The 114,720-nt window shown below is 41.8% G+C and overlaps 4 protein-coding genes across 4 annotated transcripts; 2 read left to right on the top strand and 2 right to left on the bottom strand.

The window, feature by feature from the left end:
- Nucleotides 1-23,574: 23,574 nt before the first annotated feature.
- ITPRIP (inositol 1,4,5-trisphosphate receptor interacting protein) lies at nucleotides 23,575-25,317 on the top strand (the record flags this gene model as incomplete). The annotated part of the gene is made up of 1 exon (XM_082486667.1): nucleotides 23,575-25,317. The coding sequence occupies one exon, from the start codon at nucleotides 23,575-23,577 to the stop codon at nucleotides 25,222-25,224; it is 1,650 nt and encodes a 549-aa protein (XP_082342793.1). The 3' UTR covers nucleotides 25,225-25,317.
- Nucleotides 25,318-40,784: 15,467 nt separating this feature from the next.
- Nucleotides 40,785-51,393, bottom strand: GSTO1 (glutathione S-transferase omega 1). The gene is made up of 6 exons (XM_082486202.1): nucleotides 51,341-51,393; nucleotides 51,111-51,219; nucleotides 49,111-49,333; nucleotides 47,220-47,321; nucleotides 43,294-43,400; nucleotides 40,785-41,321 (listed from the first exon to the last, which is right to left on the bottom strand). Exons 1-6 carry the CDS (start codon nucleotides 51,372-51,374, stop codon nucleotides 41,168-41,170), a joined length of 729 nt encoding a protein of 242 aa, XP_082342328.1. The 5' UTR covers nucleotides 51,375-51,393; the 3' UTR covers nucleotides 40,785-41,167.
- Nucleotides 51,394-53,985: 2,592 nt separating this feature from the next.
- CFAP43 (cilia and flagella associated protein 43) lies at nucleotides 53,986-102,468 on the top strand (the record flags this gene model as incomplete). Its single annotated transcript, XM_082486407.1, has 39 exons — nucleotides 53,986-54,098; nucleotides 57,238-57,491; nucleotides 58,277-58,373; nucleotides 61,109-61,276; nucleotides 62,676-62,826; nucleotides 67,285-67,435; nucleotides 69,457-69,519; nucleotides 70,535-70,614; nucleotides 71,338-71,469; nucleotides 72,101-72,217; nucleotides 73,293-73,373; nucleotides 74,177-74,325; nucleotides 75,324-75,427; nucleotides 76,477-76,617; nucleotides 78,689-78,858; nucleotides 79,643-79,795; nucleotides 80,237-80,367; nucleotides 81,082-81,247; nucleotides 81,824-81,937; nucleotides 83,573-83,650; nucleotides 84,167-84,292; nucleotides 84,736-84,840; nucleotides 85,574-85,690; nucleotides 86,505-86,714; nucleotides 88,361-88,567; nucleotides 89,353-89,442; nucleotides 90,211-90,288; nucleotides 91,103-91,228; nucleotides 91,740-91,859; nucleotides 91,940-92,047; nucleotides 93,656-93,742; nucleotides 94,037-94,125; nucleotides 94,519-94,726; nucleotides 95,473-95,585; nucleotides 97,088-97,244; nucleotides 98,069-98,233; nucleotides 100,230-100,310; nucleotides 101,404-101,557; nucleotides 102,206-102,468. The coding sequence occupies 39 exons, from the start codon at nucleotides 53,986-53,988 to the stop codon at nucleotides 102,361-102,363; spliced, it is 5,112 nt and encodes a 1,703-aa protein (XP_082342533.1). The 3' UTR covers nucleotides 102,364-102,468.
- A 3,391-nt stretch (nucleotides 102,469-105,859) lies between these two features.
- On the bottom strand, nucleotides 105,860-108,077 carry SFR1 (SWI5 dependent homologous recombination repair protein 1; the record flags this gene model as incomplete). The annotated part of the gene is made up of 3 exons (XM_082486302.1): nucleotides 105,860-106,190; nucleotides 106,404-106,790; nucleotides 107,982-108,077. 3 exons carry the CDS (start codon nucleotides 108,075-108,077, stop codon nucleotides 105,999-106,001), a joined length of 675 nt encoding a protein of 224 aa, XP_082342428.1. The 3' UTR covers nucleotides 105,860-105,998.
- Between the last annotated feature and the right edge of the window lie 6,643 nt (nucleotides 108,078-114,720).

Genomic DNA, 114,720 nt, shown 5'->3' on the forward strand with positions numbered 1-114,720 from the left:
TCCACCACCACAGTGGTTTGACAAACTGCCCGCCTCCCCCCACCCCCCCCCGATATTTTCAGCTCTGACAAGTTTTTCTTGTTTAGAAACGTGCTACAAATAATAATTAATACATGGAGACATAATGGTTGGGTAAAGAAGTGTTCATGGATGAGGTCCTGTATTTGCATACAACTTTGCTCAATTTACTCAGATAATATCATCAAAGGGAGCTTACCACTAAGGAAAGCAAAATTTGTCTAACAATCTACTAATACTAAAATATTATTTTATATATATTAAAACTATGATACATAAGTATTACTTATCTAACTGCAAGTTTTGTAATTTCCGCAGCGATATGGAAATCCAGCAAAACCTCATGGCCTCAAACACCAGTGACGCTACAGACACTGGCAGTGGGTTGACATCCTGGTATGTCCCCTGGAAGCCAGTTTGCCTTCTCAGACTTACATCAGTTTTGCAGTATTAAAAAGAACAAGAGCTTACTGAAAATACTTCTTTTTCTCCAGTGACAAGGCAATGCTATGTGGTCCTCAATTACTTAATTTTCTAACTGATATTTTTAGTATATTCTTTTTTAATGTCCTCTCCTCCTGTTATTTTCAAACTAAACGATAGTTTTATAATGTGAACAGTTGTTCAGTTTAAATTGCATTGAGGCTTTCTACTTTGTTCATAAAGATCACACAACAGATCTCAAATAGCAGTAACTTTTGATCATGTTTGGCACTAGACTTGAGCCAATGATCTCAAGAGGAAGAAAAATTACCATTTTCATAAGAAGTTAAATCATGGAAATGTTTTGATTAATAGAAACACCCAAATAAAGAGCTCGGTTAGTTCTGGGACAGAAGCTAAAGCTGACAAGCAGTCTGCATATAACATACAATTACATGCTCTACATAAAAAATAAAATAGATTACAATTATGAAAAGCAACTGAAAATTAAGTCAATAATCTTGGAACTAAGCTGAACTTGCCATTCCCCAGCATGGTTTGAAACTGCAGAACAATTTTCCATCCCAGTTTTTCCTCTCAGTTCTGCAACTAGGATTACAATGGCCTGCCATGCTTGTTAGAAAATTCCTCTTTTATCCTTCTCTGAGCCAAACACAAGGATTCTCCAAGACCACTGGAGGAAAGCAATCGTCTGTGGATCCCCATCACCATCGCTGCCCACTGTGGGCTCTTACTACTGGTATTATGGTTTATGCCACCAGTCTGTGGAGAGTGACATGGGCGGGACTCTTCTTCCTATGTATTTGGAGGAACAGTCTGGTAGAAGTGACCTCTTCCCACCCTGGCTGCCCAGCATCATTAATCCCTAAGGATGCTACGAAGGAAAGCCCACAAGGTAACACAAACACACGTGACCCTACACAGCACTCAGGTCTCTTCAATGGATGATTTCCATTACCTGCTTACCAGTTCTGATTCAGGGCTGTCTTCCCAATCATGAACATTCGGGTGTATTTAAAAATGAGTTTCAAATACATCTGGAGTTATCACGTGTTCATTAGCAGAAACAACTTCCCCCTGTGCTTTCCAACAGCCTTTCAGTTCCAGCAGCAGAATCCAGGCCCTGATCTCTGATTCCTGTTCCCCTCATATTTTATTCTTCAGCCTTTTAAGTCTCAACCACCAAATCTTTCCCTAGCTGAAAATTTGTCTATCATCTTTCACTACTTGACACGTGAGTCCTCTGGGAGGAAGAGGCTATTAAAAAAAATCTTAATACCCAGGGAAGGCTACAGAAATCACAGAGGTGATTGCCAACCATTTTGAAGATGTTTATAAGGTCGGGTGTAAGGGGGTAGATGAGGACACCATATGGTGAGCTGTGAGGAGGTGACCCCTTCTCCCTGCACATTTCCTTCCATGCTAGCTAGGAGGTGTGAAATATTAATGGATGGAAGGGACTCCCCCACTCCCTTCTCCCCTGGGTCTGCTGTTGCTCCTGCTCCGCTGGGTCACGCTGAGCTGTGCCTATTAGAATACTCTCCTACTGCAGTCTCCTTTAGGCTTTCACAGCCACTTGCAGCATAAAAGGCAGGGCCCCAGCAAGGCCTGACCCGAGCGAGATTATCATTCCTGCTTTCTTTGTCTTAGTGTGATCCCTCTGTGTGCTCCAGGTTGGCATCCATCTCCTGTGTGCCTTGTGAAGGTGACAGCTGGAAGCTTCTACTAAAATCTGTTTCACTGCTGCCTACCCACGGCCTCTCTATCATATCCCTATTCTCTCTTTGTAGATCTTGCAAGATGATTTTTTCATTTATTGCTTGTAATAGTGTAAGGAAATATTGCTGGTTTTGTAATGGATTAGAAATCCTAGTGGGAAGAATAAAATAATTTCTCTGTCTTCTAACATGTCTGATAGCAGCTGAGAAAGATACCTAGAATTTAACCCTCAGTCCAAATCTTGCTCTTGTCCTGCTCCTGCTGATGGGATCGAGAGTCCATTTTCAAAATAATATTATTATATCTAATTTCTGCTGTGGTGGCAGCCACGTCACAGAGCCACAGGTTATGTCCCAGTGTGCAAAGAGCTGTGGTATTGTTACTCCACTGCTCACAGCTTCAGGTCCTGCCCAACATCTGAGTAAGGTTAGCGGAGCTTAGCTCATTATCAAATAAATTACTACCTTCAGCAAGATAATGATCTTAAGCCTTCTGCAGTGCAGCAATACTCAAACAATTAATCGTGCTGGAGTTGTCAGGATACGTGCTTCTAGCTTTCCCTCCTCTTTCAAACTGCTGAACTGCATAAAAAAACCTAATACAAATCAAATGAATGTGTCTTGGTTTGACTTTTCCATTTACATGCGTCATATTGTTATCATAATTTTATACCATCTTAGATGGCACAGAAAGTAGATCCTGAATGGGATAGTGGATATGTAATATAATCTGTTGGGATGTGAGCCTTCCTTTGAAAAATGTTTAGGCCTTGTCCCTGTATCCTAGGGAAAATTTGCAGATGAATGTAAGTTACAGTCACTGTAACCTATAGTGAATTGTATTGTCCAATGTGTATATATATATAGATACATGGACAGAATCAGTAATTGCTACCTTGTCAGGCTTTAGCAGATGATATTTAATTGGCATTTTCCTTTGGCTTAGGTGATGAATACCTGTGATCTTGGAGAAGGCGCTGTTTTCTCTACTGCTGCCGCTGTGAAGTTCCCAGGGGAAATAAATAATGTACCAAGACAGGCTGAGTCCTGCAGCGCAGAAGCGGGGAGATTCCAGTACTGCTCTTGCTAGAGCTGATTTTCATAGATTATGGCATAATGAGAAAGGAATGTACTAACAACACCCAGGTTGCCAATAAACCTGAATAAACTTGATTCAGACACTGAGGAAATAATACCCATACCCACACATTTATGAACACAAACCCTTTGAATAACATTAAAACTGTTACTTAATTCAATGAGCATTTCAGGAAATTCAGAGAACAGGCTGACTTAGCAGTCCCAGTTATCACTCCCAAGCGAGACAGCTTCAATGCCAAGCTGTGCCACCGCATTTGCCTGGTGCCCTCTTGATAGCGCAAAGTCTTAGTGCAATGTAACACACAGACTGTCTCCCACCAGAGCACATGTCCACCAACTGAGCTTAAAAAAAATCAAAGCAGCACTGGTGGAGAACACGCAACATACACTGCCAGTGGTAATATAAGACAGTTGTTGCAGTGCCGTGGAAAGAGGAAGGGTGCAATAACAGGATCTGTAGTTCCCTGAAATCGGATAGATGTTACTATGCTGTTGCTCAAACCTGGTGCCCTTAAGCTTCTTTGTAGAAGTACTAGTTGTTGAGCAAACTTATTTCTGTGCTAGATCTGTAAGAAGATGCCCTTTAACTGTAGAATGAGGGCAGTGTTGGAAAACACATTTTAAATCCCTTACAGTGGCCTTTATCATTGGTTAAGTTAACCCTGCTGTGCTACTCCCTCACCCCTACAAAGAAACTAGTGCCACTTGTGTGCTTCGAAAGGCTGTTGGGCAGATTCAAAAGTTTCTACTTGTGCCAGCTCTGAGCAGGAAAATGGTTCAGCATCCCCGGGAGCTGCTCCATTGCTTTGATGAGAACTATAAGAGAGGTTACGCGTTTCAGCTGCTTTCCTGACTCTCAGGAGCGACCACCAGGAGGTCAGAACACATCCGAGAAGCAAAATGAGCGCATTTCCTCTCCGTCCCCGTGCCCTCAGTACAAAACCATCTGGGGAGCTAATGGGGGAGCCGGGAAGCGGCTCAGACAGCAAACTGCAGCCTGCCGGAGGATGGCTCGGCTCCTAGGGCTGGCGGGGGAGGTCTGAAGGAGGAGAGAAACAAACAAAACAAAACACGCAAAGAGAAAGGGAAACCCGCTCCGGGCGGACTCTCCTGCACCTCGCCGAGCGGAGTCGCCGCGCTGCGGGACGCCCCGGGGAGCGGCCGCCGCCGCCGCCGCCCCGACAGCCGCCGGTCTGCGCGGACAGCCCGCCGGGAGCGGCGGCCCCGGCGGAGCCCCGGACCGGTAAGTGTCGTCCGGGGCTGCGGGAACACTGAGCACACGGGGTGGGGGTTCGGCTCTGGTGGGGGGGGCGTGGATTTGTCCCGCTTCCCGGCACAGCCGCCGTGGGAAGGACTTTGCCCGTCTTCGCCGCGGCGGTTTTGGAGAGCAGAGCAGCGGGTGCCGGTGGCTGCCTGCAACAGGTCGCGTTGCTGTGACTTTCCACGGTTTCACTTTACGGAATAACTTCTGCGTTTTGTGCTTTCTCCGGGCGTAAGCAGCTCGTCTCGGTGGCTGTTCGGGCATCGTGCCGGGTCAGGCCCCTGATGCAGGTTACTGCGCCCACCAAAGTCTCTACACATCTTTCGGCTTTTCTCTCCCGGCAGGAGGCAAAGGTAGGGAGCAGAAGGCAGCCTGCTTCCAGGGGCCCTGTGAGCTGCAGGAGGACTGGCTGCAGCACCCTTCAGTGGAGCGCATGGGGAACCTCGACGGGATGGAGTCATCCTGGATAGAGACCCCACAGCCACCTCTTTTTGCTGGTGCCAACAGCATGTGGGGTCCTCACGCCAGTGCTGATCACAGACGGGTGCAGTCCAAAAAGCATCATTGAGCTTTGCTGCGTGTTCAGTATTATGTGGTGTGGGCTTAGCTTGTTACAAAACTTTTTTGCCTTTCTTCTGAGATGCAGTATGTCTCTCTAATGAGTACAGAGAGAAGGAGTGATGTTTATAGTAGAGCTGCTGGTCATGTGTGTGGGCATCCTTTTGAAGATGGCTGGTAGGTATTTGTAGCTCAAATCAGAGTGAGTCAGGACTGGCATACTGGGATATATGGGCTGTGAAACTGACACACGGAACCAGAGCCTTAGTGGTCTTTGCATCTTCAACTTGGAGCAAAGGGAGCAATCTCCCACTGAAACAGTTCTCTTGGGAAGTGCTATATTAAAATCCTTCAGGAAAACAGGACATGTTGCTATTGGTGTTTGTTATGTGGTCAGGCCAGATAAGCACCACCAGTGTCTCTAAACAAACATTACGATTAACATGTTTTTAATGAGTGCTATAGGCCCAAACCATACCCAGTGCATCTCCTTCAGGCATGAGTGTTTGGCCTGAGCTGCCAGGCAAGCAGCAGTTGGACAGGAGAGCAGCTGTAGTGTAGTGTGGTTTGGTTTGTGAGGTTTTTGAGTTTGGTTTGGTGATGATGATAATGCCCTTCTGCAGCTCTGACTAAAGTGTTTCTGTCTACCTTCATAGACATTTGCTTTTAAAACCTGCTGGTCCCAGTTTTCTGTGACATGTGTGAAAGTGGTTCATTCAGCCATTGAGGAAAAGCCAAGTACAGAAATTAGGAATGGAAACTTAAAGCCTTCTTTTCAACCTTGTATTCAGCACAATAGATGCTTCACACTGCTCCCATGTAGGAAATGCATGTATTAAGTATGATTGCCACAGACGATGCGGAGAGAGGTGAATTGATTTGCCAAAGGTCAGAGACCCAGTGTCAGTACTGGGATCAGCCCTGAGGGCTGCTTTGCTACCAGCTGGGAGATTACACTTTTTTTGCATGACTCGGGTATGCAGAATGTGGTGATCTCTGTTAGCACCAGCGGCCTCTGCAAGGGAGAAGCAACCTGCCGTTGGACCTGTTTATCAGGAGATCAGATGGTGGCCCCTCCCCACCTAACTGTCTTCCTTGTTTTGTGGCTTGGAGCATTACAATATATTAAGAACAGCCTTTTTTTTCCTCCCCCTCTTCCCCCTCCCCCCCCAAGTTAGACTAACTAGCCCTGGCTATGGACTGGGGGACTTTACTTTTCCTGAGTGATCGTTTCAGGCCATCTGATGACTACAGGCACCAAAGCTGCATGTCCTGCTCCCCTTTTGTTTTTTGTTGGTTCTCTCCATGGCAATAAGGGCTGCCATGTGCAGTGGTTTCAGAGGGATGCCACTGCATGTGATCCTCCTTACGTGGCAATGAGTAACAATGGGAGGGAATCTGACCTACGGAAACATAACACTGGTGTTCCACGAGCTGATCTGATTTATGAGGTTTGGGTTTTTTTGAGCAAAAACTGTATGGTTTTCATAAGGACAATTTTAGGCTGGCTTTTGCATCTGTCTACCTGCTGACTGTTGTTTCAGTGTCATGGAGCTTGCTGGCAAATAAATTAGTGCAGATAGCACGATATCAGGAAATGTATTTAGTGGATTGTATTGTGGTGTACTTTTTTTTTTTTTTTTTGCCAGTAGCTTAAATCAGTTCCCTGAGTGCAGTGAGTACACAGCAAAAGGGGTGGTTTATATTTCTAGTTGTATTGCTTTCACCTGCCACATCTGTATCCCCTTTGGAACAACCGTCCTGGCAAAATTTAACCTAAATTCAGCCCCTGTCAACAAGGTGAACATTAAGAAGCAGTTGTTCTGGGAAGCACTGACAAAGTACATGAACTCCATGAACAGTTTGCACTAGTCTCCCCACTCTCCTGTGCTGTCCTGTCCTGCGCAGTCTGCTCTGCAGAATTGCAACTGCAATCCATAGCAATGGTGCAATGGAGAAGGGAGCTGGAAAAAAAAAGCACCTGGCTTGTTCCCTCAGATCCCCTTTAAAATGGGCTGTTGGGTGGGCCAGCTCTTTCTCTCCCAAGTGTTATTATAATCCGTTTACATTGGAGGAAAAGCAGGTTTGCTGCCAGGCGGCATACTTTCCATCAGCACGTGTAATTGCTGAGCAGTGGCGAGAGGTAGAGACTTTGGTTTTTCAGGCTGGAGGGAGGGAGTGTGGCCAGGGTGTGCACTGGGCGGCATCATCGTGTGCCTGACCACGAATTCCAGGTTTTGCAGGGATGTGGGCTCAGCTGTGTAAGCAAAACCTCCTGCCCGTTCACCCCTCAGCATGGGCAGTAGGAAGGGAGGCAGGTAGCCAAGCTTCAAGCAGCTTGAGGGATGGAGAGCTGGCCGAGGGGTGCAGTTGCAACAGGGCTTTTTTTTTAGCTTGTTTTGATTTCCACGCACACGTGGGCCATGTGAACTTGGCTGAGCCAACCTCGACCAGCAGTTCAGCAAAACAAACAGGTTTTACTGCCACGACCTGAAGGTCAGACTAGCTGCTGAGCTTTACTGGAGCAGGGTTTGATTTCTGTCGTGGAGAGGAGGTTTTTTTATACAGCTGACCCACGACAAACACTGTGCTCTGTTGCTCAGACTGCCTCTGAGGCAGTGAGAGGAGGTTTGTGTGAGGATGCAGCGCAGACTGGTGAGAGGGACCTTCTTGTCGTGACCTTAGACCATCCCCTAAGGTTCAGTCAATGTCTCTCCAACATCTATGCACATATAGTAGAGGGAGACCCTGCCTTAAACTCTCTCTTTTGAGGTTTAAAAATTATTTTAACAATTGAGAGCACGTAAGTCCCATAGCAGCAGTTCCTGCATGGCACTTCATAGCTCTTTTCCCCCAAGCAGAAGCGCCTGCTGTACCTAACTGGCCCTGAGCCACCGTGAGACCAGGCGTTGCGGGCCTTGAGGGCTAACGAACATCCACTGGGATATTACAGTGCAGACCCAGCCCTTCTGGGACTGGCGTGTCTTGCTCTTGTGCTCGGCAGTCTGTGTCGTGGTGCTGGTAGACCAGAGGCTCAAGCAGCCCTGCAGTCTGCGATACGCTGGGAGGTCAGAGCAGAGTCATTTTGCCCAATTTGGCCTCACAGTTGAAGACTGAAATGGAGAAGTGAAACTGTGCACGCAGTCTGGTCAGAGCAGGTACGTGGGAGGAGGGAGGGTTGAGCCATCCCTCCCCATGCACACAGCTGCTGAAGTGAAGGGGTTCAGGAGAGCCAGGACTCATCAACCTAATGCTGAGCCTTTAAAGGACCCAGCTCCAAAGCCCAGCTCAACCCACGCTATTCCTGACTTCATCAGGCTTTGGATCAAGACAGTTGGAGGGTTTGAAGTGGTGATCACGGCTGGTAGCAAGGGCGGTGGATTCCTGTTCCCCAGCCCACTTGTGTGCAGCTGGGTAACATCTCCCTTGTCTGCCCGCAACCAGCGTGTCAGGCCCATCCTCTCCTCCCTCTGGTTGGTGGACTTTGCTTTGTTTCCTGTTTCATCTAAGTTTTCTTAACTTCTCTCTCCTAAAATATGGTAGTTTATCTTTTGCGGTTCTGTGTTTCACATCTTCCTGTACGCTCTCAGACTTATTTCCTGCCTCTTCTCCTCCGTTCTCTGTTTCTCACATTAGCTCACTAAACCCAGCTCCCCAAGCAAGTATTTCTACCTCGCAAGCTGCTTACAGCAGCTAGATGCCTTTTCTGAGACAAACCAATCCCAGACAAAACTGTCCCAGCCCTTGCACTTACACGGCTGCTAATTTGACCCTAATCCACTTTAAAAGGAGAGGGCTGGTGGGTGAGGATGGAGTCAGAGGAGGGACATCCTCACTTGCCGGTATGTCTGCAACGCTGACGGACCTGCTGTGTGATCTGCATGCTTTCTCACAGGAGAAGCAGCGTTTTAACTCATCCCCGATTGCTTCAAAGCTGATTATTTCTGGTCTCTTGAGCTTTTATGATCATCTTATTAGGTAAGGGGGTGAGTTAATCGCTCTTTTAATCAATCCCTAATTTAGATAAGTGTATTATGTACCCATCTTCTGCCTGAACTTCCTCATTCATTCTCTTTGTGTTTTGCAGACTTTCTGGCTGTGCTTCAGTGGTGGGTGACTGAATAGAGTCTTCTCTGCATCGTGGTGATAGTAGTAATGTGAAGTTTAATGAGCATCTGTAAAGTTGTATAGCAGGTAAGTGCTCCAGGGGTCATTCTTCCTTCCAGATTTGATGCAATTTGGAAAAGCTTTTTGATGGGCTCTCACTAGGAGATCTTGAGCCTTACGGCAGAAATGCTGGAAGGAAAATGGTGGGGCTCATACTTTAGTAAATGTTCCCAGCAGCAAGGGTCAGACAGCACTTGCAAAGCAAAAATAGCAACGTTGTGAAGGTTTAATTTGGAAATGGCCTCAGTTTAGAAGATCAGTGTTAAAAGCCTCTCTCTTGTGGCATTCAGTATAAAATTGTTTTTATCTGACTGCTTGGTACAGTTGGGTCTAGGATGACGGCAGAAGGGAACCCAGAGGTCCAAGCTTTGCTGACAGCAGCTACCGCTGCATTTGTTGCTGTGCAGGGGAACTTGCCGCAGGTACCTTACCCAAATGAGGAAAGCACTGGATCCCCCTTCTTCTGGGGGGGACACCAAGGCCTGGAGGGATATCCAAGTCTGGAAGTGCCTGGATAACCTCCCGATGATCAGGGGTGACAGCAGAGGCAGCCGGACTGAAGGGAAATAGTGGCTTTTACAAGCCAGCAATGTGCAGAGTTTTCATGTTTGTATGAAAACCCACTGAAAGCAGAACTGCCTGGTGAAACCCAGATGTCTGGCAGTGCCGCTCTGCAAGTGTGTGACAGGAGGCTCTGCGGGTAGCAGTGGTGGGAAGGGAAGAACTGGAGCTGATGGCTGAGGGAGCCGCCAAAGCAGCAGTCCTGGCTGCCACAATGTCCTGCTAAGGCTCTGAGTACCTGTTACTTCATGTATTCCACATGATTTTTTTTTTTCTTTTTTTATTCTGGTTCTGCGTCTGTGTTGGGTGGTGTCTGTCCCCTTCTTCCCATCCCAGTCATTTCAAACGGCTGCTCAGCTCTAGCAAAGCTCAGCTCACAGTGTTCCCTGGCATGTTCCTCCAGCCAGCCCCGATCAAAGCTGTGAGAGCTGGCCCATTGCCATCCTCCTGTGTGTAAATGAAGCTCCTTCTCTTTTTCCTCTCCCCCCACCGCCTTTCATTATTATCCCTCCTCCAGAAGCAGGTTTTTCTGGCTGATCTAGCACATTATTTATATCAGTGATATTTGCCTCAAGGCAGAGATGCTTCTTCAGCATTTACAGGGGAAACCTCTGATGCATCCTGCTGCCATGCATGTGGCTTGGAAAAACCAAGCATGGTGTTGGCAAGGATGAGGACCATTGGAGCCAACTGTTGCAGAATTTAAGCCCTGTTAGGCACAGTCTCCGATTTATATGGTTATTTCAGTTGCCTGGCAAAGGAAAACGTGTTGTTCCTTCGCTTTTGAAACCAGGTTTCAAAAAGAAGGTTCCTGCAGAGAAGGTTTCTGCACCTGAGCAGAAAAGTGACATTAGCTATAAGGTGTCAGCTGAGCCACCTGTGTAACCAACTGCTGCCTTTTCTGGGTTGCCTCAAGGGATGGTGGTTGCCATCAATTGAAAAGATAGAGTTTGTGGCCAAATTCAAGTGAAAACAATGAAAATCAGCTTCAGAGTGCCTTGCTTTCAGTTCTTCCAAATTGCAGGGGATTTGGTGATGCTCGGGGAGCAAATGGTTCCCACCCTGCCTGTAGGGAGGGAAGTAGCTCCCTAAGACAAGATACTGCCTGTGTGTGCCAGAATCCCAGCAGGGCTTACAGCTTGCTTTGGAGAAAGCACATGCAGTGATAAGGAGACTTTCCTACAGGTAGAGGTAGTTAAGCAGTAGTCTAGACAGCCTTGGGAGGCAAAGATGGAGATTTGCTGGAAGTTTTTCAGAACAAAGTAGACAAAGACTTGCCAGAAACCATCCATGCACAGTGTAGGCCATGCGTGTAGGCAGAGGGGGGAGACTATTGCTTTTTCAGACCTCTTTTTTTTTTTTTTTTTTTTCCCTATTTTTTTAAGCTCCTGTAGAATTTTAATACATCCAGGGATGGAGCTAAGGAGACATTCTCAATTTTAAACTGTGACACTTGATGTTCCCAGTATAGTGGTTCCCAGAGGGTCTTGTGCTTGTGTGTGTATCTGCACCCAAAATGCTTAGATCCTAAGCTATTTCCTCCTGCATGTTCAGATACCTGGCTGCCACTGGTTTCAGATGAGAGTTTGATTTCTAAAGGCCTCTGGAGATCTAGCAATCAAATATCTTGGGACTGTCAGAAATGTGAGAGAAAACACTTGGATTTTCTGCAGCACAGCTACTTCTGCACTTCAGATTGCAACCCATTCATGATAACTGAAGAAGACCCTTATCTTTTTCTCCCAGGCTGGTAGGGGCAAGGATGAGGTGGGTGTCTGTATTTTGGGTAGCTGGAATCAATCAGCTGATCCCCCCTCTACTGTAACACACAGTGACATAATTTATCTGGCACACTAGACAACTTAAGGATATAGAGCTCTACTGCGGTCTTACCTAGCGAGCTGGCTATGCTCAGTCTAAGTATGGTGGCCATGCTCTTCTGCAGCCAAAGTCAAAAGATGGTCTGAAGGTGCTTGGCTGATGTCCTTCCCACCTCCCTGGTGAGCAATAGCTGCCTCATGCTCATGGAATGAGCACAGCGTTATGATCTCAAGCTCTGAAGGAGTTACAGGAAGAAATGTTGATTGAAAGGGACGTGTTTGTGTCGTAAGTCATCCCCAACGTGTGCTCTCAGCTCAGCCTTGTACTTGCGGCTAGTCCTGGACACTCCAGTCTCCCATGCGGAGCTGGAAGCTGTCTTTGCTCCTTGCTAAGCTAAGCTCCTTGCCTGCTGCAGCAGAGGGGATTTTGAGCAGGGGCCCCACAGCTATGACTCACAGTTCCCATTACGTTGTAACTTAGCCTTTAAGTGTGCGGAGAGGCTGTCCCTTGGCTTTCAAACAAAGGCTTCCTTTGTTGTGCTTCCTTATAAAGAAAGCAAGCGTATGTGTTCACCCCACACATCCCAAATGAAAACCACGTGGCTTCACAGCCTTAACATGTGTGTTTGGTACTTTTGCTACAGCAGTGAATGTTACATCACTCGTATCCCATTGAGTCTTCTCAGAGTTTTTCTTCCCAGCATTCATTTACAAACTCTTCAGGGAAAGGAAGAGCTTAAAGATGTTTTCTTTGGTTGGTAAGCAGAGGGGACTGAGCAAAGAGCACATGAAAATTATTAAATATGGGTGCATATGGGAATAGGCTGGTCTCTGAGTCACTCCGTTGGGTGAAAATGGCTCTGAGTTGGTGACCATGGGTACTAAAAGGATGAGCTTCATGGAAATATTGTATGGAAGTGGGGCAGTTTTTTTTTCTTGCATGGCTTTGCATTTTTCTTATGATTTTTATTTATTCAAACTCATTTTGAAAAGCAGGGTTAGCCAGCAGCACTCTGCAGCCAACATATTTATGTGCGTGCGTGTCTCTTGGCAGTTTTTAGGTTTATGACTAGCAAGCCAAGACTGGGCTTACTGCTTCCCAAAGTATTCGTGTTGTTTCTCCTGGTCTTTTCTAGAGCCCCAGCTAATGAAGTAAGAGGGCCTGATTCTTCCTGCAGACACTGGTGTGCAATGCTGAGTGCCTCTGCTTATATCCAGGGAGTCATCCTAGTGAGAGGCAAGGAAATGGGGCATTGCAGTGAAAGTGCTCTTTCTCTTTCCACACCCTCTACCCATCCCTGCGGGGGGGGGTGGAGGTTTTTTTGCTTTATTTAAGGAACTATACTGTGTTTTATAAAAAAGCTGGGATTTCAGGCAATGGAATAAAGCATTGCTTTTCATTTCTGTGGTCACGTTTTGGCTATAGTAGGGAGCTTTTAAATACTATTCCTCCCCAACTGTTTGAATACAAACAGCTGTAACTAGTTAGCAAAACAATAGTCCAATATCACACAAACCCCAATCCCATCCAGTGTTTTTGAGTCCTGTTTAAGCAGATACTTGGGCCTGCACAGTGTGACTTTGTCACTGTGTCAAGACCGTGATGGAGTAGAAGATCTCAGATCAACCAAATTCCAAGCCTGCAATGACAATTTTTTTTTGCTGTGTTTTTGTTTAGCATCTCATTGTGAAACTGTCTGGCAACTACTGTGCCTTCTACTGTCTGTAATATATAAGTGCTCATTGTTACATGACTGAAAAGGGACTTCATAGTTTCACATGTAAAACATAATCATTCTGCAAGTCATGTCTGACCTGTGCCAATATCCACATGTGCTCTTCTTAGAGATGCTGGACTGGCGTATCCCTGCTGGGAAATCAATGTTGTAATAGCACTTCTGCCAACCCTTTTAATACCGAAGCATTTGTTTCAATGGATGTACAATATACATTTAAGTTGGATGTGTAGCGATGTAGGGCATATGCTTACCTTAGGATAAGGAGAGTCAGAGTAACCACTGCCTGATTTAACAACACTGGCGTGATTTTTTTTTTCTTTTTTTTTTTTCTCTACCTTGTTAAGAATTAAGTGGGGAAAAGGAGGGCAGATTTAACCAAACATCTTGGGAATTGGACCCTTTTTGTATTCTCGCCACCTTTCCCTGAGGTGACTGCCAGATTGGATCAATGAGCCATGGCTGCCTGCACGTGCGAGGGGAGGTTGTGTGGCTGAGAGGGTGACAGCCAGAGTGGGTCCCAGCGTGAGCACCAGGTGGAGGCCAGAGAGCATCTGTGCGGTGACATTGCTCTGTACATTGTGGTTGACAGTATCAGGCTTTTTTGGTAAAGCAGCAGGGGGTTTGTGTCCATCTGTGCTGGTGAAAGATTGTGCGAGGGAACAACCAGCTATTGCCTGCCTGTGTTCCTGTCACGTTGCACTTGAGGGGGAGGAGCTGGTGGGGTTGGTAAGCCAACCCTTTTTTTTTTATTTCTTGGTGTGTGTCTTTTCTCCTCCTAAGGAAAAAAAAAGAAAAACCAAAAAATCACAAAAGTTCTGTCTACTCCAATTGTTTTCCTTACAATTAACAGACAAAATTTATTTGGCTTAAAAAGCCAAGCTGTTCCTGGCCGAGTTCCTACCACAACAGCTCGGTACGTGGGTGGGAGCCACATGCACACTTCCTACCTTTCCCCTCCTGCCTCCCTCACAGCCAGCACTATGTTCCAATTTGTAAAAACCCCTTCTCAGCCGTAGCAGGGGGAACCCGAGGCACTGCACAGACTGCCCACATACTGCTTGCTGACAAGAGCTGAGCTGGCTTGCACAGTCAAAAAGCAAAAAAACACATTCAGGCAACGGGCAGGATGCTGAGTAACACACTCCTCACGCTGTTAGCTTTGTCTCCTGGTCTCCATGGACACCCCTTCTTGAGTCCAGCCTTACAGTGAGTAAACAGTGAGTGCATTGGGGGCATGACGCTGTTCTGCGTTTATTTAGTAGTTATTACAGCTGTCTTTGACAGTGGTTGCCAGTTTCTGGCGCAAGAAGAGGGGCCAGAATTGTGTTCTGGTTAGTGGCGCGATACCTGCATGCACTGGGAAATAATGACACAGAAATATCCAGATAAATCCCCCATTTGCTGATGAAATTAAAAATCTAACAGGTGCCACACCTCTTTGGGTTTTGGAAAAGAGACCTAGAAGACAAAGAATTCCTTTTAAGCTAGAAAGAAAACTCGGTACTGTTTAGGCTTTGGCAGAAGGGGGAATTTTATGGCAACGTCTTACAAATGCATCTGTGTGCAGAGAAAGCTGAGGCAGGAGGGGAGGACCTCTGAACATCTGGAGTGCTACTGCAAGAAGAAAAGAAACAGTCTGTTCTACATTTACCCACAGTGATCACTGGAAAGTTAGAGGTTCAAACTGCTGCAAGTGAGAGTTAATGAGGCACAAGAAAAAGCTTCCTGATGACAGGTAGTGAATGACTGGAAGACATGAGAGAGACTCCCTGTCCTTCCCAGGGCAAGTGAAGCACCCCTCTGTTTGGAGATATGCTGACAAAATCTCTCCTTGCTTGGACCCGGAGCTGCACAGTAATGTCTGCCTCCAGAGCAACATCGGTGCTGCTCACATGCTTATCCACCCCAAATCTGCCTGTCCATGGGAAGGGCGGGCTACCTAGTCCTGTATACAGGATGAGCATCAGCATTTCCTTGGAAATACCTGATCTGGTGACCGTGGGAGGAAAATATTGCTTCTGAAAATCCACAGCAGACTTGTTGGGCAGGATGTCCGACTCAGGCTGCGCGACTGACCCCGTTGGCACTGCAGCAGGCCCGGGACAGGATGTCCACCGAAGTTATGAAAGGCTAACGTGTTCTCAATCAAACGGCAAAACAATAGTTATCAAGCAAGTGGCCTTGTCCAACTGCTGTCCTGTGGCCAAGCAGCTAATCTGGGGTGGGGCTTCCAGGCATATTTTGGAAGGCAGTTCTCTGCCATACCTGTCTTTTGTACTCCTGAGCAGGCCAGCCGGCTTGTTCTGGTTTTAAACTTGGTTGAGGTACCAGTCTCAACATCTGCACCTCTGCATTGAAGCATTTGGTCCTTTCCACTGGTGGCTTTGGTAGAGAGCCAAAGACAGAGCCCAATCCCACCAGTCTGTGCTGAAACAACTGAAGCAACTGTGCTGGCAACTGGGATTTAGTACTTTGTCTGTAGCACTAATTTAATGTTAAAAAAGACAAGTCAGAGCATGAGTTGTAGCTGCTGTGGCTGGCACTTTTCTGTCCTAGTCCGTAGCTCATCACACCAACGTCCTTCATGCAAGCTTAATTCGTGGGGGTGGAAAGACCTGGTGCTGCTCAGGCTCTGTATTGTGTTTTTGCGGCTCCTAATTTTCCTGGCTGGGCTGTGTATGCTGCAGCTGAGTCTGTGCTTGAGAGATGGGAGGGCAGGAGCCTCTCCTGGCTGCCCCATGCTGTGTGATCTCTGGGTGGGCTGTGCTGGGTGCTGTCACAGCTGATGGTGGAGTGGGAAGTTGGGTGTCTTTGTGGCTCTGTGCAGGTCTGGGGACATGTTCTCACTGCAGCAGTGGGGTCTTCGTCCTGGAGCATAGAAACCAGCTGAGGATCCTCATCTGAGCCTCTGGGCTCTTGCTGCCTGTGCCAGGTGAAAGCCAGGCAGGGTTATGTGTGCTAATGCATACACAGTGGGGTGGGAAGGGTAGACTGGTGCAATAAACCCTGAGTCACCCTGGGGTGTGTTACAGTACGTGGGTTCTCCAGCCCCCCCCCCCCCCCCCCCAAGGGTAGAGAGCCTTACCAGCCCCACCTGATGCCACAGCCCCACCTGACTAAGGTGAACATGGAAACTCTTGTTTTGAGATGCAGTGTTTGGCATGATATCTCCTAGGAGCTGGCTTAGCTGGTAGCCTCCATCACACCCGGGGTGCTGCATAACCTACAGGCCTTAAACAAATGTGGTGCTGACCTGGGAGGAAACCTCACTCACATCTGGTCTGAAATTCATCACCAGAAAGGGACTCCTCCCCTGCCCACCCCAGAACACACTTCTTCAGTAAAAACGGTCTCAAGAACAAGGCAGGTTTGAGTGAAGTCCTACCAAAACCAATTCCTCAAGTCCTGTGGAAACCCAGGTCAAACCTGGAGAGCAGAGCATTGACCTGAAAGCAGCAAAGTGTTGAGGGCATCAACCTCAGGGGCCAGGAAGGAGATCAAAGCTTAGATTACTGTTTGGAGGAGAGCCTTCAACAGAAGTTTCTGTCATCCCAAGGAAGCAATCAGACTATAAGGGCACAGATGCATGCTCTGTTTTTAAATGTGTGCGTATAAAATTAAAACTTGAAGATTTTCTTGTTGTTCTCAGTATGAAAGAGGCAAAAATTGAACAAGTTCCCAGCAACTAACTCTAACAGTAACTAGTCTCCCAGCAGAGACTAGTCTGATATCCTCACCGGGGTATTGCCCTCTCTGGTGGTACCTTCGTCTTTTTCTGTGAACACCCATCCAGCATGTGTCTATTCCTGAGGGTTCACATGTAGCAGCTGGAAGGAAAACTGCCCCCAGTATCTGTCCTGAGCCAGCAAAGGCCTTTCAATTGCTCTGTAAATGTTGATGGGGAGATGGTGGAAAAAAGGGCAGCGTCAGTGGTGTGGGGTTGACTAATTAAAGTGCATCTTTCCAAGTTTTTGTCAGGAACAATAATACTGACACGCATCTCTACAATTCCCATTTCTTTCAATGCACTTGTTTCTTACAACTCAGAGTTTGTATTTCCAAGTAAGAGGAAACTTAATTTCTCCCTGCTGCAGTCGGGCATCTCTGAATACATGTGGAGGCAGCAATGGCATTTGCAGATCGGAGAAGGACATCGAGCAGCACACAGAGCTTTCAGAAACCTTTTTGTCTGACTAGGATTTCATAAATGCAGTAGAAGCATTTTCAGGTGATACTCTGGAAGGCCAAAAGGCAATTTGATTTCTGTTACAGAAAGGGGAGGAATCATGGGGCTCCCAGAAGCCCAGCCATGAGGGAGTATGCCTGGGCTGGGCTGGGCCTGAAACCCCTGGGCTTGAGCTTCACATCTTTCCAGCAAGAAAGTCCCAAGCATGGGTTAGTGGCTGTTCGGGGCTATTAATCTCTCCAGTCAAAACAAGAAGCGGACTCCTTTCCAGACCTCAAGGACCTTTCCAAAAAGAGTCTTAGAAATAGTGTTTGTTCCCGTGAAACTTCTGGTTTCAAAAACTTGGCAGCTTTAAACGAAGAACGATCCCAACCAGCTGTAGTAACTATCATCTCTTTGAATCACCTCTTTTCTTGCAGTCTACCAAAGTGAAACACAATGTGGCAGCCGCTTATTCACTGCCTTTTGTGTCAGCCAAATCGCAGGAAGCAATCGAGTGTGTCGTAAATGACGTCTTGGCGTATTCTAGTGCATTACTGAACTGCATTCAGTGGCTTGACTTGGGTTTTTCTAATTTAAGGATCAAAGCTTCAGCTCACTCCTGTCTGGTTTATTGCTGAACACCAGCCAGAATATGTTTTGCTTCCCATGATTCAAAATTTAAGGGAGTAAAAAGGTGGAAGAAATGCAGCCATACGAGCAGCTCTTGAGGACAGAAAGGGACCGTTAATGAAAGGGAAGTATTCTCCCCTGTCTTCAGAGAAGATGGAGGGTTATCTGGGCTCAGAGCACAAGCAGCCTACAGAGGCAAGTTGCAAGCTGCCATTTAAATCTTTTTTTTTTTTTTTTTTTTCCTTTGCCAGACTGAGCAGGAGGCAAAAGGGTCTGAAGCTGCTGTGGAAAAGTGTGTGAGGAAGGCTTGGGGACATCAGAAGTTGGGCTCATTTTAGCTGGAAGAGACGGGACATTGTTATGGCTGTGAGCATCATCGTCTCTATGAAGGATTTTGCTGCTCATGCAGCAAAATCCCCTATGGCAGAGTGGCTGATGGGAAGGGGGAGGCACACACTGCCACACAGCAGTGGCTGTCCCAAGTCGGCCACACAAACACCAGAGGAGCTCTGTGATGCTCCCAGGTGAGGAGGAGGTGTTCAAGGCAGAAGCTGAAGGTCAAGCCGAGTGCTGCCCCCATGCTACATAAAACACCAGTAAGCAAGTCTGCTTCTTCTAGCATGCACTGCAGGCACTAGTCATCTTCAGGGCTGACTACAGGCTGGAAACAGCATGATGGCTATTTTTATATTGTCTTGCAATAGTGTCTGCAGGTGGTTTTCCTTCGAGGCCACTTGTGCAGGGACCCTGGTAGCACAGGTGATGCAGAGACAGTTGTTGCAGAGATGCAGGCACAGCAAGTGATGATTTGCAGAGCTCGGCACCAGATTTTCATCTTAGGGGCTGGCATTTGTGCTGGTGAGGAGCTGCAACTCTGCCTCTGCTCCAGTGCCAAGGGGCTGAGCATGGCTGGCAGGTCAGGTCTCACCTAAGGGACCGTTTTCTGAGCTCCAGCCCATTTCCTCCCTAGCCTTTGGCATGGCTGCCGCTGCCCACACATGGCAAAGGAGGAGTCTTTTCCAGTGCTGGTTATGGGGCAAGGCTCTCTGGGCATACTCACCCCATGTTTTTTATGACATGAATGCAAGAGGATTTTGGCCAGCTCTCAAAGGCCTCCTGGCCCCATGCAGAGGGTGCTCTCCACCCATTGCTTGACCGTAGACAAACTGCTGCCTGGTTGTGTGAAGGCTTTATGCTCCTGTGCGCTTCGTGCACTGCTTCCCTTTCATTGCAACACACTACGTGTAACCATGCTCCAGGCGAGCCGTGGAACCAAACATCGCTGAACCATGCAGTGAAGGGCTTTCAGATCAGTTAGTGTGAGAGCTGGCCTCCTGCTCCATGTGGCTTCATGGCACCAACCTGAACTGTATGATAGCAGTGTCATCTTTCCCCTTCCCCTCCGAGGGCTCCCCACATCACCCAGGACCTGCTGTGGGGCTGATTGGGATCTTCCAGCTGGAGAGGTGCTTCAGGCTTGAAAGGATGAGGTCTAACTTGCCTGGAACCCAAGGGTGGAGGGCTGCAGGTGCTCTTGGTGAGGCCTTTGAACACACCAAGTGCTGCAGGATGTGGCTGATCATTATTTCTAATTGGGCAGCAGAGCGATCATCTGCTTTTATCTCTCTGAGCCTTTGCTCCCCAGCTGGAGAGCAGGAAGGTGTCTGCCCCCTCACTTCCCAGGGTGGTTCAGAGCAGTTGTTAACCTTAAAATCAGCAAAGCACCAAGTCACTGAAGCAGTGAGTGCCACAGAAAAGCCCAGAAAGAAACTAATTCTTCTGCCAGAGGCGGATTTGAACAAGCAGCATCACATGCTGGGCAGTGAGCAGAGATGGACCTTTTCATGGAGACAGTAGGCTTCCACATACCCAATTGTTCCCAGCCCTACTCCCTTCCCTGAGCTGCTTTCCTCAGCCTCAGTGCTCCTTTCGCCACTTTGTGCCCCCGGGAGCCTAAGAGGTGGGGTGTCTGCTCTCGATGTGGTGAGGACCACAGTGCCCTCCTTCAAGGGGGTCTTTGGAGCTTTGGGACTGATGCAAGAGGGTCTGCAGAAGGTAGTTAGATGTAAGTCTGCTACCAAACCCGGATACTGTCTGTGTTTTGAATGGGAAAAAACTGGCAGGGCTAGAAATTTGGAAAAGGTTGAAGATCACTTTGGGAGCTTGCTGTTTAAAAACTCATGAATGCTTATTTTTTTTCCTCATGCTTGAAATGTTGCTAAATTGGATGCATAGATGAAACAACAATGTTTCTCTTTCTTAGTCTCCGGCTTGGAAACATTTGGACTCTCTCCCTCTTCCCCACACAAAAGCTGTCTCAGCAAGAGCAGGCATAAATATTTTTATCAGACTTAAATTGCTTGGGCTGAAGTTAAAAGCAAGGGAAAAGAGCTGCCTTTGTTATGGGGAAGGCTGGAGCGCCCTAGTAGGCAGTGCTACTGGTTTCACCTGTATTATTTAGTCTTCCCATATTAGCCAGGAAAGCTGTGTCTGATGAGATGTGGGAACGCTCTGCCCGTACCACCCTTGCCACCACCCTTGTCAAGGCCTGGCTCCACTGACCTTGGTCACTGAGCATCATTGACTTTAAGCCTTAACTGGGGTTAATGTTTGGCTTCATTTTCTGGTGGGAACAGCTACAGTAGCAAAAGAGCAGTTTTGACCAGCAAAACTTCCTTTGTTCAGGCTGAAAACAAACATCCCTCTAGCATTCATGCAACCTGAAGATCTTGTCACTTCCAGTTTTCATCCTGACTGTCTTCCAGAGGTTGATGCCTGTAGAGTTTGCTGGGGAAAGAGGTTGTGTGCGTGCTTCCTAACCTACTCCTGCAAGATCAGCTGGGGTAGCCTCGACTGTCAGTGTGACCCAAATGAATTCAGCTGAGCTGGCCAGGGATGGACTTGGCGATGTCTGGCCTAACCCCTTCTGCTGGCAGAGCTTTGGGGCTGGAAGTGGTGTGCCCATGGGCAGCTGGGCACAAGAGAGTCTTGAAAGGTACAAGAAAATTCTAAGGAAGCTGAATTCTTTCAGCCTCACGCATTGGAAAATTTCATCTGCAGGGGCAGTGGTCTAGCCGGGCAGAACAGCGATGTCATCCTGGTCAAGACTGCAAAAGGAGGCACCTGGCCCTTGGCCATGTTATTTTTAAGCCTGGAAAGCACACGTGGTCTGCAAGAGCGTAGCGCTAAGGAAAGGAACTCACCAGTGCTTCCTGCCCTGCCCCAGCAAACTGATAAAACCCATTGCAATGCAGGGCGACCCCGGTTTATTTTTAAAATGTGGCCAGGCATGGAGCTCAGAGAATAACTGGAACACCCAGCTTTGGGCATTAATTCAGCTTTAATTTATTGTCTGATGAATTAAAGAGTTAATGTAAATGTAAAAAGGACAAGAAAGGCCCGCAAACCATCTCCAGAGCAATGTCTGCATTAGGGTATTCATCTATGTATGTGGGATCTAAAAAAAGGGTAGTTAGTAAATGTTGCACAGGGAGGGGCACTCAGTGTTATCCTGAGCACCGTGTGAATTTTCTTGCTGCTTGGACAATGCATCTTAATCCTGTTGCCTTCCCTTGTTATTCCAGTCCCAGCCCTCTTGTACGCTAAGATAATTGCATGCCGAAGGATACAGTTCCCATGTGCAGTAAGTGCTCACATCGAGGAAATCTAGGTTCCTGCAATCGAAAGCCAGCAGTTTGTTGTAGTGATGATAACAAGGCCCACTGGGATGGATCTATCTTCATTGTATGCCCTGTGGAGGCATAAATGAGATTGCCAGAGTTGTTTTCCTTCTTGCCCGGAGGCTGGGACAGCGGGATCACTGTGGCACCAAAACATGCTGGGTTTATTTCTTTATTTTCTTTATTCCTGTAACAAAACCACTTCTCTCTCAAACACACTTTTGAGGCATTGAAGGAGCTGTGTTAAAATGTCCCAGCTGGAAGAAGAGATACCCTTGCTTGTGCATCTTGTCCTTCTGATGTCCCTGTGCTACGACTGAGGGGTGGTGTTGCTAGAAAGAGGGTCTGGTGAGCTTGCCACATCTCAGCAATGGGTGACAACCTCTGATTGTCCTGCTCTGAGCAGGCACTTGGGATCTTGATAGCGCTGCCAGCCCTCCAGGAGCAGAAATGCCACCTGGGAGGAGACAGCCCAGGCTTTAGCCTTGAGCACCCTCTGGCTCAGTCCTCTGGGAGGTCTCGTCAGGGCCAGGCAGATGCCCCAGCAGTGGGACCGTGTCCTGGAAAGCTGGGAATTAAATTCTTTCATCATGAATCCCATGGCATGGAAAGCTTTATTAAGTGTGAGGTCCCAGCAGCAGAGCCAGTAATCACACAAAGCAACTCCAAAACACCATAGCCGTCTCGGGCATGCCAAGGGCCTGTGCCAGGGGTGACACGTGGGACTGTTGCTGGCACACGGCTGCCTGCGGCAAGCACTGTGACACCAAGACCTCACATCCACGCTGAGGTCACTTCAAATAGGAGCGAGCTGGCTGCAAGCACAGCTGTTAAGGGGGTGCATGGGGGAGATGGCTTAGATCAAAGCCATGGTGTTTACTAATGTCTTCCACAGATTAATAGTGAAGTAAGCACCAAAGATAAACAACCCGATGTTTTTAAAACCACTGGGCTAAAGGAAACCCTTTCTGGTTCACCAATCTTTCTGCCTCTGCCCCTTTTCCAGGGACCACAGTCATGAGGCATCCCGGGGGCTGGGAGGATTTGCCACAGCCCAATCCTGATGGTGCTGAAAGGCAGGAAGAGTTTTGCCTGTAGTGCCTCCTTAGAAGCACAAAACCATGCAGGCTTGTTCCCACCCAGGTGCACATAACCAGCACAGCAGTGAAGATTGCTCTCATCCAAGCAGGCTGTGTGGATCCCCAGACATGCTTAACATGGAAGGTGGCCAGGACAGCCCTGCCTGTGCCATTGCCACATCTGCAACATTAGCCTTATGTTGAGGGAAAGCAGTGATGAGCACTCCAGTCCTTCTTTTTTACGCCTGTAGAGGTCCTGCCTACTTCTTTTCCCTTTTAGTTCAGGGGAACTTTAAAGGAGGGAGGAAGGATGTGCCCTCCCACAGTGCCCCAACAGCATCACAGTGGGTTGATGGTAGCAAGTGCCTTCAAAGTTCTGTTCTTCAAAGTTAATTTGGTATGAGGACCCTTTCATCCTCACCATGTGCTGATAAAGTCTCTTTGGGCAGCTTGGTTGATAACTTGCAGAAACAGGCATGTGCTTAGGAGCTTCTAGACTCTTTTCAGGGCTAGAAAGGATGCCAAAGGTTTTTTTCAAGTGGGGACTTCCTTTCATTTTTTGTCTTGAGGGAATATACTCTGAATTGTGGGTCATTCTGCCTTTCTTTCTCTTCCAGGGAAGGAACTGCCATGCCCATGGGAATCTTCCGTGTGTGCCTAGTGGTGATTACAGCTATTGTCAACCACCCTCTCCTCTTCCCTAAAGAGAATGGCACTGTCCCCGAGAACACAGAAGAAATCATTCAGAAAATGAAGGAGAGGGAGGAGAGCCTTCGACTGGAGCAGTTGCGCTTGGAGCAGGAAATTGCAGAGCAGGAAGCCACACAGAAAACTCTGGAAAAGGCTGCAGAGGTAGTGGAGGAAAGCAAAGAGGAAAAGGTCCGATGGGATATGTGGACTGCCCTTTCCATGGTCATCTTCCTGTTGATTGAGCTCTGGAGGCAGGATTTCCAGGAAGGTGTTTGGCAGGACACAGGAGGAGAAGAGGATGACATGGCTGTCCTGGGGAAAGCATTTAAAGGTGTGGTCTTCCCTGACAAAGCCGTCTTAGCCAGCTTCTACGAGAAGCGCATCCTGGGTACCACTGGAGACATGGCCAGGATGCGGGAGATGGTGGAAGGCTTTGCAGATGACCTGTTGGAAGCTTTAAGGAGTGTTTGTAACCGGGATGCTGACATGGAAGTGGAGGACTGCATGGGTGTGGGGAGCATGTATGAGAACTGGAGAGTGCGTAAACCTTTTGTCTGTGATTTGATAGTGCCTTTTGCCCCCCCAGAGCCATACTGCTTTCGGTCCCAGACCTGGTGCTCTGGTGACTCTTTTCCCCCAGATGAACAAGGTTATGGCACTATCAAGGTATGCAGGTCAGATGAGGACGTGACAGGCTGCATCTGTGACAAGACTAAACTAGGGGAAGATATGCTGTGCCTCCTCCATAGCCAAGCCAATACTACCAGGCCCAGCAGTGAGATGGAAGACCTCCTGTGTTTCAAAAATACTCAGTATCTGGATGCCGACCAAGTCATGAAGTGGTTCCAGATTGCAGTCACCAAGGCCTGGAACAGAATCTCCCACAAGTATGAATTTGACCTCTCCTTCAGCCTCCTGGACTCCCCAGGAGCCCTGAAGATAAAATTTAAGTCAGGGAAATCAATTGCCTTCAATCTTACCCCTGTGGTGCAGTACGAGAACTCTGATGTTTACTTCATCTCTCATTTCCCTCGGAGCAGCCTGGCAGCAGACCTACCCTCCAGCACTCACTGGTTTCTCACCTTTGCAGTGTATGAGAGGAGGTTCATCCAGCTGGTCTCCAAAACACTGCCTGCCAACGCCTGCCATGTCAGCTGCCTTCAGATCCTCTCCTTCCTCCATGGGAAGCAGTGCAGCCTCACAGGTCCAAGCGGACTCACCAACTACCACCTGAAGACAGTGATGCTGCATCTCCTGCAGGCACGTCCCAATCAGGACTGGGCCCCAGAGAAGTTGGAGGCCCGTCTACAGGACATGCTGAAATTCCTGGAGAAATGTTTGCATGAGAAGAAGCTCTACCACTTCTTTATTGGCAATGGGAAGGTACCAGCAGAGCTGGGCTTCCCCATCATATTCCAGAGGGCTGAGCCTCTCAACCTTTTCCGTCCCTTTGTGCTACGCAGGGACGTTTACAGGAAGACAGTAGACACATTCCACGAGATGCTCAGGAACATGTCTGCACTGATAAATGAGTACACAGTGCACATTCCCCTTGCACAGACCAATGGGATCCATAAAGAATCCCTTTAACCAAAGCCAGCAGAAAAACACTTGTTCTCTAAGCACAAGTCCAGAGGGCAGCTCTCCGAAGCCTCCTGGAGACAACTGACTTTGCCAACACAGCTTCTCATCTGCAGCTGCACCCGTCCTGGGCCATGGTTTCTGCAGTAAGGGAGAGGGGAGGGGGGGAGGATAGGGAGAAACTGGAAGACGTGGTATAAAAGTAAGTTTCTGCTCCACTGGTGTGCTGGCTGGGTTTTATGCAGCTAAGAATATATTTTTCTATTGTGCCTCAGTCACGTTACAGTGGTGGTGAGCAACAAACATGACTAATTTATTCAGATGCCTGCAATGCAAACGGTGGTGGTGGCCAAATACTTCATTTCCTTTGGAAGGGGGAGATAAGAAAAGGGTGGAGGAATTAGAGATGGGATCTTGGGATCGAAGGAGTCTGTCTGCTTGCAGACAGCAGGAGCTCTGCAACCCGTGGGAAGTGCAACATAAGACTCAGCGCTGGTGTGGGGAGAAGGGGTCTGGACTGGGTGGAGATCCTTAAATCAACCACAGGTCTTTAATCAAAAGGTAACTGCAGTTATATATATAAGAAAAAAGCCTTCCTGATAGGACTTGCAGCAGTAGTTTAAATGGCTTGTCCTGTCCTTCAGAAACACGCCGGCACCCTGCATTTTTCTTCTCCCTGGGGAGGATGGAGCAGAGCAGGCAGTAGGGCGTGTGTCTTCATTTCATTCGAGTCTTCCACTTCTTCGTGGTAACATGGCTAGTGGGTTATATTCCTGGCCATTTTCCATGGATAAATGGACAGGAACCTTTTTTTACTTTAGATAAAGGAGAGAAACACTGTTATTGGGTTCTGGCATTTTGGTTTATTTGTTTGTTTTCCTTACCTCAGGGCAGCAAGGCCGAGAACAGCTAAGAGAGAAAGGACTGCTGCAGGTTTTGCTTTCATGAAAGAAGCAGTTCTCCAAAATCATGCTGTAATGAAGCCAATCTCAGCAATCTGACAGCAGGAGGGAACAATCACCCTCCAGATGAGAGTGTGACTCTCCCAGCATGGTTTTAATGAGGCCAAAGCCAGCAGGATAGCTCTGAGTTAGGAGGAGGGGATGAAAGAGGTGCACATGTAGCAGAGGTTGGCAGCACTGTCTCTGCAGCTGCTTTGTGGTCTGTGTCACATTCCTTCTGCTCCCAGACACCCAGGCAAAAGCTACCTGTTTGCCTCCATATAGGGTCTCCTCAGTCCTTTTAAAGATTGCTGCTCTGATGGGGCTCTGAGGAGTTGCTGCTAGCAGACCAGAATTTGCTGAGCCGGGAGTGCAACGGGGAAATAACAGCTTCTGCAGGCTTTCAAGCCAGGGGAGAATCTTGAGGAGTGTGCTAAAAACACCCAATGCAGAAATGGAGGTGCCTGAAGTCCATCAGGAAGCAGCGTATTAGCACAATGCCAGTGGGCTGCCCAGCCCTGGCAAAGCGGCTTTGCTGGAGGAGAGGGCTCAGTAGCTCCTCACCCTCCTTCGCGTGCTTTGAGCAGGATCCAAGCCAGGACCTCAGTGCTGACCTGCTTTGTGTGTCCCTGAGGCCTGGCCTCCAGTGCTAAGGGGCTTTTCCTACCATTTTCCTACACTAGGATTTCCTGCAATATTTTACCCCAGGGCTTCTCTGAATCCTGTTCATAAGAGGGTAGTTGTTGTGGGTGGTGAGACTCATGAGGGATGATATAACCATGACTCCACAGGTTCCTTTTTGTCAATTCTCTCTATCACATGCATCAGAGAGAAGATATAATCCTGTGTCACTACTAGGGGCAGCATATAGCATGAGGCTTATCCAGCCTGTTGATAGGTAAACTCTCCATAGACGTGTCCTCCTCCTTTTTCCTGGTAAAAAACATTTCACCACTTCCTTGATGATTGCTCTTGACTGTCCCTCCACCAGTGAGGGACATTTCATGCACAAACGCAGAGAAAGCTGTAACTCCTGTTTCCATACTGGTCTATAAGAAAGCACAGGTCGGGACAGGGAACTCTGCTCAAATCGCTGCTCCCCTTGGCTTTTATCATCACAGCTGTGGGGTGGTTAAGTAATATTTCTGAGCAGAAAGCAAGGGGTAGGAGGCCTACAGGAGAGCTGGGGAAGGACTTTTCACAAGGGCATGTAGTGATAGGATGAGGGGTAATGGCTTCAAACTGGAAGAAGGTAGATTTAGAGTAGGTATTACGAAGAAATTTTTCACTTTGATGGTGGTAAGGCACTGAAACAGGTTGCCCAGAGAAGCTGGGGATGCCCCATCCCTGGAGGTGTTTAAGGCCAGGCTGGATGTGGCCTTGGGCAACCTGGTCTAGTGGGAGGTGTCACTGCCTATGGCAGGGGGGTTGGAACTCCATGATCTTCAAGGTCCCTTCCAACCTAAACCATTCTATGATTCTATGAAAATGGGAGAGAAGAGGCTGGTGGCTAATGTGATAGAAAAGAGTCTTGGATCATCAGTGCTTGCTTCAGCACCCTTGGTGATGAGTGCCTGGGAGACTGCCAGCACTGGCAGAGCAACAGGCCAGGGCTAATTGCTAACGCTAACAAGTACTGTAAGCCCCTGGCTTTAATTAGCACAACCAAGCAAGCCTTCCCCAGTAGGAAGGAGGGCAGGAACAATCTCAGGGGACATGACAAGCAGGTAGTGACAAGGAGATGTACAGGGAGTGAATACTAGAGCCTGCAGGCTACATTGGAAGCTGTGTAAGTTGTTCACAAACCCAAGCAATTTGCCATTTTTACTTGCCCAGGTTTACTGCGCAGCACTTGTAGCAGACCCAGCTTTGCCTGGGCTGCTGGGAGGCAGGTCATGCTGAAGCAATTGTGGTCAGAGTTGCTTCTAAGTGTGTTCCCAGCCCAGCCAGAGAGAAATAAAAAATTCTCTGCCATTTCCTGTCAGGAATCTAAATTTAGACTGTCCAAAGAACAGAAACAAATTTGTGACCCAGGTCTCTCAGGAAATGACATTCAGGGTTGAAAAATAACTTTTATATAAGGTTGAGCAGGGGGAGGATGAGAAGAAAAGGCTGTTGAACAGACTAAGGTAACTCCCCTGTTAAAATGTCAGAACAAAGCTTTATAATGCCAGTCCTACGGGCTTGTAGACATGCCTAAACTCGTCTTTACACAGCTCTGAGCACTGCTGCTCAGACTCAAAGGGAACCTAAACTGATAAGTGGATTGAATCTTTTGTTCTTCATTTTCTGTATTTGTGTGCCTGCTCTCTCTTGAGCCCAAACTGACCCTGAAGTGTTCCCATGGGGTTTGGTTGAACCCAAGCTGGAGCTGAACCAAGGAATTTATGGATTTGATTCCCCTGAAAGCAAATTGCTTGGCTTAATTTTCCTACAATATACTCATTTTGCCCTAAGCACCTTTTAAGAGGTCTGTTCTGTGCATGTAGGCTGTGAGGGAACCCACTCGTACCTGTCCGGGGGGAGAAGTGCTCTGTGATTATAAGCTGTGCTCCAGTAACACTCAGGGCAGAGATCTTTGTAAGCCATATACCAGTATATATACAAGAGGTATATAAGTGACCCATCAGAGGAGATGTGGGTACACAGCGTTTCCCTGGGTGAGACCTCTGCAGTGGTACAAGGAAGCAATGATGTGAAGCACATCATTCCTTGGACTGCCTTGTCTCTCCTGTGTTCAATCTTTGCCCCCCAAGTACTAGCCTCATCAGTAAAAGGCCACACTCACATTTTATAAAAAAGGTTTATAAGACAGTTCAGCTCCATCAGCTGTCAGCCAGTAAAAATGTCCTAAGACTTTTTAGTGCCACCCATGTTTAGTTCTGCTTTGATTGAAGTCTGGCCGGGCATTCATGGGAAGCAGCTTTAAAGGGTGGGGGTGGAAGTGGGGTTTTGTGGTTTAAAGTGAATTACATTCTTTTAAAACCAAACAGCATATGACACGTGAGTAACAAGCACACAACATCTCTTTGGTAATGGCTGTATCTCCGTAAGAGATCTTAAGGAAGGGTAAACTGCCTGTCCCGGACCTCTTTCTTGTCTCTCAGTGCTTTTCTTGCTATTTGCTAACCAGGTGAATTTAACAGATGAACTCCTCCTGCCTTCTGCTGGTTTCCACCCACGCTCTCCACCCTCAACTTGTGGTTTTAATATTTTATTATAGGCTCTGTCAAAGCAATGGAGTTAGTGGTGGCTTGATAGCAGCCACTGATCTACAACATAGCCTCAGGAGCCCTTTGCCTTTAGAAAATGTCTTGGTCTAAGGTTATTATTGTTGTTCAGGAGCTGAATGTCTTCTAAGGGAAGCTGTTGGGATTTCACTCTTTAGTGTGTGGCAACCATAGAATATGGCTTCTCTCTCTCCGAGTTGCTCCGTATAAAGGTCTTATGTGGGTGTAGAGATTTATGTCAGCAAAAAGATCCAAAACTTTATCCAGTATTCAAGCAGCAGGATTTGGTGCTTGTTCACCAGATGTTTTTAATGCAAAGCCTTTGAAACGTTTTCTCTGTGGTGAAGAAACGAGACTTTGAGACTTTACAGCTTAGCTGCTGGTCACTGAGGGGTTAATTCTCGTAGGATCCTACATAGTAAATAGCTTTATTTATTACTTGTCTTTTTTTTAGGATTGGGGGTGTGTGTGTAACATGTTAGCTCAGAAGCAAAACTGTAGTATGAAGATCAATCTTGGCAATGCAGCTGAGATGGGCAACACCACCAAAACTCTCAAAACTAAGGTCTTCCTTGATTGACAATGCTGTACTCAAACCGCTGCTTTTATAGCAGGACACTGTTGAATTTGTATAGAACTTCTCATGCAGCTTTATTTATAATAAAGGAAGTCTTGTACAAAATCTAAAGAAGTGTGGTCTGTTTTGTTTCTAGTTCCCCCCAAAATATTTCTGAGAGAGCAGAAGGATGGAGTGGGGATATGCCCAGTGCGATTCTAGCACAGTGAGCACACTAGCAAGAATCTCCGTGATTTCTGACTGCCTGTAGAAATTGTTCCAGAATAAGATGCAACATGAACATAAAGTGGAATAGCTACTCCAGAATAATGCCAGGGATGTCAGACTTCCTGAGAACGTGAATCCACAGGAATTCAAAAGAATTATTCTGGATAACTCTGCTCAAAAAACGCCCTTTTGTGGCAAGCCCTAAATATTGGTGGTAGATGTTGCCCTCATTGGCTGAAACAGAAATCTCCTGAATTTCCAGTTCAGCTAGAGGAATCCTCTTTACCTGCTTGTTTTATAGGTATCCACAGCTAAGTTCCAGCAACCACCCACCGCCACTTAGCCTCCTGCTTAACCCCTTTCCCTGGTTTAAGGGAACAGCACCTCCTTGTTAATATTCTAATGTGCTGTGGCTGTGGAAGGCAATCCAAAGTCAGTTATGAATTCACATAATAAAAACACCACTGTTTCCTTGGCAATGTGTCTTGCAGCCCCACAGAATGCTCTGCACACCTTTAATTAATAACTCTGTCTTCCAGTGATCACTGGGGCTGAATCAGCATTGAACAGGGCTGAGGAGGAGCTGGGTTGAGAGTTGCAGCACAAGTCTACCTCGCCAGGAGTTACAGTTTCCCAGGGTCAACCACACGCTGTGGTAAATGGAGCTTGTGAGTTCTGTGGCCCAGGATCATCAGCAGTCCTGGTTGTTTTACAGCAACTTTGTTACTGAAACAAAATAAAACAAAAAGAAACCCACTATGCTTTAAAGCTCAGTCTGACAAGCTCAGCAACATTTGCTCCATTGAGCTCTTGACTTACTGGAGCATTTTTCTTGCTTTTCCTCATTTACTGCTTCTGTGTTGCTATGTAAATGAAGGGGTAACATCAATATAAAATCCTTTTTCAGGAGGGCAATTAGCAGATTTTTGGTCCGTGCCATGGCCGTTATTACAGTATTACCTGCCACAGAGCAGGCAGATGCAGATGCAGAGAGAGGCCAACCCCAGCCACTACAGATTGGTTTTGATCTCCTCTTCTAATAGTAAAGCAGTTTTCCTCTCGGCTTTGAACTGGCTTCTTTCTTCAGAGATTCATACTCTTGTGTTTTCCTTATTTCCAGGCTTTCTTAAATCCCTGATTCCAATGTGCTGCCTTTCATCAGAAGTCTAGCAGCATAGAGTTTCGGCATACAATTATGGCTACACTGCAGGCCAGAAATCCGCTTCCCGCACTTGTGGACAATATTCTTAGAGATGGGCAAAAGCTCCTGAGGTAACAGCCAACACCCACAGCTCAAACCATAAATGTGTGCTTTATGGCTGGAGGTAGCGCACGTGGACATGGCTATCTGTTTATGCTTGGTTGGTGTGTAGTCACTGTCCTGGGAATTCCTGCACTCCTTGAGCAAAGGGACAGATCATCCCAAGCTCAGCTAATGAGCACATGAACTTGAACTGAAAGTAACCCTCTCAAGTCTTGTCCTCTGTCTCATCAATATGCAATTGCCTTTCACTTGCAACTGTATTTATAAAAAACGGAGCTGCCTTTTATTAATGATTGTACCCCACCAGCACAGTATAGGGTTTGTGCACTGAAAGCCCTGCATCGTGGACCTGGAAATGGTGTGCATAGCAGCCATTCCTTCCCACTGCTGTGTGCTTAATTGCTCTATGTCATGTTCCAGGTCTCTCTCCCCTTCAACATCCAATTTCTTCTAAAATCAAAACTCCCAAGAGAAACTTCACTCAAAAAAAGGGCTGATTTTTACTTAGATTTAGAAAGCAGCACTCTATTCCAGCTAGAGGCATTTCTAGTCTCAGTTTTTATCACTGCTTTACATTAATCCCTGAGAAGAGAGATGAGTTTGTGGTGGTGTACTTTGACGTTTTTTCAGCACATTGAGAATAAATGGCTGAATATGGGGAAGTTACACAAAGCAAATCAAGTCTGTCACACGCCAGAAAACCTCCACTAGCTCTTGCCTTCTGATGCTATCAGACCTATGTGAGAGGGTGAGTGCAGCATTAAAACAACTAACACAGAGCAGAGTGAGTATCTCTGCTGCCTTAGTTTGGTAGATGATAAGACCTTTAAGACTTGGGGCATTTTTGCTTTCCATACCCATGTGTTGTTTAAATGTTTTAGATGGCAGAAGCTGACTCAGTAATTATGGGGAGAGGTCTTAAGCATTTACAATTTCTCTTTTGTGTCAAGAATACAAGTAACATTTACCTCCTTCTCCCTTATTGTCCAATAAAACTCCTCTTTTGGTCATTAAAAGCTTCCCATAAAATCTTGTTGTAACACTTAAAATAAAGACTTTGCTGGTTTACGTTTATGTCTCTAAGACATAAACTCAGAAGTCACAGTAACTGTCTATTATTCTGTGTTAAGGCCTCCAGTCTGGCCCCGTAAAGTTGCTGTAACATTGGGCATTGACTGCCATGTCATTTGAAAACTTCAAAACAGCATTTTAAATGCTGGACATTTGGAAATAGATCAAATAAAAGAACACGAGAATGGCAGCTATAATGTTCACTGTGAAATCTTTCATTTTAATGAAAGTTTTCAAACACAGTTCAGAGTTCTTTCAGTTTCCCAAAGTTCCCACATCACCTGAGTTTGCTGAAGTCCATCATTAACAAATCCACTGAGTGAGGGGTACACACCTCTCTCAGCCCAGCTCTCAGGGAGACTGTCCTGCTGATAAGCCCAAGTTGAATCACCTCAGCATTTAGATGAATGTCTTAGCACAGATGTCTGTAGCGCATCTCTCCACTGTGATGAGCTGCTGTCCTTGCTACAGCCTGGTCCTCCTCTCTGTACACAAGTTTCCCCGCAACATTTAAGATTGAAATCAAGTTACCCCTATGTGGTACCTGACTTTTGGGAAAACTCAGAAAGATCACAAAAAGCTCATGAATGCAGTCTGCACCTCTGGTCCCCCAGCACAATGACAGACTTCCCTGGACAGGTAACACTTCCAAATGCAGTAAGCAGCCTTTTCCACAAGCATAAGATCTCCTTCTAAGCACTGCCTGGATATGTAACTGTTATATTGGGCAGTTCTTATGGATTTGACATAAACCAGCCCCATATCTCACACTCTTCATGGTAATCAGATACATAGTTCTGATGCGTGGCTAATACTAAAGATCTGCAGACCTAAGAAAAATTATTTCACACAGGAATGCATTTCTGTTTCCCAACTCTGCACAATGTTGGTTTGCTACTATGCAAATCAGGGCGATGTTTGTGTTGATACAAATTAGCACTTTTCAAGCGTTAAGTCATCCAGAGACAGGCAGGACAGTAAAGCCAGGAGAATAATTCGCAGCTAATAATTTACCTAATGACTTTTTACCACTTATGGAATATCCACAAGCAAGGACAGAATCTCCTTTATTTCAAGTAGGCAGAAATGTCTGTGCTACAAAAAGGTGTCCTGGTTTGAGGTAAAACAGGACCAATTTTGTTCATTAACTTTACTTTTTAGCTAGGCCTCTTATAACCACTGAAATTAACAGCATATTGTGCAGAAACTGTTTGCTCTCAGAGTGGAGACCTATGTTTATAGCTAATGCCAAGGCATGGTATGCAGATATGCTCTTGCTTATACTTATTGCTATAACACCAAAGGCCAGCTAACTTGGTTATTTGACCCGTTGGAGGGTTGGAAGTGGAAAAACATAGAGGGGTCCCACCTGCGGGGAGGAGGGACAGGACAGGTGACCCAAAACTGACCATCAGAGTATTCCATCCCATCTGCCTCATGCTCGGTATAAAAGCTGATAAACAAAGGGTCAGACTTCTTTCTTCAGTGGCGGCATCTGTGGAGGACTCTGTTCATCTGCCTTTGGTCCCAATCCTGAATCCAGTTCCCATCTGTCACTGAGTCCAGTCTGAAACTTCCCCATTGCCAGCCGGTGTCGTGGTTGTCATCCTGGGAGCTTGATACAGTTTGTATAGATTTAATTATTTTCTTTTTGTTTTATTATTATTATTTCATTAAAGTAGTTTAGTTTCTTCTAAACTTGTAAGTCTCTCTCTCTCTCTCTCTCCTCCCTATCTCTGAAGGGAGGTAGGGGAGACCATCTGCCATTCCACCCAAGTGGCCAGTCTGGCCCAAACCGCAACAAAAAGCAAGAGGAACCTCAGAGGATATGGTGACCTACAGGCATATTAACATTAATTTGGTCAGGTATTACTAGCAGTCAAGCTGGGAGCAGTGGTCTCAGAATGGGATACTGCTCAGGATTTGTCCATTTCTTGAGCAGGTTTGATCCTCTCTGCTCAATTCTGTGTAACGGTTCTTTGCTTGTGGGTCTAACAGCTAAGTCAGGTCTGTCCCCAAGTGACACTGGCACAGTAACAGATACGTGTCTTGCACTTATCTGGATTGTGTTTGTTTCAAAAGAGGATTTCTCAAGGCATTGGTTCAGTGGCTCCAACCAAACATTTGAGCTGTTTTACCCCTTGCAAGTAAAATTCCAGGCAGTCCTGCCTTTTTCTGAAATGATGAATTCATTATGGCAACATAAAATAGGTTATTTTTAGCCAGTTTCCTACGCAGTCATTCTGTACATGCATATGGGAGAAGAGGGTCTACCCCCTCATCTCCTGCCAAGTAACTTTTGAATCCATCAAACAACTTTAACCAAATTTGACAGATCTGTAGAGAGCTTAGAAATACTCAGTTCCAATAAATTTTAGGCAATCAGGCAGATGGCTAGAGGACAGAAATTCTTGTAATGCTGAGAGAGCACACAAGATCTTTTAAATGTCCCCCATTGCAGTAAAAGGCAGTTGGTACTCATGCCTTCCTAGACCTGAAGAAATAAACTGTGAGGAAACAGGTCTGTGTTACTTCTGCTATTCTCAAAATGATCCACACAGTTTTGTAGCAGAACCTTGAGAGAAGAGGAAGGAGGCAAACAAACAGATATTACTATCACATCTATCGGGCAAGTCTGAGCCTGAAACAGAAATCTGAACAAGCCAATGCTGTGGATCAATTAATGTTATTCAAAAGAAACTTCACTTTCTAGTTATCCTACATTTAGGAATGTCATCTTGGACTCAGCTGCTAGAAGCAAAATCTCTGGCTGCAGAAGCTTGAGGGACTCTATATAGAGTAAAGCCTTTCGGTCATTGTTTGCAGAGGTGCTGCCTTTGAATGAAGGCACTGAGTTTTGAACTAATATGAATCTGTCTAGCTAAAACCAGCACTTATCCAAAGTGTTAGAGGAAAGGGAAAAAAAAAAAAAAAAAAATCAGCAATTTCTGTCTTGAAGGTGGGTATCAGCTTTATTGATCTGCTCTGGGATAGAAGTGCAGGAGGTGCTGAGGTGAAACATTTAAATATAGCCCCCCCCTGTTTAGGCATTTGAGTGCTTGTAAAATGTCCGACTGTGGCACTGTTTTAAAAATTGTGCACAAGAATGAAGATTAAAATCCCAATGAAGTTCTTAAAAGTATCTTAGGTTCTCTGCAGGAAAAGGAGTCGTTTTTAGATGTGAAACAATCTTCAAATCCAGCAACAGACCCACAGCCATTAACCACCTCAACTCAGGAAAGACTTAATCATGTGTAAGGAGCCAAGATTAAATTTCTGTCTGTACTGTGCTGCTTTCCAGAAGTGCCTCGACACTTATAATGTCATTGGAAATCCAATTAGGCACTTTTCTGCAGACAATCTAATATTCAGGATACAACACAGGCCCAGCAGGCAGAGCTAGGCAGAACTGGGATCAGTAAACTACATTGTTCACAGCCTGACTCATCAGTCACTTCACCTCCCCAGGTGCATCAAGGCAGAAATTCATCATATTGCTCCTAACCTTCAGTCTTGCTATCTAACTCTCTGCTGGGAATCAAACAGCACAGTGGGATTTCCCAAATCCACAGGGAGATAGTACTTCACTTGCTAACGTGCTCCAGGTCTCATCTCTGCCAGCTTGCACCAGGCAGGGCAGCACAGCCCTGGATGGTTCTCGTGCTTGCAAGGACAAGTGATGCACAGTAGCTCTGCCTGCCCTCTATCACACAGGCATTCCCACGGGACAGAGGCATTCTGCGTTGTCAGCACAATATTCCTGCCAGTTCAGTTCACCTTCAGGGTTATCACATCACACCACTATTATGAAGCTCCCGTATGCAAAGCTAGAGAAGAGCAAGGCTTGTCCACACGCAGGTTTCTAACAATGGTCCATCAGCTTCAGAAGTGAAAAGTTTGATCGAGAGCAGAGATACACCAGCGCAATGCAGCTAAGCTACATAAAGCATATGAAAAGGAATTGAAAGGCACCAAGCCTGTGGGTTCGAAGGCATGGGTTGTATCAGAGTTGTCTTCCCACAAGGAGAAACAGCTGATTAATCACCCTGCCTTAGCTATTACAAGTAAGAGGAGACAGACTCTGTTTCCAAGCCTAAACAGGCACGGAAAAGAGCTGTGTGATAAATGCAGAGGGAAAAAACAGTCACACCCTGACTTGTGGATTGGCCAGAGTGCATTCCTGTTGAGAGCTCCCTTCTGAGGATGGTTTGAGTGACAGGAGGAAAGGCACAAAAGCATCCTTTGGGGCAATTGGAATGTATGCAGAGAGCTGCAAGGACATTATTAAGCCATAATGTCAAACTGTTGGTCCTCACTGATTCTTCAGGTGGTCTGAAGTTGACAGCTTTTTACTGCTTTTCCCCCCAACCCTCCTATGCCTTTGCTGTGCAGCCACATAGGTGACTCATCCAAATGGTTTGCAGCTTACAGGAAACAGTCTGCTCCCTGCTCAGTTTGTGGCTGTTCAGTGCCCCTTTTCTTGGCTCCATTTTCCCTGGAGAGATGGCTTTTTCTATCAGCTTTGCCAAGAGCGGTGGCTCCAAGACACAAACCTGCAGCACGTGCTGTAATTCTCACAGACTGCCTCTTGCGCATCAGATGGCTGTGAACAGCACAGAACAAGCTCAGCACATTGGGCCCTTAATACAAGCTGCATTCTAACTCCCCAGTGGACTCGGATACAGTGTCACTACACACTGCTAAACAGCTGTCACACTCCACCCCAGACACAGCTGCATCTCACTGACAAGTTTTAAAATTCCTGTTTTAACAAATCAGCAAAGTGCTTTAGGAGGGAAAAATCCCAACAACACCACATGGCATTACTAATTTACTCAGCTAAATCAGTAACTGCCATCCCTGTTGGCTTTGGACCAGCAGTAGAAAAGACTGCTTCCATCTTATAGAAATTAGGGATGGTTTAGTAAAATTGCATCTGATCTCATGACTGTAAAGAGACTGCATCTTCATCAGCCACTCCCAAGTGAAACCAATGTCCAAGGAACAGAATGGTGAAATAATTGGGCTACTAGCAGAGAAAGGAGATAGAATAAGAAACAGCCAGTTCTCAAACCTCAATAATGCAGGGGAACATTACAGATGCCACGACAGTGGAAAAATGGGGAGAGCAGGCCCTGGAAACGTAACACTGTGCCAACAATACATGCCTAGCACATGGACTCACACACAGCCAGGTATCTCTGATGAGCAAGGACAGACAGCTGTTAAATGAAACATGGCAAGAAGCTGACATTAAGTAAAACGTGGCAAGAAGCTGAAATTTCCTTTTCTTTTCCTTTTTAATTGATTAGAAAAAGCAACAAAGCCACAGACACCTGTCTGGAGTTCACACAAGTGTTTCAGGTGTCCCTATCATGTGACTTTTGAGACTTTTCAAACCAGTAGCTCCAGTTACTACCACTTCCAGCACATGAACCACAGATCCTTCGAACACCTCCATGGACAGACTCTTCTCAACAACTTCCCCAAGGAAGAACCTTCTATCATAGCCACAGTCCCATTCATTTAAGTTCCCACCCAACTTATCCAGAACTCAGAAAAGCTTCCCAAATCTGATAGCCTGGGATCCCCCTCCCTCCCTCCCTCCATCTTGGCTCCCTTCTACCCTGCTCTTAGCTTCAGCATAAGGGATGCTAAAATGATAATGAATAACAAGAGGCTGGACCACATCTTGCATTATGGTACCAACAACCATCTCAAGGACATCAGTAAAGATATAGGGACATACTACAAATGGAGGACAGAATGAGGCCTAATGCCTTGCTAATCTGAAGTATTCGTCATGCTCCTAAACTCAGTACTTTTACAAGACAACCTCCATCCTTTTTTGTCTGATACCGAACTTTATTTTTTCTTTAACCTGTGCTGAGAGCAGTTATATTTGGTGGCAAAACAACAGGGAACAACAACAACAAAAAAAAAAAGAAATTCACTATTGTTTTTGAGATCAATAGCAACAACTTTCAAGGGCAAAATATGGAGCAGAAGGTGAGTACAGTACTTGCTGTACAATGTGATCCATAGAAGATTCTAAGAAGAGCTCTGACTGAAGGGCAGAGTTGTTCATCCGCTTGATCCTTTTATTATTAACTTCCATCTTTTTCCTCTATTGATCAAAACCGAAGGTACCTGTTTTCTTTTCTTGATCTCTTTAAGCTAATATGATATATCCTTTACACCCATGCACCGTGAAAGGAGAGCGCCAGTCCATTCCATGTAACTTTTTCTATCCTTTGAAGAGTAGGCCAAAGTGTTGCTTATTCATTACCACATCAAGAACACTTTGCCTGAGGCCTGCCTTTCTTGGTGTGCTGTAATGAGTTCAGGACCCCAGCTGTCTGCCTGGGGATTTAGAACACTGATATTTAATACTAAATTATAAGGCAGAATATTTCATTTTACTTTTTTTTGCTGAAGCAGCGTATTTATAATGGTACAGTCTACAGCCACTAAATAAAGATAGGGAGAGCACATCTTTCTGTTCAGGCAATACAGTCTTTGGGTTACCATAGTCTAGCTCTAGCCGGTTCAGGTTTTGGATGTCAGTCTCTGCTCTTAACCCATTACTGGATCTCCCTAATGTCACATCTCCCACTAGCATCCAGTAATACACTGAAGCAAACTGCAACATATTCCTAGCATGTTTATAGAAACAAACTTAGAGCCTACTATACTAACAGCTTTAACGAGCCCTACACAGCAGCTAATAAACCCAAGATGTTCTGCAGTTAATCCTTGGAAGTTTGCCACTGAGATCCTACCAACACCATTTCAGGGATAGTGTCTTCGAGCTCAAATCCTGCTTTCATCTAATGAAACAGCCTAGATCCACATTCTGACAACACACCTCACAGCTTTATGCTTCCTCTGGGTTCTCTACTGACAGTCTACAAAACACGCACAGCATCAGATCTGGACTGGGAAATTTTTTAAAGAACATCAGCGTTCTAGAAGAAACAGCAGAGTAATTAGTATTTCTCTAAGTAGAGCCAGATGGTTTAAAAGCCACAAAGATAAACAGGAGGGAAAAAACCTGCATAGTTTGAATTAAAGCTAGTAAGAGCATAAACAATCCCCTCCAATAGCCACAAGCTGACAGACCAAGTTCCTGCTAAGTCTTTTTCCTCATCAAATCTCTCTTTTATATCTATTTTCCTACTTGAAGGCACACAAGCATACACCTCCTCAGAGTTAGTATGCTCAGGTAAAGATAAAAAGATAAAAAAAAAAAAGATTAGTCCTGTTTTCCTCTAGAAAAGCTCCAAGACACTCAGTGCCTCAATTACCAGGAAAACCATGAACAACCACCTTCTGCTATGCTACCTTACCTCATTGCAATGGGAGACAGACAGGAGCAGTTTTGTGTATCTCATGACAACTGCTTCAGCACCACAGGAACCACAGCCCTGTTCTTGAACATAATGCTTTGCCTCATTTATTTCTGCACACTTATTTCCTGGAACTATGGCCAGTTTGGGTTGTTAGTGGTCTGTCAGAGAGACATACACAGCTGAGCAACATCAGAATGGGCCATAGTTCTTTTAGTTCCCTATGTGGAGAGAACAAAAAGAAAAAAGAAAAAAAAAAAAAAAAAGAGGAAGAAGTCTTTCCTGTGACTACTTTTGATTCAAATAATCTTGTCCCCACTCTGCTATATTAGCATACAGGATAGCTTCAAAAGATGTTCAACTGCAAAGCTCTGTTCCAGCAGGCAAACGCAAGGATCAGAATGTACCAATTCCTTCACCAGCAGCAAGGCACCACCAGTATGTAATGCTCTGACTGAATTCCTCCTACTTCAGTTCTCTTATTTCGTCTACATCTTGACATGTATAGCAATGCTTTGAGTTCTGGAGCAGAACAGAAAATTAATTCCTTCTGCTCAGGATATGGTTTCTGTCAGCTTTACTCCCTACTCCAGCCTTTAAGATAATTGAGGTTAGGACCTAGAATAAACATGACCCTACTTCAGAAAGACAGAGAAGGATTATAACCACACACTCCACTAGCAAATCTAACCCAAATTGGAAGCCATTACTAGATGGTCCCTGCAAACATGACTTCAGCAGGGATAAGGGGGTAGGGTGTCAAGTTCAGTGGTATCTAAAGAGGACAATTTGTACTAGATAACTGCATCTTAACTTCAGAGACCACACTATCTTTTTTAGCCTTTACAGTGCCTCGTTCCTCTCTGCACAACCAGTCCAGTGCCTAATAGCTGCCTGGAAAAAGGAAGAAAAAACTGTTTGAAGACAACATTGTTTGCTTTTTATTTATTTTCAAGATACCAGTATTACAATTTTTAAACAAAGTAACAGGGTCAGTTCAGAGACTGCCCACCAGCAATGCCTCCAGAGAGGCCAGAGATAATAGAATATCACCTCTGAGTAAAGCAAACATTTTCCTTCACGCGATATACATGCCCCGCAATGATTTTCCATCTCCTGCCTGAAGCCAACACATCCTCCTCCTGACAGGAGGGAGTGGAGTTCAAAGAAGGTTTCTCAGCCTTTTCAGCACAGATTTATGCCCCATCATGAAATGCAACCACAGAAGAGCCCATGCCAAATTACACTAGATCCCCACAGCTCACACTGAAAAGAAGCACTGACACTTCAGCAAGCATGTGCCTACTGGCACCTCAAAGCCCATAATCACATGCCTCAGGGCTGTTCTTCAAATAGAGCTGGAGGTAATCTTTGAATACTTGTGGGTCAGTCATTGTAGCCTTGACAGCAGGGTCCTCCTTCATGGCCTCCATCCAACGTTGGAGCTTTGGGGTGTGACTCAAAGAGCTACAGGAAAAGGAAAGAGACTGAGTAACACAAATGGGAACTTCGAGGGCATCAAGGAAGCTTGAGCAGTTCTATTTTACTGCTTGTTTGGCTTCCTCCCTCCCAGTATGGTGTTCAGCTAGGAGCAGGTGATGAAAATACATATCAGATCATAGAAGACAGGATAGCATTTGGAAAGTGAAAGAATTCTTATAGAGTTTGTGCACTCTGCAAAGCTGTGCAAAAACACAAATGAGCACTTATTGCGCAAGATATCAGCATGGTTTTGCTTATGTTATACCTGCTGCAAAAAACACAGCTCTTGTTTATCATCTGCTCCAAGGTGAGGGCAGAGGCTTGTGCACGACTGCCTCCCTCTGGAATGCTTTGTTAATGGTGATTCTTGAAACAAATGCTGTGTACAGTGGTTGAGTCCTCCTCCACAACTCATGAACCTCTTCTCTCCTCTCTCTCACATATCAAGACAAGCTGTGCTGTTTGTACTGCTTTGCAACCCAGCAGCTCAAAACACAGACGCAGTCTATTGAGGAAACTGAGGATTTGATTAACAGACTAGATCTATAAACCCTCTCAGACACATCTGGAAAAAAAACCCACCAATCCAACTGTGTGGGCAAATTGAAATCTTAACAGCATAATTTGTTATTTTCATTCTCTTCTGGCAGATTGACCCAAGTACTTTGTATTACAATTTCCAACTCATAAGTTTAGTTAACTTCTCCAGGTAACTCCTAACCCTTAGCCAGAAAGCATCTTTTCTTAACACACAATGGCTCAAATTCTCAATCATTCAAATACCCTCATAGCTCCAGACCTACGCTGCTATATCACTTGTAGTATTTCCACTGCCAGTCAAGGACCACACAGGAGACAAAGTTGGTCACTAACCCATCAGTAAAGCCCTCATTTTACAGTGCCAGAAGTTTCAATGCTAAGGATTCCCTGCATGTTTCTTGTTCTTCAAGAATGGTTTACGCACCAGGGTGAGTCTAAGTGTTCTGTACTCATCCTCCGCTTTTACCACCCACGTCCTCATACAAGCTGACTCTTTAGTCCTGTTTTAAACCACCTATAAAAACAGTTTTCCTTTAATACCATTTCCCCTAAGTATTAATGTAACACCATGGTAACTGGAGCTATTTCAGGACATAACAGACCAAGACATTTATTTACATATTAAAAAATGCTATCACAACAGGGACAGATCTATTAGCTACAGCAAGGTAGGATACAGTTTACCCATCTCAAAACAAAATCACCCTCCTTTGTCAACCCAGGATTTCCAAAGAGGAGCAGAAGACTGCATTTCAAGTCTGAGGGTTTGGACCAAGAAATTTGAACCTAGGCATCCATACCTCCATCCCCTTCAAATAAAGACCATTTTCATCTGTGATCTTAGGGACAAAGTCCTGTATTTTAATCACTTCTTCCAGATCTGTCAAAATTATTTGGTAGGAAAACAGACCTGGTGAAAGAAAACCCGTTTACAGAAGATCCCTGAACAATTCATCTCTCTTTTGAGAAGATGCTTGCCCCAAATGGTAACACAATACAAACTTACTTCAGCAGCCCCCAAGAGTGGCCCATTGCTGCAAACTGTACGCAAAAAATATTTATGCTGAGGCACTTCAGTATGCACTAGAATCACAGAATCACAGAATTATCAGAGTTGGAAGGGACCTCTAGAGATCATCTAGTCCAACTCCCCTGCTAAAGCAGGATTGCCCAGAGCACATTACTCAGGACTGCATCCAGGCGGGTCTTGAAAATCTCCAGGGAAGGGGACTCCACAACCTCCCTGGGCAGCCTGTTCCAGTGCTCTGTCACCCTCACCGTAAAGAAGTGTTTCCGTGTATTTGAACGGAACTTCCTGTGTTCTAACTTGTGCCCATTGCCCCTCGTCCTGTTACTTGGAACCATTGAAAAGAGCCTGGCTCCATCCTCCTTCAACCCACCCAGGCAAGGTACTCACTTCTTCAGCTGGAATGGTTCCAGACGTTCAAACCACGGCCAGATCATGTAGTCAAGCATGGAGATTGAGTCCCCACCGTAAAACACAGTGTTGCGTTTGGACAGAATCTGTAAGGGGTGAGAGATGACAATTTCGCTCAGAAGGAAATCACCGCAGCAGGACTCTGCAGTAACAAAACACTCCCACCTCATGGTGGAATGTAGGCACACGGAAGGAATCAGACAGCAAATAATGCAGATACAGCATGTTTCTCCTCTACATTGAATATCTGGGGAGTCAGAGCTAGTCAGTAAAGTAGCTGTAGTATCAAGCTTAACTATTTCATACACTGTCAGTCCAGGTCTTCTCCAGTGGTTCAAAACTGTCACAAAATATGAATCACTAGTGAGCTGTAGCTTGTGCCCAAACAAAAAGGCATTTAACTCTCAAAATCTGTCCGTTCACGATTTCTTACTTTTCAAAAAGCATTAATGGCACAGACTAATCAAACATGAAAATGCACGTGCATTTCTTGAGCAATAAATCCAGCTAAATTTAACATCCAGGTAAACTAGATGACCATTTTAGCACGGGCTCTTTTTCCACGGCACTCGAGCCCAAGTGGTGTCAGGAAAGCATTTCTAACATTACATCTAGAACTGGATTTGATTCCAGGTGCAAAGGGAACAGGAAGCAAGTCTAACATCCACATACACCAGATGATAGATCCCCACAGCTCAGCACAGAAAGCAGGGACACAAGGAATGCAGCAAGTTCTCCTGTTACATTTACGTTTCTGATATATTTCAAGTGCCACGATCATCCAAGTTTAACATGCTTTAGCAAACCTGCAGAGCTTGGTCTCTTCCTCCATTTTCAGGCACTTTGGCATTTTAAACATGGAATTCAAGAGACCTTACAAATCTTTGTCTTGAAATTTGGACACATAACAAATTTGGACAGCACTCCTATGGCATTTACAACCTGTCCCCTAACCCCCAAGCGGTAGTAGAAATTTTAAAGCAGTTCTTCAGGAAGCATCAAGCTGTTTGAGTTACCAGGTTTCTGGCAGAATATAACCTGACAGTTGTTTCCTGTGCAACCTGATATAGGTGAACCTGCTCCGGTAGGAGGGTTGGACTAGATGATCTCCAGAGGTCTCTTCCAACCCTGACCATTCTGTGGTTCTGTTGCACAGCCCGAGAGATGGGAACACAGCTCCCTCTGTCGGGTAGCAGCAAACTAAATACAGCAGTGTTTCACACACTTCCCTTCTTGAATATCTCTTGCAATAGGCTGAGTGAGGTTTGCATGGCTCTCTTCCTTCCTCCCATCCTCATCTTACCTTCAGCTGCTCCTTCAAAATCCTTAAGGATATAGTAAAAGAGAAACACTGTAGGAGGAGCAAGTATTTCACAGCATTAGTAAAGCAGGAGGAAGGTTAATACTTCCTTAATGTTCAATAGATTCTTATTTCAGGGAAGTGAAACATGTGGCTTCCCCCAAGAACTCATTTGACATCTGCACAACTCCAGCATCAGCCAGATCAGACAGACAAGGCTACTCCGAAAACAATTTTACTTTGGCAAGTCAAGGGGGTGGGGAAGCAGAATGCACAGGACTGTTAGGAGAATTAAGAAGGCACTAGAAAGCTATTCATAGCTTTGCATCCCAAGAGAAACTCTACAGAGGAATACTTCTTGATCAAGCCAGACAAGCATTAGTCATGGCTGCTAAAAACACAGAAGGAATGGGTTCATGATAAAGGCAAGTCTGACAGCTGTTCAGACTAGCCAAGAACCACTACTGACACTAAATCAGGATTGTAAAGTTGCTAATACAGCATATCAAAGCCATCTCACACTTCCTGGAGCTCTACTGAAGTTGCATTACACAACAGTGTAGCAGAACACAGCCCAAGGGTGGATTTCTGCAAGGGACAGATTATCTTAGAATCACAGAATGGGTTAGGTTGGAAGGGACCTTAAAGGTCATCGAGTTCCAACCACCCTGCCATAGGCAGGGACACCTCCCACTAGACCAGGTTGCCCAAAGACCCATCCAACCCGGCCTTGAACACCTCCAGGGATGGGGCATCCCCAACTTCCCTGGGCAACCTGTTTCAGTGTCTCACCACCCTCAGAGTATAGAATTTCTCCCTAATATCCAATCTAAATCTACCCTCTTCTAGTCTTCCATTCCCCCTCGTCCTAGCACTACATGCCCTTGTAAAAAGTCCCTCCCCAGCTTTCCTGTAGGCCCCCTGTAGGTACTGGAAGGCCGCTATAAGTAGAGGGGTAGAATCACCTCCCTCAACCTGCTGGTCACGCTTCTTTTGATGTGGCCTGGGATACAGCTGGCTTTCTGGGCTGTGAGCGCACACTGCCAGGTCATGTTGAGCTTCTCATCGACCAGCACCCCCAAGTCATTCTCCTCAGGGCTGCTTGCAATCAATTCTCCACCCAGCCTGTATTTGTGCTTAGGATTGCCCTGACCCAGGTGCAGCACCTTGTACTTGGCCTTGTTGAACTGCATGAAGTTCACACAGGCCAACCTCTCAAGCCTGTCCAGGTCCCTCTGGATGGCATCCTTCCCTCCAGTGTGTTGACAGCACCACACAGCTTGGTGTAGTCAGCAAACTTGCTGAGAGCGTACTCAGTCCCACTGTCCATGTCGCCAAAGATGTTAAACAGCACTGGTCCCAGTATTGACCCCTGAGGAACATCACTTGTCACTGGTCTCCACTTAGACATCAAGCCGCTGATTGCAACTCTGAGTGCGATCATCCAGCCAATTTCCTATCCACTGAGTGGTCCATCCATCAAATCCATCTCTCCCCAATTTAGAGGCAAGGATGTCATGTGGGACAGCGTCAAATGCTTTGCACAAGTCCAAGAAGATGTCAGTTGCTCTTCCCTTATCCACCTATAACCCCATTGTAGAAGGCCACCAAATTTGCCAGGCACAATTTGCCCTTGGTGAGGCCATGTTGGCTGTCACCAATCACCTCCTTATTTTCCATGTGCCTAAAGCATAGTTTCCAGGAAGATCTGCTCCATGATCTTGCCAGGCACAGAGGGGAGACTGACCGGCCTGTAGTTCCCCAGATCTTCCTTTTTTCCCTTTTTAAAAATGGTGGTTATGTTTCCCCTTTTCCAGTCAGTGGGAACTTCACTGGACTGCCATGACTTCTCAAATATGATGGATAGTTGCTTGGCAACTCCCTTAGGACCCGCAGATGAATCTCATCAGGTCCCATGGATTTGTGCACCTTCAGGGTCCTTAGATGGTCTTGAACCTGGTCTTGTACAGTGGGTGGTTCCTCATTGTCTCAGACCTTGCCTTAGCCTCCTGCTACTTGGGTGGTGTGGTTAGAGCCCTTGCTGGTGTCATTGAGTACTTCAGCCTTGTCTGTGTCCTGCCTGGGTGACTAGGTCTCCCATTTCCTTCAGGAGAAATTCTTCACTAGTCTTCCTTTTGTCACCAACATACCTATAGAAGCTTTTCTTGATTTCCCCCCACACCAAACAAAAAAAGATTTTATTTTATCACCAGTGTATCTGCATGGACTTCAGCAGAGCTACAGCACAGATGCTTTTCAGCAGCTCAGACTCCTCAGCCCTTGCTCTTAGAACATGCTGTAAGGTGTCCTTACATTTTATGCACAAAAAAAAGATTTCTAAGACAACAGCAGTCAGCTAGAATTCAAAAAGCTCCCTAAGTCCACACAGCCTTCATCATACAGATGAAATTTAGTTTAGCTACTTTGCATTTACGCTAATGGCACTGTTGTGCATCCTAGGCTGGGGGGAGTAAATTGAAAGGCTGTCCATTGCTATTACTATGAACTGAACAAGAAGAGGTCTAGTTCCAAAGGCCAAAGCATGAAAGAAAAAAGTGATCATACAATTGCTGTCAATCTGGTCCTTATCACAAAATACTCTTACCTCTTCAAGTTTTCCAAACTTTTCAGCAATCTCCGCTTTAAGCGCCGTGGTGTCCTGTCCATCTTTGACTGCCATAAAATACTTGAAAACTATGGGTGTTATCTATACAAAGGAAAGGATGAAGTTTTAATGTTCCTATTACAATAATACAAGTCACTCAGTGCTTAAGATGTTAAGATACTAGATTCAAGTTAAATCTTAGAGATATAACTTCCAATAGTGAAATAAAGTCAGGGAAAGAGGAGGCAAAAAAAGAGGAAGCAAAAAATATTATCAACATTCAAGTTACTTCAAGACAGACAGACATGCAGCCCAGGATATGCAGGCTTCCACAAACCTGTGCATTTTCCAATTTGGTAATTGCCAGAGAAATTAGCATACAGTACCAGGAAGTTGCCCAGTGACCAAGCCTAACTAAATTACATTCTTAAAGCTCATAGCCAAACATTTTTCTAATATCTTGTCATTCATACAACGAACACTGAGTGCACGTTTCATTTCTTGTAATGTGCTTCCCTGTAGCCCTCTTTCCATCGTGCCTATTCAGAAAGGTTTGTTGTAAGTTGAGAGCAGCCCTTTGGAGAAGGACTGGAGGGTACTGGTGGATGATAAGCTGGACATGAGCAGACAATGTGTGCTCACAGCCCAGAAAGCCAACCACATCCTGGGCTGCATCAAAAGCAGCGTGGTCAGCGGGCAAGGGAGGGGATTCTGCCCCTCTACTCGGCTCTCCTGAGACCCCACCTGGAGTACTGCATCCAGCTCTGGAGCCCTCAGCACAGGAAAGACATGGACCTGTTGGAGCAGGTCCAGAGGAGGGCCACCAAAATGATCAGAGGGCTGGAACACCTCTCCTATGAGGACAGGCTGAGAGAGTTTGGGTTGTTCAGCCTGGAGAAGAGAAGACTCCAGGAAGACCTTATTGCAGCCTTTCAGTATTTAAAAGGGGCTTATAAGAAAATCGGGGACAAACTTTTTAGCAGGGACTGTTGCAATAGGACAAGGAGTAATGGTTTTAAACTAACTGGAACAGGTTACCCAGAGAGGTGGTAGATGCCCCATCCCTGGAAACATTCAAGGTCAGGCTGGATGGGGCTCTGAGCAACCTTATCTAGTTGAATACAACCCTGATCATTGCAGGGGAGGTCGGACTAGATGATCTTTGGAAGTCCCTTCCAACCCAAAATATGCTATGATTCTATAAATGTAGACAATGAAGAGGGATAGAGGGAGGATACATCTCTTTGCATCTTCCATTGCTTCCTCTCCTCTGCTGCCTCATACCCAAGTTGACTTCTTTCACTTCCTAGATTCTTCAAAGCACGTAAACATTATCTATGTTTAGGGTATAGAGAGGTTACTTCCAGTCAGCCACAGAGCCCACCTCCAATCCCTACTGAAAGCCAAAACCAGTCGTCTTATCCATGTCCCATATTTACAGCCACCTGCCATCCCTTGTCCATGGTTGTAGGCTCTCTCCATCAGGCAGGCACTCTTCACATTCTGTGTTCATACAGTACTTCCTACAGAAAGACTCAGCTCAAAATACAGCAATTGTCACTGCCTAGATCTCGAGCATTCAGCTAATTTGGTCTACTAACCTTTCCTCTATTGTAGGATGCTGAAAATCCTGCCTCAGTCATATACACTGTCACTAGATTGGCTGTCTTCCTGAATCCATCCCTACACAAATGCTGGGAGCAATTCAGACATACCATGGTTTTCATGTGATCACAGCAAGAGACACCAAATAACCCCTTCAGTTATTTAAATGCTTCTCCCAGACACAAGACCCTTCTTTTAAAGCACAAAAGCAGCATTGGCAACAGAGCTGCAGCTTTTGGCCCTACAGTGAAGTAAGAAACACAATCCTACCCTGATCATGCAGTACCTTTGAAAAGTGTTCCAAGAGCATCTTCTGAAAGGCTCGCTCATATGGGTCCGAAGGCATCAACTTCTTCCCTGGAAATGCTTCATCCAAATATTCGCAAGTAATTGGGGACTCATAGATCAGCTGACCCTTGCTTGTCTCCAGAACAGGAACCAGGCCAAAGGGGTTCTTCTCAAAGAACCAGTCAGGTTTGTTCTTAAGATTGATGTTGATTACTTCATGGCTAAAGAGCAAAAGAAACAAGACCCAAACAGGCTCAGTTCTGCTACAGTCAACTCTATACCATGGCAAAATGAAGTCATTATACCTCAACAGCTACAGTACTTGAGAAGCTGAATCCTCGTTCCCCTGCTCTCTTGAGCCTTCCCTGAAGTACTTTGCAGAACTAAGCATTTGACACATAGGAATACTGCCAGGGAGCACTTCCCTTTGCTGGAGAAAATCAGCACTGACTTACAATGAATTGTTTGTTAAACTAACAAAAACCACGTGAACAGTCTGCAAGCACAGAGGCAGCCCTTATAGTCATGCTAAAAACAAAGGTCAAGCTTAGAATGCAGGTTATCACATGCAGGTTCAGGGACATTCTAAGAAAGAAGCACTTGATTGCAAATAAGCTACACTCCAATTAAGGAACGCAGGTGAACTTTAATCTGACCTTACACCAAAGAGCAAATCAGGAGAGCATCCTACCTACTTATCTCCCCCACCCATAGCCTCACATAGAACAGGTGTGTAGGGTAAAGGCAAAACAGGTATTAATAAAAAAGACATATGGGAAGCATGGCTCTGTTATATTCACAAAGCACATTATATGCTGTGTTATATGTGTGACCCCAGAAAATTCCTAATAAGACCAAAGGTCTGCTAAACATAGCTGAACCTTCAAAACAACTGAAAGGTTACCAGAAGGCATCCACCATGTCTGGGTAGCAAGAAAACCCCTCTGAAATCACTATACTAAAAGAAATCCCCCAGCTCAAAAAAAATCAGTCCAAAGACACTAAATAAAAACAAAATTAAATGAGCCTGGAAGCTTCAATGCACCTACTCTTTGGAAAAAAGACCCAAGAACATAACAAAACAAACAAACCCAACTCTTATCTTACTATCAGAAGAACTGTGTGATAAGCATTAACTATGCTAATATGGACTCCCAGCCCAATGCTGGTTAACAGACAGTTGGCAGGCCTAGGACTTGGTGGGAATCTGCAGGTGGAAGACCCTGTTACTTTGAAGCTGTAAACTGAGGGAAGCATTAGCCCCCACTTAAAACCACTGAAATGACATGGCTATCTTGAAAAAGCAACACACACAAGTACCGAATTCCATTAACTTACTACAGCGCAGGAATGAGAGGATGTTGTAGGCACACAGTATATTTCCTCTTTTTAAAAAGGTCACTCACTCACTATTGTGTTTTCCTAAGTGGTAATATAACAGAAACACTTAATATTCTTAATAAAATTCTCCCAGAATTTTCACTGCAGCTTACATCAAAACCAGACAACAAAATACATTAAGGCTCTACTCATATTTACCCAGGACAAGCTCAAATGCTAGTATTGCAAACATTCAGGGCAACAGGTGAGGGAAAAAAAAAAATCAGCTTGGGGTTTTTCCCTACGGATTTACTTTGGGCCTTTACATAATTGATTTCATACACAGCCTACTTATTTCCCACACCAGTAAGGCGCCGCTCCCCAAAAAAGTCCTAAGAATCATAGAATGGTTTGGATTGGAAAGGACCTTGAAAATCATCGAGTTCCAACCCCCCTGCCATAGGCAGGGACACCTCAATCACCCACAGAAACCCCTTTTCACGCAGTTGTTTGGTGGGATGTTTAATTAAGAACCGTTTAGGATGCCCAGGTTAGGAGAGAAGCTTGAACCGCCCCCTGCGAGCCCTGACGGGCCGCCGCGGCAGCGACGGGTGTAACGGGGGGTGTGTGGTGGAGGGGGAACCCCGGGGCCGTGCCGGCCCGCCGGGAAGGCCTCACCTGATGCCCTTGGCGCGGAGGACGAGGCGCGTCCTCTGGGCGTAGGGGCAGAACCGCATGCTGTAGAGCCGAATCACCCCCTCGGGCACCGGCCCCGGGGCCGCGCTGCCTGAGGAGAGAGAAGACAACCGTCCCGACCGTTAACAGCCGTTACTCGCCACGCGCGCAGCCCCGCGCCTCCTGCCACAGCCGGAGGCTCCGGCCTGGGCCTACCGAGGACCGCCGCTTACCCTTGCCCAGGCTGCGAGAGTGATCACCCGCCATCGCGCTGCGTCGCGGTGTGTTGTGCCGTACCGTCTTGTGCCGTGCACTGCCCCGCCGCCGGCCCCGCCCGCGGGGGGCGGCCCTGAGGAGGGCGGGAACCACCGTCGCCTCAGCGGGGCGCTGTCGGGCTGCCGGGGCCTGCGTGCCGGCCTGCCTCCCACCCCGGGGCCCGGCGGTGCTCTGCCTCAGGTGGCTGGCACCCACGGAGCAGGGAAAGCTTGGGTTTGGGTGGGAGGAACGTCGCGTGTCCCCCCCCCGGGGTCCCTCCTTGAGCCGACCCTCCTCCCCAGCAGGGATGCTGACCAAGACAGGCACTGTTAAACTGCTTTTAATGGTCTCTTCTTTATAACCGCAGTATAACCCACCCCAGCTGCACTTCCATTTAAATGGGAAACCTACGGAAAAACTCCACCCTATATGCTTGGTTGTGGTTTTTTTTTCAAGTGGTGCCTCCAGCAGTTGGTGACGCAGGAAGCCTCCCCCCTGGACAGGGCCTCCTGGGCCAGGCCTTCTCCCGCTACGGCAGCGCTGCATGACCTGCTGCCCTTCAAAATCCCATCCAGTCCCACCTTGAGGACAACAAGGAAGGTTTGTTTCTCCCGCAGATATTCCACTTCATGATGGAAATCCAAGAGGAGACAACAGGTAACACATAAGGGGGTGCAGCAAATGTTAGATTTAATTTAATTACTACTTTGCAGTCATAAGAGGGGTTCATGCTCACTTCTGCAAACATGATGTGTGGGAGCATCAGTATGTCCATAGAGCAAAAGAAAGAACTGAAGCACAGACTGAAGTCTTCCCCATCCCTTTTGCTCCCTCTTCAGTTGAGGTGAGGGCACCAGGGCCTTGTACCTGCTTTTCCTGTGGTATATTAGTGGCAATGGAGGAGATTTCCTTTTAATGCATTTCACACAGCGTCTAAGTTGATCTATGGTCCCAGAAATGAAACGTTCATCTTCCCGGGGCTCCACACACTTCCACCCAACCTTAAGGTCAGAGCTGTACCTTATTAGCAAACAGCACATTTGTAGGCACGGGAGGGCTGGAGCAGCCGCAGCCAAATGGAGGGACAGTCCTGGCCTTCCTAGTGATGGACATGTCTCTTGTCAAACCTCCAAGGCTAACAGAGGAACTGGAGCTTCCCCAGTCTCATCAGTTTATCCATGCTAGCACAGTTGGGAAGTTTTGCCTGTTGGTGACTTTTGCTTTGGTTTTGTCACTGGAGCTGGGCCCCGAGCATGATGTTGCAAAAAACAGTGTTTTTTGTGAGGACTTCTCCTGCAGGCAAAGACTGAGATGGCACTTAGTAAAGCGACCATGAATCTGACACCATTATCTATTTGAATAGAACAACAACATGATTTTTTGTTAAGTCATTGCTGTTTGATTATGCAACTAATAAGCAGGTCAGCAGTGAAAGGGAGTGGTAATTCGTTGCACAAGCCTGCCATGCCCTAGGCAAACAGAAGCTCTGTTCGTCGGAGTGCTTCCCTTAGGAAAGATTCAGCAGCATTTTGGGTCATGAAAAAAAAGAGAAAATTCATTTGAAGTTTGTTTTAGCAATTAAGGAGAACACAGACAGTCTGCTAACTCACAGCCCAGAGACAGGCACGTAGGCGCTCAAAGCAGCATTACAAAATCCACATGCTACAATACCTCCTCAAAGGCACCATGGAAACATAAACACATTTCCTCATCCTGTCTTGGTTTTGCATGGCATACAGAGCACCTGCAGAGGGACGAGGTAAGGTACAGGCCTGTCTTGCTATCTCTGGACAGGAGCGCCACTCTCTGTCATTGCTCTGTGGTGCTGTGGGTGTGTAAAGTATCACAGAACCACACACTGCCACTGCACAGACAAGTGATAACAAACACAAGCGAGAAACTATAAATAACTTTTCTCCCTTTAGGAAAAAGGAGATGCTAATTCTGCTTTTAAAATACTTGGAAATTCTTGCTGTGTTACCATGATAAAAGCTTTAAGTATATATAGAAAGATCACAGTTATACTTTCTCTTCTTTCCAGTGGTCAACTTCTCCTCAGCTCTCTTTGAAGCTTTGAGCGCTGTCTTACACATCCTGAAAAAGACTGCCCTGGGTGCAACACTTTATTGAAAGGAAAACCAAGAGAAGCAAGGAGAAGGGGAGAACTGGTACAGCCGCCTCACTAAGTGACAGGCCAAGTGCTGCTGGAAGTTCCCGCGAGATGGCTGAGGGAAGGAGCCCACGGTCACTCCCCCAACGCTGCCTGCATTTAAGTCACAGCGGCAATGACTGCCCGGGTTACAGGCCACAGACACCAGCGCTTCACAGGCAGTGTTACCCCATTAGCCCCAGGCTGGTGCCTGTGTGGCTGGACACACCGCAGAGTGCTTCTCTCCGCGATTCAGACCCAGCGCCTGCCAGACAAAGAGCCCTGCACAGGCCCTCGTCAAGGGCTGCTGGCCCTTTAAATACCTACTCGCTCTCATTGGTTGGTTGGCGCATGGGCGCAGGCCAATCAGCTGTCTGTTTTGCTCCTGGCGGGAGGCGTTGCGTCGGCTAATAGCAGAAGCCGTTCTTGTCCCTTAGAGACGGGTGTAAACGGGCTGGTGGTGGTGTGGAGCGGATGGAGGCGGCCGGTGGGGCCCAGAGAGCGGGTCCAGCCAGTGATGAGTTTCGCAGCGAGACCCTGGGGGGCCGTCGCTGCTCCTCGGCTGAGGAGGCCGCGCTGGAAGTGAGGTGGGAGCCGGTCAGGACAGCCCGCGCCTTTCGGGCCTCCACACACTCCTGAGCCCCTCGGCCCCGGCGAGGTGCCCGGTGCCCTGTCCTGTGCTCCCGGGACCCAGCTCCTCTCACCCCGGGTCAGCTCTATACAGCCGTCAGAGAATAGGGCAGGTCTAACAGGGAAAGAAAGGGAGGCTGCTGTGGTGTGAGTCTGTGTTAGGGCCACAGGTAGTTGGGGGTGAGGAGAGGGAAAGAAGCACTTGCATTGCAGTGTACACCAGCAACTGAACCTTTGGTGGATTTGGATGAAACCTAGGTTCTCTGCCCTTAGCACAGGGAGGCTCTGAAATGAGGAGTAAGAGCAAGCCTGCCTAGTTTTAAGCTAGAGCTTGCTGAGTTGATAATAAGTGTGGCATGAGTTATCTTTTCCTGTCTAGTGATTATGGCAGCATGTGATCCTGATGAACTCTTGTGGCATGCTTTTCTTCTCAGTACCTGGCCTCGTGAACCCATACAGTTCAGTTCTGTTCATGGCCATATCTCTCTTCTGTTTTACCCAGACTACTTCAACTTCTAGAATTTCCCTGTCTGTTCTATATCTCCTAAATCCCGCTGTCATAATCTCCTTCCATGGCTCTTAATTTTCCTGGTATTCTAAGTCCTCGCTACCGCCTTTGTCTCTCAGCATCTTAACCTGCACGTCAGAGACGTTCAGATTTCTTTGCCTGAGAAACATTACCGACAGTATATATAGAAAGACACTTCTCTTGTGGCAGCCCAACAACTTGCTTTTTGGTTCTGAACAAATAGGAGCTGTAGATGAATTAAGCCTGCCCCACCTTAATTGAGAGATTCACAGCAATCTAGGATGTTTAGATGTTTTTTTCTATGTAATGGGACAGATATTTAAACTTCCTTGTCCATGGTATTTCAGCTGTTTCTCTGACACTTATGGGATATAGATCCATAATTATAAGTGCAGCACTTTTTAGTGGAAAGAAAATTATTTGTTCTGTTAATAGGAGAAACGGGCTTCAGCCTTAACCAATTCTCATACTTGCAGAGTAAAAAATATACCATCTGAAGTATGTCATTACTATTCCAAGGAGGTCCCTTGTGCAAACTGGTGTTACCTGAAAGAGCTGTGACCCAGGTTTTTTGCTTTGTGAAAGCACATTAAGAAATGAAAACATTATGCAAAATAAAAAAAGAATTTAAGCCCTACTGAATGTGAAGCAAAGTCCATTTCCATAAAATAGAAAAGTTTCAAGTTCACCTTTCTTATAAATTAATATTAGCAAGAGTAGTATGCATATCAGTTTTAGAAGAAAGTGACAAAAAATATTTTGCAGTGGGAAGTTGGAATGCTGTGTTCTATGGCTTCAGAAAACACAAACCTCATGGTTTCATGTAATCTGTTTTGTATGAGCTAGCATTTTTCAGTTGCAAAATTCTCTGTAATGAAACTTCCAAGCAACTCTAATTACTTTGCCCCATGTATATTTCACCTGCTGGCTAAGTTTGTGACTGAAATACTTCTGAGACAATGTTTATACAGAACTGAGACACACAGCATGGAAAAGGTGTGGGTAAGCTGTGGCTAATTACCTGACTCAGTGGGTACTGCACCAGTCATAGCTGATATCAGGTAACAGGCTGAATCCTTGTCCCCTTAAACCTTTACTAATTGTATAAGGATGATAAATTGTGCTGTCATCCCATTAATTTATGCCTGCATATATCTTTTCTAGACTTCATTTTACCTCTGTGAACAGAAGTTAAAAATACTTCATTTTCACTGATTCAGATCTACTGTTGGAGAAAAGCACAGAGCTTGTTTTGTCAGCATGTTCATAAAGGTCTGCTTATGTGCCATGGCACTTCATACATCTAGTTCCTGTGTGAAAGGTTTCGAAAAACATTCATCAGCCGAAATGTCTCCTCTTTGTTGCCATGGTATTCAGTTCATCTGCATGAGCACGTGATCAGTGTGCTCCCACTCCCCTCTGGCTACACTTACTCCTCTGGTGTGTAGTGAAAGAGGCCAAGAGCAGAAACTACTCAGAAAAGATAACAAATTATTGCTGGACATAAATATCTTAAGACTAGTAATTTAAAAATGTTCCTAACTATGCGAGTGTTGAGGCTGCAGTACAATCGTGTAGTAAGAGTATAGAGGATCAGCAGCTGAGCTGATCTTATGACTGACTTATGTTCATGCAAGGAGTGTGAAAACATTGCTTGCAATTGCAGAGGACAAAGATCTCTTCCAGTCAAATGCTCTTATTTGGAAGAAGATAAGAGATGGAAAGTTTTTTAATAGAAATTAGAAGAGAAGGTCTTAACGGTAGCATTGTACACAGAGGATATCTGTTACACTGCTGAAACTTTTCTGCCATGGTACTAGCGGGCTAAGCTGTGTCTCAGTCAGACATCTTCACTTAGTGGTAAATGCAAATCCTTTTGATAAGAGGACCCTGATGTTTATCCACACACTTTCTGAAAGGTAAAAACATCTGCAGGCAGTTATGAATTTGTTGATACGTTTTAAGTTCCTAAGCTGACTCCTCTTCAGTAATTTATTTGAGTCCTTGTGTAACACATCCTGTTTACATTCCAAAGTTTTACCATGTTAAAGTGCTGAACAGAACAGTCCTCCTGGTTAGGTTCATACAAACACAAGCCGTGCCTTTCTATTTTTTATTTTATGGGGATGAGATGAACTACGAAAGTGTAAAAAGGTTAAGCGAACACAATTGGGTCCCAAGTGTGGAGTGAACCTGTGTAATTCTTTCAGAATAAAGGTGAACTCTAGTACTACGATACATGAGTACAAAACCAGAGCCTGTGAACCGGCTAACTTTATTTTTAGTGAAAACTGAAAGAAATATAAGCATCTCTCCATGTTCTTATGACAGTCCTTGATGCTCCATCCGGGTAAGATTAGATTGACCATATGTTTTTGGAAACACTGAACTAGTGATTCGTAATACTAGATCTTGGAGTTACTGTGGTTTTGCAACATTGGTGTGAGGATGAGGCTAACAAATTCCAAGTATCAATTCAGTGTAATTTAAGCTACAACATTCCATTTACCACAGTATTTTAAGAAATGTGTCTTTAATGTTTTAACATTCTGTTGCTCTTTCTTAAGTTGGGTTCAGGGATTCTCAAACAAGAACTTTGGCTTTATCAACAATCAAACTGTCTGCTACCCTTGTGGCAATTACATCCTCTTCCTGGACATTGAAACAAAGAAGACATCAGTGCTGCAGTGTCCGACCGGCCAGGTGGGAGCCCTTGCAGCGAATGGGAACAGTCAAGTGCTGGCCTTTTCAGACCGAAAGCTGAATCCCATCATATATATCTACACTTTTCCAGAACTCGGTAAACTGACAGAATTAAAAGGTAGTGATGTGGTAACCCTCCCTGTCACCATTTCATTGAAACAATACTTAAATCATCCAGTTTCTGAAGGATTTTTTTTTTTATAAGGCTTGAGAAACAGTGTGACAGGAAACTGTCTCATGACAAAATGCGTGGAAAGCAGTGGAAGGAATTTTCCACTGCGTTACTTTTAGTTAGGCTCAAGCTAGGGAGCAATATGACAATACAAAATTGAGCTGTTTTAAAGGAAAAACGAATGGAATGAAATGGAATTCATTTTAGGAAAATATAGACAGAATAACCAAAAAATCGTACTACAGTAGGCTCCCAAGCAAACTGCTGAAAGCCACATTGAGAAATCTGAGATGTGAGAGGGATGAGGGCTCTTGCAGTTAAACTTTGGTGTCTGGGATCTAATGTATATTTTTGCCCACCTTGTAACATTTCTCTCCTTAGTTAAGTTGCTTACCCTATCCATGTTTCAGTTTCCTTGCCATTTAAATAAGGATCATACTACTTGTTTATTTCATGTATATGAATGAAATTATGAATGCAAAGGATTTCAGGGTACTTGGGGGAAAAATACTTTACATATTCAAGGTATTGAAAATAATTCCAAGCAGTGATACATAGGGAACACTTTTATTATCAAATCAAAACAATAATCTAGAGTGAAGCAAAGGAATCAGGGGCCTGAAGAATGCCTTTGAAGAGTTAAAGTAGAAATAAAGGAACTGAGAAGAGTATACAGTGATAGTATATAGTAAAGTCTGGGGCAATTAAAGACCATGTTCTTTATATTTCAGGTAATGCTCAGCTGGACTACACCTTACTTGCGTTTAGTTTCACAGGCCCATATCTTGCCAGTTACTCTTCAATCCCAGAATTTGTTCTTTCAGTATGGTAAGAGTAAAAAAAAAAATATTCTCTAATACCATTTACATTTAATTCATATTTTTGTGTATGTGCTGTTTTACCATAAATTAAGTTAACAAATGTGGAAGACACATTAATTGCCTTCATCTCCATTTTTTTCCTGATTGTCTGCAAACTTTCTATACCGAACTTGCTGTTTATTTTCTAGCATCAGTAGCCTCTAGTCTGAATGACTGTTACTTTGCTACAGCTATCTTCTACTTTCTTCGACATTTTTTGTTTTGGAGTCTTCATCACTAGTTAATTGTCTGTTCACCCTTGGATGTTGAATACCGTGCTGTTCGTGAAAGAAAGTTGCCTGCTGAAAAATGGAAAATCGTTCTAAAGTTGATTTTTACTTTTTTGTCCCCCTGGACTGTTCGGTGGTCCTCTTTATTACTCGTGCTTGACTTTCTGTCTTATAGTTGTGCTCAGTGATTATACTACCGTGGGTCACTGGGTTAGATCATAATTTTCTGCTCATTGTCATGAAAAGAAAGAATATGGTGCAGATACAGAAAGTTAGATTATTTACATTTTTAAATTGTTATGTAAAAATATAAGCCTGCTTATGCCTCCATTGCCAGCAAGCTTCCATTGATTGTGGAGTCTGAGCACTTCTTCAAAACAAACGGGGAGGGTGGAGTAGGAGGAAGGCAAGCAAGGACATGTAATGAATATTCTGTATACTCCCAATTTAATGATGACCTTTTCTTGTGCAATGATTAGTGAAGAGGCAGAAACTCACGTAACTTCAGAATTTTAGTAATGATAGTAGATACTATTACAGATGCCTCTTCTTTATCCCTTATGAAGAAGAATAATGTTTGCTCTGAACTCTGATTGTACACAGTACTTCAGGAAGGATGTCTGTGCTGGCCTGGAAAGCTTACATGTTTGTCACTTACAGCAGAAATAACACATATGGTCTAATGTGTTCGTTGTGTGCAGTTAAACAAAAAACCACCATCTTGAAAGACTTCTGTAGATTATTCTTAAAAATTGAAAAATCTAGAAATGTTTCAGTGCTTTAAAGTAGTGGCCATTTTCAAGGCCAAACAATTTAAACCTATTTGAATCAGCATGAATATGACTATCAGCAGCTAATTCTCATAAAAGAACCATCCTAGAAAGAATTTAGTAACAAAATATAATTACCTTACAATATTAAACTTAGAATTTATAATAACTTGAACAGAGGTGTCTGAATTTACTGTGAGATCAGGACCTTCATTTTTGCAATTGGATTATATTGTGCATGCATTGTGTGTGTACAGATGAAAGGAATCTCAGTGTTTAGCATTCTTAATGTGATTACAATACGGTGATTGCACAGTTCCTGTATTTTAAGCAGATAGTTTGGAATCGGAGGTATAAAAGATGTTTTGTAAGTTATGTCAGTCTCAAAAATATAGAAAGCTTATGGATAACTGAAAGCTGCCTTTCATCTGAGGTATTTTATCCCTAGATCTTTATTATTTTCTGTTCAAAGGGGAGACAATGCCAGATTCTTTTTCAGATGCTTATACCATATAGTTTCAGATCTTAATAAATTATCTACTATAAAAGAGTGTTGGCACTCTCTGTTAGGTATGAGAGGAGAACATGCTGACATCTTTAGAGACAGCTACATTGATATCTTTTAAAGTGAGAATTGCAACTTATAGCTTTCTGCAATTTTAATGTTACAGTGTACCTGTGAATATTTCTCTTTTTTTTTTGCATATGCTATCAATATTAACTATTGTCTTATGTCCTCATCTGTTTCTGTGAATGAATTTATTACAGGCCAGAATAACAGGATTATACTAAATCCATTTACAGCAGTGTATGCATTTTAGGTTTTTTTCCTCTCAGCAGTCATGACAAATACTAAAGCTATAAATGTTATTTAGATTCACAGCCAGATATATTGTCCAAGAAATTAAGAAACAGTTTTGACCATTTTCTTCAAATTATGTTAATCAGTTCCTGGATAGCACCTAAAAATACAAATGCAGTCAAGAATTAATCTGGATAATAGAGAAATATGCAAATTAGATGGTGCGAACATAAAATAGGTTACACAGGACAAAAGAAAAGTCACTGGAAAGCAGATTCCCAGGCTTATGTCAGCTATACATAACAGCCCCACACAAATTCTGCCCTGGTTTGTGCTTGTAAGTTAATGCAGCCATAGCTTGCATGTCTGCATTCACAGCACAATTATTGTATTACCTAATTCATCCACAGATAATCACAGGCTGACTGTGTTTTATTCCCTAATCATAATACTTTCCAACTGCAAACCTGCAAGCATTATAATCATTATTTTTTTGATTGGAAAAGCATGACTGAGGTCTGGGGTGCTGAAGTGTTAATTGTTTGGGCCCGTTAAAGTAGTCATTGATGGAATGGATGAAAAAAAATCCATGTCTCTTGGTTCTGTTGGTCTTTTCACAAAAAGAGTGCATGATAATGTTTCTAAAATGTCAGTTTTCAAAATTATTTTACTATTCAATCTTTTTGTCGCACTACTAATTTTATGTGTGGCTAATTAACCACCTCGTTTTTATTCTCAAGAAGACCTAACTTGTTTGAGAGCAGAAGTTTTTTGTCAGCAACAAAGTATTTGTTTTCCAATCTTGAACTTGAATGTCAGTGATAATCACATCTAGATCTTTGGCTTGAATGTTTTTGACTTATTTAGTAAATCTGATTTTCTTTTACTCTCCTTAATGAAGGAACTGGCAAGAAAATATCCTCCTGTGCAGTGAGTCTCAGCCAGGGGTAACAGCGACCTCTTTAAGTTTTAACCCTATGAATTGGCAACAACTGTGTTTTGTTAATGAGAGCTCCGTTACTATCTGGCATATTGAAAGGAATAATGACGAGCATCACCTTAAGCAAAAGTAAGTGGAACACCCTTCAGGTGTTAGAAGTATATTTTAATAATTATGACTAGCAACCTACATCTGTTTGCAAAGAATTCAATCCAATTTAATTGACCTAGCAATTGCAATCAGTAGTTGGTAAATCACAGGCAGTGTGAATCTGTCTAGTCAATCAAGTTAATTGAATTTATGATTTCATTTCTTAGCACTCACGTGTCCAGATTATGCACATGATGAAGCTAATACTAATCAGCTGCTTTGGCAGTCTCTATCAATAACTGCATGACTGAATTAAGGTAGTGCCTGGACTGCTTTCCTCCAAGTGACTATGTTGAGTATTGCTTTTGTAGCTGTGAAACCACCAAATTTGGATCAAGTTGTTCCTAGTAAGCATAGTTAAACAATGTGTTGTTGTAATCACGAATTGTACTGAAAGCAGTATCAGTTTTGTGTGTGATTTCTAGCTTGCATGGCCAATTTACAGATCCAGAGGGGACGGCTCTGTCAATGCAATTCACTGAGCACAGCAAACCTAGAATTTATTTATGCTAAAATGTTTTTTGAGGCTGGTAGTAGTAGTATGTATCATTCAGGTTGGTGTCTTTGAAATATAACATATATGTGGTTTCAGTGGTAGCTACTCTACAGTTCCCAAGTGTGTTTAATCTTGTTAACTATGAATATAACCCACATATTGCCACTAACACAGTTATACTAGTGAAAGTATAGACAAGGCCTTCATTTGCGATATGAAAAGAATTCTGAAGGGTATTTTGCCTTTTGTCATTCTAGAGTACACATGTGGAAATACACATATACTCCTTTTTCCTCACCTTTCATTCCCTTCAATAGAGGTTAAACCTCCTCAAAGAATGGTTTACTTTACATAAATTTTTTCCAAGTCATAAATCAACACAGTTTGTAAACTATAGAATCCTCAACTTCTGCATTGCAACAGCCACTCATACCTCGATTACCAGAGTGCAACAGGCAAATACTGCTAATAATTTTTCATCATCGTTTAACTTTCTCCAAATAAACATTAAGCATGAATCCTCACAGCATATGCAAATTAGGTGTGTGACTTTATTAATCCTGGTTAATAAGGAAACAGTAACGTAGAATAGTTGTTTATACACAGCAACAAGAAAAGACACTGAGTTAGAACATGGCAAAACGTTTCTGCCAGTTAGGAACATTCTTCTTTTATAGTAGAACTACTGTTACTTTTCAGTGAAATGGTATGTGCCATGCAGAAGGATTATCTACAACAATCCTCCATTACTCTTGCAGAGGTAAAGGCCATTAACTGCATTGGTGTCTCACAGTTTTGAAAACATGCTTCTCAGTTTTGTATCAGCATTTACTAGTTGTTAATGTATCTTCTCCTCACACAGCGTCTCTTGCTTTTTCACAGGCCTGTGAAACTCCCTGATGGACAAGGGTCCGTGAGTCCTCATAAGGGTTTATTTTTCCCAGTTTCTCATAGTGAAGATCCATACTATGGCCCTGATTTGCCAGTTTCAGCCATTGCTGGACTGGTAGGAGATGAAGCAGAAACATTCATGGTAGATACTGATTTTTTTCCTTTTTACTATTCCAAGTCATTATGCTTTTTATGCAAATAGGTGTTAATAAATTAATAATTTTAATGTCTGTTAAACAGGTACAACCCAATAAATAGATCTATTGTGTCAACAGTATTTTTGAAATCCATTTTGACAGGGACATACTGCTACTGCACAGTACAGTACCCCTGCTTCAGAAATACGTTCCCACACTACTGTCATTGTTGGACCTGCCTATTTGTCTCACTTGTATTTGATCATTTACTAGTGAGCCTCCCTTGGGATGCCTCTTTTGAGAGGCTTCAAAAGTGTTCTTATTTTGTTTGACATTTACTTACTTTCACCTGACTACCAGCTAGAAGCATCTGACAGTGTGAAAACATTTAATGTGCAAATCTGCGATTCTCTTATGAGATTAAGACCATGAATTTCTGTTTGGTGGCTTGTGATATATATGAGACACCAAAACTACCACGCATAAGATGATACTGGCATTATACTACGTCTTCTCAAAGGACAAATGTGAGTTCCGTATTATCAGATTAGTATACCACAGTTTTCTGCAATAAACTTTTCTTATAAAGCAGAATTAAAAATAAAAATGGGGAATGATGCTTTCCTGACCTCATCCTCTTTTCATGGCTTCATGCATTCAGATTCTCAGAGATTTTTAACTGTGTAAATGCTGATGCCCTTGGTTTCCAGGACAATCAATAACTACAAACAAACATTCTGTACTGATGCTGATTACACATGAACTGCTTATATTTCAAATCACTTAGAATATGTAAAATGAAAATAATGTATGCTCATCAGGAGCATTGTCTTTTTCTTCTCCCATACTGCCTCTTACGTGCAGATGATGAACTGCAAAAAATACTTGGTTCTTTGCCTGTAAAGTGAATTACAAGAGATATTGAGGAAAAAACCAACTCCCATATTAGGTCTGTGAGGCTTAATAGGATTTGTCTGTCCTTGAATGGATGCTGTTCTGTTCAGGAATGGTAGATTTGATTCTTATGCTTGAACTTGCAGAACCGCATTGTGAACTTTTCTACATGGAAAAGTTTTTGCTTTCAACCATACTAGATACCACTACAGTGTCTTTGCATTCCCAACTGCCTACAGAAAAAAATAGATTTCTTTTGAGCACCTTCAAGGTGATTATGTTCTCCTTATACGTAGAAATATTCCTGGCCTAAGAGTAGATTATTCTACTAGTCTTTGATGAAGATTTCCTTTTCTTTCGGATTACGTGGTAAATATTTTGGCAGTTACTTACTGTCCAAATTCCCTAGATGGTGTGTTTTGGTTGTGAATGCTGACAAAGTAATGAACACCAGGTTATTTAGAAATGCAAGGTTTGGGTTTTTTTCAGAAATACAAGCTGTTGTTCCTTTTGTTGTTGTGGTGGTACATTTTTTCCTGTGTACTAAATAGTGAGGTGCTACACTCACAGTTTAGCACCGGGAGGCACTGAATCAATTTCTGGCATGTTTTCACCTTGCTCCAAACAGTCATAGCTGAGTAATTTTTTTGCAGGACTTGTATTTATTGTGCCTTACAGCACTAATTCTCCCCTCCATGCATGCCTGTGTACATAAGCTCCATCTCTAACCTAGCAGAAAAACTGAGCTACTACTAGATCATGCAACAGCCCATGGTGTGTGTGTGGGGGGAATGTTGCACACATATGTCTTGTCAGGTTAAGCACCCCCTTCCAGCACCCCAACATGGAACATATAGTTATTCCAAAGCAATTACTACACAAGTTGATCAGAATATACTTGATGGAGAAGATACTTCTTTGAAATACTGTTTTATCAAGAACCTTTTATTGAAGTGTCTAATGCAGCAACTTGGAGAGAGATTGAAATGACTGAAGTTGCTGAGTTCCTCAGATATCAAGATATCTTCAGACTACGCATGCTGTAAAGGACCAGGCTGTCCAAAATAGAGGTGCTATAACTACTGTTCTTCACTGTCTTTATAAATTGACAGGCTGCTGTGGCAGATGTATCAGTGGTTACTGTCACTGATGACTTGTATACCATTACAAATGTCCATGAGCAGTTATCTGACTCTAGCCTAAAATCTGTGCCTCGACATTTGTAAATACCTTGGAGTCATTTTCCTCTCTACTATCATCAATGCTCTTTTAATTAGTAAGAGACAACCTGCTTCTCCTGTGGTGGTTAATGAGGTGTGTTCAGTTGAACGCAGCTGGAATACTATCATGGCCTGATGAAGCTCTCCCTGTCTCTGCAGAATTAGACAGAAGGATTTTTGTTCTTTATCACTAAATCCAAGTCAGTTGAGATTCATGTTTTTCATGTTGATGTAAGCATCCAAAATGAAGAACCATTTATTTAGACTATTATTTAAAAGAGTTGTCCTCAACCTCTAGTCCATGGTCCTTGGAGGCTGTAGTCCACTCCTAAGGAATGTGTGAGAGGCAAGTAAGAAAAGCAAGCCCATTGCCAGTGCACTTGTTTGCTGCTTTGAAATGTGTTAGGGTTCCATACTCAAGAACAAGATACTGAAGCTGGGTATGTACCAAAGTGTAACCACAATGGGGCAGCAGAGTGAAAGGAATTAAAACATCCTACAGCATTCAATCCTTTTCTTTATTGCATTACATTGATTTAGTTTTTATTTCAATATTTCTTACAGTTGGACCTGAGTTTTCTGAATGTCCTTTACCATGACAAGCCCATTTGACTCCACTTCGTCCGCAGGGCCAATTTTATTCCATTCTCTTTTTATAAAACTTTTCATAACAAGGATCCATCATGGATTCTTTTCTCTGTAGAGGTGCTCCTCAAAAGGAAGAGAAGTTAAAAAAATGACAGCATTATTATTATGCCCCACCATACCAATGCACAGTTCAAGAAGCAACCTGGTTTGGGATTTACATAATCTCATCCTAGGATTATCATATTTTACCTATTTTTTGTGTAAAGGTAGTCACGACAACAGGTACAAAGGAACATTACAGAAGTTGTCTTTTCATCGGAATCTTCTGATTCACGGTGGTTCGGTTCCAACCTTCCCAATGATTTGTGATGTTCAAGCCTCATAAAATCCCTGAAAATGCCTATATTAAATGTTTCTCTGGGTGATGGAAAGCCCCATTTGTTATAAATTTATTACTGTTAGTCCTATTTGATTTATAAAGTAGATATTAATATACTTTATTTCTGTAACATTTTCCCCTGAGAAATTCAAAATGCTTTGTAAGCATAAATAGAGAGCAAGTTACTTACCCAGAATCATATAGCAAGCCCTTGGCATATTTTACTAATGAAATCTAGATACTGATGCATCTCTGTCCTATGTTTTCATCACAAATCCATGCATATTTCCTCTTTTTGTAGAGCCTTTAGTGAGACAGCAGGTGTTTTATAGAATTATAGATTCTTCTTTTTTTTCATCCATCATATTGTCTATTGTTCGTCACCACTTCCGCTCACGTGCATGGTTCTTTGAATCATGTCTTTTAAAGATTCTCCCAAGTTTTTCTTGTGTTTTGTTCCCCTCTCCCCCTCCCTGAATTCTCTTAAATCTGGTTCTTTCTGTTATGGTATTCATATGACCCCTATTGCTGTTGTACCTGAACAGCTGGAGAAGTTCTTTTCTTCCTGTTTTATGGATGATGGATTTATGAGATTTATTTTAGCAAAATGAAATTCAAGGCACATGGGAAGTCTATGGCAGGGATATTGCTAGAACTAATTTGCAGATGACCCAAAGGTTGACAGAGCTGTTTTACAGAGCAATTTGGATTATATGATAAGATAAACTATTCAAACAAAATGTGTTTTAGTACTGCCAAGTATGTAAGACTACATGTGCAGGTTATGTCTGCAAAGTGGAAGACTATTCTGAAAAGCAGTTTCAAAAGCATTTTTCAGGGTGAGGTCAGAGTGGGTATCCATTTCAATTTGGGCTTCCAGTGCTATTCTAACGTTACAAAAAAAATTAAATAATCTAGGGTCTCAATGTGTTGAATTTTATCATAATTTTATCATTAAAAAATTGGGACCCACCTGGTTATGGTGGGTCAATATCTTTGTGAAGGTACAGAAGATACTGGAGGGACTTCCAAGTTAGAGGACAAAACTGTAGCAGATGCAAGTGCTGGAGGATAAATCCAGATAAATTCAAATTTTAAAATATATATTTTTTAAATGAAAATACAATTCATCATTTTAACAGGCTTCTAGGGAGAGAGGTGAGTTCTCCACCACTCTCTCCAGTCACAGACTTTTCTTGAAAATGTTCTTGTTTCTCAAGTTACTAGCTTCAGTGAAGGGATGACTGAATAAAATAAGGCTGATGTTATACAAGTGGTCAGACTCTATCAGGTAATGATCTTTTTTTGCCTTAAAATGTATGTAGCTGCTTGTACAAATATTTGTCAATTGTTGATTGAACTTGTTTATTTTTGTGCTGAAGCCTAGAAATTATATTAGGCCCTCAGTGTATCCTACTGCCCACTGCTGGACTGCGACCTCAGAAATTTACATGGGCTGTAAAGAAGGATATGTTTTGGCAATTGATGCTGAGACATGCAATGTTTCTACTCTTCAAGAAAAACCTCTGCCTGGTAAGAAATAGCTGCATTTTGTGTTTTATTCAACTAGAGAGAAGAGTGGATAGGTGAAACCTTTTTTTGCTTTCTTCTGTTCTATTGTGTCCGTTACGGAAATGGTAAAGCTATATTGTAGAGCCATAGTTCTTTTATTAGTATCATAAACATTTGAGAATGTCTTTTGAACTTCTCTGTGGGTTTCTTTAGCACCCAATAATTGGCTTTCATTTTTCTTTGGCAAAAAAAAAGAGAGAAATCTAGATACATCAAAACTGATAAAATGAACAATAGTTCCAGAAGGCCAGATCTTATTAACCAGCCCTACTAGATTAGCATTAAACTATTAATAGACCAGCTATACACAGTCTTTTCCCTATTAGTTAAGTACCAACAATTTATCTTATTTTGCTTGAAATATTAGATTGTCCTCCTTTGGTATGTTAGATAATGTTAGAACATATCTTTGAAGACTCATGATAAGTCTTCAAACAACAAAACTGAATTTAATGTAATGTTGCTTAATAGAATTTCTTAAGGTCAGCTCTTACATAAACTATTTTCTAATGAAAACAAGACTGTAAAGACTGTCAGGCTTTACTGCAGAAGGTGTGAAGCACAGAGAGTGAACAGAAGATGTCTTTGGCTTCAAACAAAGATATCTGCTTTTAATTTATTCTAGAATGGGAGGACTGAGTACATGACCCTCAGACTGATTGTAACTTGCAGAGGTGATTTGTCTGCCCTATATATATTCCCACCTGTCTTTTTTCGGGGGGATCTTTGGCAGGCTAGTGACTGACTAAAGTTTTTTGGCAAGAGTAGCCCATTCCAAGCGTTCTTTTTTCTGGGAATCCTGAGGTGTCTTCCCTACTACCTACCACATACTACCCTTCTGTGCCCATTCAGAGGGCTCCCAAGATGGAGGACAGTGAGACACAACCAGCATAAAGTGTTCTGGCAATGGCAACCTGTACATTAATGCCCTTTGCAGGGATGGAAGGTATCAGTCCTACTGTGCACATGAAGTTCACTGATTCACTCAGGTCTAAGAGGAGTACTGGATTATGCTTCTCCCTAGCACTACAACTGGGTGATATCCTGTTGTAGACCAGCATAGAACAGTTTCTCTAATAAACACTGAATCTGTGTTAACAGGCAGGCTGGTGATAATCTTGTTTTCTTCTTTTGCCATGTAATACGTTATTTTTTAAGCTACAGCAAGTGTCCTTGACTTTTCCAAAGTATTGTAACTCTGTTCAGTTTTGATAGTTAACAGAGAAATGTAAGTCTGCTCTTAAAAAAAAACCAGCAAACCAGCATTATTTCTCCGCTTTTGAAATTATCAGTTTTAAGTTTACTGAATCAATAGTTGGAAATCATCAACAAATAAAAAGCTGAGGTGTGATCAGAAATGTTTTTGCCACTTCAGTAGAAGGCAACAAGAATATTTGCCATTTGGGCTTTTCCTTGGCCTGTATATTCTTCTTTGAGTTCTGTCCTAAAACTGATAACAAAATTTTCTGTATTCATATTGTACTGAAGCTTCTGCTTAATTTAAAACATACTGCAATCTGTGTCTCTTTAACAGAATGCTTAAATGCATGTCCAACTTTAGGCACATGCTAAATTCCTGCTATGGTGTTGCAAACAGAATCATAAGCAGCCACAACATTTCACTTGGGCATTTTTTCAGACTGACTGAAATTTCCTTCTTAATTACATCAAATAAAAAAAAAAACGTGGTTAGAAATAACAATACCAGAACTTAACACTAGAAGATAGATAAATCTGCATCTGTACCAGTCTCCATGCCAAATATTGCTATCTCCCTTTCACAGTTGTAAGCTGAATCACAGAAAGATTGTGCCTGCTCAGCTGCATAAATGACAGAAATTGGGTATTGGGGAACAATGCACGTTTTTGATTCGTATATTGAGCCCGGTCTTTTGTTCAGTAGGCTGGAATACAACTGACTTTTATTGCTATATTGACATATAAACAAGGTTTGACATTATAAATTGTTTTCTTTTCTGCAGAATACATGCGTAAAATATCGGATGTGGTGTCATACGTTCGTAGAGAAGTACAGAAAAAGAAAGGTATTTCCATATTCAAATCAAGTTAATAGATATTTAGGCAGCACCAGTGATGTCTGAGAGTAATAATATGTGAGTACAGCTGGAAGTCACTGGTTAGAAAAACTCAGTTCACACTGGCTTCTATAAGACACATTGATGGCAATCTTTTATATGTTTACATAACAAATGATTAATAGCTTTTGTGCTAACAGACAGCCAAATGAATAGCCTCAGGAGAAACTGTGCCAGTGAAATAATTTTTGTCCATTCGAATTTAAATTGGAATAAGTGATGCTAGAATAGGTTTCCTACTGCTTAGTTTTAGTAACTTTTTTTAGAACTGCAATCACTTGTAATTTAGCTGCGTTAGGGTTTAGGGGTTTGTTTCAAACATTTTGTTTTGGGCTCCACAGTACAAAAAAGATGTTCACATAACGGATGAAGTTCACTACAGGGCCACAAAGATTATTGCAGAGTCTAAGTACATGACGTTACAAAGATGGGCTAAGAGAAGTATGTTTGTTCAGCCTGGAGAAAAGGAAATGGGGGATTTTACTGTTGCTTTAGCTACCTAATGAAAGGTTACAGAGAAGATGGAATCAGGCAGGCAAAGGACACAGTTTGCATCAACAGAAATTCTGTGTATGTATTAGGAAAAAAAAAAAACACTTTCCCAGTGAACATAGACAAAAAGAAGCTGTGGAATTTCCATTCTTGGGGATCAGAGGACTGATAGGGTCCCTTCCAACCTAAATGACTCTATGATTCTGTTGATGAACTTTAAAGTGGCTATTTAGCAGCCTTTACAAAATCAAATGATTTCTCAATTATTTCTAGTTCATCAGACCACAGTAGTACTGTCATTTCAAATTATGTATACCAACCTTCTCCTTCATTATCACAGCAAGAAGTCCAAAGAATATATAGCCTGTGGAGCCTTTTTACACACAAATAGTAAATCATCTCAGATTTGAAGTTGAGACAAGTTGTTGCAATAAATTAAATTTGATATTTTGTGTCAATTTTGTGCTCTCAGGTGGCAAACCAAAGGCTCTGCAAAACCGAGTTTTATTTGCCATGGCATTTTGTAACGAGGGACTGTACGCAGCTGGAAATGTAAGGCATCCTTTATGTTTTTACCTTACCATTATTGTGTGAAAATCAAAGAACATTCAAATGCAGAGTTCACTGCAGACAGGAGTTAGAAGAAAGTGGAGGGCTGCAGAACTATAAAGGTCCTCCCTGGTGTTGTATATATTTTCTTTGTTAAGACTTGAGAAAATGTCCTGCTCCCTGAGGGAGCAGGATGGGAAGAGATTCCATTTTTGTAGTCAAAGCAGCAACAAAAAAGAACAATCCTATTTTTAACAAAAGGCAAAGAGTATTCTAGAGGAACAGAAAAGGATGGACAAAAAAACAGGAAGGAAGAGAAAATGGCCAAGACAACCACCAAATTGTTTTGTGCAAAATTTAAGTCAATAACCCAAACTGACGATGCTATTGTACATTACTGCTCAAGAGTGGGACAAACTCTTATACTGTCTAAAAAAAACCCCAATACGAGATCTTAAGTATTAACTGATGAGAGTGTCTTTTGTTATCAAACATGAACTGTTAGTAAGATTTGTATTAAAGAACACCTGATTTTTTCAATAGATCTATTATCCAGGTTCAGTCCTCTGTATTTAAACATACTAAAGGCAAATGGGACCATTAGTGATGGGATACAGTTAAACACTCTTGCTTTCAAGATTTTCAGAAGGTCTTGCAGTTCACTTTGCGAGAATGGGCTAGGATGAATGACCCAGACCTGATATGGATTTGTACTTTTCTGCACAGGAGGGCATTTTATTCTTTTATCACATCAAAGGTCTGCAGTATGAGATGAAAATCTGCGTTGATATCTTACAACCCATATCCAGCATCATATTCTCCCCTGATTACACTGTACTTCTGCTTGTCACTGACCAGGTATAGCATTTGAGATAATAGCATTATGTAATGGGATGTTCCTGTGATTCTATATGTGTATGCCGATACTACTAGTATGAAATGTCTGTAATGTAATCACACAAGTCAACAAATTATATCAGAGGTGAACTTAGTTCATCTTGTGTTTTTAAATGAAAGATTGGAAAGACTTTAATGAAGCTCAGAATGATTGTCTCCTACAGACAGTGGATTATAAAGTAATATAAAGTGCTGAGATTTCCCAATGAGATTCCCCTGAGATTTACTTGTGTGTTTACAGTGGAGTAAACACACAAAAAGATTTATGATTTGTGTTTTATGTTGGTTTAGAATATTTATTGATTCCTGGAGTAACATGAAATAGCGTGGTTTTAAATTATTTTATTAAAGCAATTTTGAGAAACAAAACTTCTTGAAAGTGGGACTAGCTTGATCACTCAAAAATGAACTAACCTGGTGTAAAATAATACAATCCAGTAAATTCAGCGGAATTCTGCCAGGCACTTTTTACCTCAGTTTAGAGTCAAATATAAAACTTTAGAGAGTGACACTCAGAAAGATGGGTATTTTTTGTTGAAGTCTTTGAAAGCTTTTAATGCCCAGTGATGGATTATTTCTCCTTATTTGTCAGGGGACAGTCTATACTTACAAACCTGCCCACAGTGGAGAAGCTGTCAAACTCTTGGATGCATGCAGCAGTTGTTTTCTGGCAGCTGATTTTCTTACTCCAGGGGACAAGTACTGTGTGGTAAGAAATTATATTCTTTCTCATATGTAATAGTGGCTCTTTTCAGGTAATCAATATGTTGCTAAGGTACAAAATCAAAAGCCTTGCAGAGACTGGAACTGTTCTGCTATTTGTTACAGTTGTGTAACTTCTTGTTAAAGGAAGTAAATGGCAATAATTCATGCATGGCATATAAAAGGGTCAGAAGTTGCCCTAGAATGCAGGGTGGATAATTCACAGGCTGCTAAAATGTCATATTGGTTCTGCTGCTGATTTGTGTGACTCACCATTGTTCAACATAGCTGAGCAAAAGGTGGATTCAATTCAGAGAACAGATGTTGGGACAAGAAATTCCTACTGATCTTTTCAGCCTTCAGCACAAACTGGAACAGCCTGAGAGATGCCTCTGTCCTGGGTCCAGGGAAAAAGAAGGCCTGGCTCATGGCTCTGTCCATTCTGAAAAATTCCTCGCTTTCCTCCTATGTTTTTGACTCCTGCAAGACATATATTTTAGCCAGCAAGTCTGATTCATTTCAAGGCCATGAATTCTTCAAGTAGCCAGCCTAGGAACCCTGGGGTTTTAGTCAATTAGGTTTGCTGAATCTGTATGTTTGTTGTTAGCATGGACACGATAAATTTTACCTGACTCTGAATGAGTAATGTGAAGGTTGATTGATATCTAGCTGTATTTTACTATGGAATTATACAAGTGCCCAGATATAGGAAGAACTGAAGCGCCATTATGATATGCATCATTTTTCATGTGAGAAAACAAGACCTCTCCTTAAGCCCTTTCCTATGCAAAGAAAATTATAAGCAGGTTTTTCTATTGCCAGCTGAATGGTGGGGGTGCTAATATTGATCAAGCTTACATGTTTTGCCCTAAATTGTCTGATTCTACTTAAAAACCATTCCTGTAGTTGCAGCAGTTCACAAAAATTATTAAAAAGCAAGATAATTCCAAGCAAAACAAGTAACCCTTGATCTGCTATGCTCAGACATTAGTTGAATTTATATTCTATAAAAGATCACTAGTCACTTCCAGTCTATTTGGTTATTCTACCCTCTTTTTACTATTTTTTTCTCTGTTCAACAGTCTGTAGCAATTTCAGGTGAAGTACAAGTTTGGTTCCTGGAAGATGGAACTTGCCTCGGCAAGCTAAACCTTGATATTGAGGTACATGTAACTGGGATCTTATAGAGTGACTGATACTTAAAATTTTCTTTAATAATTTTCAATTCACAGGAGATTATTCCACAGATTTGGATCAACCAGTGCTGAGGAGTGAATTTTAAAAGTTTTAAAGAGTTTTACAAAAGATTATCTTTCAGAATGTTTCCTTGAACTAATCATGTATTTAACTCAGCCATAAAGCAACGCAAACATTTCATGTGTCTTTAAGCATATATTTGTAAACCACAATCTAAATTCTTATGCTATTGTTTTATTAAATTTTTGTTTTTAATGAGTGTCAGAACTAAAAGGAAAAGTTTGAAGTGTATAAAAACTAAATGCCTTGACTGATCTGAAAAACAGGTTTTAGGAATTCAGTTGATAAAAGTGTTTCACAATGTTAATGCTTTGTCCTGATTTAAGATGCATTCAAACCCTGAAAACTGACATAGTAAGAAAACAAATCTCTTTCTATAACAGCTGCACACATAACAGGGTACTCACTCTTTTATTTAGGTGGAACTTCTTTCACTTAAAATCTGGATAGTGGATATGAAGTTTTTTTCTGAGGAGCACAGAATTAGATTTTGATATGTAGATACAGAGCATAGGTAAAAATGCCTATGATGTCTCTAAAATCCTTTCTTTGTTAAAAACAACAACAAAAAAGTTTTTTAGATAAACCACTTGGGGTTTCTTCTCCAGATTTTAGGGACTTTTAAATAGTAAAAGAAAGTGCATACTAACATGTAGCATAATATGTCAAATGATATGGAGCTGTTTAGCATCTTTTACTTCTCAACTAGGCAACTGCTATGGCTTGCTGTCCCTCCTCCAACAGTGTTGCTGTAGGGACCAAAATGGGTCAAATCTATTTCCTTGATGTTACCAAAGTTGAAGCTCCACGGATTGTTCACAGAATTTTTCTCTCCAAATTTCCAGTGCTGTCTTTGCAGTAAGTATGTAGTAACAAGGGCAGGAATATTGTCAGTTTGTTGCTTGAGTAATGCTTTTAGTTGAACCAAAAAATTGAAATTTTTATTCTAAAAATGATAAAGTAAAATATTTTAACAGCTTCTTTTTTTTTTCCTACATATTCTGAATTGCTTGCAAGAGACGTAGCAGAATTTATATAAGAAATATAATAAATCTGTATTTTAAGAAAGTTTAACCGAACACTGAAGATACTGATGTATAACATCCTTTCTGACAGATCACTATATGCAGTAATTATGCGCATTTCCACGTATCTGAATTTAGAGGGTTATTTCTCACTGCATATAAATTTGAAATTTTGTGAAGTTAAGTTTAAGCCTTTTGGTCATCTGTTCTTATATGGTGGATTTTTATTACCATTGATAATTATTCATTTGCTTACAGTTCCAGAATTTACCAGTCTTCCTGTAATTGGATCTAGTGATATAATATATATTTTTTTTGTCTGGTTGTTTGCTGTTCTTTCAATTATTGAAAAAACTGAGAGTATTTTACTTCTACTTTTTAAAAGATAGAATGGATTTTTAACTATTAAACTTTAATATAAATCTGCAAGTTAGTTGGAGGCTCGGATGTGATCTGTTTTCACAGTTACCGAAGATAAACCACTAAAAACAGATACAGAAAGCAACTTATTCAAAGTCAAATCAATGCAAACAAAGACATGTCTATTGAAAATGATATCAAAATCTGTATAGTAGTTTTATTTTTTAAAAAGTGAACTTCAAAGAAAGATTTAATAAAGTTGTTAACATAGACTGCTGTGGAGTATCAGTAGCTTTAGATTGACCAAACTCTGGGCTTTATATGAGGCCCTAACCCTGTAATCCTAGAAGCTGAAATTTCAGTTGTGTTTATGCCCTCAGTGAAGTCAGCAGAGTTATGGGAGTGGAATTATTTGACCCTTTTCATTGACTGTATTGAACTATTTTCTACTTGGATTTATATTTTACCTAGTTATGATCAGAGTGGCCAGTTCCTCATTGCTAGAGCTACAGAAGGACATATCTTTATTCTAGATGCCCGGCCTTCAAAATTATTCCAAGTTCTTGGATACGTAGGTAATATATATAACAATATTAATTATGTTGTGTTTGCACTATTTGCTGTATTTTAAGTATACTTGCTGATCAAACTAAGCCACTCTCCTTCATTCTACTTATTTTTTAGGAGGACTAAACATATTGTCCCCACCTGTTTCCCAACCATATTTTGACCTGGCCAATCTTTTTCCTCTGTAATTTTAGTTAGCAAAGGCACCAATATGACCTTTCTTCCAGGGCACATATAAGTCACAGGGAAGAGAATGGATTAGTTGACCAACTGATCGCAACTCCAGCATAAAAGTAACAGTGCTGGCAAAGAACTTAAGACCTTAGTGGCTCGCTATATGAGAACTTAGAATAAAAAACTGTAGGTCATGATAGCTGGGTGCAATCTCCTATTAAAAATGTCTGCCCCATCTTTAACACAGGTACTGTTGGAATTGTCAGCTTTGCTGGTTGATACTGAAGAATAAAAAATGATGGAATTTTAACTTGCAAAAAATTCTTCTGAAATTTGTAAATTTGTTTATACAGTCTCTCAATTCCAGTAACATTATACTTAAAGAGCACATCTGTGCATATAAATCTTCATCACAATTTTAAGCAGAAAGGGCTTTATTTTATCATTTTAATTGGTTTGACAAATGCAGAATTACATCTACTTAGATAATTTTCAGAATTTGCCTGATCATGTTCTCATTGTCTGTCTGGCTTCTTAGAAGAGGGCTTTTCTGTGCTTTATCTGGCAGTTACCAGTAGACAGTCTCAAAACTGCTACAATGCAAGCTGGATGTAAACTCAGATTGCAATGTTTAATATAATAATAACACTCTGGTGCTTAGCATTTTCAGCACCCGATACCTCAAGCTGAAGTTGTGTGTATGCAGCAGTTTCTGAAACCAGGTTGTGGCTTGTCTCCCATTTCAGTGCAAATTCAAAACTGTGTAATTGAGCTGAGGTGTGTTCCAAACAGGAATCTTATTTTGCTTCACATGATATCTTAGTAAAAACAATGTTACCATGATTCAGTAACTATTTACATTTGTGTTCCCTGCCTGCTTCAGTGTTGGCAGATGAAGTGCTGGATCTTTCTGTAGTTTCTGACTTCAAGAATGACTTAGTTGAAGTGGTGGTACTTCTTAATGTAGCAGAGGTCCAGCGAGCAAGACTGGAAATTTTTTGTCTATCCTCAGCACTCACAACAGGTAAGAATTGAAGTACATACTATGTGATATTTTTCTAAGGCAAGAACATATTACTGACATCCCTTAACAAAAAATACGAACAATCTTAATCTCTTTCTTCATCTCATCTGTACATTCTCTGGCTACACAATTTCTCATACAGCATTCTGTAGACTTATAGTCATCCCAATCATTTCAGCAAAAAGACTGGTATTTTGAGGGCCAGCCAAGGAAGGAAGAAGTAATTCACTTCCAGAATCACAAAGCCACCATTTAACTACTACTACTAGTGGTGATTGTTGTTGTTATTGTTATTACTACCATGTAGGCAGTGCCCAAAGCCAGCCACAAAGAGGCTGTGGGATTGGCACCACCCATATGCAGACTGGCGTATCAGATGTTCAGAGTGGAATTAGTCCCACCAGCCTCTTCAAAATTCAAAAAAATAATGATTCCCTGTCTTTGTTATAGCTTTTCTACATAAAAACACCAAGGAAAAAGTCCACTGTATTTAAAAAATATTAAGTTGTATCCCAATAAGGAATGCTACAGAGAAACGTTTTCTGAAAGAAACAGCACTATGAGGAAAAGAGAGAATTAAGGAGACTTAAGAATTGCATACCTCCATTCACCTTCTGGAAATCTGGCCCTGTGTATCTGCAGTGTGCAATGTACATATTGGGACATCACAGTTAGAATCTCTAGTCATAATCTGGAAATAAAATGAAAGGAACTTGTTAATCTTTCACTAACTTGGGTAAACTACGCTAAATTCTCAAATACTGTCCATGATTTGTTTTACATATGCCTACTCAACTGTGAAACAACTCAGTAATCATTTATTTGTGTCATTCAGGATACAGCTAAGTTATATACAGCTATATATAATATTACAGCATTTTAGAAGTTATATAAGTGAGAAAAAATGGACCTCAGTGTCATGAGTGATCACAGAACTTTTAATTGTATCTGGTATTCTAGGAATATCTAAAACTGATGTGCTAGGAATGCATTGATTTGGGGCACTTTCTGGTATCAGCTGGGAAACTAATTCAGTTCTCAAGAAAGGGCTTAAATTCATTAACGTAACTCAGGCATAGTGCAGGCTAATGTTGCGTTTGGTGTCCTCACCATGCAGCCAGCTCAGGACAGGCTTGGTTGGCAGTGGCACCATGCACTTCCAGTTTTATGTCACTTGCACCTAAGAAGTGCCAAATCAATACAGTTTGAGGTTTCAGTGATGTCTTCTATCTATCACATTACAGCAAAGGCAGCCTGTGTTCATTATTAACATCATTCTATTTTTATATCATTTTACTCACTTCATATGCAACTGAATTACTAACAAAGCCTTTTGTGGAGAAAACTTCTGTAAAACTGTTAGTAAGCCTAGTGTCAGATTTTCTAGTTATTTACATTTAATTTTTAAAATGCTTTATAATTTACAAACTTTTTAAAAAGCATTTTTCAATGAAGTTGGTATTTTCTTTAAATATTTACTAATATTGGGCTTCTTTTTGTGCCTATTTTTGAACATATAAAATGGGGCTTGATTTTCAAAGTTGATGAAGATCTACGGTTATTGCATCAATCTTAATTTCAGGTGTCTCTTTAAAGGTCAAATTAAGGAACCAAAAAGAATAAAATGCCCTTTTGAAGATTTAAATTTAAGCATCGTAACCAATACCACCCAGGCTGTGTGTACTTCATGGCAGAGATGCTTAAACAAGTTCCAGATGAAGGCAATAATGACATGAACCTTTATGCAAACTAATTAGCACTACTTATGTAATACCCAAGAAGCAGGGTAAATTACTGTATACAAATTGTCAAATCACTGTGGTTAAACTCTTTCTAGTACTTCTTTAGAGCTAGTTGAGCTATTTCTCAGCTTCACTGCAGTGTGCTACATCAGTACAACCCACAGAGTTAGTGTTAAACCTAAGTATCTTAATTTTGAGTCTTCTCCTTGAAAACTCACATCATACTTACTCCTTGCTGAGCCTGGTTTACATAATTACTTGATAGGTGAAGTACCAGCATTAGCAGTAGTGATACCTCTTCCTCCCTGTTTCTTTTTTCAATCTTTTAGATAACGATAAGTATGTTAATGAACAAGGAATGCTTAATGCTAGTGCCATTAAAAAGGAGCAATATGATCTGGATTACCCTTTGAGCTCAGCAGTCAGATTGAAGGATAACATTGTGTATGGCTACTGTACCAGTGCACCTTTCATCTGTAAATACCAGCTCTCTGAAGAGGTAATTCTCTGAAGCTGCTTTATTTTGGGTGGTGGTTAAATACCAGTGAAGAAAGGCTGTAAATAAAATGAATATAGCAAGCTATTATCTTAAAGAAATCCTCTCTGCACTAAAAATACCTACTGCATCCTTAAACATCAACTTTCAGTATCCTACTACCTGCTCAGAAACCTGGCAAAAGCAATCTCCTTGTTCAATTACACAGAAAGCCAAATATTGTTTTTTAAAACTGATACAGTTTGCAGGCACTTCACCTGTAGTTTCTGGTTTGGAGCTGTGCTTTTGTGCAGTCTGCTGAGTAACCTGAATATCCAGCCAAGGAACTGAGCCAATGTGAGCACACGATGCTAAGATGCAACTGCAAACCCAGCCCAGTGCTGCTTCACAATGAAGTAGCGGTGGCTTCAGGAATCCACTGTCATTGCCTGCTGATGAACTGGAGCTCTCTGCAGTTCACAGGTCTCCCTCAGTTTAACAGTCAGGTCAAGCAAGAAGGTGAATTCCAAAGACGAGCATTCCTCTTTGACAAGCCCCGTACTTTCTGAGCCAGGAAGCATACTGAATAGTATATATATAGGCCAAAACATACTGCATACAGACGCTTTTGAAGAGATGAGAAGCAAATCAGCAGCATAGCAATGGTACTGCTTCCTGAGCTCAGTAACCCAACAACATTTTAAATTGCAATGCATCTGATAACCCACAAAGCTCTCATTAGTCTTCTTAAAATGGCATAGGTATTTCCATCATCTGAACTGCTGCTAACATTTTGTTTGTTTGGCAGAATACGTCGGAAGATCTATCAGTATTTCTATCAGAAAAGAGGACTCCTAGCAATCAGTTTGGATCAGGTTTCCTCTGTTTATCACCCAACAGCCGGTGGCTGGCATCAGCAGCAAAGGATGGTGTTTTGTTCATCTATCATACTCTTACTATGGTAGGTAGGCATCCAGGCACATGTTTTGTTCGGTTTACATGAGAAAGAGGTGTGAAAGCTACTTTCTTTCACTGTAAGCTATTCTTCACTTGACTATAAAGTGTTCCAGAAAAATTTATATTGAACATGAACTGACATAGCATTATAGACTAGAATTGTTTTTATAATGAATGTATATATGATCATACAAACTACTTACTTTCTTCTCCAGTAAATCTTAGGGTAGATAATTTTACTACACTTCTTTTTCTCCTGCAAAATCAATATACTACAAATGTGCCCCATCTGTAGTCAAAAATTTTAAACTCATAAATCGTAGTCTTTTATGTACTTTGTATTGACATTTTTTGATTGACTTATCTAAAAATAAAGAAGCATAATTTACAGGCATATTCCATTAGGAAAACGTATTTGCTGACACTACTTCTATGACCTTTCTAGGATATACTTGCTCAGAAGCATTGCCATTCATATCAAGGAGGGGGAATCAGATCCATGGTGTTTTCACTGGATGGCAAATTCATCCTTGTTAATGGTGAAAATGATGGTGCCCTGGTGTGTCTGAAATGGAAGTACGTACAAAGTGGCAGACCAATATCGATGGTGTAAATTCTTGTCTCCTGACATACTAATTTTTGCATCTACTTGTGATTCTAGACTTCCTTTTTATTAGTCTCGAAGTAAGAAGAAGAATTGGATAGAAATAAAATCATTCCTCTCATCTTTAGAGGCAGTCTCCCTAGCTCATGAAAAGTCTTGTACTTTGGGTATGGTTGCAATGCAATGCAATGCAATGCAAGATATAGGAGTATCTTCTAATAAGTATACCCATAGTGGGCTTCTTATCACTCTCAAATAAACCATCTGGAAGGAGCTCTCAGGGGTGTAAAGGATGTAATCTCGTGAGATACTATTTTAACTCAGTGATAAGGAGATATCACAGCTTTAATGAGAATTCAACTGTGGCTATAGAGAGCTCTTAGGAGACATTAGGAGTAAGAGACACTTGAAACTACAGCATTTCTGTGGTATAAAAAATGTTCAGGTAGATGCATAGATTAAAGATGACTACACCAGAGCAATACTCTGGGTGATCCATCTTTCAGAATTTCTAAGTGTTGAAACTTCACTTAATTATGCAATTCTAGAATGGAAACAATACTGAATCGTATGTTTAAAAATGCCTATTCAATGTTTTTACAACTTAATAATTGTGTAATAAGGAATATTTAATATTTCATCCTTTTCCATAATACACACACAAAAGCCATCTTTCTGTTTACTAGGAAGATAAAGAAAATTGAAGTTAAGGAAGCTGCTTTTCACTGGCAATCTCTTCTTGCTATACTGAACAAGTCTACTTTGAATGAAAATGTTGTTTTAAAATCCATGGCAGAATGGCAGTTTGACCCAGAATCCACATCGGAATCCATTCCAGAAGAGAAATTTAAGGTGTTTTCTTTATTTTTATTGGGAAAAAGAGTTTGATCATTATCCTAATATTACACAGGATAAAAACTGTCCTCAAAACAAACTCTGATCATTTTGTAAAAGTAGAATACCCCTGAGGATAGGCTGAATATGCTTAATTATTAATTTGTGGAATAGTGTTATCAAGGAACTGGAATAGGTGTGGGAAGATGACATTCACATCTCACTTTCACTTGGCGTTCTTCAGCCACAGAAAACTCATTGTGAAAGTCAGTTTCTCCTCATGTGAAGTTATGTGTCATTCCCAGTGTGGTGTTACTGCTATACGTTGTGTATTACCAGCCATATATTTTTCTGTTGAAATCAAGCAAAGCTGTGATTACAGAGATTAGTGTAGTCAACCCATTTGAGTCAAAAGGCTTTGCATATTAGCAAGGTTTTGCAGGATCAAATCTGGAGACTGGTTGGGGAATAAAAATGTTGTAACACTCTGGAATTTGGTGGTGGTGGTGTTACTTCTAATGTGAGTCTCTATTCTATTTCTTTTCTGTCTCTTTCATTCTCTCTAAGTATGGATGTTTATATGCTTAATTTCAGGAGGCACCACTTAAATCTTCCAATGTAGAGGTGACAGAAGAAGATGGAAACATCACCAGTTTGTATTCAGCCAGTACCAATGACATGACATGGATAGGTCAGAAGATACAGAAGGTACTTTCATAGAATGAGTTTTAATCCAAGCCAGAGTTTTCAAGAGTCAGTAGCAATTTGGGATGCCAAATTATATGCTGTAAAGCAATCTAGTTTCTAAAGCTTTTCTGACATTTGGACCTCTCTTTAAGGCATTGCTATCTAAACTCCTAGAAATCCTAGGTCAAGTCTATAAAGACATCAGAGAAGGTATACCTAGCACAATAGGAGCTCTGAATACCAAAAGACCGCTTCTACACAAGAAGTAAACTAAAAAAAAAAAAAAAAAAATTGCCAGAGAAATTGGCTTCTTTTAGAAACTTATAAAGACTTTTTTCTTCTAAAAGTCAGAAAGTCGCACAGAAGATTATTAACAGGAACCAAGCAGGTGCTCTCTTCTTCCCAAGGGCCAGAATAACAAATTCTATAGTACTGATAAATCAATACTCAACAATATAACATTAAATACAAAACACCGGATGCTTATTGCAGGTTAAAGTTGAAGTAAGTATGTTAGGTAACCAAAGTTTTTATAAGTAAAAGTGCATCAAAGGTCTAACTGTCTACAGAGAGGTGATTTAGCATTTTGTGAGCTTGGAAACTGCTATTTTAATGTTAGTATAGATTATTTTTTTCCCAGATATATGAATATATGAATGCCAGGATGTTCTTTCTGATATAAGCCAGAGCTATGTATTTTGTTCAGCTTTTGAGGTTCAATGACAGAACAAAGCAAAATATCATTGCTTTCTGGGTGATCTCAGGAGTGACTTTCCAGATTATGATGCAGTTTCACAAGTGGCTGAAGTCAATCTAAGACATACTGCCACTGAAAGTGGCACCTTCTCCATCGCTCTCCCAGACATGTATTCCTGTTTCTGCTTTGATGCTGGCACTCATGCTTTGGTGTCTCTACTGGAATTTTTTGACAAATCCATGTGACTGTGCATACACACGAGTACCACATAACTATTAGTATCAGCTAGGGACAGGGGATGAGAAGCAAAGGTTGAAGGGCAGCAATGTGGTCCTAGGTTGTTTTAAGCTGCTCGGTAATGTCTTAGGAGACTTGCATCTGACTTTTAAAGGATGGAGTCCATCCAGTGTCAGAATAATACACCCCTTCCTTTCAATCGATAGTCATCAGCCTACTTAAAGTTGTAAATTTATTTTAGAAAGCAAATTCCAGATTAATTGCAAAATTTTCCCTAAGAGATGAATTGGCAAGGCTGTAGGGGCAAAGAAAATTTCACAGCTTCCAGAATGAGTAACAGATGTTAGTTTACTTGTGTCTTTAAATATCCCACTGGAAATGCTTAATGACAATGAAGAATCTAAGGACTATGAAACACTTGACAAATTCTAGCAGTAGACTTTAGGCAGTTCAGTGTGTCTGTAATTATTGCACTTGTGATTACTTTTCTTTAATATTTTCTTTCTTTTAAGATCTATTGCTGTACGACCAGGTTGTACAATTTTTTTTCTCTTAAGCAATTCTAAGAATCATGCTATTGAATTAGGATTATGTCTGTTTCAGTTATTAATACCTTCGGAATTTTATTTTCTGCACAGATAATGTTTCTTTATATTATTTCTATCTTTTTTTTTTCTCCTTGTCTATTTTTGTCTTTCAACAATATATTTATTGTATGTCAGGTCATTAGAGAAGAGACTCAGAGGTTTGCTAACCAGAAGAAAGAGCTGCAAATGGGAATTAAAAAGCTGCGTAAAACTGTGAGTTTCTTGCAAGGGTAATGCTCAGCTTACCAGTTTTGTTTACAAGTGCACTTCCTTTATGGCCATCAGCTCTAGTACTTAGTTACATTTTTGTCATAAACTCTGAGCAGACAGGTAATAAAGAGATGTGCTTCTTCAGGGACTATATGCTGAACCTACCCAGGTACAGAATTTTGCTCTTCCCTTTGTTGAACGGTATGAGATAGATAACAACTTTATTAAGTTCTCAGAACCAGAGAATAAAGAATTTTGTACTACAGGTTCTTAGAAAGTATACAGAACTTCACATATAACATCCAGATCAACTTTAAGTGAAAGATGAAATATATTCACATAGTACTCTCTGCCACTAGCTAGAGGCAGCACATTCTACCAATTACCATGAAGCAGTTACAAGTGGAGGCAATTAGAATCATTTGATCTGGTATCAAGTTCTACAGTGTTAAAAATAGCATTTCCTCTATTCATATTCAAATTTCTTTTTACAACTTATACTTATTTTTTAAAAAACAGATTCAGAAAATGATGCATGAAAATGAACAGGTGCCAGACATTGAGAAACTGGAGCAGCAGGAGTTCAACCTCGATACAGAAGAACAGGAAAGAGCGCAAGCAGAGGCTGAACAAGAAGTGGCCAGGGTATGATAGAATGAGGGGAGAACATTTTAAAACTAGCAATGAAAAGGAGAAAGAATGATTGAAGAACAGAGGATGATCTCAATGTTGCTGTTCACTGCTGAGAAGCAGGAAAGCTTAGAAGTATTTTAAGTCACTTTTTGAAGCAGGTGAAGCTGCTGATGCAGGCATTGCCGATTGGAATATGATCTATGCCAGAAACTATGAATCTGACACTGTGGCCTTGGGCACGTTGCTTAAGTTCTTTAATGCTTTTCTTCACGTGTAAAATGATGCCCTTCAGTAGTGTGCACTATAGTTTTTGGAGAAGATAGCTGCAATAGTTTAAGATGATGAAATATTGGTAATTCATTTCATCTGTTAGGTTTATTTCAATAACTCAATACAAATTCTCCAAATCTTATTTTGCACCACAGCTCTTTATTTTCTTTTCTGTATCTTGAAAGGTGAGGAAGGAGATAGAGATGGAGAATTTAGCCAACCGCTATTTGCAGGATGTCATCAAACATGAGTGCTGGGATGCTATGTGTGTAAAAGGACGGGCAGTTAAGGTAACCTCTGCTTTCTAACTCATTTTCTGCAGTAGTTTCTTGATTCCTTAAGGTACAGAGACAAAACAAATAGAAGTATAACACATTTCTTGTTTGTTTATAGTATGGGAAAAATCTTACTTCTTACCAGGACTCATGCAAATCTTTCATTCTGTTCATTTTGTCTGAACCTGGATGATTTTACCTTCTAATATGGATAAGAGTGCTGCTAAGCAAATAAGCAACTCTTTGATTCCTTGATTTCAGAGAATATCTTTATGCAGTGTTGCTAAAAGGAGAGGTAAATATTATTTTTCTGTGTGCAGTCAGTATGACTTCTGCTACACAGAACATGAAGGCAAAATTTAACCCTGATTTTGCCTATTTTAACCAGAGAGAAATTAGTGGATTATCTCAAGGTTGGTGAAAGACCAAGACATTTTGCAAAAAATCTATTTCTGGTTGAATTCTGTGGATAAAGAGGCCATATCCATAGAGAATTTCTTTTTTTTAAAAAAAAAAGGAAAGAAAAAAGCAAATTTTAACCAACTATTTTCACTACTGAAAAGTCAAGTGGTTTTTGTCTTACCCCTGGATTTTTACTATATTGTCTATATTAATTGATCTTCAATTTTATTCCTGATTTTAAGAAGTCTTTATAACTGTTCAGGTATTGAACAAGTGAATTGATAGATACATTCTGAAGAACTTTTTACTTTGGGGTTTTGGTGTGTTTTTTTTTTAATTTGAACAGTGCTTCCATATGGCTTGTGAAGTGAAGAATTATCCACTGAAGGAACGTAGTAAAGAAGAGATGGAAACTTTGGAGAAAGTTCTTCGGTTAAAGAAGATTGAGACAGCGGATCTTAAGGTACAGTCTCTTTGAAGTACCGCATAAAGGCATTTCAGATCAGAATGTTCTGAGTTGGTATCTTAACCCTTCTTCACATAGATTCATTTCTAAGCTCCATTTTATTGCTGTAGAAATTCTCCAAAAAAATTTAAAGAGATAAATAAAGATGAAATGTTGTGTTTTTACTCAGAACAAATGTATTAGTATTAAAGAATCACAGAACAGCTGAGGTTCAAAGAGCCCTTTGGAAGTCGTCTAGTCCAGCCATCCTAGAGCAGTTTATTCAGGGCCATGTCCAGTCCGGTTTGGAATATCTCCAAGGATGGAAGATTCCATAATGTCTATGGGCTACCTCTTCCCATGTTTGACAACCCTCACAGGAAAAATGTTTTATTATGTTTAAGTTGGATTTCTTGTATTTTGATGGATACCCATTTCCTCTCAATCTGTCACTGAGCACCACTGAGAAGTCTCTGGCTCTGTTGTCCTTACTGCCCGCAATCAGGTTTTTATAAGCATTACTAAGATCCCCCCAAACCTTCTCCTTTTTGAGGCTAAACAATTCCAGCTCTCTCAGCCTGTCCTCACATGTTAGATGCTTCAAACTCATAATTGTATTAGTGGCCTATCACTGGACTTGCTCCAGTATGCCCATGTCTTTCTTGTACTGAGGAACCTACAAATGGACCCAAAATTCCAGATCTCATCATTTCAGCTTGTATTATTTTGATTGCTAAGCTTAACTGCAGAATATAACCTGCAGAATTTTTTCACACATGTGCCACTGGATCATCTACAAAATTAACACAGATGTCATGTTTGTGATATTCAGATTCAGAAGAAAAATCATGAGATTGAGTCTGAGCCTGTATTGTCTAAGGAAGAAGGAGAGAAGGCAGAAGAAGTAATGGCTGATGATAGTGCATCTTACTGCCTGGTTGGAAGTCTGAGCTCTCTTTATGGTGGAGACACATCTATCCTATACCACCAATGGGACTTGCACACCAGGGAACAGAAAGTCAATCAGATAGTATTATTGAAGGTGATGTCTTCTTAAGTTTGTATTACTGTACATCTAATGGAGAGTTGCACAGTTCTCTAAATTACTGAGATGAGAGCTGATAAATGCACATAGTGCTGTAAAGCACCATGTGGATTTGACAGTTCAGGAGGAACATTTTTATGAAACTGGTTACCCAGTTTGAGGGTATCTGTGTTTGCCCACTGGTGCTTCAGTTTAAGAGTTTGTATAGCTAGCTTGCACATCTTAGCATGCCCTGTGAAAACATGACCTCTTTCCATATTATTTGCTGCTGAATGAAAGATCAGCTGGATCCTGTCATCATTTCCTTTCTCTCCAGTCTTACCATCCCTTCATTTGGAGTCTTCAGTGTTTCTGCTATTTATTATTCATTACTTCAGATTCTCTTACTGCTCTTACACTGGCCAGTTTATTAAGTAGTAAACATGCTACAGAGTAGGCTTCTTGTGAAGGTGATGTACAAGGGTAGAAGAAGTTAAACTACTATAAAGCATTGCCTCCTCAGAGCTCTTTAAGGCTGCAAATGGTAGCAGAACTCAATGAATATGCATTGTAATACATGAAATCTAGTAGATGCACGAGTGTTTAAAGTAGATGAGGAAGAAACACAAGGAGCACTTTTAGATGTAAGCTTGGATGTAACAAGATCTTTCTACTGTTTGGCTTTAAAGACACATATTGTATATCTAAGTGTAGATATACATTCAGTGTTAGCCAACATAGCAAGTTTGCTGAGAGCTAGACGGCTGACTAGACATTGAGCACAGCCTTTTTTTCTCCCAGCAACATTGGACCTCATCTGCCATCCTGCCTTATTATTGTAGTAGAAATCAATGAAATAATCTTGGACACAAATATCTATAGTAATACAAGCTGAAAACAGCTAAGTATCTCAAAATGTCAAGTTTAATGATAACTGAAATCCTTCGCATGTTTCATTTTAGTAAATTGACACAGTAGGAGAGACACATGGTTTTGTCTCTTAATATTCTACTTTTCTTTGCTGAGATCAATTATTTAGGCTAAAGGAAGAATTTATTCACTAAGAATATATGCTTTTAAAAACCATTATAAGGTCTCAGGTGTTTTAAAAAAATTAGTTTCCAATGTTTCTTCATTTAATGGGCACCTCTCACTTACATGTGTCAGACAGAAAATCACATGAAAGCATATCAAAACTGCAGGTTGCATCACTTAAAAAATCAGGAAAGTATGTCCTTAACTCTGCCTCCCTGCACCTGTGATTTACAATCCCTAGATTTACAGGTCACATGTTTTTTTCTTTGAAGCCCTTTCTTCTCTCAGCTAAAAAGTGAACTAAACAGCAAAGAGAAGGCAGCTTAATTTTTAATCTAGTTTTGGCAGCAGTATGTTTCTTTCAGTATCCTTGTCAAATGGCAAATATGTAGAAGAAAAGGAATAAAAATTTATAGGGAATAAAAAAACCAACCTGATAATTTGCCTGCCTCCATTTAACAAAGCTTGAACTTTGCCCTTATGATTTTCACAAAAGGACTTTACCAGTTTATCTCTCTATCACACATACAAATGCACACATTTATGATTCTGATGTCTTGAGGAGTAGTATATAATCACGGATGGATGTGATCTGTGCAGTATTGCTGTTTCCCTTTTTGTTATTTCAGGACATAATTTACAAAGTGAAAACTGCTTTTAATAAGGAATTTGACATAGTTGCACGACAAAAGGAGCAGGAGATAGCAAGAGTGAGAGAAAGAAACCTGAGGATCCGAAAAATCTTAGCACAACTTGATCTCCAAGTGGAAGTGTGGGAGCCAGCTCTTACTGATGATGAGATACCGGAGCGAGCGCTCACTGTTCATGATTCAGAGGTGTCTGAAAAATAAATCTTTCTCTTTCACCCCCTCAAATACAGTTCTCTAGTTCTTCTCATTTCCAGACATTTGTCAGTACTGAAAAGCCTTAAAACAGATGTGTCTGTGTACTTAAAATCGTCTTTTTTACTCTTTTGCTTCCCTTCCCTTTTTAGGGAGAAAGCTCTTAATAAGTCAATGTGAAATTAATAAAATTTATACAATCTTAATTTATTTCTGTTATAAGTTTTTAATTGCCCATAAATTAGGTAGAAATTCCCCCTGTTCCTGACTATAAGGTTCAAACCAGGCTTGCAGGGATTACTTCCATAGATTAAAGTTTCTCTGTTTTTTCTGAGCACCATTTTGAAACTAACTAGTTTCAAACTAAGTATGTACATACTAAAACATACTTAGTACTGTACTTATAAATTCAATTGTTAATTTATAAAGCAACAGCACTTTTCTTATACAATATATTCCACTGATGTCATCTGTTCTTTTGGTCAGTCTTTCTCCACTTCCCTCTTCTCTCCCACCAGTCTGTGTTATTCCACTGTCAGAAAAGGTATGCACAAAACACAACTAACATTGACAAAAATTATGGTAGTTCCTATTTCAACGTTTTTAAATATAGCTTTTGGAGCTGTTCAAAAGAACAATTTTCTTCTTGAGGAATATTACCATAGAGCAGAGATACAAAAAGCATTAAGAGTTAGTATTGCACCATCTGTCCAAATAGTCCACGTGTGATCACGTTTGGAGCAACGAACCCTGATATGAACCTCATTTTCTTCCCTCAGATTAAAGTGGAAAAATACTTGTCTCAACAAGAGAGAGAGAAAGCAGAAATGCTGACTAAGCTTGAAATGGAAAGACACCTTGCTGCTATGGTACTTAAAGTAGTATCCTTTTTACTGAATAGGCCTTTGTCTCTGGTTAGGCTTATTTAGTTAATGCTGCACTGGAATATTCTATTCATGTAGTATGGGAGAATAAATTTAAAATGGTAGTTAATGATGATGTGTGCCTTTTCCCTCTTATTGTTTACAATCAGAACTACGTAGACCAGCTAGGGGATGAAAAGAATTAGTGTTAGGCTCACAATTTTAAAAAATGTGCTTAGTGGCAATTAAAAACACCATATCAGGTGACTGAGGACTAGATACATTTCTACATGCATGCTACTGCTCAATCAAGAGCTTTGTGCTTGATACGTGTTTGTTGACTAAGTGGCCTCTGTTCTTCAGGGATCAGACTAGGCAATCATAATGCTTTCCTCTGCCTTTAAAAGGCATCTGTGAAAAGCCCAAGATGGTTCTGGCCCCAAAAGAGATGCACTATAAGACAGTGCCACTACAGCTTCCTTCCTCCTAGCCTACCAACTGGCCAGGAGTAGCCTATGCCTATGTATTCTTTCCAAAACTGACAGAATAGCAGTTTTAGTAAGTTATTTGATATGTGAACATCTGTCCACCAGAAAAAACACTTGAGACTTTTAGCATATTTCACATACATCACCAAGGATCATTAATCTACTAGTGACACACAGTATAATTGTATGTGTGATCTAGAGATGAGCTACACTATTATAGTTCCCCAAACTTCCAATTAACACACTTCCTTTTGTACTCTAAAATATTTTTTGTGATCATTCCCAGGACAATGAAAGACTGCGTGCCCTTAATGACATGATGGGTGGAGTGCTAGAAGTCAAAAAGGAAGATATCTTGAAAATGGTGAGCTGTGTTTCTGCCATATCATTTAGGTAGCCTGTTGGCTTTTAAGGAAATGTGAAAATCAACTAGCAAATATTTCCAACCTAAGTGATACAAAAAAGTCGGAGAATTGTACAATTGCATTATGCCTAGATAGACTCCATAAAAGACCCTACACTGGACTCAAAAGAGACCACAAGATTCTAGTGCCTGCATTCCATTTACCCATCAACACCTGTCCCTATCAGAGTGGAATACTATGGCAACATAATCTAGTATTACCGTTATAAAAACCATACTGCTGGGGTAAGGGTCTATTATCCATGACTGTGATATTAAAGAAAAATATTGTGTTCCATTTAACTCAGCAAAGATAGATAGTACAGTAGTAGAGGAAGGAAAGAATGTGAAGGAGTGTCACAGAAAAAGGATAGGGCGGACCCAAGTGCTCTCCCTGGAATTGAATTGTCTTGGAAAATTAGGAATCCACATAGAATTATACATTAGCATGGAGTTAGATTCAGAGTTCTGAAATAGAAAATGTTATATATCTTGTACTATGTTTGAGTACAAAATACCTGTATTTTACAAGATCTGTTAGTGAATTCCTGTAAGCGAATGAGCGAGACTAGCATGATATATATACACCAAAACTACTGCTGCAAGCAATAGACCAAAGAAACAGAATATATATGTGTTACTTAGACTTAAGGCTTGTACCTTACGTGCCACTAAGAAATACCTTTAATTAAATTCTATGCATGCTATAGTTTGTTAGTGTGCTGATGGACACTTAATGTTGCTTTTGAATCATATTTGTCTTTAATACTTCCAGGATATTCCTCCACCTTCTTTTATATCCAAGCCTGAGCATGTTTGGAATGATGAAGAGAAGAAAACGTTTAGAGAACATGAGAAAAAAGTCAAGGAGCTGAATGAAGAAAAAGAAAAGTATAGAAGGGTAAATTAAAATGAGAAAAGGGATGCTTTTGTTCACAGTGCTCATGACCAAAGTTTCTGATCTTTATCAGGAGGTCCTTCTAAAAATGAATACTAATAAATAGAATAAATGAAGAACAAAGATCAAGTGGCATACTAAATTAGTCCTAGCTTAGACAGTAAAATAAGGTGATCTCTACATATACCTATTATTATCTGCCAAAACTTGTGATATCTGGCAAAAGGTAGCTTTCCTTCACAAATGTATTCCTAAAATGTTTTCTTCAGGTCCCATTTCCAGAGTTCCTGATGCCATACACAATAATACCATGATTTTTATTTTTTAAAGTGGTATTTGGACAACATAACTTGGTAGCTTGGCAGCACTCTCCTTCCAAACAAGTAATTTCTGAGACCTTCTGGCTGAAGGATACAGTTCCATATTGTGCATTCTCCAGCATCTGATATACTATATCAGAGCTTCTTTGTTCCTCCAGATGTAACATTGCTGCTCCTGTCCTTCCATTCCTCAGGCACTGGAAAATGAACTGGAGAAACTTGAAGCTTCCATCCAGGAAACAACAAAAAGTTTTGATGATACTGTGTACAAACTTTCTGAAAGGAAAGTGAAATCAGAGATGGTCATCTATCAGGTATCACAGAGAACGTTAATTTTTCACCTCTGCCTCTGTGCAACAGGGATGTTAATAATTTTATTACACTCTTTTCACAGGAAGAACTCAAAATAGTCAATCTTGTTTATGCTTTACTGTTGGATGAAGAGTTGGACACTAGAGAAGCTGGACTCCACAATTTCCTTATGAAAAAGGAAAAAGAAAAAGTAAGTTATCACTCGGAATGCTGTTTTTGGGAAATGTGTAATATTTACAATATCTTTTTTTTTTTTAAAACTACTCTTTCCAAATCGAAATTTTGCCATAAATGATTTTCTGACAATTTACAGGGTCACTGATTTTTTTTCAAGTTGTACTTTATACATATGTTCATATGTTTTTGAATAGATACTATCTTGGTTCATCTGGAGTTCTTTGGTAAAACTCCATACATTCAGAAGGGCTTGCTGCTATTTGTTTGCTAAATATAATATTTTTTAGTATCCAGTATCAATCTGGAAGCACCAATTATGGATGCTGTTATTACAGAAAGATGCACAAAAGAATGTATAATGCCATCACATTTTTCACTGAGGTGTCCCGTGTAGGCCTTGGCCACACCAACTTGTGTTTGCCAGTTCAAAGCATAGACAGGTGGCATGTGAGTATCTGACCATGGAAGCAGAATGTACCGTGGAGTACAAAGTGTTTGTAGTCTTATAGACTAATTTAATCTCCTGAACAGTTTACCCATTGACTTTTATTACCATTTATTGACTTGATATACAAGTCAGTAAAAGACTGGAGAGCACAAGTAGTAAATCTGGATTTCAATACAAGTACTGCTCACAGTAATAATTTTGAGTGACAGTTCTGATTCCTGTGTCCTGTCAATACCTATGTGACTTGGGTGATCTAAGTGGTGGTAGCCTGCAGATTGGTTCAGGCTCCTGGGACAATATTATCCCATTTGCCCACTTTGTCTTTGTGGAGCTCTTCCTGAGTCCACAGAGAATATATCAGTGCCTCCCCATGTCAGAACTCCTGCTCGGCCTGTACAGACCTCTGTGTTTGGAGCTGCAGGCAGCCATTTTTATGTGAGCTATAGAGAGATATTCCAAAGTAGGCATCTAGCCCCTATCACTGAATAAGCTGAACTAGTTTTGAAATTATCTGAGGCCAAGTGTATACCAGCTTACATTTTTCAAAATACATCTTTTTAAAAAAAAAAAAATTCTAAATGGTTCTATTGGTATATCTTTTGATCCATAGAAACTGTCAAATACAACAAAACAGTCTCCCTAGAACCGTATAAGCATTTAACAGCCTCTATAAAACCGATGAGCTTAGTACCCTGACACATAGCAGAGCTATGTCATGACAATAGAGAAACTGCATTGTAAAATGAAGAGCCCTCCACTGAACGGCATTGGAGAATTTTTGACTGGTCTTGAACCGCATTTGAGAATTTTTGACTGGTCTTACCTGTGATGACATGAAAGGAAAAGGAAATCTCTATGCAAGTGAAAACAAATATCAACATAGGTCCTTACATTCAAAGTTTAAACAGAAGACTTTTAAGCATCTGTATAAGATATTTCTTACACGGATTTCTTAATTTCTTAAGCAGTGGACTAGTTTAATTTCACACCTTCTCACCTTTTAGCAGTATCTACAAGTAACCCCCTGAAGAAGGCATTATATTGTTAGTAGAAATAGCTCACAAGGTTTTCTCTAGAAATATGAAAGTGTCAGCTACATCAGTGTATACGAATGGCCATTCAGTGCTTCTGCTGGCTGAGTTTCATTCCTGAAATCTTTTGGTTTTGCTGTAGGTCAAGACTGCAAGAACAATCCAGACTACAAAAAATAAAATAGAAGCTTACACAGACACCTATGAAAATGCAATAGCTGAAGAGAAGGTGAGATTAAACAAACACAAGGAGATTCAGAAATTAAAATATCAGTGGTGTGTCTTGATAATGAGAAGAAGACGCTTCATTGTAAGCATGGGATGAGTTCTGGTCAACTTGCTGATTACTGAAATTAAGCAGTAAAGGAGAGTATGTGCATAGAAGAATTTACTAGTCTAGATTGCCATGATGCTTGGGAGCACTTGAAAGAGCACCGTATTCTGTATTTCTAAGATATGGGCAGGTCGATGTTTTTTAAAAATAGCATTGTGGTAACAAGGAAACTTTCTGTTTTCCTCCTAGAATCTGGAACGTGGTTTTACAAAGGAATTTGCTGGTGTACCTGCCAATCTCCTTGATGAACTTTTCCAACTTTACAAACATCGACCAAAGTAAGATCCCCCCTGATTCCATCTGTTTAAATACTAGTATTTCTTGTGTTTCAAGAATGAGAATGCTATTTATTTCTATAGTCTAAATTATTTTGATAATCAGTAGACTGCCTGCTTTTCATTGGACAGTTAGCAATGGTTTTCCTATCATACTAAGGATTGCTATTTTGAGCACTTACATTTCATTATTCAACCCACACAATCTATTTTAAATGCAATCTAAATAATCATCAGTTCTCAGAAACATATATTCTTATTTTGTGTAAGATGCAGTCTTACTTATTGCTCTTTGCAAGAGATTGAGAGTATGCAGTATTCTTAGTTGTTTGTGAGTTTCTTTTATGCAAGAGAAAATAAAAAGTAAATACTGTATGTACTGTGTATGTGCACTAGGACCCCAATGACAGAAATGCTCCTTGACACAGCTAACCCGTATGGGGATTGTTCAGGCTCAGCTGAAGATTACAAAGATGCGCTTACCCTTCTAATGAAAGCCATGGATGAACTGGATAGTCCTGAGCACATGCCTCATGGCTTAGACCTGTCTATATGGGAACGTTTTTGTCTAGCTAGACGAAATAAAATGGAGAGTGAGGAGCTGGTATGTAAAATTCTTTATTTTGCCAATATACTTCTTGATATTTTGAGGTCTTAAACTTCTGTGTTCAAGTGTAGGGTCAAGCTAGTGGTGAAATCACAATGCAGCATACACAAGCTGCCTTTGAGTTTGAAAGTTGCTTCTGGCCGCTTTCAATCTCCTTCAGAGGAAAGATTTGCATATTCATGTTGACAGATTTGGTCAGAATGACTATGACCTTGTTATGTTTTCATTTAAAAAAAAAGATAATTTTCCTTTTCTCTATCCATACCAAAAAAAGATTAAGGTATTTGATTTCCATCATCTGTTGGAGTTGTTCTCTCCCATTAGCATTCTACATTTACACCAATGCATTCCCATATTTTTTCTAGAATGCCAAGAGCAATTCTTAACAAAGAGTGTTGCTGGAAAGTTCTAGGAAGCTATTTGTTCAGTTTAAAAGCATGAAGGCATAAATCTGAATTATCCAGAGACAGAGATACATGACCTTTGACCAAGAGAGAAGGAAATATAATTTCCCTTCATGTGAATAAACTATGCATAAATGAATAAATGATTTTCTGAGCAGAGTGTAAGGACTGTAACCTCTATGTCTCATGTGCTCTACTGGGATTCTCAAAATACCAGGCTGCATATTTATACATACATATGTCTTCTTAAGAGCTTGTCTTCTCTGTTCTTGAAGAGGCTTGCCGTGACATACTGACAATATTGAAAATGTTCAGAGTGTCACGATATTGCTTGCTTAGGTGAAATGGAAGGCACTAACACTGGCAGAGATGCAGGCCTTTCTCCAGAGAAGAATGGATGACAATGAGAGGATTAAGTCAGACATAGAAGACATTTTCCAAGAACTCACCTGGTAATTTTCTTTCGTTTCCTATATTCAGCTACATTTTAATACTCCACCAACACAGAACCAAAAGTTACCCACAGAATTACACAGCTGTCTTATACAACACTTTTATCTAGGATTCATCTAAGAGACCTACCATATTTCTGAAATGAGGTGTTACTGCAGCACATGTGATCAGGCCAAACCAGTCTTAATCTACCATCTTAAGTAACAACATCAGTAAGCGTGGCACCACGGTCTTAATGCAAACTGACTGCCCCAAAAGCTACATCATAGGGTGAATTCCCCAAAGCCTGTAAGGCCATATATGTGCTAGCTAGCTCAGTTAAATTTTGCTCATCTAGGCCTAAGATACAGTGGTCACTCCTAATTGCAATATGGTGCTGTCACACGACACCTGATTTCACTGAGCTGCTTGGACCAGCAATATTTCGCTTGTTCATGTACCTGACATAATTTTCACATTCATTGTTATTCAGGAACAAATCCCAGGATTTGGGATTTGAAAGAAAAGGGGTGCTGGCTGGGAGTCTTCTCCATTTCCTTTTCAATTGTTGTAAGATTTCTGTTCGATAAGGACAATCTCTGTCAGAATATCTGCTAGTTAAATTGGATCCAGTGGTTGGAAACTCCATGTATGGAAATAAAATGCAAATTCTGTAGTCACTTCAGGTGCAAATAGAAGACAGGCTGTCAAAGAGGAACACCTATGTGAACATACCACTTACCAGTAATAAATAAATAAAAACATTTTGAGAATCACGGGAGAATTCATATAATCTTACTGAAACCATAGAATCATAAAATGATTTGAGTTGGAAGGGACCTTAAAGATTGTCTAGTTCCAAACCCCCTGCCATGGGCAGGGACACCTTCCACTAGACCAGGTTGCTCAAAGCACCATCCAAATTGACATTGAACCCTTCCAGGGATGGGGCATCCACAGTTTCACCGGTCAGCCTGTTCCAGTGTCTCACCACCCTCAGAGTAAACAATTTCTTCCTAATATCTAATCTAAATCTACCCTCTTTCAGTTTAAAATCACTGTTCCTTGTCCCATCGCTACACTTATTGGTAAAGAGTACCTCCCCATTTTTCCTGTAGGCCCCCTTTAGGTACTGGAAGGCTGCAATAAGGTCTCCCTGGAGCCTTCTCTTCTCCAGGCTGAACAACCCAAACTCTCAGTGTGTCCTCATAGGAGAGGTGCTCCAGCCCTCTGATCATCTTTGTGGCCCTCCTCTGGACTCGATCCAACAGCTCCATGTCTTTCTTATGTTGGGGCCTCCAGATCTGGATGCAGTACTGCAGGTGGGGTTTCACCAGAGCAGAGTAGAGAGGTAGAAACCGCTGGGCTAGATGGTGCAGAGCCCTGCGCCCGAGCTGCAGCCTTTGCTCTCAGACAAGTGCCCACCATTCTGCCTTGAGGGTCAGGTAGGATGACTTCTCTTGACCTGTGCGGATGGCTACAGACCATCACTAAATACTGTTTTTGTTTTCTGCCATTTTAGGCTGCAGGAGGAGAAGATCAAACTTCAGTTGAATTTGACTGTCCAGTTTTTGCTAAAACAAGGACAGGTGGAATTGGAAAGTACTGAGATCCCAGACTACACGGATGCCATTCTCATTAATAAGAGTGTTATCGAAGAACTGAATTGCTCTATCATGGTACTACATTATCTGAAGGAAATTTAAGCTTTTTAAACAAATGTATTGTCCTTCAGGGGCTCTGCTTTTTCTCCAGTTTGACATCTAGTTTCAATTCATTACTACACACCAGCAGGCTCCATTGTAATGTAGAAGCTATTAAGAATTCTGTAATGTCTCTTATCATGATGTAAACATTGCAACATAGACTGCTTTCCTGATGTTTGATCAATACCATTCAGATCAATAAAACGGCAACAGTTTTGAGACACACCATCACTTACACACATGTTGTAAATAGAAAATGCTGGGCAGCAGTCAGAAAATTCCCTCAAGGCAAACTTAGAGTTAAGAAGCATTTGAAAAGTAGCTTACATTAAGATTTAAAAAATTAATACACTTGTTATGTAAGGTGAAATTGGTGATCCTACTTAAAACAGTTCTTCATACTTTCATTAAAGGTTCTTTTCCTAGCTGTACAAAAATTTCTTGTTACTGCTGCTGCACAAAGCCCTCAGTGACAACTGCAGAATACCTTATACAGAGCAAGTTTGTATTCTGTAGAGTTAAAATGCTTTCACATTCTAATAAAAGATAGAAAGATGGAGATAGAGGTTAGTTGTAATTTTCTTCATCTTCTTCTATGATCCAAGGCTGTGGCATAGAGCATAAAAGCGAACAAAATTTCACAAAAGGTAACCATCTGGAGCAAAGTCTGGAAAAAGACCGCAGTGTAGCATGTTTTTCTTACTAAAATTATAAGTTTGGAAGCTTGCCCATCTTGTTGCAAATAAGTATTCCATAATCTGTGAAGCGTGTTAATGAAGATTAATCTATTTTTTCAGGCTCAGGGAGAAAAAAAAATTGCTAGCATGGTGGAATGTAAAGACTTCTCTAAAGGGATATTTCAGCTGGAATGGGAACACAAGAAGATGAGAATGCAGATAGAAGATCTGAAACAGAAGGCTCACGATATTGTAACACTCCCTATTTCAAAAGATCGCCAGCTAGTGAGTTACTTGCTTTAATTTATATTTTGACCACAGAAAATTTTGCTGCCTTTAACTGTAAGATCGTTTATACCTCTGAAGTCTCTTACTACTGTGGAGAAACTTGATGCCTAATAGGTCAACAATTCAGCTTTCAAAGCCAAGTTTTACTCTTGAGATTGATCAATGATGATTTTTGGGATGTTCAGGTATAAACAAAGGCAAAATTATCCCTAACTCTTAGTGTTTCAAAATTGTTGCTGAGAGTAAAGAATCAGGATTTTGCAGCCACAAGAAACAAATCTTTCAAATAAAGCACCGTAATTTCCTTTTATGTGAAGGTCTGAGGTGCCCCCATCTGGTATCTTGCAGAAATACCATGACGTTTGCTCAGTATGCAAAGATTGAGCGTTCCTACAGGAGCCTTGCTGAGCTCCACTCACTGCCATTTGTTGGCCCACTAGCAGAATGACAGAGAATTGTTTGCCATGCCTGGCAGTCAAGAACCAGTGGCTGGCCAGCAAGTCAGCACCCACACAGCTTTGAACAAGCCCAGATGGCAGGCTAGAAAACACAGCTAAAGGTTGTAGGAGTGAACCAAGGATACCGGTGGGAGAAGAGAGGAGGAAGAAGACAGGTTGTAGGGGAAGCCTGAGGGTATTGCAGTATGGGATGTAGAGAACTGCAGGGAAAGCTGATATAGTTTTGTGGCAATGAGGTGAGAGGCATAAAGGTTTGGAGTAAGGGATGTTGGAGGATGGGTAGGCTGGAGATACTGCAGTGGGGAGAGCTATAAAGCACAGAGAAAGAAAGTTGGAGGGCAGGTAAGGATATTGCAATTCAATCAAAAGATTAAAAGAAAATCCAAAACACATGTTTTGCTCAGGCTTCATTTGTTTTGCTACTCTCTATAAACTGCTTGTTCACTTCTGAATCACAGCCAAGGGATTTCCACAACTAACACCATCAAAACAGCTTTCCAAAGAGGTGATGTGACAACACACTGAAAATTTCTAGTAGCAAATTTATCACTAGAGTGTTGCTGTTAGCTCAAACTTCTTTTAAACTGATGAGCAGAACTATTGTCCTTCAGAGAGAGTTAAACTCGCCCATAGGAAAGGCATATATCAGTTTAGTCTGAATTTGAATACTCTGAGGGGATTGACATCACTTTTTGAGGAGATATGTGGGGTTAGTAGGAAAGACAAGGCAACAGAGACCTCAACAATAGGAAGAGAGAGGAAGATGGCCTAGATAAATGTGTGCAGGCAAGGACCTGAAAACTCCTGGAATGAGGGCTATGAATGAAGCAGTGAGTGAAAGCAGTTTGATGCTCTAGGCAAGGACCCTGCTGGGTCTTTTCTGTTTCTCCTCTTCTAACTGGAGCAGTCCACAAAATTTTACCTGTCATTTTGGTGGGACAGTACTCCGGAAGGATGAATCTACTTCTTCAATAACCTCTCTACTGCCCGTTATGGGTCATACAGCCTGTTTTACCATTTGTCGTTTGATAGAGATATTTTAGTAGCAGTGTTGCCAAGAAAAAAAATCTTTAATAAATTCTCTGAAACCCAAATTACTATGCAGTTATAAGAACAATAAAGGAAGTAAGAATTACTGGGAAGCCACTTGACAGAAAATAATAACTTTCTGCTCCGGCCTAAAGACAGGCTATATAGCACTTTGGCCTCCAGCTGTGTTAGCTTAGACTACCTTATAATGAAAAGTATAGCTTGGGTTTTGTGACAACCTCATAACAAATTTTCTTGGTCTTTGTTTCTTTGTTTCCACTAACGCATAAGATGATAACATTCTGTTTAACGGATGTACAGTGTAGTATTCACACAGCATTCAAGAATGTCCTTAAAATGTCCATTTATGATCACTAGTAAGCCTTTCCACTGTGCAGAATTCCAGTTTTTTGTTTCATACGGTACAAATGTCTTTACAGAAGTGTGGTATTGTTGAGAACACAGAGGCTCAATAAGATGGTTTCTTTCTGTTTTTAATTCTTCAGTTCCTAACTGTGCTGAACTATGACAGCCACATCGACCACCACATTTCAGTGATGGAGCAGACTCTTGGCATCATGGATGAGGTAAATCCTAAGCAAACGACTACATTTGAGAGACATATCCTTAGTTTAAATGCAACTCCTCTCTGTCATTAGCAAGAGGTGTTTGTAAGGAATAACTGCAACTGATGTAGGCATACTAATTCTTGAGCTAATGCAAGGACTGTTGGAGCATAGCTATAACGGCATACACAGATTAATATATATAGCCATGTATTTATTCATCTGGCTTTCAATAGTTTCTTCAACTTGCACTGAGTTGTCTACAACAGCAGTTCTCTAAAGACTTTGGAAACAGTCATCATACATTGCTGCATACATCAACCCCACGGAGAGAAATCTACTTGCTCTGTTACTGGAAATAAATGTTTTCCTTCCTGAACACCTGATGCAGATCTGCTTATCACTGCTTACACGGCATTGCCTATAAAAGTCACTCTTCCATTTCCAATGAAGCATTCTTCCAGTCTTTGCTGCTTAAAGTTTCTCTCCAGGAGCACCAGCCCGTTCATAATATGAGTACCCACCCTATATTCAAAATAACAATCTGATTTGCCAGCTCCCTCATCTATTTCAACATTCAAATTATGATTATCCTTGTTTTCAAGTGATTCCATTGGATTTTCTCCAGGTTGCTCTAGCTGGCATCAGCTTCCTCTGCTTCTTCAATCTTTAGTATTTACCTTGTCCCTTTACAGCCCATCCAACAGCTTCAGCACAACAACCTTTTCAGCAGCTCCTAGCAGCCAAGAGAGTGTTCTCAACTCACTGATTCCATTGGCTTCCTTTCCTCCCTTTGCCTTTCAAGCTTTATCTTTAATATATCTCTCTCCTTGAGCCATACCTCTTTGTTCCTTGTCTGCTACTTATGTTAGAACTCCATAAAGTTCTGGAATACTCCATAAAGTTAGAACTCCATAAGGTTCATGTGTCTGGAATACAGTGTGTGTGAAAGACACTACATGAAGTAAAGCTAGTGCTACTAATCAAATCAAAATACATGAAAGTTTATTGAGCTACAATGGAGTGCGTAAGATTATAGGTTTCCATCATAAGTTTGTCTGAACAGCTTTTGTATAATCTCATATATTTGCTTTATTCATTTGGAAATGGACAGCTGCACAAGAAGAATGTGAAGAACCGTCAGAAAAAAATTAAGGAGCTGGAGAAGTGCATCAGTTTAAAAGAGCAAGCAAATTATGAGCTCAGCCTGGAGCTGAAAGAAATGCTTGTCTCTGTTTCAGAAAGGAGGCATATCTTTGAGGCAGCAGGTAAGTCACAGTAATGCACTTTAAGTCACAAGCAAAGAACATTCAGAAAATATCTCCAAGGCTTGACAGTCCTGTTCTGCATCAGCATCAGCTAAGGCAAGGAGCGCCTATTTATTACTGTATTTGCACAATTAGCAGTGCCCTTTCTACCACAATTTAACATCGTTTACTTAAGAGCATACCTAGAGATAGTTGCTCTTGTAATCAAAGTTAATTGACTAAATTGCTGAAACTAAGTCAAAATATTATAGTCATTAATATCTTCATTAAGCAACATGCTTTCATTCTTTCTCAGAACTGTTCAACCCACTTTTTTCCACCCACTCAATGGGAAGAGAGGAATAACGTGAAGCTGAGAAGAGTATTCACTATTAGGAAAACTGTAGAGATCTTTCCACTAGTAAAACAGTTAAGATTTTCAAAACAGTGGGTACTTGCTAGAAACTAAAGGAAGCATGCCCAGTGCTTTTTTGAATTTTTTTTCTTTATTCAGTACTATAAAGACTCTTAAGCCCAACTGTGAGCCTTTTTTAAAATGCTTGCCTATTTTATACAGAACCTGGTATAACCCCAGGACAGGTACAATATAAATTTAGGCTATGCATCCCCTACAAGTACAGGCTAACCCTTATATTTTGTTCTATGCAGACACACAGCATGTTTCTGAAAAGATTGCAAAGCAGCATTACCGAGAGATTTTGAAGCAGAAACACCTACAGGATCTTGTAAAGGAACAGGAAGAACAGTTTGAAATTCTTCAGGCAGAAGTTGAAAGACTGAGATCAGGAACATTCCCTGTTCTTTAAAAATCAGAGCCCAGGTAGATGTACAATACCATGGTCTTGTTTAAGAAAAAGAGCCTGGACATCTACCTTTTCTCCCTGAACTTTTCTTTCCACACACGATTTCTTCTGTAATTTCTTTAAAAATAACTTGTTTGAAAGATACGTTTGTGTGTTTTGTACATTTTATATCTATCTTATCCCCTTTATATTTCAGTTCATGAGGTGTATTTCTGCTGTTTGGATTATATAAACCATATAATTCATTACAGAAAACAAAGGGTACAAGAAATTGTAGACTGATAGAACAGGTGTATTTGTATATCCGTAGTCTGCAATATGCAATTGTAGAACATTTTAAAGGTGAAGTACTGCAAGAAATCCATGAATTTGCATTTACTAAAATTCACATCTGTGGCTTTGACTTCATTTTGCTGTTTTAAATATATTTACATCTGTGATGGCACAGGTGTATGTTGCTGAGAAGAGGAAGACACGCTTTGGCATGACGTGTGCTACCTGGCCCAGTCCTGAAAGCTGCTGATGCTTCTGACAGCATAATTACTCACAGCCACCAGTAGCTGTGGGGAAAAACATGTGGAGGAAAAGAAGGTTATCAGGAGTGGTCAACATGGATTCACCAGGGGGAAATCATGGTTGACCAATCTGATAGCCTTCTGTGATGGCATCACTGGCTGGGTAGATGGGGGGGAGAGCAGTAGATGTTGTCTACCTTGTCTTTAGCAAGGCTTTTGACACTGTCTTCCATAACATCCTCGTAGGTAAGCTTAGGAAGTGTGGGTTAGATGAGTGTACAGTGAGGTGGATTGAGAACTGGCTGAATGACAGAGCTCAGACAGTTGTGATCAGCTGCACATAGTTGGAGGCCTGTAACTATCAGTGTTCCCCAGGGGTCAGTACTGGGTCCAGTCTTGTTCAAAATATTCATCAACGACCTGGATGAGGGGACAGAGTGTACCCTCAGCAAGTTTGCTGATGACACAAAACTGGGAGGAGTGGCAGACACACCAGAAAGCTGTGCTGCCATTCAGCGAGACCTGTACATGCTAGAGTTGGGTGCAGAGGAATCTAATGAAATTCAACAAGGGCAAGTGCAGGGTCCTGCACCTAAGGAGGAATAAACCCATGCATAAGTACAGGTTTGGGATTGACCTGCTGGAAAGCAGCTCTATGGAGAAGGACCTGGGAGTCATGGTAGACAAGTCAACCACGAGCCAGCAATGTTCCCTTGTGGCCAAAAAGGCCAATAGTATCCTGGGGTGCATTAAAAAGACTGTGGCCATCAGTTCAAGAGAGGTTATCCTCCTCCCTACTCTGCCCTGGTGAGTCCACATCTGGAGTACTGTCTCCAGTTCTGGGCTCCCCAGTTCAAGAAAGACAAGGAACTACTGGAGAGAGTCCAGCAGAGGGCTATAAAGATGATCAGGGGACTGGAGCACCTCTCTTATGAGGAAAGGCTGAGACCTGGGTCTGTTTAGCCCGCAGAAGACTGAGAGGGGAATCTTATTAATGCTTATAAATACCTAAAGGGTGGGTGTCAAGAAGATGGGGCCAGGCTCTTTTCAGTGGTGCCCAGCAACAAGACAAGGGGCAATGGGCACAAACTGAAAAACAGGAAGTTCCATCTGAACAGGAGGAAAAACTTCTTTGAGGGTGACAGAGCACTGGAACAGGCTGCACAGAGAGGCTGTGGAGTCTCCTTCTCTGGAGATATTCAAAACCTGCCTGGACACAATCCTGTCCAACCTGCTTTAGCAGGGGTGTTGGACTAGATGATCTCCAGAGGTCCCTTCCAACCCCTACCCTTCTGTGATTTTATGCTGCCACTGGCAGAATCACAGGAAAACAAGTTTTTGAAGCATCTGGCCTCCTGAAATAGTTGCTGCTATCTCCCACCCATTCACAATGATATGCAGTGTATTATCATGCTAGATCTCTCCAAGACAGCTAAGAAAGATAAAGAACCCTTGATAAAATTAACAACTGCTGGAGACTGATCTACTTACTCAGGCCTTCTCACTGATTTTAATTTCCCTCTTCCATGGTGTGTGTAGATTCTTCTCCTATTTCATAAATTCACATAAAATCTAAACTTATTCCCTTGTGAAAGCATTAATAGCTTTGATACCTTAGTTTAACAGATTTCTACACTTGTACAGAAGGCTACTTCTGTTGTGATCTTGTACACCAGCTCCTTTTTGGCTTTACCATCTCTAACTGGGGTCTGTAAGGATTCTAATTACACCTCCATTCTTCTTGCAAGACTTTCTTCTTCCTCCTCAAACTTCCCTGAAACTAACAGAGCTCCAAATATGCCAGAGATCTCAGGAAAGAGAACCATCCCCTTCACCAGGCACCATCATCTTTTTTTTTTATTAACCTAAAGAGGCAGAAGAAATAGTGTCTTACAAATAAAGGTTGTTCTTCATTAATTTTCTATGGACAGCAACATTCAGTATTCTTAAGAGCAAGTTGTGGGTACAGAGTTAAGTCTAATGAGCCCTATCAATGTTAAAAGGGTCTCTGTTTTCTTTGGTTTTCTTTCCCTTGAGATATGTAAGAAATTACTCACTTATTAAGGAAACAGGAAATGGTACCTGTAAACAAGGCAGTTAAGGTACAACCAATAAGGAATGTGATCACATATAAAACAATATTTGTGACATGGAGAGTTGCAGAGTAGACTTACATACTGTTACACTTGACGAGCAATGATTTTAAGGAGAATAAAAGCAAGGAGAAGTCACCACACTATATGCATAGGCCATCATGAGAAAATAAGCAATTTCAAGTTGATTAAAACAACATTTTAAAAAGACAACATTTATTGGAGGATAAATGAAATGCTGAAGTTTTATTCAGCTTCATTATGCTGTATTTGAAGCAATACCATTAGACAAGGCCTTGTTTTTCTTATTTATTTTTATTTGAAGAGAGAAAACAACTTAGTTCTCACATGAAGTAGTAGAGTAGGCAGATGTTGGCTGCAATTTTCTTGCCTTCCCTTCTATTATCTCAGGCTGTGGCAGAATGCTTAAGAGACAGCTTCCCTGAAGATAATGGTTGGGACCAGTATCTGAAAATGACTGCATTATGGCACATTTCCCTCAGTAATAATTAAAGCTATTGAGAACATTTCATTACAGCTTCAGAATATTAACAACGTGAAAAATAGTTATCTTTACTTAACTCACAAAATGCTGTCAGCAGGAAGACATTTGTAAATCTGTGAACAAGGAACTAAATTCGTCCCCATCTGAACATCAACAGAAATGACAATTAATTTGAGTTCATTACTTCAAGACAAGTAACCATGCAAAGACTAATCAAATAATGGACCGCCTTCTACCTGTTAAAGTATGACTTCATTTGATTTTATTTTTATTAAATAACTATTCACTGATCAAGTTACTAAGCCAGGTTTTCCAAAAGAGCACGAGTTCAATCTTTTCCATTAAGTAATGCCTTTTACAGTGCCTACTGTATCTGAGTACATAGCTTCAGAAATATCTCCTGAGAAAACCTCCTAACCTTAATGCATGAAGTCCACTGTCTGATCAACACTTCTTATGTTATCAGAGTTCATTCAGTCTTTTCTGCGCTTGTGTGTGTTTAATTGAAAGCTTTGCACCTGTAGATTATGTGTCTACAAAGTCTTCTTCTGTTCTGCTGTAGTGCAGTAACTGGTCTTCTAATCCAAAAGTATCTATCAGCTGAGTGAGACTCACTTTCTTGCCATCTGCAGAAAAGGCTGACTGAAGTTCATACAGCATCAGCTGGGTACTACTTCTCCATTTCACTATCAAAGCCTGCAGTTCAGACAGGTTGTTCTGAAATTGGGACAAAACAAAAAAAAATATTTGTCATTTGCTGAAATGTGGGTTTTTTGATACCCTGATCTATATTTATAAAATGCCTGAGACAAGACACAAACACCACGCGAAAAAAAAAAAAAAGTGATTCAGTATTGTTGCTTATATTAATAAGTGAGGGTTACGCTTCAAAGAATGACTTAAAAGTGCTTTTTCAGAGGTTTGCCTCACCTTAGATCGATACATCTTAACCAGTTTGAGCCTTCGAAGTAGTTCTTCCTTCTCTTGCACTTGTTTCGCCAGCCTTACTTTTTCTTCCAGGGACTGTTGCTGACTAAGATCAACTTGTAGCACATCAGAATTCTCTGCTGATCCACAGAGACCATTCTCCTGTGAGGGACTTTTGAAACATGTATGTCCAGTGCTGTTTCTTTCCAGGTTTTCAGAACCATCTTGTAGTCTGGAACAATCTGTACTTGTCTTTGGCAGGCACACTTTGTCAGCATCAGCACAGTCTTTTTCTTCAGCATCTATTTTGAGCCGCTTCGCCACTGTAAAATTAGCATTAAATGAACGCCTTGTTTTCCTTAATCGCTCCCTCAGAGCTGCACTCATTGACTACAAAAAAAACCAAAACAAAACCAGAAGAACAGAAGGATCAGAACAATCTAATTTTTGATCAGATTTCAAAGAACTGTTTATCCTGGTTATTATTTACATAGAACATGTCATGTGTGTAATGTAAAGATCATTGTAAAGCCAGACTTCCTAATTCTCTCTGTAGCTTTCAAACTTGAACAAACTTCTTCCTTTCACATGTATTTGCACACACAGCTGCAAGATATGGAAAGATGTACCTCCATGTTTGCTAGGAGCAAATCCTGTATTCTACTGAGGCAAACCTACTCATCTAGTCTTTGTGCAGAAGATACATAGCATATCTCAACCGGGCTGACTTTATTCCATCAAGTTCAATTTCCCCCTCTAGTTTAGTGGAGATAAGGGTTGGGGTTTTTTTGCTGTTCCATCCCACCACACACACACACTTTCTGTCTTAGCACTGGTATAAAACATCTGTATTCTACTTGAGAGTATTAGAAGTGATCTGTATAAATGTCTTCTTCATGCTTTGAGATCCTTCACTGATAAAATGTAAAACGTGATTTTTTTCCTGCAAAATAAGTTAACAGGTTTTTTGGTTTTTTTTTTTTTTTTATAATCTTTGTCTAACATTTTTACCTGTCAAAATATACTAAAATATGGGAGGGATTAGTTAAGGAACACCTGCAAACTAGGCCTATCCAGCATAGGTCCGGATGCTGAGCAATGACAGCATCACCATAACACATGCTAGGATGGACACCAAAGTAATTGGGAGTGTTATGGAGAATATACAAACTGAAAGCAGTGTACTTTGTTCAAGCAAAAGTCACAGGAAGTCATTCTGTAAACACAGCAACACAGAAAACTAGGATTTAAGAAAATTGAAGATGACATCTTAAAAAAACCCGAACAAATAAACCAACACCAACAAAACCCACCACAAGCCCTAAATAGTATTCAAATTTATTAGTATGGCATTTGGGGTATATTACTACATCACTTCGTATGACAGCAAAAATTTGCATATTCAGAGCAAAGTATACTAAACACATTCCTTACCTGGACAGCCTTGTAGCTATGGGTATAAGCTACCAATCTTTAGTCTTCCAGCAAACAGTATCTCAGTGATTTCTGACTACTTGATGATTTCACAAGCATTTTTGTTACTACAAGGAGCCACATTATTGGAAAAACAAGTTCTCATACCTGTTTCCCTGAACTAGTCCCCTGTGGAGCTGCTGTCCCAGAATCCTTTGGAGTACGGCACAAAGATGTCATTTTATCAAGCACTGGTTCTTCCATCTCAAGATGGATAGCAGTTTCTGTTAAAAGACAGAATGAATTCCGTATGGTGCCATTTTCACCTGATTATAACAAGACACATGGCTGCAGAAACCAGTAAAAAGCTCTAATAAGGAATACTAAGGCTTATTTTCTAATTGTTAAGTTCAAAAAGACATCTGCATAAGTTACACAACTGTTTTATGTGTTAAGTAGCATCTTGCTTTGTGAATGGCTTTTCTTCAAGAGGATGACTGACACTACGAACGGGTATAAACTACCTTACTATGAATTTTGTATATTATTTTTTGCTCACTCATAAATATCTATCAATTTTTTTCTTTAAAAGATGAAAAATATTATGAAAAGTCTTACCGATATTCTCCATTATATTTTTTTCCTATCTTATATCCTCTTTCAAGTGTTAAAAAAAACCAAGGCAACATATGAAACATTCAAACACATTATAGTATGCCTATAAATCCAAGGTCAGATCCTGCAAAATTGAAACAAGTCATCAAAAAAAGCTCACTCCAAACAAAACTGTATTTTCCTTAACCTGAATGACCCTTACTGCTTGTCTAAGTCAAAGGAATAATCCTTACTAACCAGGTTGTGAAGAACCAGTCTTTTCATCTAACTGGATCCCAAGTAGTGATAAAAGGATTGTTGGGAGCCAGAAGATTTCTGTTGGCCACATGCATAAACAATTAATCTTTTCTATAAAACAAAATAATTGGGCACCCAGTTTGTGAAAATAATCCACTGCCTCATTTGATCCTTCTGGGGATGCTGTTTAAAAAAGTAATTACTCTCACAAGTAGAATTTTAGATTAAAAGTAAGCATCCCCGGTTCACTCAGAAAAGTTCCTTAATTAAAATGATAAGCCATACCTCTCAGCAGGTACCAACTTCAAATTGATTTGGCAATGTTTAACTTAGTTTAGCACTTGTGAACCACCTGCTAATGACCAAAATGCAGCTGGAAAATCATCAGCTACACCTCTGTTTACCTGCAAATTGCAATTAGGGGTTTCAAAACAAAAGCCTCTTAAAAATAAAATCCTGCAAACAAGTCACTAGGCAACACAAGACTGGCACAAGGGGCTTCGTCTTCAGAAATGAAACATACCAAAGCCTTACTAACCCAGCAACCCCAGTCTTCCTGGCTCTATTCCAAAGGATGCAGGTCCTCATTTATCTTACAAGTCAACATTCCCCCCATTGTTCAAAATTCAACATATGGTACTCTATTAAAAAAAAAAACAAACAGGTTTTAGTAAAGAAAGTCTAGTTAACTGGGTATTTTAGGAATCTATCAATTAAACTGGAACACACAGCACTCATCATCTATAATGCAAGTTATCACTATTATTTCTTAATGTAAGCAAGAGTCTAGAAAAATGCTACATCATGGCTACATATATAGTGTGTTATAAATATGTAATAAATCTTACAGAACAAAGTCAAGCCTAAGAGCTAGCTTCAACAGACTTGTTCTACTCTTTCAAAAGAAATCCTGTGACTTTCTGCTTTTACATTCTAATGCAGTCTTTAAATGACGATGACTATAAGGAATACTTCTTGTAATGGTTCACTAATGCTGTTACTTCAGCTCCCTGTTTGGCAGCATTCACATAGCTCTCCTGCACACTTAAATCCTTCCCCAGTATCTCAGCCTAAGAATCCTTTACATTTTCAGCAGTGATGATATTTATCACATAGAAAAAGAATTCTGTCCAGCAAATAAGGAAAACTTGGGCTAGAAGGAGAAAAGACAATTTTGCACTTCAGTACTTACTTGAATTTGCACTTTGGTTAAGTTCCTGATGCTACCTACCTCAGTTTTCCTGCTTATAGCTACATTATGTAACAGCACTCGGTCCTTTTACGTTCTCTCACCACAGGCTGTATTAACACTCAGTTACAAGTTTTCCCTAGCTACTTTTCCACCCTACAGAGAAGCAGAAAGAAGGCTGGGCAGCCCACAAGCAGAGCCGCAGGTCTGGGGAGCCCTTCCTGAGATGACCGCGCACCCTGGAGGGCCAAGAGACACCCTGGACACGGAGCACAGCAATCACATCCCAAGCCAAAGGCTGCTCACAGGCCGCGGAACGAGGGGAGGCCCCTCACGGAGCACAGGGCCCGCAGCCCCAGCAAGACCTAGTCCGCCCCTAGGAGCCAGCTGCGCCAGGGCCCTGGGTGGGGGTCAAGCAAGGAGGCAGCCCTGAGGGACCCTCTCCCCTCCCCGCTCTACCCCAACATCACTCAGCCGTGGGGAACGAAACCCGCTGCCCTCAGACACCAGGAGAACGGAGCCGAACGGAGCGAGCTCTCCCCAAAACCGCCAACGCCTCACCGACCTCAGCGCTTCAATCTCCCGCTGCCGGGGGAAAGGGGCGGCCCACCGGCAGTGCGCTTGCGCGCGCGCGCGGCACCGTCCCGAGCCGGCGCAGGCTGCTTTGCGCCTGCGCTTAGTGGAAAGCGGTGGGCGGGCGCGCGAAGGTTGTTCATACGGTCGGGCGGGCGGTAAATGTGGGGTCGGGCGGCGCTGTCGTAAAGCTTCTGGGCAGAGCAGGGCTTGTTGAGCCCCCTGTGCGGGGCATCTCTGGGAACCTCGTACACACATCTGTTGCAGCGGGGCGTGCAAGGCCCAACAATATCGCTGCAAGCGTCCCTGCGCTCCAGCCTCAACATAGAGCGGTCTCCACCATGAATGGTGGGGCATGCCCAGGCCTGCGCTTTCGGCACAGTGAGGGGAACCACAGCTCTCCACCTCAGACTGCCCACCACTTCCACCTCAGGCAGTCTCCTCACAGAAGGGGAAAAGCTGTGCTTGAAGAACTCACCAGAAGTGTGATCTGAACAGCGCTCTCTAGGTTGTGAGGGAAGGAGAAAGAAGTAAAAATGAAGAAATTTGACTGGAAAAACAGGCAGGTAGATTGTGATTGTGACCAGTAGTCCCAACTGTAGTGACTTTCGTATCTTTACAGCAAACTTCCCTTCCATGCTGCAGGCCTGGCTTCCCCACGTGGATTTACGTTTCTCAAAACTGCTTTGTACAAAGTGTTTTTCCAATATAACAGTGAGGACTGAGACAATGAGCTGCGGAAGCCATAGCGATGACAGCTCCCAGCCCACAGTGGTTCCTCCAGCACTGCCCACAGCCGAACTGCTCCACGCTGTGCACTGAGGCCTCACAGGGCCGTGCTGCCTGTTGCACATGGAATACATACACCAGCATGCTCTTGCGAGATTATGTCTTTAATTTGTGTGGCAGAAATGCATTTAATTTCCTGCCTGGTTCTTCCTTACGACAGAAGAGGATGCTCAGTTTTCTCTTTGCCTTGTGTAACTGCCATCTGTATTGAGACAAGATACACTCTTGCACCGAGAGGTGAGTGAGCACTGAGCATAGGTGTGGTAATATGTTAGCAGTTGCTGTGCTTTTGACCATAAGTATCCACAGATTCACTCACTTCAAATAGAATTTCACAGAGATATCATCAGCAACCTTGTTTTCTCTTACAGTAAAAAGTATCTAAGCATTCAAAGTCCATCTAGAACAAGTCACTTTGTGAAATCTGAGGACTTGGGGACTTTAGATTACTGCTTCTACAGGACTTGACTGTGGGTGAAATCGATTTAGAAATAATGTTCTCAGCAGCAAATGTGGGAAGTGAGATTATGTGACTAAGTTGTATGATCAGTCATAACCATCTAGCGAAAAAACTCACGCAATACCTCAACTGTTGAGGCAGTTTGGAGCATTTTTTAAAGCTATCCCCCCCCCTTTTTTTTAATACCCGCAACTAACTTAATGTCATAAATATTTTAATTTTTTAGTAAGGTAAAAATGGACTCGAGTGCAACAGTAAGACTGCTAATAGAATTTCTGCTGCAAATTTATAAAGTGGGTTGGATCTCAGATACACTGGAGCTTTGAGATGGCACGTCTCCAAGTTCGCAACATATTTACTTCTGTCTCAAGGATGGTCCCTGCTTTAAATTACTCATGCTCTGTTGTACAGACATGTTAACAGTTGAGTTGCACAAGAACAACACAAAGTTTGAGGGTTTAGATCATTTGCCAGCTGAGATTCCAGTAAGATTTTACAGGAACATAACACATGAAAAAGTCACCCTGCGCATTATCACTGCTACTTTATTAGAGCAACGCCCACATGCCCCACCCCAAGTGAGGATTACAGTCTGCTTGAGACTGCGAATATAGAAAGATAGTTCCCCACATTGGCTTTATGAGTTTAATGTACTACACATAGAGTAGGTAAAAGGAAGTATTATCATCGGTATTCACTGGTGGTTAATCACTCTAGGAAGAGATTGTGTTTCAGGTTGGTATTAAGCGTTTAGCTGTGTTTACCACATTTACTTGGTGTTTACATGTAGTACTGCAAAACTGTGACTTGTCCAAGATCTGGCAAGTGACTCCTGATGGAGCTGGGAACTAGAGCGTCATCAGTCAATATCCAGTTTAGCTATCCATTTAGCTATACTTTTATTGCAGAAACCTAATAGTGATGGATATTATTTTACCCACAACTTAATGATGGCAAACAGGAGTCAGACTAAAACCTTCCTCTGAAAAGGTGCACATCTGTTTCCCTTGAGGAAAAGAGATTATCCATGTGTTATTGATACTGGCGTATTTATGGCACACTGTGGAGCCTTTCTCATACTATTCAGTTAAGCTCGCTGATATGTGCACACAGCTAGCAAGTTCATTGCAGTAGTCTTTATTAAGTACTATAATGCTATTGTTTGATTATTTTTTTTATTCCTTTTGTGATCAGAATAGTTTGGAGTAAACAAAAGAAAAAATGCATAGGAAATTGTGCACTGGGTAATAAAATTATTGAGCTCTGTTTGCTGAACATAATGCTTCTCTTCAGAGAAACTTGTTTCCCCAAAGAACCAGAAAAAAAATGTGCTTCCTGATTTTATTTTCTTTGGTGTTTCTATGATGACATTTTAGTGATTAGATTGGTTTTTTTTCAGTTTACACCAGTTTGTCTGCACAATTGAAGTAAATTGAAATAAAATCTATGTATCCTCTCTTTCATTAATCTTATATTACCAGAAGAGCACTAAGGCTCACATATCAGCACTGGTAGGACAAGAACACGTTGTATTTCCCTATGGGCATCATCTGTAGTAGCAAAGCCAAAGCAGAGAGTAGTAGTAAAGGATACTGACTTTGGGTTTAGAGACTCCAGTTTGGCCTTTATGGGTTCTTATCTTCCAGGGTGCCAGAAGCATCACAAAGCTTCCCATTTAACAGCTTGCTGGGCACAACGGCCAGACCTTTTCCCCCTAAACATTGCCAATGAGTAACTGAAATGTTAGTCAAGATACTAAGTCTTAAGGCACATACGCATTACCGCCTTCTCTCATTTTTTCTGAAATCTGTTGATCTTGTGTAAAGCCAAATGATGTATCCTGACGCATGAAATACACTCTGCACTGTCTGCGTATTCTCTCTCGCCTGAGGCAGGAGGGTGGAGTGTTTTTATGTGCCTAACCACTAACTGCTGCAGAAATTTTTAAAATCCTACCCACTTCAGCATGGGCCTAGGGCTGTGTTTTTGCTGGCTGCAATTCACTCCTGAGAAAAATGTTCTGACTTGCTTATAGCCATGTAAATATATCAAGGGAAGGGCTTTATAGACCAGATTCCTGGAGTAAAACCAGTTTGCTACCAAAAAAAACCCTGTCCTTGGGAAATAGATTCTGCTCTCATAATAGTGCAGAAGTCCAGTAATTACAGTGAAGTCACTAGAATGACATCAGCATGAAGCTGAAGCAAAAGTAAAATTTTGTAGCCTTTTCTACTTTACATCCTGGGCTTGGTTAGACTATCCCATATTTTTTACTTCAATTTTCAAGTTACCTGTCTTGAAAAGAAAAGCTGACATAATTTACTGTAGCTGAGAGGCACTGCAATTTGCCATTACAGAACATAATGTAAGAGCCAGCTAAGATGGGCTTCCTAGTTCTCGCTGCTGCATGTGCGAATAACCAAGTGGGTGAGGCACAGGGCTAATAAAAGGGAACGGCATAAGGCACTCTCATATTTTTGTGTCTGCTTGTGGGATTTTCTCTGACATAGTCATGCCAAAAATTACAGTTTGAAGTCTTTACGAGACTGTAGCAAAGGAAACAACAAACAGACCTTCAGTGTTCTTGTCTTTGCTAGAGAACTGATTGATCATTATTTTAAGAAAATTCAAGCCTTTTAAATCTTAGCCCTTGCCCAAACTAGTCCCTGGTACAGCTTTTGTCATCTGTGATGGTCTGAGCATATTTTTGTGTTAAAGGTATTTGCATTGTAGTGGAGCTTGAAGAGTAGTTTCATTTTCTCACATACATAATACAAAAGTTCATTTCATGCTGTGCGCACATAACTCACAGGTTGCTCACATTTATCCATGCTACTGAAATTGGTGGAGCTGAAAAAGTGAACACGGTTTATTTGCTAGTGGAGCTGAGCTCGTGTGAGTTACCCATGGTCTGTAGGCCTTGGGTGGACCCAGTGAACTAAACTGGTGTACCAAATAAGTCATCCAGTGAGCAGGTAAGCACAAATGGAGATGCACACCTTACCTTCTTCCTGGGCTCCTGGGGGTTTCAGTTTTGCTCTGAG

Source organism: Vanellus vanellus, assembly GCF_965231255.1.
Source record: "Vanellus vanellus genome assembly, chromosome: 7".
NCBI lineage: Eukaryota > Metazoa > Chordata > Aves > Charadriiformes > Charadriidae > Vanellus > Vanellus vanellus.

Bases quoted from the DNA above. Each gene is read 5' to 3' on its own strand.
- GSTO1 (XM_082486202.1), bottom strand. From the start codon at position 51,374: ATGGCGGGTGATCACTCTCGCAGCCTGGGCAAGG. The intron at 51,220-51,340 runs GTAAGCGGCGGT...CTCTCTCCTCAG, and splicing joins CTCTCGCAGCCTGGGCAAGG to GCAGCGCGGCCCCGGGGCCG. The intron at 43,401-47,219 runs GTAAGAGTATTT...CACCCCTTACAG, and splicing joins AGTTTGGAAAACTTGAAGAG to ATTCTGTCCAAACGCAACAC.